At 41.2% G+C, this 144,179-nt stretch overlaps 4 protein-coding genes across 22 annotated transcripts in view; 2 read left to right on the top strand and 2 right to left on the bottom strand.

Moving 5' to 3' along the window:
• The window catches only part of LOC139745860 (uncharacterized), an 87,143-nt gene extending 62,707 nt beyond the window's left edge, over window positions 1–24,436 (top strand). For 3 of the 5 annotated variants that reach the window (XM_071656491.1, XM_071656495.1, XM_071656493.1), the window contains exons 2-7: window positions 18,697–18,817; window positions 19,854–19,987; window positions 20,591–20,747; window positions 22,300–22,455; window positions 23,095–23,222; window positions 23,732–24,436. In XM_071656491.1, the coding sequence (XP_071512592.1) occupies window positions 18,697–18,817; window positions 19,854–19,987; window positions 20,591–20,747; window positions 22,300–22,455; window positions 23,095–23,222; window positions 23,732–23,769 (734 nt within the window). In that variant the 3' untranslated portion in view covers window positions 23,770–24,436. Of the gene's footprint in view, window positions 1–17,439; window positions 17,603–18,162; window positions 18,307–18,696; window positions 18,818–19,853; window positions 19,988–20,590; window positions 20,748–22,299; window positions 22,456–23,094; window positions 23,223–23,731 lie in introns of those variants that run through there. The other 2 variants (XM_071656494.1, XM_071656492.1) reach the window with 2 other exon arrangements.
• Window positions 24,437–76,342: 51,906 nt separating this feature from the next.
• On the bottom strand, window positions 76,343–85,275 carry LOC139745958 (leucine zipper transcription factor-like protein 1). The gene is made up of 7 exons (XM_071656688.1): window positions 85,178–85,275; window positions 84,011–84,135; window positions 83,244–83,438; window positions 81,987–82,179; window positions 81,319–81,438; window positions 79,683–79,829; window positions 76,343–78,730 (listed from the first exon to the last, which is right to left on the bottom strand). Exons 1-7 carry the CDS (start codon window positions 85,178–85,180, stop codon window positions 78,590–78,592), a joined length of 924 nt encoding a protein of 307 aa, XP_071512789.1. The 5' UTR covers window positions 85,181–85,275; the 3' UTR covers window positions 76,343–78,589.
• On the top strand, window positions 78,996–106,154 carry Csl4 (exosome component 1 Csl4). 5 transcript variants are annotated; one of them, XM_071656690.1, is made up of 6 exons: window positions 78,996–79,215; window positions 81,973–82,230; window positions 86,879–87,026; window positions 90,628–90,812; window positions 102,745–102,927; window positions 103,478–106,154. In XM_071656690.1, exons 4-6 carry the CDS (start codon window positions 90,645–90,647, stop codon window positions 103,712–103,714), a joined length of 588 nt encoding a protein of 195 aa, XP_071512791.1. In that variant the 5' UTR covers window positions 78,996–79,215; window positions 81,973–82,230; window positions 86,879–87,026; window positions 90,628–90,644; the 3' UTR covers window positions 103,715–106,154. The 5 variants fall into 5 exon arrangements, with proteins under 5 accessions (XP_071512791.1, XP_071512792.1, XP_071512794.1 ...); XM_071656691.1 differs by lacking the exon at window positions 86,879–87,026; XM_071656693.1 differs by lacking the exons at window positions 78,996–79,215; window positions 81,973–82,230; window positions 86,879–87,026 and adding an exon at window positions 87,244–87,258.
• LOC139745957 (endonuclease 8-like 3) lies at window positions 104,270–137,339 on the bottom strand. Of its 11 annotated transcripts, none has more exons than XR_011712027.1 (11): window positions 137,107–137,337; window positions 136,085–136,236; window positions 134,990–135,100; window positions 133,336–133,513; window positions 131,532–131,642; window positions 122,772–122,987; window positions 118,638–118,924; window positions 113,386–113,510; window positions 110,394–110,545; window positions 107,309–109,083; window positions 104,270–106,346 (listed from the first exon to the last, which is right to left on the bottom strand). XR_011712027.1 is itself a non-coding variant. In XM_071656681.1 (10 exons), the coding sequence occupies exons 1-10, from the start codon at window positions 137,203–137,205 to the stop codon at window positions 106,185–106,187; spliced, it is 1,593 nt and encodes a 530-aa protein (XP_071512782.1). In that variant the 5' UTR covers window positions 137,206–137,337; the 3' UTR covers window positions 104,270–106,184. The 11 variants fall into 11 exon arrangements, 6 of the variants coding, with proteins under 6 accessions (XP_071512782.1, XP_071512787.1, XP_071512788.1 ...); XR_011712029.1 differs by having other exon boundaries at window positions 106,204–107,481; window positions 107,618–109,083; XR_011712028.1 differs by having other exon boundaries at window positions 106,204–107,795; window positions 108,933–109,083.
• Window positions 137,340–144,179: the final 6,840 nt, after the last annotated feature.

Here is a 144,179-nt window from a genome sequence, read left to right as displayed (position 1 = left end):
ACTGGGCCTGTATACGCATGACGTATTAAGACGGACATACTGGACCAGTGTACGCATGACGCCTGGAAACAGCAAGAGAAATCGGTATATAGGCAGAGGAAGATGACGTGGATTACATATATATGTATTTTTTTTTCATATTATTCGCCATCTCCCGCGTTAGCGAGGTAGCGTTAAGAACAGAGGACTAAGGCTTTGAAGGAAATCCTCACTTGGCCCCCTTCTCTGTTCCTTCTTCTGGAAAATCAAAAACAAGAGGGGAGGATTTCCAGCGCCCCGCTCTCTCTCTCTCTCTCTCTCTCTCTCTCTCTCGAGAGAGAGAGAGAGAGAGAGAGAGAGAGAGAGAGAGAGAGAGAGAAGGAGGACGAGGGAAGAAAGGAAGGAGATTATAGGAAGACGAAGATGGCACGAGTCTGCTATCTCCTCCTGATCTATATAGATGGAGACAGACAGGACAGGAGAGCAGAAGGCTCCCTCCCCTCCCTCCCTCCCTCCTCCCCGGCCACCCGCCCACAGCTCCTTCCCTCCCTTCCCTCCCTCCCACCATTCCCTCCGGCACCTCAGCCACCTGGGGAGGAACACGATGCAGTATAAGAGAGAACATACCGACGAGGAAATTCTATAGGAAAGAAAGATTGGAAAACGCATGATGCTGCTCCTCTGTCAGCAGCTGGGGGAAAGGAGTTTAGTAGCCTCCATGTAAAGATAAAGGATCAAGTACGTGCAGAGTGTCATTACATAGGACATACGTCAGCCATCAGCCGGTAATTACTATCATTAAAGTAATCGTCCAGCCGCCATTCCCATGTTCTATAACCCTTCCCGTTGTGGAAACTTCTGCCTGGGTCACCATTACCTCTCCTGCCCTCTGCATCCACACACAGTCATTCCTGGTCAGTGTACCTCTGTGGTGGGGAGGGAGTGGTTACTGTTGGGGAGGGAAGAAGGGCCAGTGTTGAGGAGGGAAGGCCATTGTTGGAGAGGGAGGGAGCATCATCTTTGGGGAGGAAGGGCCAGTGTTGAGGAGGGAAGGCCATTGTTGGAGAGGGATGGAGGGAGGGAGGGTCATCTTTGGGGAGGAAGGGTCAGTGTTGAGGAGGGAAGGGACATTGTTGGAGAGGGATGGAGGGAGGGAGGGAGGGTCATCTTTGGGGAGGAAGAGCCAGTGTTGAGGAGGGAGAGAGAGGGCGGGGGCCAGTGTTGGGGGGGGGGAAGGGGGTCAGTTCACCAAGGCTGGTGTAGCTAATATCTCCTCTGGGAGGAGATGCTCGGTCCCCCCCCCCCACACACACTGCCCACTGCTGCTCTCTCTCTCTCTCTCTCTCTCTCTCTCTCTCTCTCTCTCTCTCTCTCTCTCTCTCTCTCTCTCTCTCTCTCTCTCTCTCTCTCTCTCTCTCTCTCTCTCTATCTATCTATCTATCTATCTATTTGATTCTGTCTGTCTATCTAATTCTATCTATCTATTCCTCTATCTATCTTTCTATCTGTCTATCTATCTATCACACACGCTAGTGATAACAATCACCCAAAAATGATCCCAGACTCACACAATCAATCATTCTCATCACATACATAGCTCACACCCTGCCTCTCTCTCTCTCTCTCTCTCTCTCTCTCTCTCTCTCTCTCTCTCTCTCTCTCTCTCTCTCTCTCTCTCTCTCTCTCTCTCTCTCTCTCTCTCTCTCTCTCTCTCTCTCTTTCTCTCTCTCTCTCTCTCCCTCAGCCATTACCCCTTTTAGTAGTGACCCTCACGCCCCCTTGGGGATTAGCCCCTGGTGGGCAGAGGGTCTCTTATTAAATGGTAGCGTATTGGTGTGACACCAGGGGCTGTTGGCGAGGACCAGAGGAGGCTGCTGTTGTTGTTGGGGATGACCAGAGGATGCTGCTGTTGTTGTTGGAGATGACCAGAGGCGGCTGCTGTTGTTGTTGGAGATGACCATAGGCTGACACTATTGTTGTTGTTGGATATGAACAGAGGCTACCGCTGTTGTTGGAGATGACCAGACGGTGCTGCTGCTGTTGTTGGAGATGACCAGAGGCTGCTGCTGCTGCTGTTGCTGGAGATGATCAGAGGCTACCACTATTGTTGGAGATGACCAGACGGTGGTGGTGTTGTTGGAGGGAGGCATGAAGACCTCGCTCCTGCCGTGATGTTCCCTTCCCCCACATGGCTCCTGTGTTGTCGTCTATCTTCTCTTTATCTGTTTCCCCGAATGCGTCGTTCTTGATCATCGCCACGACCGTGGCTCGTTTCCTGTCGCCTCGCATGTGACGGCGGCGTGCCACCAAGCCTCCTGGAGGCGGGGCAGCGGGCGGCGTGCCGCCCTCATAAGTGTTAATGCCATCCTCAGCCCGCGCCGCCACCGCCTTCACTAATGGCGCTGTATCTCAACGCCTCGACCACAGACACTGGCCATCTAACCCTCCCTCTGTGTGTGTGTGTGTGTGTGTGTGTGTGTGTGTGTGTGTGTGTGTGTGTTGTTATTTCCATGTATGTACGTATGTGTGACTGTTCTTGTTTACTACAGGGAAGAGTTTGAAACTCATGTTGCCCCATTGACCTTGTGTATATGTACCCATTTACTCACCCTACCTTACGTTAAGTACCCCCCATCCCTCATCCCAACCTGATGAAGAAGGGTGAAGGGCTAGGCCGGCTGTGAGCTGGCTACCCCGTCCAGGACCCGGGCCAGATAGATACGGTGGGTCGGAACGTTGACCACCGCTCCACGGAGGGCCCAAGCTGGTGCGGTTCCACGGTGAGAACCGTTGGAACTCACTGTGTGTGGTGCAGAGTGTGTGGGTAGAGTGTGTGTGTGTGACGGACCGTATGCTTCACCGGAATGTGTTACGGACTGGTTGCGTCACCAGAGTGTGTGACGACATACTTCACCGTCTGAGTGACGCTTGTAATGTGAACTTTCATTTCCTTTTTTTTTACTTGTTTTCCTTGTCTGACATTTGAACAAGTAACATGACACATGCAAATGTCAGTATATGTTACATTGTTATCCACTTTACTCTTGTGTATATGGATTTCAGTGTCTATCGTCAGTGGTCGTATCTATCGTCGATGGTCGTATCTATCGTTGATGGTCGTTTATTGCAGCAGTCATTAAGCAGTAAAATATTCACAACATTCAACATCAAACTTGTTTCCATGGATATTTTGTGATGTATTCTATCTGGTATATACCCTTATTCTGCGGATGTATGATGTATAAGTGTAGCATATGTATGGAGGTGTATTCATTGTATGTCTGTACAGTGAATAGAACGTCAAACTAAATATAGAATTAAAGGATGCCTTCCAGTTTTCGGAATATATATATATATATATATATATATATATATATATATATATATATATATATATATATATATATAGATAGATAGATAGATAGATAGATAGATAGATATAGATAGATAGATAGATAGATAGATAGATAGATAGATACATACATACATACATACATACATACATACATAGGTAGATAGATAGATAGATAGATAGATAGATAGATAGATAGATAGGTAGGTAGATAGTTAGATAGATAGATAGATAGATAGATAGACAGATAGATAGATAGATAGGCAGATAGACATTGCGCTACGCTTGCAGTCCCAGCCGAGTGCATCAAGGGTGAAAGTGTGTGTGGTGTGTCCTGGCTGACTCATCCTTATTGTCACAATGCCAATTACATGACTTCTCCACCAATTAACCTACATGGTTCCATCTGACCTGATGTTGTGAAAGCTCTGGTGATGACCTGTCTCTTTGGTCTGGTTTCATTCATGGGTGGGGGTGGGGGGGGGGTAGTTGTTAGGAAGGGGGGGGGGCCCTACTGCTCATGGGAGTGGCCGCCTCCCTACCCCCTCCCCCCAGCCAAAGGGGGGATGGTGGAGGGAGGGGTTGATACAGTGAGTCCCCCATAGGGAATACAGTGGTCCATTACAGTGACGGGGGTAATACAGCGAAGCTTTGTGGGATACAGTGGTACAGTGATGGGGGTAATACGATGGTATAAATGATAGGTTCTAGCTACAGTGCTCGGGTCATAAGGGCCAGTGATGGGTTTGTGTCCGAGAGACTTTCACCCTAACAGTAACCACCCTCCCCCAACCTCACTCACGCACCCCAACACACTCACCAACACCCTACACGCACCCCAACACTCCCACCAACGCCCACATATGAACTCCGACACACCCACCAACACCCTACTCACGCACCCTAACTCACACACCCAACCACCCCGACACACTCACTACACACGCACCGCGACGCACCCACCAGTCAGCCTCGTATAATTAACAGTCCAGATACTTTAAACATTTAACCCTGTCATGTTTCTCCACCACTCTCCCTCACTAGATCCCCACACCTCCCTCCCTCCCTCCCTCCCTCCCTTCCTCCCTCCCTCCTCCAACGTTTGCTCACAGTTCTCTTCCATCACGTTTCCAATGCCGCTCCCTCATGGTTCTCCCTCACTCCCCAACGACTCTCCCACACCAACTTCCCTCCCTCCCTCACAACCCTCTCACACCATCTCCCCTCCCTCACTCTCTCACAACCCTTCCACACCTCCTCCCCTCCCACACTCCCTCACAACCCTTCCACAACTCCCCTCCCTCTCCCTCACAAACTTTCCACAACACCTCCACTCCCTCACAACCCTTCCACAACACCTCCCCTCCCTCACTTCCTCACAACCCTTCCACACCTCCCACACTCCCTCACAACCCTTCCACACCTCCCCTCCCTCACTCCTTCACAACTCTCCATCAACTCCTCCTCTCACAGTCTGTCAGCCGCCCCTCTTCCCCGGGGTGTGGGGGTGGAGGGCTGGTGAGAGCCTGATTGGCCCCTGGTGGACAGTGGTCAACAAACAAACACAGGGGAGAGGCCTGGAGTGTGGCGGTCTGTGTGTGTGTGTGTGTGTGTGTGTGTGTGTGTGTGTGTGTGTGTGTGTGTGTGTGTGTGTTTGTTTGTTTTTATTGCGGATGAAGAAGGAGGAGGACGCCTTTGTTTGCACTGCCGTGTGTGTGTGTGTGTGTGTGTGTGTGTGTGTGTGTGTGTGTGATTGTTTGTTTGTTACGTAGAAGTAGCATTTGTCTGGTCGCCAGTGTGTGTGTGTGTGTGTGTGTGTGTGTGTGTGTGTGTGTGTTTGTGTGTGTGTGGTTTACGGAGAGAGAGAGAGAGTTTTGTACCACTCGTGTGGCCCCGTCTATCAACCCTCTGTAGATGTACCATTTATTTATTCATGTGTACACACACACACACACACACACACACACACACATACACACACACACACACACACACACACACACACACACACACACACACACACACACACACACACAACAGCTTATGTCTGTCTATCAACACCCTCAGCGGAAATGATGAACAGCTGGGTTGGGCGTGGGCCGAGTGCCACACCCAAGGCTCGAACCCCGGGGGAGGGAGGTAGGTCCCTTGCGTGAATCATGGTCAACGACGCTAACCACAACCCCACCACGGAAGCCCGGATGTCTGTGTTTACTATTTGTGTGTGTGTGTGTGTGTGTGTGTGTGTGTGTGTGTGTGTGTGTGCGTGGCATGGGATGTGGTGGGCTGGACTTTGTGTTTGCCCCGCCCGGGTGTTTGTTTGTGTTTATCTTGAAGGGAAGAATATCGTTGTTTGTGTTTAGGCTGCCGTATCTTGGTGTTTGTTTGTGTTTGTTATGGCGAAGAATGTCTGTTTGGTCCGCCGTGTTAGGCTGTTGGTTTGTTTGTTTTATAGTAGACCAATGTACTTGTTTACAGCAAAAAAAATGTTCCTGTTTGTTAAGGGTGGTGTAAAGTGTAGGGTTGTTTGTAGGAACAACACAAGAGGATCTCAGGTACTAATAGAAGCGCTACCCGAAGAAAACGGAACGTTGAAACCTGCTGAAGAGCCCCGTAAAGAAAACGGAACGATGAACTTTGGCAGAAACTCCCGAAGAAAACGGAACGTTGAACTTCTGAAAGATTAATCCGAAAAGAAGGGTAGGGAACCTTAAACATGTGCTTGTGATCCAGGAAGCACTCTCTCTCTCTCTCTCTCTCTCTCTCTCTCTCTCTCTCTCTCTCTCTCTCTCTCTCTCTCTCTCTCTCTCTCTCTCTCTCTTTCTGGAAACGAAGCAAGGTTTCTCGTGCCTTGAGAAGGTGTGCTTTGGACCTTGCGCCTGTGCTTGCTCGTCTATTCCACTTCATTCTCATATCCAATGCTTTACTCTCTTCGAAAAGATTTGAGCGGTACAACGAAATTCGAAGACGGTTGACCGTTATAACCGGTAAAAGACCGTTATAACGAATATAACGGTCGTCATATTTCTTTCGAAAAACTAAAAGGAAAATATATACATATGTTAAGCACCACCAGTATTCTTTTTTTCCAAAGCAGACTGTCTGTCATGATACTTTATCCTCTAAAATCATCCCACCTGCAGACTCATTTACATATTACCTTTGAAGTGGAATTCCCAAAAGATTTTAGACATTTTCTTCGTGTTTTTTAAACGAGCTTCAGTTATCAACGTTTTCTTTGTTGTCCATGTGTCTCAGTGAGTGACCAGCTCGCTCCTATCTCAAGGGTTAGGACATTTACCCCTTGAGCACGACGGTACGACACTTGAGCACGACGGTACGACCCTTGAGCACGACGGTACGACCCTTGAGCACGACGGTACGATCCTTGAGCACGACGGTACGACCCTTGAGCACGACGGTACGATCCTTGAGCACGACGGCTCGACCCTTGAGCACGACGGTACGATCCTTGAGCACGACGGTACGACCCTTGAGCACGACGGTACGGTCCTGGAGCACGACGGTACGACCCTTGAGCACGACGGTACGGTCCTGGAGCACGACGGTACGACCCTTGAGCACAATGGTACGATTTCTGGGTATGATAGCCGGGCTTTTAACCTGACCACAGACCAAAGGCCAGACTGCCATACCAGAGAGTCGTACCGTCGTGCTCAGGGGTCGTACCGTCGTGCTCAAGGGTCGTACCATCGTGTTCAAGGGTCGTACTGTCGTGTTCAAGAGGTCGTACCTTCATGCTCGGGGGGTCGTACCGTCGTGTTCAAGAGTCGTACCATCGTGTTCAAGGGTCGTACTGTCGTGCTCAAGAGGTCGTACCGTCGTGCTCAAGGATCGTACCGTCGTGCTCAAAAGGTCGTACCGTCGTGTTCAAGAGTCGTACCGTCGTGCTCATGAGGTCGTACTGTCGTGCTCAGGGATCGTACTGTCGTGTTCAAGAGGTCGTACCGTCGTGCTCACGGGTCGTTCCGTCCTGCACACTGGTTGATCAATTTTGGGGAACACTTACAAAAAATATCTGGGAATATGACACAAGTTAAAATCTTAAACCTCCTGACAGTTTTTTACCTCATACCTCTTGTGAGAAGAAATACAAAAAATTTAAGATTCTGTGGCATTCCACATCACCCATATTCTTTAAGAAAAGATTTATCAACGCTTTTAAAAAAATTTTAAGAAGTCTTGAGGCCTAATTCAGACACATGATCCAAATTTTGAGTACTGGAACCCCTCCCCCTTCCTCCGAGCCTTCTAGGAAATCTATCCAACAGAAATTGGTTGATCCCAAAGTCATGCATGATTCTCTCTCCCATTGCTAATTTGCAATTCAGGGCGCTAAAGATTGTGATCGGATTTCGATGTGTCATGGTAGACATCATTTTCGTGGTACCACCTTCATATATAACTATTTTTCATCAATTCAACTCAAGGTATACATGTCTTCCGCAACAAATGCATTTTCTGTGGCCGTTAAAGAATACATTTTCTCACGGTATACATTTTCTCAATTCATGCCACATACATTTCTTGATTTTCATAACTGCAGCAGAAGCCTGCTCTCTCTCTCTCTCTCTCTCTCTCTCTCTCTCTCTCTCTCTCTCTCTCTCTCTCTCTCTCTCTCTCTCTCTCTCTCTCTCCCCAACCCCCGCTCCTAAGTGGTCTCTCACTCTCATTTGAATATTGGCGCGTAATTATTCCCGCCAAGTCTCCCAGCTGCGTCCGTTTCGCCGGCGCCAGTTCATTGATGTTATGAATACATTATCGCCGATAATTTATATTCAAGCGGAAAGCTAATTACTATTCATTCCGAACGATACCCGCTTCAAAACCAAGCTAGTACAGTGTGGAAATATATATACAGTATATATATGTATAGATATAGATTTATATATATATATATTTATATTTCGATAAACGATATGTTACGTATATATATTTTTCCCCCGCCTTGTCGTCTGTCGCGCGTGGAATCGGACGCCGCTCGGGGAGGAGTAATGGCATCGGTCACAAGTCGTTGATTCCAAGCTTGGCGCACGACGACCCTCCATGATGTATCGGCCGCGGCCCAGCGACGAGCATTAGGTCGCTCCTGCATCTGTACTTACGCCATATTTAACGTTCCATCCGGGTCCTTTTAGCGTCGTCGCGGGCTAATGGAGGGAAGGTCGGCCGTCGTTAACATCAAGAGGGGATTTTTGGGCGGGAAACGGAACAAGACGACTCACGATCAGACATGTTACGCACCAAAACAGTCGCCTCTTGCAAGGATAATGGCGCAATATAAAGAAAAATGATAATAAACTTAAAAAAAAAAACTGCTGTGTATTACGTTAGACAAAAAGGTTCCATGCCAATGAATTATAATATAATTAAGCTTTCAGTGATCATATTACTGGTTCATGAAAGTGTATGACTCATGTATCGAACTGCATGATTTTATGTTAGCACTTGTATTGATGTGTATGAAATTCTCATACAACCGCTCTCACAAATCTTATTATTTTATTGTAATATAAAGAAACATCAATTGTAAAGATATATCACGAGTTAGGGTGATGAGAGGTGTTTAGAGTATCTGATTTCCCCTCAAGGGTTGGCTGTGTGGACGGGGTTAAGTGTTGTTTGTTTAGTTTTGAGGGTTCGGATGTATCGATATGAACACCCGCTGAGCCTCGGTTCGAATCTTAATCTACAAATGATACTCCCTAATACCATTCCATTACCTCACGGGTTCAGATCTTGCGTCACTTTGATTCTTTGGTTTGTGATCCTGCATATCAGTCCATTTGAGGGTTTCAATCCTATTTCATTTGCTTAAAAGGATCTAATCCTCTTTGGTGTTTGTGAAAATATAAGAGGTTCTGATTTTATGTCTCATTACTTGTAGCGTTGCCTTGTTTCTATAGGAGCTGATCTTCCTCGGTGCTTTTAAAGGTTCTGAACCCAAGTTACGATCCTGGTAGTTTCTGACGTCACCAATAGCGTCTGTAGAGGTTCTGATCTTATGGCAGCATGCTTATAGAGGTTCTGATCCCATGTTACAGTGTTTATATGAGTTCTGATCTTATGTTACGGTGGTTCTAGAAGTTCTGATCCTATATCACGATAGTAGTCACATGTCTGATGTTATGTCGTGGTGCTTAAAGAGGATATGATTTCATATCACGGTGTATATTGATTTTCTGATCCTATACCTTGGTGTTTTCAAAGGTTTCTATCCTTTGTCTCGGTGTTTATAGAGGTTCTGATGGTGTTTCCGTCCAGGGCAACCTTACTTGAACCTCTACTTCAGTGTGGCATTAAACTTAACCATTATTGATCTGATTTCAGCAAGTTTGATTTCACGAGCTGGAAGTCATTTAAACTTGATGAAACTGAACTTGTATTTCACTACTCTATGTTAACTTAATGACCTAAGTTCTTCTAAGTTAAATAAGCTAAATACCTGGGTTCAACTTTGCTTAATTTTACGTAGATATGTTTTTAACATAACCAAATGTCCTGAGGGGCGTGGCAGGCGGCCCATACACAACCAAGGTGTTCATCTTCCCCGTCAGGGCTGGTCTTCAAATGGGTATCTGGCACAGACTTGGATGTGTGTGTGTGTGTGTGTGTGTGTGTGTGTGTGTGTGTGTGTGTGTGTGTGTGTGTGTGTGTATTCCCACACAGAAGCAAAGGCACGGTACTAATATATACAAGAAGGAGGGACGGGAGCAACACGTAACACTCAAACTGTAATCACAAATGGTTATTACACACACACACACACACACACACACACACACACACACACACACACACCACTCACACACACACACACACACACACACACACACACACACACACACACACACACACACGGGTCTGCTCCCAACTCTAAGAATTAAGGAGACACTAAAGAAAAAAAGAATTACAGAAAACGACTTCCTCAGTTGTCTGCGTTGGTTCCTTACTGTTCAGGTCCTCCGTAGCCTCACGCCCTTCGAGATCCCCCCGGCAGGAAAGATATATCTGGCTCTTCCCTTCCTGGGCGTTGTGTGCCTGGCCTGGCCTGGCCGGGGGCGGCCTCCTCCTCCTCCCGGGGGCCCACCGCAGAAAGTGGGCAACCCTCCTCGAAGGCGACATTCGCGACAGAAGAAACAAAAGAATAGACGAATGGAGGCTTGGGTGCGCCGGGCACTTAGACGCGCTTTTGTTTCTTCCATTTGCATCTCAATATCTGGGGATCGGCTGTCCTGAGGAAGGCTTCCCGCCCGCTTCCGGGGGGGGAGGGGTGTGTCCGAACTCCCTAGACACACACACACACACACACACACACACACACACACACACACACACTATAGCCTCACCCTCCCCCGTTATCTCGTATGCCCATCTCACTCGTCCTTTTCCTTTATATATATTCCCATCTTTTCTTATCTTCTGCACTTATTCCTTTCCCCCCCCTCTCTCTCACGGCCTCTCCCCTCGGAGTGAGGGAGTGGAGGGAGGAGGAGGGGAAACCCCCTCCCATTTGGTCCAGTTCGGAGGACCGGGTAGACTTGGGGACCGGGAACCGGAAGGCTGGAGTCCGGGACAGGAGCCAGCCTGTCATTCTGCCATTAATACTCATGAGTTATTCAGGGACTCACCAGCCTGGCCTCTGTCCTCCTCCCAGGCCGCTAGACTCACTTCTTCCACCGTGAAATATACCACGTCATTCATTCTGTATCTTATCACCAATAAAAGATATCTTCCCTCTCTCTCTCTCTCTCTCTCTCTCTCTCTCTCTCTCTCTCTCTCTCTCTCTCTCTCTCTCTCTCTCTCTCTCTCTCTCTCTCTCTCTCTCTCTCTCTCTCTCTCTCACACACACAATATAAATCATCGTCCCCTGTGATATACACTGTCCTTAATCCTGTGAATATGACCCTCGAGGCTTAGGTCAAAGGTCGGGTCGAGTGTACACAAGGGTAGCACCATCGTACTCAAGGGGTCGTTCCTACGTGCTCAAAGGTCGTAGCGTCGTGCCTGTAAATTACCTTGTGAAATTACTCATCATTTTGATAATGCCATTACCAGTCGAGGTAATTAAGAGTTGCCACTGTTATGGAAATTAGTAAATCATGTAAATGATGAAGATGAACGATTGTGAAGAATTAGAGAGAATAAAAGGTAAATGTCTACCAGTTATACTAAGGCATGGTAATGATACAATACGACCCTAGTCATGGTATGATAAAGTACGACCCTAACTATGTGCAGTACGACTCTACGACCCTAATTACGCTCTGGAGAGATATATAGATTCCTCAAAATCATAACAATGAACGCTTTACCCTCCCGCTGCTGCCTTACGTCAGACTACATATGTGTTACATATATTTCATGTCAGCTGAAACGTCTTTGGCAACTGAATGCCTTCATCAATGCCATCCCATTCACGCTATACACACACACACACACACACACACATATATATATATATATATATATATATATATATATATATATATATATATATATATATATATATATATATATATTCCTATGAGTCCACGGGGAAAATGAAACACGAAAAGTTCCCAGGTGCACTTTCGTGTAATAATCACATCATCAGGGGAGACACAAGAGAGAAATATAACAGTCAGTTGATATACATCGAAGAGACGAAGCTATATATATATATTGGCCTAAGCCAGGTAGCCGCCAGTCTGGCTAAGCTAGGTAACCCAATCTATCGACCAACCCCGAGAGGGGAGATGAACAGGTGGGTGAATTGTGGACCGACTGCACGCGGCAAGGATTCGAACCCACGTAAGTCCTATCTCGGGCGGCCCATGCGTGCGTCACGGCCAGTCACGCTATAACCTGTGGTGTGGGTGATGATTAAGCTTCAGTATCCTCACGTGCTGGAGATTAAGCTTAAGTATTCTGAAATGCTGGAGGTTAAGCTTAAGCAAATCAATGTGCTGGAAGTTAAGCTTGAGTATACTGATATACGTAAATGATATAGGAACGAGGGTGCAGTACCTCCCCTCACAAGACACCATCACAGAAAACCACTTCTTGTCGTAGCAAAGTAAACAGCTTCTTGTAGCAAAGTAAACAGAAGTGATTGAGAACATTAGGTGAAGCCAGTCAGACTTAGGTGAACCCGAGTGAAGGCAGGTGGTTCTAAATGAAGCCAGGGTCTAGTCGGTGAAGCCAGGGGCTGGTAGGTGAAGCCAGGGGCTGGTAGGTGAAGCCAGGCTGAAGCCAGGTCGATCACTTCAGCCACATGGAGAACGATGAACCACACCTCGACGACAACCCCATCAGGAACGACCCAGACGCTTCCTCTCCCCCCCCCCCCCCCACGCTGCAGCTCGACCCCCACCAGTGGCCAGCCGAGCAGCCAATGGGCTGATGGCCTCCACATCCCCTCCCTCTCCCTCTCCCCTCCCCCTCCCCCCCCCCCCAATCCTCTTCTCCTGCATTTCCTTTGGCGTCCATCGCGCGGCCCCCCTGACGGCCTCCCTTGGGAGGTGCCGCGATCTTCAGAGGGTACCCCAGAGGCGCGCCAAAGACCCGGACAGCTCCGCTAAGACGTCTCTCATCTCCAGTCTGCTGCTGCTGCTGCTGCTGCTGCTGCTGCTCCTCCTCCTCCTCCTCCTCCCGAACCTCCATCTTCATCCTCTTCGCCGGCTGCTCCTCCTTCGCTTCCTCCTCCTTCCTGCGACCCTGAGGACAAACCAAGAGACGTCACCAGTTTCCATCCTCCACCAACACTTCCTCCTCCTCTTCCTCCTACCTACAGTTCTTCTTATTTCTCCTCCTCCTCCTCCTCCTCCTCGTTCACCTCCTCCTTCTTCCTCCTCGCCAGCTCCCCCTCGCTTCCCCCCCCCCCCCCCGACCTCCTTCTGCGTCCCCAGGGACGCCGTCGGAGCTCCTTCAGGCTGCCGGTGGAAGGGCGGGCCAGGTTGACTGTAGCTGGACTTTTGGCGATGTGGTTTGCAGATGAGGCTTTGATGTGGGCGGGAAGTTGGTGCAGTAATTTCAGGCCGTGTTAGCCGTGCGAACTAAGTTAGGAGGTTTTTTTTTTTTTGTCTCTCTCTCTCTCTCTCTCTCTCTCTCTCTCTCTCTCTCTCTCTCTCTCTCTCTCTCTCTCTCTCTCTCTCTCTCTCTCTACCGTACCTACCGTCCGGTTTCCTCTGCTCTCTGATGATTACATTTTCGCCCGTGAGTATCGGTGGGCACGGGAGGGTGTGAGTGGGGGGAAGGGGGAGGAAGGGGGTTGTTGGTGAGTGTGCGTATCTGTGCATACGAACGAGAGCGTATGTATGTGTGAGTATCTATCTGCGCAATCTATGGTTCGAGGAGAGAGAGAGAGAGAGAGAGAGAGAGAGAGAGAGAGAGAGAGAGAGAGAGAGAGAGAGAGAGAGAGAGAGAGAGAGAGAGAGAGTTCTTCACTTCGCAGGGGGTCCCCCGTGTGTGTGTATGTGTGTGTGTGTGTGTGTGTGTGTGTGTGTGTGTGTGTGTGTGTGTGTGTGTGTGTCTGTATCTGTGTGTGTCTGTGTCTGTGTCTGTGTAAGAGAGAGAGAGAGAGAGAGAGAGAGAGAGAGAGAGAGAGAGAGAGAGAGAGAGAGAGAGAGAGAGAGAGAGAGAGAGAGACTCCCCTCCCAGCTGCTCTGGTATTAATAGCGACCACCACTTTTCCCGTCGCTTGTGTGAGGCGACTAGAGAGGACCTTTGTGGGGTGGGGCTCTGGGCAAACAGGGCGCCGGACCCGCCCTCCTCCCCCGCCTCTCCCTTACCTCCACAACCGCAAATATTTGAGGCCGCTCTACCACCAGCCTCTCCCAAAAGGCTCTCCCAACCTCGTACTCTCCCGGACCCGAGGGACAAGCGCTTCAGCCCTCATTTGTTGGCGTGATGAGAGGATAAACAGTTAACCTGCAGGGAGGTTTTATTTCCGCGGGTAAGATGGAACGGCGGGAGCGGATATCGCATTACCCGCACTCCCGATCCGCCAGGTCCCTACCCACCCACCCACCCGCCCCACCTCAAGCCTTCTCCACAACTCCACTGCGCCAACAGATTCTTTTTTCCAGCTAACAACAACAAAGGAATCCAGACGGTATAAAAATCTATCCTTTTTCCTCTAACTTTCTCGTAAGGCATCTGTACTGGGCGGGACCGCTGATGACTTAGGTGATGGTTGGTCCCGCTCGTGTCTACAGTGTTGATCCAGGGGAGAGGAGGAGCCTTCTGCAGTAGTCTCTCTCCCCCTCCTGCAGGAGTCTCTCTCTCTCTCTCTCTCTCTCTCTCTCTCTCTCTCTCTCTCTCTCTCTCTCTCTCTCTCTCTCTCTCTCTCTCTCTCCCTCTCCTGCAGGGGTCTCTCTCTCCCTCTCTTACAGGTGTCTCTCTCTCCCCCTCCTGTAGGAGCCTCTGTCTCCTCTCCTGCAGGAGTCTCTCTCCCTCCCCCTCCTGCAGGAGTCTCTCTCACTCCCTCCTGCAGGAGTCTCTCTCTCTCTCTCTCTCTCTCTCTCTCTCTCTCTCTCTCTCTCTCTCTCTCTCTCTCTCTCTCTCTCTCTCTCTCTCTCTCTCTCCCCCTTACAAGCGCAGTTCCTGTGGACACACCGCCTCCCTTAGCGACCTGATTAGATGCGATGGCATTGATTCACAGTAGAAGTCCATCATACTAGAGAAACACAATATTACTTCTGTTATTGGCTGTTCCTGGACTCCGCCGGTAGGTGGTAACGCTGCGAGCGAGAAGCCCCCTTCGAAGAGGCTCCAGCATCGTCAGCAGAAGGAAGCGAATCGAGGACCATCTCGCCCTAGAGACTGATTGATTTGTGCCGGCAACCCCGGCAAAATTTATTTTGCACCTCATGCTCATCCTGTGAGCGGCAGCGCTAAAGGATTACTATAGGAACCCACCTTTCCCTGCTCCTGGGTGGATCGTAACCTCGATGCTGCAGGATGCCAGTGACTGAGGGTCGTCAACATACGTATTCACTCACACCACAACCAGCACATAGTCTGGTCAACACGACACTTGTTGTTGTGTTTACTGAGTCATTATGACGGGGGAAAATGAGGAATTGGACAGTAATTGTGGTGGCGGGACGGAAAACAGGTGCAGAGTATACAGAGTGTACGTTGAATGTACCGTTTAAGTGGAAAACTGGTGCAGAGTATACAGAGTGTACGTTGAATGTACCGTTTAAGTGATTTATTAAGTACGCATACTTGGTGCTTTTATTTATATACGCCAACACACCGGCTGGATGTGATATCATGTGTTGGTCAGAGAGGAATGTAAGTAAGCCAGGTTAGGTGCTGTTTATTGTGTGTCTCGACGGATGACTGGAGCTTCCGTGAGGCTTTGAGGCTCCGTGGAAACCGAGTGTCCTCCATCTCTGTCATCCTCTCCCGATCAACAACATGTCTGGAGTTCACGTCTTTGTTTGTCCCTCTTGCTTCCGCCATATATACGTGCTTGCCGCTTCTCTCGAGCATATTCCAAATGGTCTAATGTGAGTTCGAAGATGCCGGTCTTCGGTAATTTCACCGTCTGGGTTTAATGACGAATCTCAGTGCCTGATTTGGTACCCTCCACAGCGGCGGCGGAAGCAGACGTGGTGTGAGGAGGAGGAGGAGGAGGAGGAGGTGCGTGGTTGTTGGGAAGGCGGGAAGGCAGCTCAATATAGAAGGGTCACAATCTTTACCAGATACGGCCTTTGCCTCTCCGGGCGACGCCAAAATCCATACAAGCTTGTCAGGACTTCATTACCCTGAGTTATTGTCTTTTTCATTGGGTTGTTACGACACCTGATGATGTTTTTGTGTGGCGTTGTATTCTACATATTTTCTGGTGTTGTTTTTGCCTCTCCTGTGGCACTATGTCGCCAGGTTCCCCCCCCACCCCTCTTCCCTCAGGGGCCTCAGTTGCAAACTTGTTTACGTGTGTTTCTGTTTTCCGACGTCTTGCCAGGCTGATGAGTGTGGTGGCTATCCTCTCAGTATACCAGGTGGGTATGTTAAGGTAGTGCGTTGTTAGAGGCCGCTGTTGTACTGGCGTCGTCTGCACGAAAGAGGTCCGCGGGAGGCAGGCTTTCTGCTGTGTAAGTCGTGAAATAGCGTTGGCGACAGGATGTCACCCTTGGGGCATCCTGTGTTGCCGTGGAAAATATAGTGATGTTGTTCTGTTTATGGCTGTTACGGCGGTGCCTCGATTATGGAAGTTATACAGTCATCTCTTTGTAACTTCTGTCGGTCTCAGTTGTAGCAATCTATGCTGGAGGTCGCCCCATCCGCACTGTATAGAAGTCTTTGCCTAACGTCCCCCCTCAGTGTATATGGTCGTTCCTTATGTCTATGGTGAGTGAAGCGATGGAGACATGCTGGAGGTGATGGTGCCTGTACTCCTCCAGGAGACTCATGTTGTCGTCTGGATTCCACCTCAGCTCTGAGACGAATCACTCTCCTGACATTCCTTTCCTCCTACCACATAACCTTACCAGCTCCTGCCAACGTACCTATCAACCCTTACCACACGACTTCCCCCGCTCCTACCACACACCTACGACCCGGAGCAACTTTACCCCACAGCGTTGACGAGCGACACGAATGTTTTCTAATCCTCTGCCAGACATCCTTGATGGAGGTGACACACTCGACCCCCCACGCACTCACACACGGGTGTGCTGCGTTCGCACTCAGCCCCTATACCTTCAGAGCGGTTGCCCCGGCCTGTAATCTCCTGTGTCAAGGTCAGGCCTTGTGGTAGCCCATAACGTCTCACACAGTCATCTACATTGATGTTCTTATTCTTTCATAATTTGCATTATTGGTGCGTCCAATTTTTTTTTGAGCAAATAGAAACAGATTTCGCCATTCCAGCGGGAGGAGAACGGTCTGGTGTAGCCAGCCCGAGTATACAGGCTAGGGAGAAAGTGTCAAGTTATCTTTCTAAGTGTATCTCCTGCCATGATAACACATACACCCCCCCTCCTCCCCCTCCCTCCCCCCACTCACCCTCATCCCCAGAGAGATCCCCCCTCCTACCCCTCCGCTGGACACGGTCCCGACATCCCAGACCTCCAAGGGCGTCTCAGTGTCCCGTCGACGTCCCATGGGACCAGCTGCGCCTCCCGCTCAAGCCACCTGCGCGTTCGTGACACCCCCTCCCCCACCCCCAGCTGGCTGCGTGCCACACCGCCACCATCTGCCGTACCTAGGTCGCCTGACGCGTCACCAGCTGCCAGTAGAGGTAGATGTGTTGAGGTATGTTTACTGCACCCTCCGGCTGTCCGGCCCAGGTCGTAAGGACCATAGTCTTGCTTAGTCACACTGATGTAACGACCATCTTCACATTAAGTGGTAATCCTAACTCACCTTAAGCTGATGACAACCCTAACTTAACCTAACCTAACCTAACCTAACCTAACCTAACCTAACCTAACCTAACCTAACTTACTTAACTCAATGTGAAGGATATATATATATATTTTTTTTTTTTTTTTTTTTTTTATACTTTGTCGCTGTCTCCCGCGTTTGCGAGGTAGCGCAAGGAAACAGACGAAAGAAATGGCCCAACCCCCCCCCCCATACACATGTACATACACACGTCCACACACGCAAAATATACATACCTACACAGCTTTCCATATATATATATATATATATATATATATATATATATATATATATATATATATATATATATATATATATATATATATATATATATATATATCCTGTCCTTGTATCTCGTTAACAAGATTGACATTAACGAAGTAAATACACATTCATACAATCATCGCCGAAATCAGATACGCCATTTAGCCAATCAGCGCCTACAACGACTGCACCATGGGCCAATCAGGGCATAAAGTTAATACAGCATTAGCCAATCAGGGCCGACATCGGTGACTTCGTCAGCCAATGGGCGCGGATGTTTCATTTGTATTCCAGGATGACCCAAACAGGTACGCCATAAACACCTCTCCACCTCCACCTAATCCCTTAAAAAATGGAGATAAGGAATCTTAGGTCATAGAATACCCTCCTACACACACACACACACACAGGTATGACGAGGACTTACTTATTGATATGCTTCATATCTTTTATTTATCATTGTGTATCTAAGCATTACGTATTTCCTTATGACGTTTTCGTTTCTTATCATTATCTATGTAAGCATTATTTATTTCCTTTTCGATTTTGTGTGTACAGATTGTTTATGTAACGATTGTGTGTGTGTGTGTGTGTGTGTGTGTGTGTGTGTGTGTGCTCTCACGTGCGACACACACGTGAGCGTAAGCACTCATACATATGTATATAAGTAACACATGTCTCTCTCTCCCTGTCACCAGTAACTCGTCCGTCACCAGCACGGGAGGTAAATACCATGTTCTACATCACGACCCTCCTCTTCACCATCACGGCCACCATCAGCACCCAGGCCCTCCTGGTACATGCCAACCTACCCCCTGGGTGAGTACCCTGCCCACTGGACATTGAACAACCTACAACTGTTGTAAGGCTCACAACCTAACAGTCCGTCTTTGCTACAGTAACGTAAGGCAAGAAGGTTTGCAGGGAGAGGTTATCTGTGAAAGGGAGGGTGGGAGAGGCTACCTGTGAGAGGGAGGGTGGGAGAGGTGAGAGGGAGGGTGGGCCAGGCTACATTTCAGAGGGAGGGTGGGAGAGGCTACCTGTGAGAGGGAGGGTGGGAGAGGCTACCTGTGAGAGGGAGGTTGGGAGAGGCTACCTGTGAGAGGGAGGTTGGGAGAGGCTACCTGTGAGAGGGAGGTTGGGAGAGGTTACCTGTGAGAGGGAGGTTAGGAGAGGCTACCTGTGAGAGTTAGGTTGAGAGAGGCTACCTGTGAGAGGGGGGTTAGGAGAGGCTACCTGTATGAGGGAGGTTGGGAGAGGCTACCTGTAAGAGGAAGGGTGGGAGAGACTGGCTACCAATGAGAGGTAGGCAGGGAGAGGCTGGGAGTGTGAGGAGGGGTGAGCTGAGGGAGGCTGACGGTGAGAGGTAGGCTGGGAGAGGCTTCGGTGAGAGGCGTCCCGTGAGAGGCTAGATGACAGAGGATGCCGTTGGCCTAAATAAAGCTTTGGGACATCCGCCCCAGTGCAAGGTATGGGCGCCGCATGCACTTATCAAGCTGGTTAGGGTCATTTCAGGGCCATCTGGCTCATCAGGGCCACCTGGCTGACCCTGAAACGCGTGGAGTAAATGCCATGTTCGTTCTGTCTCTGCTGAAGTTTGTTCTCGCCATCACCCCTCACTACTGTGCTGGTGTAAGAACCGCACTGAGAGGAGGTAAAATGACTTGGACGAAAGATATTGTGGGGAATAAGTACACACCTGTATACCATTAACCCTATAATCATCCTTACAGTTGGTCTGTACAAGGACATTAAGGCAATGATGAATAATGATGATAACGAGAGGTTAATGATGATTAACCAGTCAACAGAACAGGGGCTAAGCTTGATCGTTCGTTCCACACCTCACCTCTAGGCTAGCTGGTGATGCCTGGGGTCAGGAGTACTGCAAGCAAGGACTCTGTGCCATCATGACCTCCGACCGGTGGCACTGGTGCTGTGAACACTACCGCCGCTGCTGTGCCTACGTAGAGTACGTCAGGCCCCACGGTGAGTACAGCGCCCTGACCAGGGTGAGTACAGCGGCCCCAGGGTGAGTACAGCGGCCACAGGGTGAGTAAAGTAGCCCCACAGTGAGTACAGCAGCTGCTTCACGGTAGGTACAACAGTCCCAAGGTGGGTATTACAGCCCCAGGGTGAGTACAGTTGCCTCCGGGGTGAGTACAGCAAGTCACAGGGTGAGTAAGAGTAATGATGATAATTGCAGTAGTGGTAGTAGTAGTAGTAGTAGTAGTAGATGGTAGTAGTGCTAATAATAGTAGTAGTTGAAATAGTAGCAGTTATAGTAGTATTCGTAGTAGAAGCAGCAGCTATTGTTGTTGTTGTTGTTGTTGTTGTTGTTGTTGTACTAGTAGTAGAAGTAATATTAAGTTAATTTAGCCATAATCGTTGTACATCTCTACTTTATCGAAGGTTTAATTCAGACTCATTTATATGGTGATGGTCGCACATGACCCAGTACCATCAAACATATTCAGATTTATTGTACTCGATTTTTCATTGAACTTTTCTTCCTTTACAAAAAAAAAAGAAAACTTTTATCGTCTTAATGTGATATTCTGAGGCAATTTACTGACGTCATCATTTCATCAGATCCATTCTACTTCGAGAAACCTGAAGAAGTTGTTAACAAATTTTCGTCGAGGTCTCAGAAGCCCGAGGCAAGTTCCCAGGAACCCCCAGCAAGCCCTCAGGAGCAGCCACCAGCAAGTGCTGAAGAGTTTTCAACAGAAGTAGACCAACCATCAAGGTATGACTGTTATATGTATATATATATATATATATATATATATATATATATATATATATATATATATATATATATATATATATATATATATATATATATATATAATCCAGAGAGATACTTACATTGACCTGAGAATAGAATGGCATTTGCCATTCCTAAATCACCTTACCTTAATACGACCTTGATACAATTCTTCACAATACTCTAATGAATTTTGCTCACGTCCCACTGCTGATTTCCAGTATTTTTGACATAGATTTTTGTTATATTGAGTTACAGTATTTATAATAGTATCCCCTACACGTTATTATTATCATGGTAGATGTGGTTGTACCCACTTCTGTGTCCTGTAATAATCACGAGTTGAATCGTAGTATTTAAGATAGGATATAGACGCACTAATGTTTACTATAGACGTTATTACTGCATGAATACTGATAGATGTATCCAGTAATCCACCGTTACCTTAGCAACGACACACCAGATACTTTGTTAGCGTTGTTAGAACAAGGCAATATTTACAATGTTAATTGGAACTTTCAAAGAAATTCGTACATCAAGACAATAGAGTTAGTACCGATCAAGTGAATGTGATTCTCGTTCCTCTGCGTTGTAGTGTGTCTTCAGTTACATATGTCACTGTTTCTAATACACCGGTTTGATTTTGTTGGAAAAATTAACAGCGAAGGGATTTAGTATTCTTTAATCCATTTTTTATCTTTTTTATTCTTGATCTTCCTGACATGAGCCACTTTATTGTATCACCAACTCCTCGTCTCCCATGGGAAACACAAGTATTTAAATAATACTCACACCAACTTAGAAGGCACTTCTTCCTTTCACCAGAATATATTTAAGATACCTTCGTGTGTGTATTTATCCCTTTAATTATATGAATGCAGTAAACAACAAATTGTATAATTTAATTAGACACAGAGTCAAGGAAGACAAATTTTGTGTTCCATATTGTTTGGCAACACAAGGTAGTGCTTGCAACTGCACCAGCGGATGAGCTTCAGTCTGCCTTCAGAGAAAACGTAAAACCTTGACCAATAACTCACCAAAATTGCAAGATTACTTTTAGACTGATTTGAGGTGCCATTCTCTATATCTCTTTCTCTCTTACTGTGTGCTAAGTACTTTAATTCCATTACTGATTAAGTTAAGATGGAGCATTACCTTGCATACAAGTAGTAAACTGGCGCATAGAGAGGTTACGTTTAACTAAGATAGACTTAAGAAACAAGTGATGATTCGTGGGAACAAATTCTGTATTCTTACCAAGCGTCATCTGGGCTTCGTTCATAGGGAAAACCCGTTGTTGAACACCTGGGAGGAGACTAGTGTGTTCAAAGGTATTCATTTCGTGGTGATAACTTGACATTTACCGACCCTGTATGATAAATTGTTAATGACCCTGAAGATACTGTGACCTTATGTCTGTGGCGTCATCACCGACACACACACACACACACACACACACACACACACACACACACACACACACCGAGTCATGTCCTTCCTCAGTGTAGTAAGGCACGATCCTCCACAGGTCATCCCGTCTGCAGGAGGACCCGCTCATGGTGCTGGAGGAGCAGCCCCGCTCCCAGCCGCAGCCGCCGAGCTACTCACAGACCAAGCCTTCCCCAGACCCGGCACAGACCCAGCCTAGACCACAGGACCAGCCGCCCAGGAGCTACAACGATGTGTGAGTTCTTGCCGCCCACTTACCCACCCACCCACACACACACACACACACACACACACACACACACACACACACACACATTTTCGTGTGTCCTACCGTATCCTGTAATGTGTGATACAATGAATGATAAAACTGTATACAGTGTAAATATAGTAATTCATTTATTGGGTTTGGTAACTTAGTTCGAGCTAGCAAGGGCATTTATTGATCATATCCTGAATGGCCTATATAGCTATTTAGAACAAGAGTTGGATCATTTCCATGTAAAGCAGGTTCAGGTGAGGGGAAACCAAAGAATGAGTATCATTTTTGACTATTGGCTGGGTTGGAGGGTCGGGTAGTAGGGGCAGAGGAGTCAAGGGAGGCTTTGATTGGAGAGTTGGAACAGGTGTGAGCACTAGGAGGAAGGGAGAATGGGAAGCTGATAGACTGTAGGACTTCAGTAGGATGTTTTATTTCATTCCAATCTGCATACGTCACAGTTATCTATCTTTTCCGTGTTTCCTTCACCTCCCAAATTTGTATGTAAATATAATTCTTATACTTAGCATTATTAAATAATAAGGTATTAGCGAGGTAGAAGTTCAAAATTTAAAAAAAATGCAGTATATCAAATAATTATTCTTATCAAATTTTAAGCTTGAGAAGAGGAGACGAAAAGATGTGTCGTGCGAAGTTCTGCGGACTGCTGAGCCAGAGGAAACACCGGCGCTGCTGTGACTTGTACCGTCAGTGCTGCGCCTACGCCGACCTGCGTAAAGTTAACGGTAGGTCGATAGGCTGCGTCTGATCTGCTTTACTTATGCTACGAGCTGATGAAAGATACAGACCTCCGTGTGAACATGAAAGGCTGCAAACATTATACCGTTTTCTATGCTCCGAGAAGGGGAAGTTCTCGCAATTTTTTTGGAAGGTTTGAAATGAGTATCAATATAGGACCAGAAAGTTTACGGATCTTTTCTCTGCAAAGAAAAAGATTTTAAGAAGGTTGTATAGAGATGGAATATCTGAAATTTTTCTGCATTAGGAATGAAAAAGGCTCCTATGTGGATCTTGTAAATAGAATATGTTCTGATAGACTTGTGTGGCAAGAATGATAGATTACCCAAAACTTCCAAACTCTTAAATATAATCCATAAAATACCAAAAGATTTTTGCAATAGCATCAGAGCATTGTGAAAGACTAAAACATTTCCTAACTATAAGAAATGGGAGCTGGTAGTGCTGTCTGCCTTAAAGTAACAGAAAATATAATTGTTCTTACTTTTACTTTCAGATCCCTTTTTCTATGAGAAACATCCAATGTATGTCTAACCGACCGATCGTGTTGTGGGCCAGACAACCATCCACACAGCCGTGCCTCACACAGCAGCCAACCATTGAGACATTAGTAACCATGCAGCCGTCAGCTACAATCCAGTCAGTTGTCCAAGCACCAGTCATCAGTTACACTTATCTTGTCCTGGGATAGCAAGCACAGAGGTCACCCAACAAAGATGGCCGCCAACCAACAAGCCTACCACTTAATTTTCAAGTCGTCAGCAAGCCTGATGGTTAGTTAGTTAGGACACTGGCCAAGCTAACGGTCAGTCAGTCATCTGCCTGCTTATCATCATTCCTCAGCCAGCCAAGCAACACAGCCTTCAAGCCAGCTAGTCAACCAAGCTCATATTTCTCGACCAAACTGGTTGGTGTCGGAAACTCTTTTGTGTTTTCTCTGTTCTTGCATCATGATTGATGGCCCCTGTTGATGATGAGGTTGATGTAATTACTTGTTTGTACAGTGAGGGGAGAGAAAGAGAGAGTTCTACACTCGTGTTCCATTCATAATAACCTCCCCAGATATTAAGGTTACTGAGTTCCATTAAGTATTATGTATTCTAGATTTTATATTATGTACACAAACCCAGGAACAACATGTGGAAAGGTAGAAATGTATGTCTCACTCACAGTACAAAATGCGTGTTGTTCTCTGGGTTCATCTGTAGTTTTATTTATCTTTTCCTCATATTCTCGGTTGTGAGAGTTGACTTCCAGGCGAGCTAGGCTGGGATTTCCAAGGTTGGTTAGTCATTTAGTTATTTGGGCTCTAACTGTCAACTACCAGGGTCATTCAGGTCGTCAGTGTCGTTATAACTAGCAATCGAATAATGATCTTGAGCACCTTGTTTTAGATGTTCAAGATAATTCTAAGATTCATTCCACGCCCTCACTGGGGAATTTTGATCCATCGATGGTTTTAAATGTCTAGCACACTATGTCCTGCATTCTTGCAACAAGGCTGTGTTGAAAATCAAGTACAAAACGTCGGCTAACAGTATGTTATGATGTAAAACAATTTCCCAATAGGTGTTTGTACACAGGAAAACTCCAGAGGGAAAAGACTTAGATAAGGAAAATTGATTTCATTTAAATATGACAAGTCGCTAATCTGTGAACACTTTTGTTTAATGTTTTAGAGAAAATGAAACATTCGCTTAACAGGAGTGACTTAGACAATATTTAACACACTCATGGTGAGACGTATCTAGACTAGTCATATGACTAGTCTAGATACGTCTTACCATGATGTAATGAGTGATGGACTGCTTTTAAGTTATGGAAAGGAGCATACATACACACCGTCTTTTCTAATTTCAGACACTAAATATACACACCGTGTTTTCTAATTTCAAACGCTAAATATGTTGAAACTTTGGTACTGAGAATTAGCGACCCTAACTAGTCTGAAACAAAATAATCCATTGATTGATACACTCGTTGTATCATTTTTCTCATCGTACTTTGTAACCTTTATTTATAAATAAATAAATGTAAAGGTCAGAATCATAGAAAACACAAACTGCCCGCCACTCTGGGGTTCGTAGCAGAAAACGAAATTCAACAGCCAACCATAACAGTCGTTGTTGTCATGATGAACTGACTGACTGTGTTGCGCTGTCGTAGGCTAAAACGTTTGTGTACCGTCTCAACACCGTTCAATCATCTTTGGACGAAGGAACGAACATAGATAAGATATATTAAAATACACTTATGTAATCACAGTATTATGTAAATCAATAACACTGTCATGAGCAAAGAAATTTATTAAAACCTTTTTTCCCTATGCAATAAAGGGAACATCTCTTTTTCTCTTTAAAACCGCTTATAAGTTAATGACACCAGCGTAATGAATTTAGAGAATGTTCATATAGTAAAAAAAAAATGCTGTATAGAACAATGTTCTTTATGATAAAAATGCTAAGTGCTAGCTAATATCAAAAGATTCAAATGATTGCATTAACAAACATATTATAATATGTGTGTGTTTTAAGTAATATTTCATGTTCAGAACAATATTTTGGACCTCTAAATTCACCAGAAGCAGTTTTGTGCATTTCAATATATAATATGTAATCTACCTTCTCGGGGATCAATCATTTTTGTTTAATCAATTATCAATTCGTCCTCATCATACATGAGCGTACGTGTTCGTCTGCCGCTAGGCGGGCGGGAACACCATGGGTCGTGAGCAGCAGATCATAAGTGAGGTTGTTGGGCTGGGTATGGCCGTGACGTCGTCAGGGGGGCGGAGCTGTGAAGCAGGACGAACGAGTAACAACAGAGCTGCTGATGGCGAACTCTGTCCCTTGATTTGACGTCATCCCCCATCATGACTCAGTAACCATATCTTATGCTTTGCTAATAAAGCAAATAAATCCTTCTCTTCATAAACCTAAACTAAAAAGAAAGCTCATAGTATTCAAAGAAATACATATAAGTTGTATATGCGCTTTATTTAGTTGCGTAGAAAGCGTTTATTTATGTATTTTTTGCTTTGTGTGTCTTGCTATATACGTATGTATGGTCGTCGATCTAACAGACTGCGAATTCTGTTTACCCTGAAAAGAAATTTGGGTTTGTGAAGTGGGCACTACTTTATGCGAAAAGGATGTCATTAGACCCGGCATGTTTACTGGATCAGAAATTAGAGGCTTGGGAAGGGTAAGTAAGTAATGTATGAACACGAGAATACTACAGAAGAACTGTAAGTGAGAGAGAGAGAGAGAGAGAGAGAGAGAGAGAGAGAGAGAGAGAGAGAGAGAGAGAGAGAGAGAGAGAGAGAGAGAATACTTTACCTGCACGCGCTAACGAAGAAATTTTACCATAAAGTTCCAACATATGGAGTTACGAAGAATGAGTCATGTGAATTACGTTTTCTCATGTTTTACGTGTGAGAGTGGATACGTGTCTGTCTGTCTGCATATTTTCTACGTACATATTATCATAATCATATTTAGTGTCCTAGGAACAAGATGCACGAGAGTCATTGATTGGTCTGTTCTGAATTAATATCGTTTGAAACTGGTGATGGCGAATAGTCAGTCCGCCGCTCGATTGCCAACATGACACAAAAATATAGTTTTCATTCTGTCGTATTCACGCTGATATGCCATACACGGAGCGCTTGCTTCGCCCTCGGGAATTAACTGCAAGGAAACCAAACATGGGATCTCTTTTTTAAGAACTTGGCACGAGGTCGCACGGTATTAATTATTCAGAATTCGCTTAATGGCATCTTGGAGCAATTGCCCTGTACATTAGTGCAAAGTGTTGCCGCTAGAGTGGCCAGTGGTTGGTAAACATCACAATGCCCGAGTGTTTGTTAAGCAGCTCCGCCTCGTGCGACACTTTAGAGGAAGTGACCGTGAATCAAATGGACTTTAGAGTGTTCACGAAGAAGTGGAAGAACATCAAAATCATGCCAGCATTGAGGGTGAAGATGATCCTGGGCCCAGTGCGGGGAGGGGAGGTGCTGCATCTCGCCGGCCACATGCATGGTGGGCATCTACAATACTGCCAACTTCAGCGCAAATTATACAATGCTGCCAACTTCAGCGCAAATTGTACAATGCTGCCAACTTCAGCGCAAATTGTGCAATGCTGCCAACTTCAGCGCAAATTGTACAATGTGCCAACTTCAGCGCAAATTGTACAATGCTGCCAACTTCAGCGCAAATTGTACAATGCTGCCAACTTTAGCGCAAATTGCACAATGCTGCCAACCTCAGCGCAAATTGCACAATGCTGCCAACTTCAGCCCAAATTGTACAATGCTGCCAACTTCAGCGCAAATTGTACAATGCTGCCAACTTCGGCCCAAATTGTACAATGCTGCCAACCAGCGCAAATTGTACAACGCTGCCAACTTCAGCCCAAATTGTACAATGCTGCCAACTTCAGCGCAAATTGTGTTTGATAGAGCTAATAATTTATAGTTAATAAGTGTTTATTCTGTCCGAGAGAACTGTGAAGAGCTGACTCTCTCTGTCAGGGTGTTTTGATGATAATTTGATGGACATGATAGTGACAGAAACAACTCGGTATTACGGTTTTATTAAGGAAACTCACAATATACATTCCATGATGTAGGCTGCCCAAGTTCATTAGCACCGGACGAAATGAAATGTATATAAGCTTCTTGTGATGATGGTTGTTCATAATGAGAAACATGAATGAACAGTAGAGCACAGATGAGGTATTTGAGATGAAGTTTATATGAAAAACACTGCCCCGAAATCGCATTCTGCGACTTCTTGGGCTCCATTTTAAGGACGACAAGCAGCTTACATGTAACGAGAAACTGTAGTTACAAAAGTGTTCCTTCCGTAAAGAGAATCAGAAATTATGCCACTTTAAGATTCGTGCAATGATGAGTCTCTAGCTGTGGAAAGGGAGACGAATACATGAGTACATTCCCTTCGAAGAATTATCGATTTGTTTTGTGAAGTAGAAAGTGATTACATAAGTACATGATTTTATATAGTGTATACAGGAAATAAGAAATATCGTTCGTGATGAATCAGGGCTTTCAGGATCCATGTTCCCATCTGCACTAAATATAAAAGCAATTACAGAAAATTAAAAGAGTATATAGTGTGTCTATATGAAGATAATATATATGTATGGTAAACACCGAGGCATGAATCATTTGCAGTAGGAGTGATGGGATTATATTGTTGAGAAACTACATATAAATGTGAGGAAATTATGACACAAGTAAAGTACGTCCTTAATGCATGAAATGGCATCTTACGGCTGGCAGAGGCGGCGACTTTGACGGCCTCGACTCGACTGAAGAAAAATTATTCATCCAAGGCCTCGTCACACACGTGAGTATAGACAGATTTTACCAGATTGTTTTAGATTATATAGGATGTATTTAGAAAAGAATAATCTCATATGTCGTGGAAAAAATAAATCTTATTAGTTTTGGGAAAAGTTCTGCACAGTGTGGGTGGGTGTCTATTATTATTCAGTGAGTTCGATGGGTTTGACTCGTCAACAGCAACTCATAGGACCCAGTTGTTATGCTTGGCCCAGGGGGGGCTTGAGTTATTTAGCGGGTGGAACTGTGTGAAACAGTATGACTCGCTGACGTCACTCGCAAGCAACAGACCGAACTGCCTGTTGTCAAGCTCCGCCCCTAGTTGTGACGTCACCCTCTAGCTCGGTGGAAGTAACCCTCTCGTATGATATCTTGTTTCCACCTTCGTTCCTCCATCGAAGTTGGTTCACAGATGGCAAGGAAAATCGTTTTTAGATACGATATCAACTCAAACATATGTTTAGGCTAGTTGCCCATTATTTTGAACAATCCCTAAAGGGAGGAGGAACAGCTGGGATGACTGTGAACCGATTGCCGCAATCAGGATTCGAAACCATGAATGCGTCAAGTTATTGAGTGTGTCGTGTGCGTTTTAGTGTGTGTTTTAGTGTGTGTGTGTGTGTGTGTGTGTGTATTTGATTACCTATTTGTAGAGAACGGGAAGGAGTTCTGCATCTGTTGAACCTTCTCCGCTATATTCAGTTTATGAAACTTGTTTGCTGTCTGCATTTACTGTTTCGTTACTCGGTGTACGTTCAACAGTACTATTCAATAATAGACGTTCTTCACATTTTTTTTTTTAAATTCATTTTTTACTTTACTTCATGTCATGTTATTATCCTCAGACCCGATCAAAGACCACGTAGATTATGCCCAACCATCGCACCGTAGTGCTCAAGGGTCGTACCGTCGTACTTAGGGAGCCATACCGTCTTTCCGTACCGTCGTGGTCGGGGGCCGTACCGTCGTGGTCGCGGGTTGTACCGTCGTGGTCACTGGTCGTACCTTCGTGGTCAGGGCCGTACCGTCGTGGTCAGGGGTCGTACCGTTGTGGTCGTGGGTCCTACCGTCGTGGTTGGGTGTCGTACCGTCGTGGTCGGGGGCCGTACCATCGTGTCGGGGGTCGTACCGTCGTGGTCGGGGGTCGTACCGTCTTGCTCGGGGGTCGTACCGTCGTGGTCAGGGGCCGTACCGACGTGGTGAAGAGGTTACACTGTCCCTCGGGTGATGCTACATCAGGTGTAACTTGCTGTACCTTACTTTCAGAAGATATCTGCAATATGATTGTACCGTATACCATCAACTCAGTGGCCCCCATCTGGAGGTACACGTGTAACATCAGGGTACGCCAGAGCTGTCCCGATGGTACACGTGGTGTTGAAACTAAGTTACAATCGAATATGCAAAGAATATTGAATGCGTTTTTGTATAAAGGCAAGTTAGACTTCTTTTGAGATGTCAAAACGTCATAAATGTAGTAAGATTTATTGAAGATTAAATTTATGGCATGTAATGCCATAAATGTAAGATTTATTCAGGATTAAATTTAAGTTTATTTAGATCAGGTTATCATAAGACTGTATGCAATGTGAGGGTAAGGTAGATTTTGTGGAAGCCAACTGAAAAAGGTTTGAAAACAAAAAGAAAATCTAAATTACACTGACAGTGTTCCCAGGAGTCAATTATAACACTGTCTTCCCTCCGCGAGTGAGCCATAGCACTGTCTTGGGGCCCCAGTGTCATTACTGGCCCCCCCGGGCCGGCCTTGCGCTGACAGCCCTAAATTGGAGCACAACATCAAAGCCCGGACGCCCGGGACCGACCGCTGCCTGAAACTGTTCATTTGCACACACTTACCCCGGGGGCGTCTGGCTGGGGGGAGGAGGAAGGGGGTTGTGGGGTGGAGTAGGTGGGGAGGGGGGTTGAGGTAGGCAGATGGCGGGGTGGAGGTGATTTAATTTCAAAATTTTATTCCTCAAAAGAAAACGGACCCCATCCACAATACGGAGGAGGGGTGGTGGTGGAGGGGGAATATTCCTGCATTACAGTAAACACAATTGCCGCGAATTAATCGCTACACATTTCCATATTTTTACATAGATCACATTAGGTGGTAAGGGGGGGGTGTGCACAGTGTTAGGGTTATCCGATTTATTTGGGATTTTAAAGGCCTATTCTCTTGATAATGGTTGTTATAATGTAAGGGTGGTGGTTTAGTTATAATGTAAGGGTGGTGGTTTACGTTATAATGTAAGGGTGGTGGTTTAGGTTATAATGTAAGGGTGGTGGTTTAGGTTATAATGTAAGGGTGGTGGTTTAGGTTATAATGTAAGGGTGGTGGTTGACGTTATAATGTAAGGGTGGTGGTTTAGGTTATAATGTAAGGGTGGTGGTTTGGGTTATAATGTAAGGGTGGTGGTTTACGTTATAATGTAAGGGTGGTGGTTTAGGTTATAATGTAAGGGTGGTGGTTTACGTTATAATGTAAGGGTGGTGGTTTAGGTTATAATGTAAGGGTGGTGGTTTGGGTTATAATGTAAGGGTGGTGGTTTAGGTTATAATGTAAGGGTGGTGGTTTAGGTTATAATGTAAGGGTGGTGGTTTGGGTTATAATCGAGGTGGTGATGAAGTACAACTCTGATAGTGATGCTTTTGAGTACAGACGAAGGGAATGTAGTGTAAGGGTGATGGTGGCGAAAGCAGTGTGTCTTGGAACTGAAGGGGTGATATTAGAATTATTCATTGGACGAGAATATTAGAATTGGTCACTGTATATATATATATATATATATATATATATATATATATATATATATATATATATATTCCTATGAGTCCACTGGGAAAATGAAACACGATATGTTCCCAAGTGCACTTTCGTGTAATGATCACATCATCAGGGGAGACACAAGAGAGAAATATGTCAGTTGATATACATCGAAGAGACGAAGCTAGGACGCCATTTGGTAAACATGTGATTGTCCAAAACATATATTTATCTCTTGTGTCTCCCTTGATGATGTGATTATTACACAAAAGTGCACTTGAGAACTTGTGTTTCATTTTCCTAGTGGCCTCATAGGAATATCTTGATCACGCGCAAAATTGTGATCCTTTCTTATATATATATATATATATATATATATATATATATATATATATATATATATATATGTGTGTGTGTGTGTGTGTGTGTGTGTTTGTGTGTGTGTGTGTCGCAAGGCTGTGTCATTTGGAGTACAAACTCGTCAAGAACTGACTCCAGAGGAGTCCATCTTTCCCAGCTACTGGAAGTAGCGCCACCTTTGGTTGCAGGGGCCTTTGGAAAAGAATTAGCGGACAACACTAGGACACTTTCTTACAAAGGGATACCATAGTAAGTACGTAGAGAGAGAGAGAGAGAGAGAGAGAGAGAGAGAGAGAATTTCTGCAGTCCTAGGAAATATGCGCAGAACAAAGCTGTAGACATACTCCTCTCTCTCTCCCAGGCCACATCTCTCCCTTGTCTCATTACCCAAACAATCGTTACATCACGTGCGCACGACGCCATGTTGTGACGTAATCGATCGTCGACTGTCATTTGGTGTCCCGCCTTGTGGTGTCAGACCGCCGGCATTTATTCTTTACCCAAGATCTTTGTCTTCTTTCACTGCTTCGTATCTGTGAAAGAATCGAATATTTGTTAGGAAAATTAAAGAAAAGATTATATGTTACCCTCAATCATAGCGAAGACAACCAAATATTTGTAGCGTTTCGGGCGGGAAAATCGAAAGAGTAAACAAATGAACGTCGCCAGCGTGGCCGGCCGCTGGGTAATGAGTATGGCTACTGACCTGCGAGCAAGGGGGTCCCCCGCTCTAGATTTTCTTACCATTTCGTCGCCTTTGTTCATTATCAGGCGGGAGGGAGTGTGTGGCCCGAAACATCTCCAGCATTATTGGATACTCGAGTACACTACTCGTGCGTCTGGCAAGGGTGTGCTTCTGGAGGTTCCAGTTGTTTCTCTTCCACACAACTTGATTGTTGTTGTTGTTGTTGTTGTTGTGTCCTGACTGATGGAAATGATTTACTGGGTGCTTTTGTCTCGCTCTGTGAAGTAAATGATGAATTGTGAACGTAGACTGTAGAGACCTCGAAGTAACGGTAATGAATTACACACACACATACACACACACACACACACACACACACACACACACATATATATATATATATATATATATATATATATATATATATATATATATATATATATATATATATATCCCTGGGGATAGGGGAGAAAGAATACTTCCCACGTATTCCCTGCGTGTCGTAGAAGGCGACTAAAAGGGAAGGGAGCGGGGGGCTGGAAATCCTCCCCTCTCGTTTTTTTTTTTTTTAATTAACAGAGAGAGAGAGAGAGAGAGAGAGAGAGAGAGAGAGAGAGAGAGAGAGAGAGAGAGAGAGAGCGGAGTTACAGAGAGAGAGAGAGAGTGAGAGCGGAGTTACAGAGAGAGAGAGAGAGGTTAGAGTCCACCTTGAATTAAGATATATCCACTATCGAAAAGAAAAGAGCAAGGTAGACTTAATTAAACCTTTTACTTTTTCTACCAGTTTGATGACAGTAGTTGGAAACACTATGGAAAATGCAACCACAGAACAAACAGAGGTTATAGCAAGAAATTAAGCAAAAGGCATTAAAAATGCGTAGTAATACTTTTATATTATGTGATTGGTGGATGAACGGAATGTTATAGAATTATAGATGTAGACAACATATGGAAGGTTGAGAAGCTGTATGATAATAGAGAAAGTTGAAGACATTGGTCCTCACGAGTGTAGAACTCCGTACCTGTCCTGTCCAAATAAGTAATTGATTACACTAAAGCAGTTTTTGTCATTTCATCACACGGGTACCTGGCCTCAGTGGCGTATCTAGGTTATGGCAGGTAGGGCAGGCGCCCTGGACCCCACTCGAAGGGGTGCGCCACTCAACAGGTTTGTTTTTTGACATATGTTACCCGATTGACATTCTTAACTTTTTGGTTTTGTGAGATAAAAAAAAAAAAGGAACTCGCCTACTTTTCAACTATAGTAATATTTTGCTACCATCAGTTGCATTACCGCTTCTACGTTACAATTTTGATCAAATAAGTCTTTAACTTTACATAAGTCTTTAAGAGTTTATATGAATTCAAGTTTGGCCTAACTCTTCAACAGATTATATTTACACTGCATATATTTTCATATACATCCGCAGTATGTACATTTTCAATCAAGCCAGGGACGCAATTTCATTGCATGCCATAGGCGCAGTTTCCCGTAAATACCCTGGGGGTATTTTCTAGCGCAGAATACTTTTTGTTTCAAAACTGAAAGATAAGATATTCCAACACTTCTATGCTTGAAATAATCATGGAAAATATATCATAATGATCTCAGTTACCGATACATCCATAATCATTAGATACAATTCAATGGAACAGAAATATTTTAAAATTGACTTCATTAAAAGCTTAATTAAGTGTCATTAAGAGTACTAAACGATATTTTAACACCAGATTTGTATTCATCATGAAAAATACTTTTAAACTGAGTAGATAAAGGAAATCTATTTTTCTGAGAAAAATACCAAAAATTGGCACAAAAAACTTTATGATTAAAAACTGAAAGATAAGATATTCAAACACTTCAATACTTGATATAATCATGAAAAATATATCATAATGCTTTCAGTTACCGATACATACCCAGTAAATATCATGCAAAGGGGCAGAAAATATTTTGAAATTGACTTCATTTAACAGCTTAATTGAATGTCACAAAAGCGACTAAAAAATAATTTAACACCACCGTTGACTTCAGCATGAAAAAATCTTATAGAGTTTTTAAAGTAAAATAGATTTGCTTTAAAAACTCATTATAAGAAGTATTTTTAATGCTGAATACAAATCTGGTGTTAAAATAACGTTTACTCGCCTATGTGACATTCAATTAAACTATTAAATGTAGTTAATCTTAAAATAATTTCTGCTTCTTTGTATCGTATTTACTGGGTATATATCGGTAACTGAGAAAAATATGAAACATTTTCCATGATTATTACAAAAATTGATTTGTTTGAATATTTCATCTTTCAATTCCGAAACAAAAAGTTTTTGGAGTCGAAAATTACCCTTCAATTTTTGGCATTTTTCTCAGAAAAATAGATTTGTATTAAAAACTCATTATAAGAAGTATTTTTTCATGCTGAATAGAAATCTGATTTTAAATATAATTTAGTTGCCTTTACGACATTCAGTTAAGCTGTTAAATGTAGCCAATTTTAAGATAATTTCTGCTCCTTTCCATCATATTCATTGGGTATGTATCGGTGGCTAAGAGCATTACGATATATTTTACCTGATTATTTGTAGTATAGAAGTGATTGAGTATCTTATCTTTTAATTTTGGAACAAAAAGTTTTTGGAGCCGAAAATTACCCTGAACTATTACCTTCAATTTTTGGCATTTTTCTCAGAAAAATTGATTTCCTTTAAAAACTTATTATAAGAAGTATTTTTCATGCTGAGGACAAATCTCATATTAAAATATCATTTAGTTGCCTTTACGACATTCAATCAAGCTGTTAAATGTAGCCAATTTTAAGATAATTTCTGCTCCTATGCAACGTATTCATTGGGTATGTATCGGTGAGTAAGAGCATTACGATATATTTTCTATGATTATTTCTAGTATAGAAGTGATAGAGTATCTTATCTTTCAATTTTGAAACTAAAAGGTTTTTCAATTAAGCTGTTACATGTAGCAAATTTTAAAATAATTTCTGCTCCTATGCATCGTATTCATTGGGTATGTATCGGTGACTAAGAGCATTACGATATATTTTCTATGATTATTTGTTGTATAGAAGTGATTGAGTATCTTTCCCTCAATTTTGAAACAAAAAGTTTTTTGAGCTAAAAAATATCCTGAACTATTACCTTCAATTTTTAGTATTTTTCTCAGAAAAATAGATTTGCTTTAAAAACTCATTATAAGAAGTATTTTTAATGCTGAATACAAATCTGGTGTTAAAATATCGTTTAGTCGCCTATGTGACATTCAATTAAGCTGTTAAATGTAGTTAATCTTAAAATAATTTTTCCTTCTTTGTATCGTATTCACTGGGTATGTATCGGTAACTGAGAGCAATATGAAACATTTTCCATGATTATTTCAAAAACTGGTCTGTTTGAATATTTCATCTTTCAATTCTGAAACAAATAGTTTTTGGAGTCGAAAATTACCCTGAACTATTACCTTGAATTTTTGGTATTTTTCTCAGAAAAATTGATTTCCTTTAAAGACTTATTATAAGAAGTATTTTTCATGCTGAATACGAATCTCATGTTAAAATATCAATTAATTGCCTTTACCACATTCAATTAAGCTGTTAAATGTAACCAATTTTAAAATAATTTCTGATCCTATGCATCGTATTCATTGGGTATGTATCGGTGACTAAGAGCATTACGATATATTTTCTATGATTATTTGTTGTATAGAAGTGATTGAGTATCTTTTCCCTCAATTTTATAACAAAAAGTTTTTTGAGCTAAAAAATATCCTGGACTATTACCTTCAATTTTTAGTATTTTTCTCAAAAAAATAGATTTGCTTTAAAAACTCATTATAAGAAGTATTTTTAATGCTGAATACAAATCTGGTGTTAAAATATCGTTTAGTCGCCTATGTGACATTCAATTAAGCTGTTAAATATAGTTAATCTTAAACTAATTTTTCCTTCATTGTATCGTATTTACTGGGTATGTATCGGTAACTGAGAGCAATATGAAACATTTTCCATGATTATTTCAGAAACTAATGTGTTTGAATATTTCATCTTTCAATTCTGAAACAAATAGTTTTTGGAGTCGAAAATTACCCTGAACTATTACCTTCAATTTTTTGGTATTTTTCTCAGAAAAATTGATTTCCATTAAAAACTTATTATAGAAATATTTCTAATGCTGAGTACAAATCTGATGTTAGAATATCATTTAGTTGCCTTTACGACATTCAATTAAGCTGTTAAATGTAGCCAATTTTAAAATAATTTCTGCTCCTTTGCATCGTATTCATTGGTGTATTATCGGTGACTAAGAGCTTTACGGTATATTTTCTCTGATTATTTGTTGTATAGAAGTGATTGAGTATCTTATCTTTCAATTTTGAAACAAAAAGTTTTTGGAGCCGAAAATTACCCTGAACTATTACCTTCAATTTTTGGCATTTTTCTCAGAAAAATTGATTTCCTTTAAAAACTTATTATAAGAAGTATTTTTCATGCTGAATACAAATCTGATATTGAAACGTCATTTAGTTGTCTTTCCGACATTCAGTTAAGCTGTTAAATGTAGCCAATTTCAAAATAATTTCTGCTCCTATGCATCGTATTCATTGGGTATGTATCGGTGACTAAGAGCATTACGATATATTTTCTATGATTATTTGTTGTATAGAAGTGATTGAGTATCTTTTCCCTCAATTTTGAAACAAAAAGTTTTTTGAGCTAAAAAATATCCTGAACTATTACCTTCAATTTTTAGTATTTTTCTCAGAAAAATAGATTTGCTTTAAAAACTCATTATAAGAAGTATTTTTAATGCTGAATACAAATCTGGTGTTAAAATATCGTTTAGTCGCCTATGTGACATTCAATTAAGCTGTTAAATGTAGTTAATCTTAAAATAATTTATCCTTTGTATCGTATTTGCTGGGTATGTATCGGTAACTGAGAGCAATATGAAACATTTTCCATGATTATTTCAAAAACTGATGTGTTTGAATATTTCATCTTTCAATTCTGAAACAAATAGTTTTTGGAGTCGAAAATTACCCTGAACTATTACCTTCAATTTTTGGTATTTTTCTCAGAAAAATTGATTTCCTTTAAAAACTTATTATAAGAAGTATTTCTAATGTTGAATACAAATCTGATGTTAAAATTCATTTAGTTGCCTTTACGACATTCAATTGAGCTATTAAATGTAGCCAATTTTGAAATAATTTCTGCTCCTTTGCATCGTATTCATTGGGTATATATCGGTGACTAAGAGCATTACGATATATTTTCATGATTATTTGTTGTATAGAAGTGATTGAGTATCTTATCTTTCAATTTTGAAACAAAAAGTTTTTGGAGCCGAAAATTTTTAGCATTTTTCTCAGAAAAATTGATTTCCTTTAAAAACTTATCATAAGAAGTATTTTTCATTCTGAATACAAATCTGATATTGAAATATCATTTAGTTGCCTTTACGACATTCAATTAAGCTGTTAAATGTAGCCAATTTTAAAATAATTTCTGCTCCTTTGCATCGTATTCATTGGGTATGTATCGGTGAGTAAGAGCATTACGATATATTTTCTATGATCATTTGTTGTATAGAAGTGATTGAGTATCTTATCTTTCAATTTTGAAAGAAAAAGTTTTTGGAGTCGAAAATTACCCTGAACTATTACCTTCAATTTTTGGCATTTTTCTTAGAAAAATTGATTTCCTCTAAAAACTTAACATAAGAAGTATTATTCATCCTGAATACAAATCTGTTGTTAAAATATCATTTAGTTGCCTTTACGACATTCAATTAAGCTGTTAAATGTAGCCAATTTTAAAATAATTTCTTCTCCTTTGCATCGTATTCATTGGGTATGTATCGGTGACTAAGAGCTTTACGGTATATTTTCCCTGATTATTTGTTGTATAGAAGTGATTGAGTATCTTATCTTTCAATTTTGAAACAAAAAGTTTTTGGAGCCGAAAATTACCCTGAACTATTACCTTAAATTTTTGGCATTTTTCTCAGAAAAATTGATTTCCTTTAAAAACTTATTATATGAAGTATTTTTGATGCTGAATACAAATCTGATGTTAAAATATAATTTAGTTGCCTTTACGACATTCAACTGAACTGTTAAATATAGCCAATTTTGAAATAATTTCTGCTCCTTTGCATCGTATTTATTGGGTATAATTCGGTGACTAAGAGCATTACGATATATTTTCTTTGATTATTTGTTGTATAGAAGTGATTGAGTATCTTATCTTTCGATTCTGAAACAAAAAGTTTTTGGAGCCGAAAATTACCCTGAACTATTACCTTCAATTTTTGGCATTTTTCTCAGAAAAATTGATTTCCTCTAAAAACTTATTATAAAAAGTATTTTTCATGCTGAGGACAAATCTGATATTAAAATATCATTTAGTTTCCTTTACGACATTCAATTAAGCTGTTAAATGTAGCCAATTTTGAAATAATTTCTGCTCCTTTGCATCGTATTCATTGGGTATATATCAGTGACTAAGAGCATTACGATATATTTTCAATGATTATTTGTTGTATAGAAGTGATTGAGTATCTTATCTTTCATTTTTGAAACAAAAAGTTTTTGGAGCCGAAAATTACCCTGAACTATTACCTTCAATTTTTGGCATTTTTCTCAGAAAAATTGATTTCCCTTAAAAACTTATTATAAGAAGTATTTTTCATTCTGAATACAAATCTGATATTGAAATATTATTTAGTTGCCTTTACGACATTCAATTAAGCTGTTAAATGTAGCCAACTTTAAAATAATTTCTGCTCCTTTGCATCGTATTCATTGGGTATGTATCGGTGAGTAAGAGCAATACGATATATTTTCTATGATTATTTGTAGTATAGAAGTGATTGAGTATATTATCTTTCAATTTTGAAAGAAAAAGTTTTTGGAGCCGAAAATTACCCTGATCTATTACCTTCAATTTTTGGCATGTTTCTCAGAAAAATTGATTTCCTTTAAAAACTTATTATATGAAGTATTTCTGATGCTGAATATAAATCTGATATTGAAACGTCATTTAGTTGTCTTTCCGACATTCAGTTAAGCTGTTAAATGTAGCCAATTTCAAAATAATTTCTGCTCCTATGCATCGTATTCATTGGGTATGTATCGGTGACTAAGAGCATTACGATATATTTTCTATGATTATTTGTTGTATAGAAGTGATTGAGTATCTTTTCCCTCAATTTTGAAACAAAAAGTTTTTTGAGCTAAAAAATTTGTAGTATTTTTCTCAGAAAAATAGATTTGCTTTAAAAACTCATTATAAGAAGTATTTTTAATGCTGAATACAAATCTGGTGTTAAAATATCGTTTAGTCGCCTATGTGACATTCAATTAAGCTGTTAAATGTAGTTCATCTTAAAATAATTTATCCTTTGTATCGTATTTGCTGGGTATGTATCGGTAACTGAGAGCAATATGAAACATTTTCCATGATTATTTCAAAAACTGATGTGTTTGAATATTTCATCTTTCAATTCTGAAACAAATAGTTTTTGGAGTCGAAAATTACCCTGAAATATTACCTTCAATTTTTAGTATTTTTCTCAGAAAAATTTGATTTCCTTTAAAAACTTATTATAAGAAGTATTTCTAGTGTTGAATGCAAATCTGATGTTAAAATATCATTTAGTTGCCTTTACGACATTCAGTTGAGCTGTTAAATCTAGCCAATCTTTAAATAATTTCTGCTCCTTTGCATCGTATTCGTCGGGTATATATCGGTGACTAAGAGCATTACGATATATTTTCAATGATTATTTGTTGTATAGAAGTGATTGAATATTTCATCTTTCAATTTTGAAACAAAAAGTTTTTGGAGCCGAAAATTACCCTTCAATTTTTGGCATTTTTCTCAGAAAAATTGATTTCCTTTAAAAACTTATCATAAGAAGTATTTTTCATTCTGAATACAAATCTGATATTGAAATATCATTTAGTTGCCTTTACAACATTCAATTAAGCTGTTAAATGTAGCCAATTTTAAAATAATTTCTGCTCCTTTGCATCGTATTCATTGGGTATGTATCGGTGAGTAAGAGCATTACGACATATTTTCTTTGATTATTTGTTGTATAGAAGTGATTGAGTATCTTATCTTTCAATTTTGAAACAAAAATTTTTTGGAGCCGAAAATTACCCTGAACTATTACCTTCAATTTTTGGCATTTTTCTCAGAAAAATTGATTTCCTTTAAAAACTTATTGTAAGAAGTATTTTTCATTCTGAATACAAATCTGATATTGAAATATCATTTAGTTGCCTTTACATCATTCAATTAAGCTGTTAAATGTAGCCAATTTTAAAATAATTTCTGCTCCTTTGCATCGTATTCATTGGGTATGTATCGGTGACTAAGAGCATTACGATATATATTCTATGATTATTTGTAGTATAGAAGTGATTGAGTATCTTATCTTTCAATTTTGAAACAATATGTTTTTGGAGTCGAAAATTACCCTGAACTATTACCTTCAATTTTTGGCATTTTTCTCAGAAAAATTGATTTCCTTTAAAAACTTATTATATGAAGTATTTCTGATGCTGAATATAAATCTGATATTGAAACGTCATTTAGTTGCCTTTACATCATTCAATTAAGCTGTTAAATGTAGCCAATTTTAAAATAATTTCTGCTCCTTTGCATCGTATTCATTGGGCATGTATCGGTGACTAAGAGCATTACGATATATATTCTATGATTATTTGTAGTATAGAAGTGATTGAGTATCTTATCTTTTAATTTTGAAACAAAATGTTTTTGGAGTCGAAAATTACCCTGAACTATTACCTTCAATTTTTGGCATTTTTCTCAGAAAAATTGATTTCCTTTAAAAACTTATTATATGAAGTATTTCTGATGCTGAATATAAATCTGATATTGAAACGTCATTTAGTTGTCTTTCCGACATTCAGTTAAGCTGTTAAATGTAGCCAATTTCAAAATGATTTCTGATCCTATGCATCGTATTCATTGGGTATGTATCGGTGACTAAGAGCATTACGATATATTTTCTATGATTATTTGTTGTATAGAAGTGATTGAGTATCTTTTCCCTCAATTTTGAAACAAAAAGTTTCTTGAGCTAAAAATTATCCTGAACTATTACCTTCAATTTTTAGTATTTTTCTCAGAAAAATTGATTTGCTTTAAAAACTCATTATAAGAAGTATTTTTAATGCTGAATACAAATCTGGTGTTAAAATATCGTTTAGTCGCCTATGTGACATTCAATTAAGCTGTTAAAATGTAGTTAATCTTACAATAATTTTTCCTTCTTTGTATCGTATTCACTGGGTATGTATCGGTAACTGAGAGCAATATGAAACATTTTCCATGATTATTTCAAAAACTGATGTGTTAGAATATTTCATCTTTCAATTCTGAAACAAATAGTTTTTGGAGTCGAAAATTACCCTGAACTATTACCTTCAATTTTTGGTATTTTTCTCAGAAAAATAGATTTCTTTAAAAACTTATCATAAGAAGTATTTTTCATACTGAATACAAATCTGATATTAAAATATCATTTAGGTGCCTTTACGACATTCAACTGAGCTGTTAAATGTAGCCAATTTTAAAATAATTTCTGCTCCTTTGCATCGTATTCATTGGGTATGTATCGGTGACTAAGAGCTCTACGATATATTTTCTTTGATTATTTGTTGCATAGAAGTGATTTAGTATCTTATCTTTCAATTTTGAAACAAAAAGTTTTTAGAGCCGAAAATTACCCTGAACTATTACCTTTAGTTTTTGGCATTTTTCTCAGAAAAATTGATTTCCTTTAAAAACTTATTATAAGAAGTATTTTTCATACTGAATACAAATCTGTTGTTAAAATATCATTTAGTTGACTTTACCACATTCAATTAAGCTGTTAAATGTAACCAATTTTAAAATAATTTCTGATCCTATGCATCGTATTCATTGGGTATGTATCGGTGACTAAGAGCATTACGATATATTTTCTATGAGTATTTGTTGCATAGAAGTGATTGAGTATCTTTTCCCTCAATTTTGAAACAAAAAGTTTTTTGAGCTAAAAAATATCCTGAACTATTACCTTCAATTTTTAGTATTTTTCTCAGAAAAATAGATTTGCTTTAAAAACTCATTATAAGAAGTATTTTTAATGCTGAATACAAATCTGGTGTTAGAATATCGTTTAGTCGCCTATGTGACATTCAATTAAGCTGTTAAATGTAGTTCATTTTAAAATAATTTATCCTTTGTATCGTATTTACTGGGTATGTATCGGTAACTGAGAGCAATATGAAACATTTTCCATGATTATTTCAAAAACTGATGTGTTTGAATATTTCATCTTTCAATTCTGAAACAAATAGTTTTTGGAGTCGAAAATTACCCTGAACTATTACCTTCAATTTTTTGTATTTTTCTCAGAAAAATTGATTTACTTTAAAAACTTATTATAAGAAGTATTTTTCATTCTGAATACAAATCTGATATTAAAATATCATTTAGTTGCCTTTACGACATTCAATTAAGCTGTTAAATGTAGCCAATTTTAAAATGATTTCTGCTCCTTTGCATCGTATTCATTGGGTATATATCGGTGACTAAGAGCATTACGATATATTTTCTATGATTATTTGTTGTATAGAAGTGACTGAGTATGTGTATTTTTAATTAAGCCAGGGGCGCAATTTCGGTTCTTGCCATAGGCGTTATTTCCCCTAAATACGCCCCTGCTTGGACTGAACATCAATTTGTTTATCCTCTTTGTTCTATGAGAAATTCTTGTGAAACATTTTGCAACGTCAAATAAAACAATGTCTGGCTGATATCACTGCACATGTCTTGTGGTTTGACTAGGTTTCAGTCTAACTTCGAGAGACCTACTTCTATACTTCAGCTACTCGTATAATGGAATCATTTTCTTTGATATCTGTACTGACGAGAGAAAACGAAAATATCCTTGGCCACACTAAACTCTATGACAATTAGCCATGGACTAGTGCGTGATTATCTTTACTTAGTAAAATATACATTTTATTTTCCACGGGGATAGTATATGAATTTCATAACATATGTCTATTTCCAATTTTTTCTTCATAATACAGTCAAGGAAAGGAATAACAAAGAAACCTTACAAATGCGAATGAGCTAAATACAAAATTAGAATGGCTCAAAGAGATGACCACAGTTCCGATCCCAGTGTTGAAGAATTAGAAAACTAGATCATATATTCTCGACAAGTTTTACACAATGAGTTTTTATTAACCAGAACTACTGTGAATTTGTTTGTGACGATACAGCGTTGCTGAATTTTGTCTTTTATGAATGCAAAAGTAATCAAGTTCCCCATAATGGATTCAGAAAATTATCTGAAGTCTCTCCCTTGTTCTCTACAGAGTCTACCTTCCATTTCTTCCTAAAATGTTCGTTGACTGTTGTGTTGATAACGATATCGACTTGTGAAAGATACTCTCTTATATACGATATAGTTATATATATCTCAACTTGTGATAGATACGGTATCATATACGATATAGTTATATATATCTCAAGTTGTGAAAGGGACGGTATCATATACGATATAGTTATATATATATATCTCAAGTTGTGAAAGATACTGTATCATATACGATATAGTTATATATCTCAATACGAAGACCTCTGGAAGTACAGAGACGCACACAGACCAACACGCATCAGAATGTAAAGACAGCAAACACTTGTATAGAAATAGATAGACGACACAGAGGCTATTATGTAACACTAATATGTGACACATTGGCGTCTTACAAAACACACACACACACACACACACACATACACGAATTATTGGACTTGTGTACGGGACGGTGGGAGAATCAACTCAGACCACAGATGGGAGGCGATCCAGCTTTGTGCGTCTCTTGTTCATTGTTGACTGTCGTGATGGGATATGAGAAGTGAAGATTTTGGAAGCAGTTTATTGCTGGGTTACGACAAGTGCCATGATCAAGGGTCTCGTGGTCAAGTGCAGATGATGGTAAATGGGATCATAGGGCTCAGGCGATGTAATGTTGTTATATGCTTAATCATATATATAAAGACCGCCCATGATGGATGGTGTACCTCTGTTACATAGATGTAATATCCTAAGTGCGTTGCGGAGGTTACAGTGTGTGAGGGCAAACATGGCCATGTTTCAAGGTTTAGTTATCTAGATGTGGGTTGTACGGATGCGAGAAGATGGACGTAAAGATGAATAAATGAATAACGGTTTATTGAATTTTAAAGCAGCCATTCCGGTTGAAGATACACACCTGAGGTATTATAGAGGTAACAGGTTGTGCTGAAATGGATTGGACATAAGGAGAGGATTAGTGAAGATAGAATGATCAAGAAGATCCGTCGATCAGAAATGGATGGGGAAAGCGAGAGGGAGAGACAGAGACGGAGGAATGATATGAAAGAAGCTATGAGTTATCTAGAGAGAGAGAGAGAGAGAGAGAGAGAGAGAGAGAGAGAATGAACTTTTGAGGTCCCCGAGTTACTTTGGATAGCAGGATATATTTCTTCACCATCGGCGTTGGTGACGCGTGGAGCAAGCTCCCACGACATGTTCAGAGCAACACTGTTCATATGTTCAAAATTACGCTTGACCTTCACCTGTCGCTCTCCGGTATGTCGTGATCGTTTCAGCTAAGCCAAACGTAGTGGTTGATATATCATGCCACATTGTCAACCACTGATCTTGCCTTGGCCATGACGCAGTCGCGTACCAACACTGATCAGCATCACACAGGAGAGAACCATTGTATCATCCTTCGCCATCAGGTGTAATATAGACATGGTGACCCGCGAGGCTGAGGCGCAAAATTTACTCTTTACTGTCGTCTTCATAACAAAATGTGAGGGGATGTTTGTGTCTGGTGATGGCACGCATGACGCGTTCATTCTACCTCCTGACTTCCCTGTGAACATATCCTTCAGGTTGATTAATTCTGTGAGATGTTCGCTTTGCCTGCCTCCCGTACGACGTGTTGCTGGAGGGAGGGTGAGGGTGAGAAGAGAGCCTTTGCTTTGCTCTCTTTTCCTTCTACTAATATCAAGGGGATTACATTTATTCTATACATTCGTGTAAAGGCCAGACCACCTCGCTTGGACCATGGGGTCTCTGTGGTCTGTGTCATATCGGGGCCCGAGCATGCAAGAGGGACCCTGGAGTTTGTTTTAACTCCGCGAGCACAGCGGCGCAACCCTTTAGCAGGTCCAAGGTGTCAGTCATATCAAGGGCTAGATCAAAGTCCAGGGCCATCTAATCCAAAGGGTCGTATCGTAGTGCTGAAGAAGGGCCATAAAGTAGTGTTCAAGGGTCCTACCGTCGTGCCCAGGGAGGTACTGGTTTGTGAGAGTTAATGAGGACCATGTAAGGTGGCTTCAGGTCCGTGTGGCAACTACGTAAACATAGGAGAAGCCAATGCAATTACGTGTAATGAGGACCCTTGAAAATGATTACTATACCAGCTTTCGTCACGTAGCAGTAATGGCGGGTAGCCGCACATCTGCTATATTGTTCCGTCTGACACGCAGCCTCTAAGAACGTACGTCTGTGACCTCCTTTTTTTTATATATGTATCTTACCAGGGGAGTAAGAGTGATTTGCTTTTGCTCAACATGATCAGGGACAGCCAAGAGGGTGCTTGACATATCCAGCTCCGACCAATGTCCTACTGAAACGAGGCGCTCTGTGCCCCATCCTTAATGTCTCAGGGATGTGATCCTGCGTATTGATAAGGGAGAGAGAGAGAGAGAGAGAGAGAGAGAGAGAGAGAGAGAGAGAGAGAAGGAAAGAGAGAAAAAATTAAGCGAGAGTCACCGTATTACCTCATCCGTGTCATCTGTCGTATATTCGAAAGAATATATAACAGAATTAATTGGAAGGCACTGTGGGAGGTTCTGACACCATACGGTGTGTCTGAGAGGTTCGTATTTTTTACTATTTATAAACGAAGTGTATGTGTGTGTGGCAGTGAGTGGTGGGGTGACACCTAAGCATGGAGAGACATGATGGAAAGTTGCCACAGCTGTTGTATGCAGATGACGGTGACCATTACCTCCTCGAGTCTGCCAGGCTGTTACAGGGAGAGCTTTGTCACCACCCATCCTCCTCCCGCTCTGTCTTTCCCTATCCTTCCTTAGCGCCATCTTACCTTCCACGAAGGACTATTGTGTCAGCAGAGATTACCCCTCTCTCTCTCTCTCTCTCTCTCGCCATTATCGACGGGGGAGTGTTGTAACGATATGCTGCCCCCGTAACGTGTTACACAATGCCCAGGACAGTCATTACCTGTAGTCACTCATAATACATAATTAACTTTCTGTTTCCTTCAACGATGTATTTAACGTAACTGTAACAACATTAAGCAGCCGACAGAGTGCCCTAAATAGACCCAAGAAATGCTTAAAAGAAAAAAAAAAAAAAAGACATTTTCTTCCTAATAGAAACAACAAAGAATCATTAGTGGCTATTACTCCATACATCTCAGGGAAACAGGACGCCTCTGGTGTTATATAATGCGCAGCGGCGGAGCGCTATTTAGTCGCGGTGGCGGCGGAGGGAGGGAGCGAGCGATTCAGTTGGTCGTGTGGTCGCCCGAATGATGGGTCGTGGGAGACAAACGCTGGTGCCGCTCTTGCTTTTTGGCGCCTTGACTTTGGTGAGTCACAGATCTGTCTCGTGAGACGTTTGAAATACATCTGGTACATTTCACGACGTTAGGTTATTATACAAGGCCAAATTTTGACCTTTTCCCATTCGAAGTTTGATGTATAATAATTCTAGATAACATTTTTTCTTTATATTGATAACGGAATTGAAAAACACACACACACACACACACACACACACACACACATATATATATATATATATATATATATATATATATATATATATATATATATATATATATATATATATATATATATATATATCTGTTCTCGATCACATTACGAATTTTGAATTTCTCCATTTCCCAAGTCTAGAAGCACTAAGGAAATGATCCAATATATCAAACTTATGGTAACCATAAGTTAGCTTCCCACGAACCCTCGACCGTAAACAGTGGTCGACGGTGTTGGAAATCCACGTTGATCAATTTGAAAAAGCATTATAGCTGGAGACTGCATAGATCGGTCCGTTTCGACGTTGGACACATTTGGCTCAAAAAAAAAGTACGTTGATTGGTAATTGTCCCATCCGTTAACGGTACAGTAACGGGTCAATTCTTCCAGCTGTAACAACGGTACAGGAATCTATGATAATTCCGTCCATAACAGTATAAAACTGAACGATTATATGTATCATAATGGAACAATAGTTGGCTTACTTTTCACGCTACGAGTACATAGTACTGGACAGTTTTTCATCCCACAGCGATTGGCCTGTTGTTCATGCCATAACAGCACACAACTGGAACAGCAGTTATGTGCAGGGAACATCTAGGAGTATTCTTTGTTTACATGTTCACCACAAGACCAGAGTCATTCGTAAATCTCACGTCTGTTCTAACAATTACCGAAGATCTGTTATTATATATATGTGTGTACAGTAAGTCTTTCAGTCATAACTCTGGCTGGTTGTTATACGGGTACATTTCGAGTCTCCTGGTTACATCATGAAAAGCTCTATTGTCCACGTTCGTAATTAATCGTATTAATGAGGTACACACACACATACACACAGAAGCTATCCCAGGTGTTTGACGTGACGCATGGCTCTCAGGGACGGGACACGACACCTGCGACTATTATTACTAGCGAATAACACCAGATGTCATGACAGCCTAATGAATATATAATTCATCATGACCAAAGACCGTCTCTCACCTACAACATTAACCAATGTATATATTCATGTGCTGCCCATACTAAGATATAGTGAATGTGTAGATTGTTGTTGTACTATCTATCTGTCCACATTTTTAACATGTGCTAGACACATCTCTATCTTACATATATATATATATATATATATATATATATATATATATATATATATATATATATATATATATATATATATATATATATATTATTATTATTATTATTATCAGTAGTAGTAGTAGTAGTGGTCGTTCCTATTTACAGGAAATAGATATCATATGATTCTTATTCGTAATCTCTCGTTGTGACTCCACTCCCACCCAGGTTCCCGCCAACTTCGTGAGGCATGTGGACGACGGCGGTGGTGAGGTTAGGCCTCTACTCGACGGCGAGGGGTCGCCTTCGCTCTTGAAGGGAAACGGAGTCGAGGGAGGCGACGGGTTTGGCAGAGTCGCTCTCGCTGAAGGCGGTGTCTCCGAGGACAGACTGAGACGGAGGAGGGAGTCAGATGCTGGAGAGGAGGGAGGTAAGAAGGAACGGGTGGAGCCCGAGGGAAGCAATGGCCCGACGAGAAGACCTCCCGAGCGCGGCGGAGGACGCCCGAAGAAGAAGAAGGAGAGGAGAGAGCAAGGGGGTAGGAGGCAGCAGAGGAGGAAGAACATCGTCGTTCAAAAGGACGTTGCCGAGGGAGGAAGACAGGGAGGGAAGCGCTTGGCCGGAAAGGCAAATGAGAAAGGAAAGAGGAGAAATTACAGAAGACCTGCGAAGAAGAAGCTCAATAAGAGTCGGCTTAGCAAAATGCCGAATAAGAAATCAATTGCGGGAGCAACGCAGGGCTCAGAAGGACGGAGAGAGAAAGGCGAGACTGGCTCAAGGAAAGGCGCAAACAAGAAGGGGGAAAGGAAGTTGAGAAAACGAAAGAAAACCTCCAGGAACCAGAGGAAAAAAGGGATGGCGAATAAACAGAGAAGTAAAGAAAGGAGAAGACAGAGAGGAAAGAAGAGCCAGAGGGAAGGCCGGGGGCAGAACGTGAAAGAAATGATACGAAAAAAGAATGAAAAGAAGAAAGTTAAGAAGAAGGGAAGTAAAGAGGGAAAAGATAGGAAAAGAATGACTGATAAGAAGAGAAAAGGTAAGAAAGAAAATAAGGAACTCAAACGCTCTACGGTAAAAGGTGAGAAACGAAGGAAAGGTGAAGGAATGACAAATATGAAAGATACGAAGAGAAAGAAAGGAAAACAAACGACGCGAAAAGGGCAAAAGAAGGGAAAGAAAGATCCAAAGAAGTACAGAGGAAAGGACACAGAAGAGAATATAAGGGTAAAAGACAAAAACAGAAAAAAGGCTTTGAAGAAGGAGAAAGGCAAGAGAACTAAGGGAATGAAAGATAAAGAGAAAAAATGGAAACTGGAAAATAAAAAACGAAAACAAGGACAGGGAAAGAAAACCAAGAGTAACAAGACACGAAATGGAACCAAAGGAGTGAAGAGGAAGAAGGAAGAGAAAAATGGAAAAGAAGAGAAACCAGAACGTGGCAAGAAACGGAAAGAAACCAAAGGAAGGAACAAAAAGAAGAAGAAGAATGGAAGAAAAGAGAAACTAGAAAATGGCAAGAAACGGAAGGAAACTAAGGGAATGAAAAGAAAGAAAATAGATGGGAGAGAAAGGAGAATCAAGACTGACGGAAAACGGAAAGAAACTAGGATAAGGAACAGAAAGAAAGACGGAAGAGAAAAGAAAGTAAGAAATGACAAAAAACGAAAACAGACCAAAAGGATGAAGAGTAAGAAAAAGAAAGATGGAAAAGAAAAGAAAATCAAGAATGAAAAGAAAGGAAAACGAACCAGAGGAATGAAGAACAAGAAAATGAAGAATGGAACGGAAAAGATTAACAAGAAAAGAAAACCAAACAAAGGATTGAAGAGCAAGAAGGAGAAAAATGGAAAAGAAAGAATCCAGAAGAGCAAGAAAGGAAAACAAACCAAAGGAATAAAGAGTAAAAAAAGGAAAAATGGAAAAGACAAAATCAAGAATAAGAAAGGAAAACGGACCAAAGGAATGAAAAGTAAGAAAGAGAAAAATAGAAAAGAAAAGAAAAAAAATATCAAGAGGGGAAAACAAACCAAAGGAATGAAGAGCAAGAAAAAGAAAGATGAAAGGGAAAAGAAAGGAAAAAATAAGAAAAGAAAGGAAACAAAAGGAACGAAGAAAAATAAGCAGAAGAAGAGAGGAAAAGATAAAACAAGAAATATGGATATGAAAAAAGACAAAGGAAAGAAAGACAAAACTGAAAGGGAGAATAACACGAAAGACAAGGAAAGCAGCGGAAAGGAGAAGGAAAAGTTAAAGGACAATAAACTCTCAGGTACGTAACATTAGATTTTAGAACACTTAACAATATTATCTCTGGCTCTGTCATGATGCCCTGTGTTGCTGTATGTGTGAATGTGTGTCATATTTTCTATAATAATCCCACGCCCGTTATAGTGAAGTATATATATATATATATATATATATATATATATATATATATATATATATATATGTGTGTGTGTGTGTGTGTGTGTGTGTGTGTGTGTGTGTGTGTAACAGTACGAGTGAGAACAATGAGGTGAAAGTAAGTGATCTTGGAAAGGAGTCATGGGTGGAAAAATACTAGCAGAGATTAGGTGTAGAATGGCAAAAGGTGAGACTGAACGATGTTAGGGGAGTGGGTGAGGCCATCCTCCAGGGTAGGAGGAAATGATGGTTTGGCAGTGAGCGGAATGCTGCTTCCAGGATTTCGAACCTGGGCGGGCCCGTGCGTGATTTGTGGTCAGGAACGGACACACACGAAGTGTGTGATGATTACGTACTAACATGACTACTTTCCATCCATAAATGACCATCCTCACATACTAAGAGGACCATTCTCATTACCACAGACAACAATGCTCACAACTACGTCCATGCTTACTGACGTATGAATAACGTGTAAGGTGGTCTTCGGTACGACCAAGTACCGTAAAGCCTGTCAGAAACACATTCTGTAAGGAAATAGAATTATACGTTATTCCTCTCATTTTATGTATCTGGGTTTGCATGAGATTATATATATATATATATATATATATATATATATATATATATATATATATATATATATATATATATATATATATCCTAGATAAGCTTACGTTTTTATACCAGTGAATTTACTTTATTAGATGTGACAAGTTCTCTTTTGCATGTCATCAGATACCGAGAGAGAAGGAAGTAAAGAAAGTAGAAATTCCAAGATATGCAAAGCCAAAAAGGTATGTCAAGATGTCAAAGGCAGATGCAGGTCGAGCAAATGGTTAAAGAAGGAGAACAACAAAGACAAGTGTCTGAATAAGCTGGAGAAGAAAGGATGTGGATCTAGGAAGAAAAAGAAGAAGAAAACATCGTGCACTTGCTGTCTCGTATCAAGTAAGTCACGACGCATTTTGTCGTATTTCGACTCTGGCGCAGCTCTGTGGGTACTGACGTATCTGTTTCCGTAGCTGATGTTATCCTAAGCTGTCCGGTATGTCATCTGGCGGTAGTTATAAAGACAAACACTGGTGTTATTCGAGTCTTGTTTTGTTATTGTGGAAGAAACACCAGAAACTCGAAGAGGGAATTAGTGTGGTAAGACTTTCAAAAAAAAAGCGTACAGATGATATAGAGAAATTTTGCCAGCAGACCTTACGTGTAAACTAAAGAAATGCAAATGATGTCGGTCGTGGATTTGAAGCGCTCCATCACGTCTGTACTTGAGCATATCTCTGGTGCTACGTCCAATGTCTCTGGTCGAAGGATTTATACCAAGCGATAAGTAGTCGTGTCCAAGAGAGGAGTGTAAGTCGCCTCACTCGAGTGCAATCGCCTCGTACCGAGATTTTCGACGATGATGATAAGTTTTGAGTTCCTATGTTAAGATTATCCATTAACTTTCTTTTTAACTAAGTGAGTTTTGAGTCATCTCTCCGGCGCTCACACGACTAACAATGTTTCTGAGTCCAGGAATCGTCTTAGTTGCTTGACACTTTACGCCAGTGACATTCCTTGTCACTTGAATTATAATTATTGATTTCATAGTTCGATGGAAAGAACTAATTATCAGGAAATAATTATAGGTTAATTGTTAGGAAATTTGTCCCGTTCCGCTCTTAACCAAACCGACCGAGACAACACGAGTCCAATTGATCACTTCGAAATTCATTGGACCCACCCGAGGGGAAGATTCTCTCTCTCTCTCTCTCTCTCTCTCTCTCTCTCTCTCTCTCTCTCTCTCTCTCTCTCTCTCTCTCTCTCTCTCGTGATCAGCATCATCAGTACCAATGTTTTCTTTGCCCACTCAGACCTGAGTTGCCAGAGGCCTCCGGTGGCCACAGGTCGTCCAACTTTGTTTTATTTGTTTGTTTGTCTAACTGGAGTGTTTATGTAATTGGTGATGTTACTTGTCACTCTCTTGGATACTAGTACCCATGTTACAACTGTTATTGCTGTATTATTTTTCGTTTTTAATTACTTGTAAAATTGTGATAACAATGATAATAATGATAATATGATAATAATGATAATCCAGACATATTTAGCAATAATGGCTCACACTGATAATACATGTTTCCCACTCTCTATCTATCGTAACAGATAAATGCAAGAAAAGATACAGAAAACGCAAATGCATAAAAGAAGGCGGTAAAGCAACGTTGATGTAAGTATATACATGCTTTGAACGTGCTATACAATGCTTGTATCCACAAAATACTCTTTATTTGTGATCACTTACTCTGCAAAATACTATATACAATATTTTCTTATGCTGTGCTATGTACGTGTGTTATAGTTGGTATAGAAAGAAATAGATGAGACTGGATGCTATTGGTAGTATGTTAGCTGTGGGTTCTGGCTAAATCTAGTAACTTAGTAGCTGTCAGACTAGGAACATAGATATGAACTGTGCTGAAAAAAAAATGTATATATATATATATATATATATATATATATATATATATATATATATATATATATATATATATATATATATATATATATCATTAAATCTATAGAGTTGAGACTACGGGAAACTTTTCTTTTTAAATGTCTTTTAGCGATGACTGTCAAAACGACCAGAAGAAAAAGTGGTGTCATGGATCACAGTGCACGTGTTGCCTGCCATGCAAGACGAGCAAGGCCTGCAAGAAGACCAAAGGCTTATGTAAGACCAACTGCAAGTACGGGGTGTGGAGCGGGGTCGCCTGCGAGGGTCAGGCTGGCTGCAGCTGCTGCAGGAAGAAGAAAGGTAAGTCTGCCAGCGGGACTGTGTTATTAATTTGCCAGTGACGAAATGAAGAGTCGTGTGTAGAGCACCTATCTCAAGTGTAATGAGCACCTCAAGTAATCAACTCTTTCTTATATATTCTGGCTGAATAGATTGGTGGTGGTCATTTTTTGCTGTTTTACTCTTAAGATCCACTGCCATAGACCCTCTGTGGGTTCTCGAGTGATCCTCCGATGTGTCTTGTGCCCCCGATAGGGAACCATCAGACTCGTCCATCATTTCACCAACTCTCACGTTATCATTTCCCTCCACAGATGCTGTCACGGGAACTCCAACAGGTAAGTGGATCAACCCCTGACCCAGGGAGTGAGGCATATCAGTCTACTCTACGATAGATTATAGACATAGGATATGCGAGGTTATGTACATTACTCACTTGCAGATTCAGTATCAGGATGATCTAGGACTATGGTTGACCCTACTCTATTTAAAGGGGCGTAGGATATAGGACGATGTGGTATACAGGGGTCGACGTGTTGTCAGTGGGCTAAACCAGGGTATGTGGAACTGTCATAGGAATCCATGGACAGATAAGTAAGGCTTGGCCATGGAGAAGGTCTATGGTGTTAGTACACTTATACATGCAACCCAGAGAGTGTAAGTGAGCAGACGAGGCCGTTCTTCGCCTGTTGCCGACGCTATCTTGCTAACGCAGGAAACTGCAGAGTCAAATCAGCTTTTCAACTTCCCACGTAGGGGCTTGGTCCAGTATGTAGGCTTACGTCCGTCGAGCCTCAGGCGACCCAGATTCATATCAAGAGTCCCCTCGACCTCTGTCGCGAACGCACCTCGCGCTTCTCCTGACCTACTTCAACGCAGTGATAGGAAGAATGTCGCCTACTGTACGATCTAGCCGTCCTAAGTAAACCTGGGAATTCACCTGCGACTTGTTCAGGAAGGAAGGAGATTAAGTCCCTCTCTTGTTTGGTCTGCACTTTGCTACAAGAAAAAATAGAAGTTAGGAAGAATAAGAGGCACTGGAGAAAGTAAATACCAGGATGTATCAGTGGGGAATTGATGCGGGCCATGTTACTGAAGAAAAAAAAATAGTTGATGGACAAGAGAGTGAATCATTGGCGACAGAAATAAGGGAAGAGAACTTAGCAGGTTGAGTTGATCGGTGCGTAGACGAAGTGAGATGATAGACGATGCGATCTTTGTAGATTTTAACTTGCCATTATCATAATGGGGAGAACCCTTTCTCCAGTAGCTCAGTGTGTGAACTACGCCTAAAATTTGCTTGATAGTGCACTAACACAGTTACTTCATAAACCTACTCGTGACGTAAATGTGTAATGATTTAGTTGTAACTAAATGGAGGAGGCGGTAGCAGCAGGAGCGCGGGCTGCTACTTTCGCGCTCGCCACTTTCCAGGTCGCTGTATCCTACCTAAATGAGAGGATCTTGTTGATAATGTAAGTTGGAGAAAAGTTTGGTACAAGTGATCACGGGTGAATTACTTTTGAGTTAACTTTCGTATTTCATGTAATGATGGTCATCGTTAGATTCGCGAAGGTTACTGAATTTTACTCCTGCAAATTTTAAAGATCTTCGCACTGATCTTGACAAGCAAACTTGGGATGATATTGTAAGTGATAGCGATATGGACGTAGCTTGGGATAGTTTCAGTAAAACTTTCAAAGCAGTGGAGGGATCATTTGTGCCAACAAGTAATAGATTTGTCTTTTGCCAACATGAAGCTAACTTTGGTGGAACGATGACATAAAAAAAAGAATCTTAAAAGGCAGCAAATAAGAAGCTAAGAGCTCAAAGAGAGCAATAACCAGCTTGATAGAGCAAATGGTGAAAGTCTGTGTGGGGAAATTAAGAGATTTGCACGTCAAAACGAACGTTAGTATGAAGCGCACATTGCTGAAAATAGCAAAAAAAAAAAAAAAAGTAATATGTTAATGGTCATTTATTTACAAGACTCGGATATTTCATTCTAAATAACGCTAAACATCTGACGAGTTACGGCAGGTCACTTTTTCCGCAAGTCACTTATTACGCATAACACCGACTCTGGCCCTTTCGTCGTACCGAAGGTGGAGACGCTGACCTCTGACGTGTCCTGGCCTTGTCAGCGATCAGAACTTACTCCTCGGTGCGAAATGGGCGAGAGGGAGAACGATGGAGCACTGGCTGTCGCAATGAGGTCAGATTTCACACGCAGGTCGCTTGTTAGTTGTCAGTTGCGCCCTCTGGAGCAAAGAGCAGTTCTCAGGGGCCCAGAGGGTGGAAACCTTGATTGCGTATTGTCACTAAGACAATTTCCTATCACTTTAATCTATGTTAGCTGAGACGCCACGGACGGCTGAGGCCTTAATCAAGGCCATCCCATTAAATTCCTGTAAATATTATCTTCTTAGGCGAGATGGTGTGGAGAAATGCAGGTAGATTATTTAGAACTTGATTGTTACGACAATACATACTAATTGATCCATCCTCTTCGTGGTTCCAAAAGGACAGCCCACAGCCACAAGTTCTGTGCTAACGGGAAGACCTGCTGTCTCAGGTTCTGTACCAACGGGAAAACCTGCTGTCTCAGGTTCTGTACCAACGGGAAGACCTCCTGTCTCAGGTTCTGTACCAACGGGAAAACCTGCTGTCTCAGGTTCTGTACCAACGGGAAGACCTGCTGTCTCAGGTCCTGTACCAACGGGAAGACCTGCTGTCTCAGGTTCTGTACCAACGGGAAGACCTGCTGTCTCAGGTCCTGTACCAACGGGAAGACCTGCTGTCTCAGGTTCTGTACCAACGGGAAGACCTGCTGTCTCAGATTCTGTACCAACGGGAAGACCTGCTGTCTCAGGTTCTGTACCAACGGGAAGACCTGCTGTCTCAGGTTCTGTACCAACGGGAAAACCTGCTGTCTCAGGTTCAGTACCAACGGGAAGACCTGCTGTCTCAGGTCCTGTACCAACGGGAAAACCTGCTGTCTCAGGTCCTGTACCAACGGGAAGACCTGCTGTCTCAGGTTCTGTACCAACGGGAAGACCTCCTGTCTCAGGTCCTGTACCAACGGGAAGACCTCCTGTCTCAGGTTCTGTACCAACGGGAAGACCTGCTGTCTCAGGTCCTGTACCAACGGGAAGACCTCCTGTCTCAGGTTCTGTACCAACGGGAAGACCTCCTGTCTCAGGTTCTGTACCAACGGGAAGACCTTCATTCTCAGGTTCTGTACCAACGGGAAGACCTACAGTCTCAGGTTCTGTACCAACGGGAAGACCTACAGTCTCAGGTTCTGTACCAACGGGAAGACCTACAGTCTCAGGTTCTGTACCAACGGGAAGACCTACAGTCTCAGGTTCTGTACCAACGGGAAGACCTACAGTCTCAGGTTCTGTACCAACGGGAAGACCTACAGTCTCAGGTTCTGTACCAACAGGCCAGTCAACAGAGTCGCGTACATCACCAACAGGAAGGAGTACATCACCCGGAGCGGCTTCAACAGGAAGAACTTCAGAATCAGGTACAGCACCAACAGAGGGGATTGTAGTACCAGTTACAGCACCAGCAGGAGGGACTGTAGCATCAGGTACAGCATCAACAGGAAGGAGTACATCATTTGGAGGAGCATCAACAAGAACTATACAGTCAGATACAACACCAGCAGGAGGGACTGTAACATTGGGTACAGCAGCAGGAGAAACTGTAGCATCAGGTATAGCACCAACAGAAGGGGTTGTAGCATTAGATAAGCACTAACAGGAGGGACTGTAGCATTAGGTACAGCACCAACAGGAGGGACTGTAGTATTAGATACAGCACCAACAGGAGGGACTGTAGCATTAGATACAGCACCAACGGAAGGGACTGTAGCATTAGATAAATACCAACAGGAGGGAGTGTAGCATTAGATACAGCACCAACGGAAGGGACTGTAGCATTAGATACAGCACCAACGCGAGGGACTGTAACCTCAAGCGGATCATCAGGTAATTCATCCTATTCATGTGGACAATCATCTTCACTACGGTCAGACCCTATAAGTGGTACGGACTTATGACCCACCGTCTTCTGTTTCTCTATAAATGATCCTCTTTCCTCAGTCTTCAGCCCTCTACTCTTACCCCGACGATTCCATCCAAAACGCTTCAACTCGCTTTTCTTCCGTCCTCTCCCTGGTTCCCGTTCATAGTCTCACACATTTCCTCTCTGTGCAACACCACGGAATCGGGATGCAGTGCAAAAACGCAGTTTCTTCTTAAATCTTCTCATTGTAGATCTCACTCATTTCTTTCTTTTAGGTTTGGAAATGTCTTTGTAGCCACGTCCTCCACTCTCTCCTGGAAACCCGACTTTTTGAACACGAGATCTCTCTCCCTGAAACTTGGGTTGTTGTATAGACGCCACATTCATCTTTCTTGTAAACAACTGATCCATATCTATAAGGGCTTCAGTCTACCTAGTACGGACTATTGCTCACCTGGAGTGCCTCTGTTTCCCATTCCCTCTTTCCCAAAGTGGAATCAAAAGCCTCCTGCTATCACCTCTCTTGAACCATTTTTTTCTTTGTCTGTCATTACGCTCCTCCCCTCTCTGTTAGACGAGTATTATCTCGGCCACTGCTCTTTTGAGCAGCGCCAGTGACGTGGACCTGTGGCACGTGTCTGGATGCTGCTTCTCGTAGTTTCTGTTGGAAGACCAGCCACACGAAGATTGGCCGTTATGACACCTTCCTTCCTTGTTACTGTGAAGCTGAGAAATTCTCTACCATCTTTTGTCTTTCCTTCTTCCTCTTAACTGTTCCACCTTTAAGAACCGGGTCTACAAATGCCCCAGGGGCTCGAATTTTGAACTGCGCCTGTTATCCCTCCAGCCATCCAATGCTTAAGACGTCCAAGGGTCAACAATAGTAGGATCAACAGGTGAATCTGCATTCGTAGGTTCAGCGTGGTTCCGCATGGATTCGAATCCTTGGCGAGATTTATATATTCTCTGCTGGTAGAATATCCATGCATAGATACTTTAGATAAGTTCCTGTAACATCCTTCCTAGATAGATTTATAGTTTCACCAGTTTCCTATTAACCAGCTACGTAGAAGATACCTTTTTTGTTTAAGTTCATGCACAACTAACATGCTGATAAATATTTGTTTTAATTATAGTAGTGCATTCTCATTGGTTTTACAAGTTGCAGGGCAAATCCTTTGTGTCTTTTAACTTACAATTTTCTCCAGAGTAAATGAATGTTAATTTTGCTTGGAAACAGGCCGTCACTAGACTGGTCTGCCTTATCACAATACTAAGAATAAGTAGCACTTGCAGAGGACACCACAGGTACATGAAGTTCTGATTGACATATCAATCCTGACTGAGTACAGTTGTTGTTGACCTAAGTCACAGTACGCTAAGTTGGCCCAGAAGCCTCGCCCCTCTTCCATAGCTAAGATAGCTGATTGGTTCGCATACAATGTTCGTGTCGCTATCCATTTAGCATTCACAGTGTTCACAGTTTATAGTCAGACCTGTTCTTCAGTAACGTTAAGAATTGGGAACATAAAAATTTAGATGATTTTAAGGCATTAGCACTTTATGATTGCAACAAAACAAAGAAATAATGAATAGGCTTCATTCGAAAACGATTTTGTCCTTGATTTCGACCGTGTATGATACATCCTCTCTAAAGCGCTAATCCCTTATAGTCATTTAAATTCTATGTTGCCAATTTTTAACATTAAACAAAAAAAAGGCCTTATTATAAACACTGAACACATTGAGTGTGAATAAATGGATAGCGACGCGAACAATTTATATGAACCAATCAGTTGGCCTCTGAGCCAACTTATCGTATGGTGACTTGGAACGCTGTGGACCTCCGAGACCTCAGACATCACAGAGATTGGGTTATAGGTTTCGTCACACTTTCATCCAAGAAACTGAAATAATTCCATCTCCCTCCATAGGTACAACATCGCCGGGCCCGACCTCTGCCTCGTCCGGGACCTCCATGGGAACAGCTGCAGTGTCTTCCACGACCACAGCTGTGCCATCCACAACCGCAGTTGCCAGCACCACAGCAGCGAGATCTTCCACCGCCAAAACGACAGGTACACGCACCACCACAGCAACAGCTACCGACACCACAAAAACTGCCGCTTCCAGCACCACAACAACAGCAGCAGACAGCACCACAATAACGGAAGCTGCCAGCATCACAACAACTCCCGCTGTCAGCACCACAACAACGACAGCTGCCAGCACCTCAACTACCACAGCTGCCAGCACCTCAACAACAGCTTCCAGCACCACAACAACGACATCTGTCAGCACCACTACAACAGCTCCCAGCACCACAACAACGACATCTGTCAGCACCACAACAACGACAGCTGCCAGCACCTCAACAACGACACCTGCCAGCACCACAACAACATCTGTCAGCACCACTACAACGACAGCTGCCAGCACGTCAACAACATCTGTCAGCACCACAACAACGACACCTGCCAGCACCACAACAACATCTGTCAGCACCACAACAACGACAACTGCCAGCACCTCAACAACGACATCTGCCAGCACTACAACAACATCTGTCAGCACCACAACGACACCTACCAGCACCTCAACAACGACATCTGTCAGCACTACAACAACGACATCTGCCAGCACCACAACAACGACATCTGTCAGCACCACAACGACGCCTGCCAGCACCTCAACAACGACAGCTGCCAGCACCACAACAACGACATCTGTCAGCACCTCAACAACGACATCTGTCAGCACCACAACGACAGCTACCAGCACGTCAACAACATCTGTCAGCACCACAACAACGACACCTGCCAGCACCACAACAACATCTGTCAGCACCACAACAACGACAACTGCCAGCACCTCAACAACGACATCTGTCAGCACTACAACAACATCTGTCAGCAGCACAACAACGACAGCTGCCAGCACCTCAACAACGACATCTGTCAGCACCACAACAACGACATCTGTCAGCACCACAACAACGACATCTGTCAGCACCACAACAACAACATCTGTCAGCACCACAACAACGACAGCTGCCAGCACCTCAACAACGACATCTGCCAGCACCCCAACAACGACATCTGTCAGCACCACAACGAGATCTGTCAGCACCACAACAACGACATCTGTCAGCACATCAACAACGACATCTGTCAGCACCACCACAACAACATCTGTCAGCACCACAACAACGACATCTGTCAGCACCACAACAACGACAGCCACGACGTCCACTACAACAGGTGCGACAGGCAGGAACCTTAGACAAACAGCTGCGGACGGTCTGTCAACGTTGGCCAGGGAGGCGGCACAAGTCGTGCAGGAGGGACGAGGGAACCTCGGGAGGTCGCTACCGGAGACGCGTCGCGGGAAACGGGCTGAACCAAGGATGGCGTCCATAGGTACGGTCGTGTCGATAAAGGTCAGGATACAGAGGTGGACGGTTAACATCAACAGACTTAAAGTCTCGGACATTGATACAATCAGGGATGCAATTTCCGAGGTAAGGGCCTTAAGGAGATCGGTTGCCCAAGGTTCTCAAACGATCAACAAAACGGAGATCGCCGAGCTGAAGGTCATCGCAAAAGGTGCAGGGTATCTCAGTGGAAATATTGAGAAGGTGATTGCAAGAGAAAAGCAAACTGCAAAAGTACAATCCAAGAAGCAAAGTGTGTTGACAGTGTCTTCGCTGATCAGGGAAATCTCCATAACCATGGGGAACTTGGCGTCACTTGCGTCCACGTCCGGGGAAGGCAGTGGCTCAGGCAGTAGTAGCTCTACCCAGGTCATAACCAAGATCAAGAAAATAATGAAATCCATAACGAAGGCTGTTGAGGGCGCCATCACAGCATCTCTCGCACAGACTCTGACTTCCTACTCGACTGAGCTGAAGCGACTTGTGGTTCAGGTTGAAAATAACGAGTTGCAGCTCACGACCGAGGAGGTTCAAGAAGTGACTAGCACCGCAGACTTGATTTCCTCGGCGAGTGAGTTGATCGACTCTACGCGGCGAGATAATAAAGTAAATGAAGCCTTGCAGACAACGATCGATCAAATGTACAGCCTCTCGGTGGCGAGTTCGGTTGTCGAAGAAAGCATCAGCTTCATCATAACCAAAACTAGAACGCAAACAACATCTGTGCCTGCCGTAAAGTACACGGTAAAGGAGTCGCTCATAACACTCATCACTTCTCTCCAGAAGTCACCAGAAACAGTCACAGATACACAGATCGACAGTCTACTTGCTTTCGAATTCGAAGTTGAGCAGCTGCTACAGAATGAAAGAGTGGAAGTTAAGTGCCTTGAAAAACTTAATAAAGCCAACAGAAAATTAGCGACGACTCTTAAAGCCAAAATTGAGCAGGGTTCGTTGCGCACGGCAATTATAGAAAAGGTAGAATATTCGTCTTCCGCATCTTATCACATAATCAACATCTTCGAAACTGCACAAGAACTGGAGACCATGACTGCATCAGCTTCATCAACAACGACTAACGACGTCATAACAAGTCTCACTGCCTTCCTAACGAGTCTGTCCACAAGTAAATTAGATGACGATGTCATTAGTGAACTGGAGACATACTCCTATTCGCTTTCCGCACTTCTAGAGTCAGCAACTGAAAATGTTGCCTTTGTTGGAATCGGTGATTTGGTCTCCAAGGCATCAGAGAAAACGCTTCTCTTTGAAGACACAACGGAGAAATACAATCAGAAGGCTAAGGGGGCATTCAAAATCGAACAAGCGGAGGAAGTAATGAGATTAACGACCTCTGTTCAGGCAATAGTTCAGGATCTTGAACAGAAGGTGTCAAGTACTGCAAATACCACGAGCAACATCCAGGTAACCAGAATTGAGGAGTCGGTCAAGAATATGACAACTCACATGAAAAAGTTTTCTTCGTCAGGTGGTTACACAGAAGAGGACATTGCAGAAGCTAAGGACGCTTTGATGACATTTAGTGACCTGGTAATGGGTATTGATAGAGTTTCAAACATTAAAGGACTGAAACAACTATCCAAGGTCACACAGAGTGCAACAAAGCACTTAAAGTCTCAAGAAGCATCCTTGGATAATTATATGGAAAGTAAACAAACTTTAGAGATTTTAGACTCGGCCAACTTTGTATTGCTGGAGTTGCGCCTCTTTCTCAGCGACATAAGAGATACCTCCAGTGCACCACTAGGCTTCAACTTGTTAATTGAGGAAATCGTGTCAATCTTGGAAATATGGGAAATACAGGGAGTAACGTCCTTGACAGTGAATGATATCTCTACTGTAGAGTATTTACTCGAGATCTTAGAGGAAGAGGATGAGTTTACCTCGGAGAACAGCCCCGCTGACTTGGAACGTATTATGGACTTGATAAAAAGACTAGAGAACAGTACAAGCGAAGCCATGTCGAGCGCGGAAGACATCGACACCGAGGCTGAGAGAGCCTTTAGGATTGACACGATCACCGACCTGATCGTGCGGTGTTTAGATATATTGAACAACCTGGATGAGTTGACAGAGGATGCCGTCACCGAAAGCAAAAACTCTTCGGTGGATGATGCAGTTGATATTGTCGTTAGTTTAAGCAAGAAATACATAAACAACACTATTTCCGACGATGATGTGGCCGAACTTGATTCTGCAGTCATCAGGCTCAGTGATCTGTTAGTTTCCGTGGAAAACCAAACAGAGAAACAAGGAATAGCAAACTTAACACAGCTAATCGAGCGAGTGAGTGAGATTCGGGCAATCTTCATTGAAATACCCGAACCTTATGATGAAGCTCAGGCTCGTGGCAGTCCCAGTCTATTCATCTCAGCCAAGCAAGTGATGGAGAGCATAAAGGTTCTGCTTGAGAAAGTAAACCGACGACCAACTGGCCAAGAGGAGGTAGTCCCCGAGTTTATATTGGATGATCTGTACCTTTACTTAATGGACGTGAAGCATCAACCTAGCTCTATAAATCACCTGACTCTGGAAGAACTGCTTAGCTTCAAGGAAGACCTTACTTTCCCGTTTGTAGATGACACCACAGTGGTCACAGGGTACAGATACAATATCAGTGAAATCATTTCAGTGATAGAAGAGACCTCAACGATCCTGAATGAAACTGTTCACCTTGAAAGAAGTCTGGCAGTGTTTACTGATAGGATAGAGTTACGTAGAGGTGTGTCGATAGTTGTAAAGGAAATCATCTATGTCTTGCGAGTTATTTCTACTTATACCGAAGCTGATACAGTTACTGATATTTCCGGCTATTTATCAACACTAAAAGAAATCTCCGGAAACGTCACTGGCATCACATCAGAGGCGCAGTTATTTGAAATACTGATTGACTTACAAGATGTTGAGACGTTATTACAGAAGCCTGCAGGTATAGATGAACTACTCGTTGTTGCCAAAGATTTACTGGTTCACGTCGAAGGACTTTTATTGCAGAGTCAGGTAGCCTTCAACACGTTTATGACTGTACGTAAAGTTACAGCTATAACAGAGGTTACAGATGTAATCATAGAGATGCTTGATTTCTACATTGACCAGCTGAAACCTCAACAGTTGTTGGGCTCTAAAGACTTGACATTTTCCTATTTGATAGACAGCTTACAATTTGCTTCATCTAATGTATACCAGGTTACAGAGGTGGACATTGCAGAGATGGCAGATACCATCCCATTTGCCAGAAGTATACTGGAGGACCTGGACCCATCTGAAGGCATTGGAAACTTAATAGATCTGAGGACTGCTGCTGCAGCGGCTCAGAGAAGTGCCAAGAAGTACCTCAGGGAGCAAGAAGATCGTCAAACTGTTCAGGATGATATCATCACATTTGAAGGAATCCACTCGATCCTGAATCTCATCTTAGATGAGGTACGTAGTAAAATTTCTGATACTGGAATTATTACAAGCACCGGAGAGGAAGATGAAGACGTTAAACTAGCCATACTTAAGATGGAGAAATTAGTGATGTCATCATTTTACGAAGTCACCGATGAAGATCTACAGGACACCCTTGAGAAGCTGAAGGAAATTGCAGTTACTGACGGTGTGGAAATTCCTGGAATATTCCAACTCCAGACCCTAACAGAGATGTCTCTCGATGCCATCAAGAGGGAAGTGCAGTTCCTCAAATCCACTCAAGACGCTCTAGCAAAAATCGATCTTTTCAGCACAGCTGTCACAGTTCTAGCCGACGTACAAGACGAACTGGCATATCTCTTTAGCTACTTTAGCACTAACGCTGTCCAGACTAGCGGTAAACCAACTCCATTATATAGGATTGAAGACATTTCCAGGATACTAAAAATGTTCTCGACAGAAGAATTATCGTTTGATGTTGTTGAAGAACTGAACTCGGTGATGTTTGAGTTGTATGACCTTTACATGATAGAGGGCAAGGTAAACCTTAACAGAATAGCAGAGGTTATGGAACTCACAAGCGATACCAGATTAATGACCCAGAAAACTTTGAGCATCGAGCGACGAGTCTCTAAGCAAAGACAAGATGTCAGACTCCTCAGGAAAACCAGCACTATTCTGCTGCAGATTGAACAGACATTGCAGACTTTCAACACTAGTGACGGAAGTGTCCAGAGCAATGTCACGGAGAATGAAACGATCAAGGAGCTTGTTGTCCTCCTCCAAGATACCGCTGAACGACATGAAGTCACGGAGGATCTAGTTGAATCACTGGAATCTATATTGTTAATCCTGAAGGATATAGATGTACAACAGGAACTTCTTGGCTTAGAGAACGTAATTCTGACTGTTACTGAAGTTCAGGAAATTGTTCATATGAAACTGGTGTCCTCGAACTCAGTCATCCAGCGATCTGTAAGACAGACAACTCTGAATAAAGCCACCGCTGTGCTTAACAAAATTATAGATACTGTCGAATACCTAATTACATACAGTGGTTTTCCTGAGTATGAAAAGGAAAGCAGTTATGTCACAGAACTGACAGAAATGATCAAGAACACTTCAGTAACACTCTTATCCGTTGGGAAAGTCATAGAATTCCAGGAGAGAGCCAAAGATCTTGAGACACTGCCGCTCGATCATGACGTAAACGAAGGCATCGCAGGGCTGAGGGATCTCAAATCTGCAGCTGCAACTAAAATTAAGGAAATTAAGGGTAGCATTTCTGTGTTTAGGAAAGTTCAGGAAGTGTCGGAATCCCTAATGCTAATGGAAAGGACACGCAGAGCTGTGCTTCGCATGAAGGAGCTACTCTTGACTGTCTCACCCTCTGATGAAGATTACCCCGAGTCAAGACCAGAAATGGTGGATGAATTGCTCGATTTTCTTGAAGATGTGAAGTTGATTGACGACAAGAGAATTACTCGAATTGAGGAGATTCTGGCTTATCTGAAAATCACTGGAGCTGGTGCATTAGGGGATAGGGAAACAATTATGAATATCCTTTCCCTTACGCAACCAGTGGCAAGAATTACGAAGGCCACCATCTCGGAGCTTCAGGAAGAAAGGGAAAGGTACATACAGATCGAAACTTTTCTGAAGGCCGAAAGTATCATAAAGAATGTACTAGACTTGACCCTGGAGATCATTGCAAAGGTTGGCGTACCAACGGAATCAGACGTTGAAAACAGTATACTTTCTGCCTTCGTGAAGCACCTTGCCCACTTCGATTCTAATGCTATAGATATTAGTGAAGAGTCTCTGGCGTTCTTCAGGGAAAATATTCATGAACTTGAAGCCATCCCTCTCAAAGGATCAAGTGTCGGAGAACTGTCATTGATGGTAAGCCTAGCTCAGTCTGCCCTGGATTCAATTTCGGCAGAGATCGAAGTTTTACAGAGTGACACAAGAAGAGATGAGAACCTCGACATCATAAGGGAATCCCAGGATGCACTATCTATGACCATGTACATACTGGAAACCATTGTCCATTATAGTGAGGGAGGAGGATGTGACATTCTTGGTGATCCAGAAGATGATGGTTCCAGTGAAGACGATGGTGACTCAGACGGAGAGGGTGGCGTTCCAGGTGGAGATGGGGCTCCTGGTGAAGATGACGGCGCTCCAGATAAAGAAGATGGGGCTCCTATTGAAGAAGACGGCGCTCCAGGTAGATTCCTATCCTTGACAGCAGTCGATAGAATGATACCTATCCTTCTGAGGATCAACCAAGGAAGTCAGACAGAGTCGAGTTTGGCACATCTACGTGAATATGTCTCTACCTTAGACATCATAATAGAAACACTTCCCTGCGGAGTAAGAGTAAAGAATGTAAGGAAAGCTATCAATCTTATTGACGATCTTCAAGATATGCTGAAGGAAGAAATGATTGCTGATTCATTTGACTCTAAATATTCAAAAACCATGTATAGACATAAGATAGTCAGGTCACTGGTACGCGAAACATCCGCTATCCTCGCTTCCCTCCACCAGATGACTGGGACGAGTGAGGGTGCATTCTCTCATCCTATATTCGAAGAACTTCATGGAAGTCTTGACCAAATAGAGGAGTCGTCACCGAGATTCGTTGCTTTGCTACAGCGACAAGTTGAAACATTAAGGAAAGTAAAGGCTAACATGACCGCAAACACAACGGTAGACGGATTGGATGCGCTCATTCGTAAGGCACATTCAGTAGATGCTACACTCTTGTCCATCGTTTCAAGAGAATATGATATCGTGGCAGTCTCTAGCGAGGTCCACATCCTGGATAAAGCAGAGATGGAACTGAGTGAAATGGAGAAAATCATCAAACGCATGATTATGCATGTCGGTGAGAGTTCGCCAGATACAAACAGAACTGTTTCAGAATTCGAACAAATTATAGACTTCATGAGCAGTTTTAGGATGTACTCTACGAATGACTTATTCGAGCTAAGAGAGTACACGAAGTTCCTCAACTTACTGGATGAAATATCTAGAGGCGAGGATGTTATGCAACTGGACTTTCTACTGTCTGCTGTTGTCGAACAGAGGTTATTCGTGTCCGAGATGAGAATGAAGAAGCACAGGCTAGAAAGAAAACTAAGACAGCGGCTTTATACCGAGGCTGCTGCCCAAGAGTTGGAAAGGGCTTATCAAGCAATTACAGTCGCTGCCAACAACCTGACTACGTCGGACGAGACCGTTCAGGTCCGGCCAGTCACCAAGTTCAACTTTATGTTGCGTTCCATTGACGTCTTGTCCTTAACTCCTGTGGAATTGGCTTCTTTGGCCAAAGGCGCCGAGTCTCTGATACGAGCAGTCTCTTCGAGAGATGAAGAAATCGCTTATTTGCCGCGTGTGACAGAACAACTCGCTCTTCTAAGCTACCAGGCTAGGAAGCAGTTAGGCAGGCAAGCGAGATTAGAGGAGGAGATGGCAGTGATGCGTTCCTTACGGAATTCTGAAGATGAACTGGTACTCCTTGCCAATATGATCCGTTCACTGCAAGGTACTATCGGTGAGGCGTCGACTTATGAAGCAGACCCCAATATCTATCAGCTGTACCACTTCCTTCTCTCATTCGTGTATGACCTGAGGCTTATCCCTGACGACTTGGGACATCAGCTGGGGTCGTTTAACTTGTCGTCTGTGACACCGACCCCGGGAATCGGCATCATATATCTTTCGGAGGTTTTAAGCCTCGCGGAACAATACACAATGATCTTACGAGACACCGATGTTAGCATTGAAATGACTGAGCGTGTTGTCGCTGCTACGTCATTCCAGAGTACGATGTCACGCCTCATGATGATAATGGAAGATTACCTGTATCGGTATGATTTAGATGAAGACGATGATGAGGACGACGCTCCGGATAAATCAGAAAATGAGGCAGGAAATTTGCGTGAGGACGAAAAAGAAGATAGACCCCATAAGGACCAGCAGCTGTTCACTTTTCGCAAAATTATGAGCCGCCTTGATCGGTGGGCAATGAAGCATCCTGCCCTCGGTGGAACTCGAGCATCTGAGATGAAGGAACTGATCCGTCACTTCTTGGATGCAGGTGCGCGAGCGGCCTTCCGACGCATCGAGGAGCCTCATCTTGAGAAATCCTTATTACTTCTCCGTGCTGTGTATAACCAAGTGAGTTCATCAGTAAGATCCATGGAGATGGAATACGAGATGCGTAGGTCATACAGTCTGGCTTCTAAAGCCAGCGACATTTTCGTGTCTGTGGAGAGGAGTTTGTCCACACTGGCTGAAAAGAAAACGGGAACTGCAGATACAGCCATCATTGTCACACACCTAGACGATATGCTCCACATGTTTACAAATATCTATTCTCTGTCTCACGAAGACCTCGGCGCTCTCACAATCTACGCCTATGAGCTCAGTGCTGCTGCCACAACCCTTGACGGAAGTGTTCCCATAGATTTAACAAACTTGTCCTCAACTATTAACTCGACCGTAGATACAGTCATGCGTACTTTGGCTTCCCAAGTCATCTTCCTGGAAGCGTCAAGGACACCTCCCACCTCCAAGTGGTACACTGAAAGAGATTTCTTACTATTAGAGGAAATGCACAGAGTCTCAAGACAATTTTTCATTTTGAATGAATTGGACGCTATGTTATCTTTATCAGAGAATGCACTGACGGGCCACCTGTCGGAGGGTTTTGATGACGCTGAGAACTCCAGCGAACCAAGATCCAGAGACGACGACGATGATGGCAAGTTCCTGAGAAAGGGTATGGGTCTGTCGGTAGTGTCCGACGTCCACCAAATACTACTGCTAATAGAAACCAATCTTGACCACCTCCAGTTTAGTTTCCTCCCCGACCTCACCCTCTCCCTCCAGCGCCTGCAGAGGGTCATGACTGAAACCGAGTTGGTCGTAAATTCCACACGTGTCCAGCAAACGTTGCTTTATCTCTCCCATGTAAGAGACAGAGTTAATGAATTTGCTAAAGCTGTCCATCATTACGCTGAACGCACTACAAGAGTTACAACCTTGCAAGCTGCAGCAGTGGTGTTAGAAGACGCCAAAATGTCCCTCCAAGACTTCGTGTATGGAGGTGGTAATTCATCAGAGGATGTAAGGGAAATGAACCCAACAGCTGTGGAGGTCACTGATGCAATGGCAGATGTCCTCATCCACTGGAGTTTAATGAGTTCCTCTATCGACGAGGTCTCGGTCAACTTACTCAGAAGGCTTGTCACGCTGCTGGGCACGAGTGAGTCCAGGCCAGGGCAGGACCTTCCTAATCTTGCCATCCTGAGTCACTTTTTGGTGCAGTCCAAAGTCACCACTTTGGACTTGCTTGCTCACTCAGTGATCGAAACTGCTACAGCACAGGCGCAAAGTCATGGAGATTTATACATCAGCCATCGAGCTTTGAAAGTGCTCGATAACTTTACTCATATGGTCGAGCATTTGTCGTCAACTCTCTCTGGCACTGGAGAAGAAGATCCGGCCTTACACCACCAATTTCTCAAACTACTACACGCCTCCGGGACTGCTGTGGATTACCTGACATATGATACAATAGATTTGTATCAGATAATCACACTGGAAGAACGCCTCGAGCAACTGTCGGATCTTGCGGACCTGCTGGAAGGATACGCCTCCCCTACTGAGCTCACGGATTTAGAAGCCAGGTTGATGGCTGCCATGAAGAGTGTAGAGAGAAGAGTCATGAGAGCTGCATCAGAAATGGAAGAAAATGAAGAAGACGAGAAAATAGATTCTCTGTACAATTACTTCTCACAACTTCATCATTTCATAAGAGCTACGAGGAAAGTGAACGACAACTTCATAGACACAGTTGCGGTACCCGAAGTTGACTATATCTTGCGTACCCTTGATAAGTACACTTCATATCCAGAAAGTATTGACTTCAGCGACTTGATGATGCTTCAGGCAAATATTTCCTCCTTCATGCGGGAGGTTCTGAATGTCAATGAAACTCTGATGATCGCAGGCTACAAAGACCTAAGTTTTGTGATTGAAGACATTTCGGACCATCTTCTAAGCATACGCCAAGCCATGCTATACCAGAGGGTTAGGAGGACAAGTAATCACATGTTACAGATTATAACTCCACCTCGAGATACAGAGGAGGTTGATAGTCTTGCGTTAGTGCCAGTGATGGATATGGTCCTCAGAAATGTTATGGATCTTCGGGTCGGTCTGTACACCGTTACAAGAAAAGACATACGATATATGAACAGAATAGCCGACGTCCTGGAAAAAGCCGTTACACACTTCGGCCCCAACATTGTTTACCTGTCCTCTATCAGGGCGAACCTGGTGTACATCACCTCGGCGACCACGAAGTATGAACACATCAGCAAACAACGATACGTCTATGACAGAGCAGCCAGGATCTTGCACGATGCTGAGCATGAACTTGTAGATCTGATGTTGACGCTGAACGGACTCATAATGGAAATCGGTCCCGTGGCGGAGGTAACATCTTATCAACGAGACGACCATATCTCTCAAGCTTTCCATTCATTGCTCAGTCTTGCCGCCGACGTTCAGACTCTGCCTAGAGATTTTAGAGGCCATCTACAGAGCTTCAACCTCAGCAGTGTGAACATCACCCAAGGGATTGGCATTGAAGCTCTGCACGAGGTTCGCCACTTGGTTGAGGGGATAATAGCCGCGCAGGAAGACGTGACCATGATGGTGCAGACCCTGGAGGCTGTGCATGCAAGCCTGAAAACCCGGAAAGCAGTGGCAAGCATCACTGTAGCCCTCAACTATTTCATCTCGACACCAAAGAACTCCGGGAATTTGACAGAAGACAGCACCTCATACCCAAGGCCAGGTAGACCCTCACCTTCCCCCGGAACACTATTAGGGGATACCAGGACACCCGGTATGAACGGCTTCTCCAGTACACCTGTGGGAAGTACCGGTATGAACGGCTTCTCCAGTACACCTGTGAGGAGTACTGGTATGAACGGCTTCTCCAGTACACTTATGGGAAGTACCGGTATGAACGGCTTCTCCAGTACACCTGTGGGAAGTACCGGACCACCCGGTATGAACGGCTTCTCCAGTACACCTATGGGAAGTACCGGACGACCCGGTATGAACGGCTTCTCCAGTACACCTGTGGGGAGTTCCAAACCACCCGGTATGAACGGCTTCTCTAGAACGCCATTGAGGGGTAAGGGGACACCCAGTATGAAAGGCTTTTCCAGTACACCAGAGGGCGTTACCAGAAGGCCACACGAGAAAGATCCACACGACAACCTGGACGAGAAACCAAACAAGGACATGGATTTCATGGAGGTTGTTTACAGGAGTGTGGACATTGTTGGCCAGCTTGAGTACACGTCATTCCTGAAGGAGAGGGATGTCATGAAACTCCAGTTCTATGCGAGAATGCTTCACGAGGAACTTGATGAAACCTACACAGAGATTGATGAGGAACTTGTTGAAATCGTGCGTCATCTAGGAAGAGTTTCAGCCCAACTGAGTCGAACTGTTCACGTGCTAGAATCGGCAGTCCAAGTCAGCGAGACACATGGAATACTAAGGGATATACATCACATGAACTCCATGCTTCTGGCTGCTATACACAGAATTGAAGCAAACAATGGCAGTTCCGACACAGACAGTCAGATTCATGAAATGAACCGATGCTACGAACAGTTCGCCGGGGGCTTCGCTTACATCGTCAGGAGCGAGCTAGAGCCGTGTAAAAGATTAGCTTACGAGGTGAGTGCGTCCAGTTGCTCCCAGGGTGATGTGGGGGTTCAGGGCCTGCAGGCGCTGTCCGACCTCGTTTCTTTTGTCGAGATCGACTTACAGGAAGCTCGAGGCTTCGTGTCCACTCACTTATACCACGCTGGCAAGGTTCTCTCCAGAATGGATCATGATTCTACATTTGGGATGATCAGCGAAGATTTGGAACTGATCATCGCCTCACAACGTAGATTTACTCTTCATGAGCTAGACGGACTGCTGGCAGACTTGGCCTCCAGTCTCACGGGACTAGAGGCCTCTGAAAGTTCTCCGAACTCCAAGAACGTCACCATACCACTATTTACCGATATTCACACCACTCTCTTGGCTACCCAGGTTGATCTGGAAGGTAGTCAGCTCAATATATTGTATAAAATGACAGGTTTCATGCATGAAATTAATCAATTAGTGAACGACAGCGTAGCTGTGAGCAGCTTATTGATAGAGCCACAACTGGCCATGATTAGGGACTACAGATCTTTATTGCGTCAAACTAGTCAAACCTTGGAAGCTTACGGGAGAACCAGTACCAGAGTTCTAGTGATTCGGGATGCTTGGGACCTGGTCGAAACCTTGATGCAGGGGAATCTCCCGCCGGACATGAGCACCAAGTCGTCTCATTCGACCGGCACGGCTGACATGAGCACCAAGTCGTCTCATTCGACCGGCACGGCTGACATGAGCACCAAGTCGTCTCATTCGACCGGCACGGCTGACATAAGCACTAAGTCGTCTCATTCGACCGGCACGGCTGACATGAGCACTAAGTCGTCTCATTCGACCGGCACGGCTGACATGAGCACCAAGTCGTCTCATTCGACCGGCACGGCTGACATGAGCACCAAGTCGTCTCATTCGACCGGCACGGCTGACATGAGCACCACGTCTGCTCGAGGGTCTGAGACCCCCGCTAGCAGAAGTGCACCTTCTGGCCCACCGACCAAAGACTTTACACCTCCGGTAAGACAGAAAGACTCACACCATGATAGGTGGGACGAAGTCAGTGATATCCTTATGTACTGGACCTTCGACAGTGAGGCAGTTGATGTAAACTCGTTGATTATGATGAAGGATTTGATGAAGGAGATGCCCCGCATCCCGCAAGGTGGAGGAGGACTTGAACTGGAGAACGAAGTATATAAGGCTAATATCCCCGTCGCGCGTAGTCTTCATTTGTACATGGACTTATCACAGCGATGGATCCAACGGTACAAACAGAAGGACAGATACCACTCTGCCTCCTTGGTACTCGCTCACTTCTTAGATATTTTGGGTCATTACAATGAGTCGAATCCAGCAGGTCACGGTGGTCGACTCGAAGGAGGAAATACGACTGGCAATGTGAGCCAAGACTGTAATGATATGAGAGGTATGGGTATTGGAATGGGACGTAAGGGTGACGGAAGCTGTTCCTACGATGGTGTGCAAAAGATAGATCAAATCGTTGAGGATTCCTTAGCTATCCTGGAACGCTGGAACGCGTCATCGGACCTCCAGGGATTTGAAATTCTGCAGATGCTGTCCTTCACTGTGGAACTTCGGGAGCTAAGTATGAGCGGTGAGGGATTACCGCAAGGCGAGCATGTTGACCATCTCAGACTCATGCTGTTGAGAAGTATGAGTGACATTGATCTAGCCTTAGGTACCTTAAGGACGTTAGCAGATGAGATGAGAAACAAAACATATTATGAATTAACCATTAATTTCTTCGAACAAGTGGAACATCTTATCATGTATTCAACCTCCGTGCTTCATTTTACCCAAGTAGGGTTCACCAGGAGTACAAGAGCCACCATATCACATATTGAATCAAGTAATAATAACCCAGTGCCTTCGTTTGAAACCACAGACGACACAGTGCCATCTGTGTCGACCACTGACAACACATTGTCATCTCTGAAAACCACAGACGACACAGTGCCATCTATGTCGACCACTGACAACACATTGTCATCTCTGAAAACCACAGACGACACAATGCCATCTATGTCGACCACTGACAACACATTGCCATCTTTGGAAACCACAGGCGATACATTACCGACTATGTCAACTAGTGACAACACATTGCCATCTACAACAACACCGTGGATGAACAAGACCGTCGCTTGCGAATCCCTTGACCTCGTTTGCGTCAGTCAGCAGCTTCTAATGGCCCTACAGATGGCCTGGGATGATACCTATGGTGATGGAGATCATGAGAGCACGACCACAGTCTCCACCATCACCACGACGCACGACAACACGACCCCCTTCAGAAGTGATTTTCATCATGAATATCGCTTCAAGTTTGAGAAGGTGAGGCACTGGGTGTACGCCTTGTCGAGGACCATTCGCAAGGGCGGTCAAGTCGATGGCGTAATGTTCGACACGGTTGAGACCACTCTACGTGAAGCTCTGAATATTGTCCACAACTTCATCACTGAATTGAGAAGCTGAAAGCTTACAATAAAGTTTGATGACACGCATCTGCACTGCGAAACATACAACTTCTTACTACAATTTTTTAGGGTTATTGCCTTGATTTGTTGTATTTTTTTTTTTTCAAAACTTAACTATCGCTATTTAGTTCAAGAAAATGAATTACATGTTCAGAACATGAATTCCAAATTCATGAAATCAAGGTATCAAATGGCAACAATTTGGGGATATCTTTTCCTCTTGACCGCCTTGGAATTTCAGTTGTTATAACGCCTATGTCTTACGTATTTTCCGTATCACCTTTATTTTTATTTTTCCTTTTTTACTGTGCAGTCAGAAGTCCATAACAAAACCCTTCAGTGTTTACATTTGTTTATGTATTTGATCATTACCATACGCAGGGCATGTAACTAGTTCAATGGTACAACTATCATTCGTTCATTCTGGGGGCTTAGTAGTACACAGTAGTTCACGGCAATACCAAGTAGTACGCCTGATGAAAGTTAGGAATCCCTGCTTTAGAATATCTAATATCTTCGTCAGGCGCCATCTGTGTCCTAACTAACTGTACGCGAAACTTCCATGAGCTGCGTACATATATTCCATAAGATTTACAAATTACTTTCGTAACATACAGTTGTGTATGTAAGTGACCACACAGTCTTTACACCATTCCTGAATGTAGCATAGCCATATTACAAATTGAGGTACAGGCTATGATTACAATGAACAAGGTATCGACATAACTCTCTAGCCACCATCAGCTCTGCTTTCTCGTTCCTCGACCAATGAAGAGGACGCGCTACACGAAGCAGCTGCCCATTAAATTCATTCTACACTGACATATAAACTTTCATTACAAAAAGGAAATTTGTCACGCCATGTGTCATATCTATATACTCCAATCAAAGCTTTATCATTCCTCACCTCATGATATTAACTTTGAACTATTTTCTTCGCTCACGCCTAATAATAGTTACACCCTCTACTATTTGTCTACGTGTAGTGGCTGTAGGGTTGAACAGGTACTATACCTAGTTATAGTGTGCATAGAATTTCACTGTTTATTGTCGTATCAATATTATCTATAACATTCAAAATAGCATTATCATTTCAAAGTATACTAGTTTGCTGCCAAAAAAAAAAAAAAGCTGTTTGTATCAGTGTATAATGTATTCTTTTCCATTAAAAAGTCTCATTGTATTCAGGTATCGTATTTCATTCTTTTTCCATTAGAGTTCCTCACTGTGTAAGTGACAACATTTTCAGTATACTTACCTTATACATTGTGACGAAAGGTACGAATTTTACAAATAAAACACACTCAAAACTGTAAATATAAAGACAGAATCACCCGCCAGACACGTTGCCTTAGGCACGACGAATACATGTGTGGGTCTTATTAAAGGAAATCCTTGAACTTCTGCTTGACTCGGATAGTTGTAAATCCTACGTCAAATCATTAAAGCGAGTGGCCTGGATGAAATTAGTTTACATTTGGTTAAAACAAACCAGTAACTCTAATTTCTGTCGCTCATGGTCACGTGACTCGTAGAAATTGGCACTGTTCACTTCTGCCCCAACGGCAACATCCTGTTCATGAAGGCCTGGGTTAGTTAATGAAAGATATGCTCAAGATTATTTGTATTTCGTAAGTCTTGCTCTGCAAGAGTGCATGTTAAAACAATATACAAAAATAAGCTTCAACCGCTTACTCGCAATGTACACAAGTGAGAAATAGTGTTGATTATTGTAACTAAAGCTTCAAATGGGGTATTGGACACTGTATATGTCAACTGCAATATGGCACTAATAATGTCTTGCATCAAAATCAACTGCTATCTATGTTAACCTTTCTACTCTGTGCTCTTACACATCGCAAGCTGATGGAGTATCTCTTAATAGCCTTTTTTTTTAATGTCTCAGTTCTTGTGGCGCCTACAAAAGTCGTGAGTTTTTAAAACAATCGCTTTAATATTCTTTCACACACACACACACACACACACACACACACACATATGCCAAATAAAAAGTCATCATGGGTTAGTTCTCTGAGCGCAAGATATAAACCTTAGCTACAAGCTCTTACCTCAATTTCTAACAAGTGAAACCCAATTAAGGCGACAATGTTAACAGCAAAAATCTTTTACAATAAAATTTCTAATCATAGTTTAACAACAGAAGCATTTGGAATTTCTGGTAAATTTTAAGTTTTACTTCACTATTTAAAGCCATGCAGTTTGAAAATTAAGCATAAAAATGCTTCGCCGCGGTAACTTCACATCCTAGCCACGCAAGTCGACAGAATATGATTAATTTATTTATTTACTTTCCTTTATTACACACATAACATTACTTACCGCAACTGTTTCCAACGACAATTCACATTCCAGTAGCCAGGAAAAGTTATTGAATCCGTTAACGATCAACACACAGTACAACTGGTTTTGAGAGACCATTCCCTCATTTGTCCCATGATCTTTTTCACTGGTTATTCTGTAGCGCCAAAAGTTGGTGAAAACTTAAATTAAATACTATAACACTGTTGAACCCAACAACGACAAAAAGGCTGAAATGCCAGGCTGAAGGATACTGTGAATCAGCAAACATAGCATATGAAAAAAGTGAAGTCGAGTGCTTGTCTTTATCTTCCATGGAAGATTAATAACAGTCTCAAAGCTCCTGGAAGACACAAAGCCAGTCTATTAATTCTCGAATTTGTGCCCATGTTAAAACAAGGTTAATGCACAGTTTTTCCTGGAAGATACCAGTTCCCCCTGAGCTTACAGCCCGACGGTTCTTGGACATACCACCTTGAATAGTATTCCTCCCCTTGCTTTTCCGCCGACAAGGTCTGTACTAACATTTGACATTTAATTCCATAATCCGTACTGACGTCAGCTCCATTCAGAATAATTTTCTTACAGCAGATTTCTTGGAAAATTCTCCAACCTTGGAGTGAGCACTCAATGGCATTTGTGGAAAGATCTAGAGATGATATTCTGTATCTCCACTCTGTTTAAAGGTCCAGTATGTGTACGCCATTAAGAGCATCGTAATACTCCCATACATACATATACCCATATACTACCAAGATTTAGCATTGTGTACCTTCGGTAAATGTATTAACTAATAACTAGTCTTTAAGCCATAACAAGTTACATGAGATTATATATAAAGTTTAGCATCATAAGTGTACTTGATTGGTTTTTATTCTGATGTTTGGTTACTTCAGATATACCCACTTTGTGCTAAACATATTAACATTAGAACCTATTGTTAACTCATCATTCCAGCTAAATACCAGTGAAAACATAAACTTATCATACCCTTAAGGAATGGTAAAAGAAAAAGATTATATTCAAGTGAGAAAAGGAAAGACTAAGTTACAAAAACCTGCCACAGTTTTGTACATAAAAATGTAGGAATTCAAGTAACCACTTGCTCCACTTTTAGTGTAAAACTGTCTTAAATATTGGACGGCTTTTTTATAAAGTTATATATCTTTACACGTAATTAACAGCGATAGGTTGAGAATATATATATATATATATATATATATATATATATATATATATATATATATATATATATATATATATATATATATATATATATATATTTAATCCTAATAAAGGCTTGATAACCCCTGGTAACATGATGCAGAAATTTTTACGTGGTTGTGAACGTACAACAATCTACCTACGAAAAATTCCATATTCCATTACAGTACTGTCAAACACAAATTCCCTTTACAATTAGTGGAAAAGTTTGGCATTTTTTCTATTTGCTGTTAGTAATAACACATGTTAACACAGATGTCCTCCAGTACATCACATTATAATCCTCAAACTTGTCATGCACAGTTGGTGCAATTTCTCAGTCATCAATAACTTCATCAGAGTTTGGTTCATATGTCTCTAACTTTTTTCTCATGGCTTTTATTTGTTCATTCTTCTTGTTCAGCATTTTCTTCATGTTCTGATAGGCCCCAGTCTGGGAGAACTTCCTCTCAAGCTCCTGATGGAAGATAAAAACATTTGAAGTATTTCATTTAGAATTCTACATAATCTCAAAACAAAAATCCACTTTGAATTTACTATTTGAGCTCTTAGAGAATGTTCCGGATAAGCTTTGATATATTTGAATAATCCCAGGGAGGTAATTATATTCAAAATCTGTTTTAATCCAGTGAATTAATACAGAATCAACGCTAAACACCACAAACTGTGCTGTATCTTTGTAGTCCGACGCCTCGCTTCAGGACTTGCCACTCAGCAGTTGGGTTGATCAGTGAAAACAAACAGTACGCGGATAATTATTAAGAATTACATTGAATAATTAAGTCACTCCATCGATATCTCAATAGTCATGTGATTCTGGATAGTTCTGCATACTAATGAGGTTGTAAAAGGTTTTAGTGAACTCATCAAAACAATTACCTGTGACGTCCACACTGCATCAGCCAATATCGACAGCAAAATTGTTTCTGACATACGATACCGGTTAGTGAATTCACAAGTTTTTATATCTACGTACTAATTATGATTATTTTTTACCAAATCTGGAAAATTTTAAAATTCTAACATCAACCAATCTATATGTTACTGGCCTACTAGTGACCTGACCAATTATACCCTATTCACCTCCTGAGATGGATGATTTTCATTATCAGTTGGCGTTCAGCGACCGTCATGGTGGCTGCTGGTGACTCCTGTCTTACTTTCTTGGCCAGCAGGTGGTTGGTTACCCTAACTTTTTCGCCATTCAGTGACGTTTGACCTATTTAGATAATTACATCCTACCCTTGTTTCGTTGACTTGCCTTCTCGGGCAGCTGGTGACCCTTGATTTTTTTTTTTTTCTGACTGTCTAATGCGACTTGCGACTTTGCCAAATGATGACTCCATCTACTGCTCTTATCAAGTGGGTAGATTTAGACCCATTTTACCAGTTGTGCCCCATGATCATACCTTCTCAGCCAACTGGAGTTGAGCCTTGACTTGCAGGAGGGTTTGCTTGGAGGAGGTGAGGTCCTTAGCTAGCTGGTCCTCAGCGGCCTCCTGCACCTCCTTCTGCGTCGCCAGTTGCAGCCGCATCTTCTCCACCTCGTCACACAGCTGCGCTAGTCAGGACACCGGAGAGAAACAAGACCATAGGGAAGTTATACAAGACAATCATATGTATCGCCAGAGTTGACATTACGTCTTATGGTCATAATTAATCAACTGTGTCGGCTGTTGAATTATTAGGGTTCGATTCCATGACGAGCATAGGAAATGACCCTAAAAGACGGATGAAATCCCTCAATGGTGCGACAAAATTTCTCTTGGAGAATAATGAATTCTCTGATTGCTTTGGAAAATGAACCTGACTGGTGAGATGATTGTTCCCTAGTTGTGTGGTAAAATGTTCCTCAGTGATGGATAATGAATTCTCTTGCTGGTATGGATGAAATCCTTCGACATTTGATGAGGCATCCCCAGATGAGTGAGAAATTACATAACTGATGTGGAAATCGTCCTTGTTGGATATGGAAAAGTTTCGTGAACGGCGGCGAAAATACATGATGTGAAATTTCTTAAACGACGAGAAGAAGTTCCTTAAATGATGGAGAGAAAATAGTTTAAACGATGGTGTCAAATTCTTTAAACGATGAAGAAATATTCACTTAAAAGTTTGTTTTCAAAACGTGTAATTCTTACTGATGAAGACAATTATATGCGTGTCCGCACATCGGACACTTCCTACCTTTAAAGCGAGTTCGGCGTGTGTGTAATTTTACTGAAGACTGTTAAGTAAAGTACACCATAAAACCCAGATATAGCTCTCGCCATCTGCATACAAGAGTTATTAAATCCATTATTACCTTTAACCAAACGCTGAAATGCGTCCTTGATTATGTAAACTCATCAGTATGTTTACAGAAGGTCACCGCCTTGTTCCGAAACATCAGCACCGAAGTTGAATTATTCCGAAAAACAGAAACGGAAATTCTGAAGAAATTCTGAATAGCCCGAAATTAAGGGAACATACCCGGGCTTAATCGGTGGAAGATTTAGGATGTTCGAAATATTCCGTCAACACAGTATCAGTGTGAATTTACTGATATATAGAATACACTAACCGATTCATTCCTTGGTTTATGGGTCGTCATATCCAAGTAGTACTCATGCTCAGGAGGTGAATACATAAAATCCAATTGCATTTACACTAAAAGAGAAATATATATAGAGAATATGATTTGTTTTGGCACCTATTTTCCCAAATTGAGCAGCACAATTGCTATCTTCAAGGCTTTTTGATTTATGCCTCTGCTGAGGACGAACCTTGTGTTATGAAACCCCGTACATATTTCATTGAATTCGTGGTAACATAACCAAATAATAAGATAGGTTCATTTAAGACATCCGAATTACCGTATGATCATTATATTTTCTCACCTGTAAACTTTTATATTTTTCGAAGCTTTCCGTTGTGAAAGGTATTTTTGCCTCATTCATGAAAATGGTGATATCAAAGATGCGAAGAAAACCTAAATGTAATTTACCAATTTACCAGAGTGAGTAAAACAGGCATAATGGTATCTGTTACCCAGCATCATCGTACCTCTGTCACTTCCTCAGTTGTGGGTCGACTTGTTACGTTCTTTTTAAGTTTATTCAATTCATCTCGGGCAGCTTGCAGGTCCAGGGTCATTTCTGTCTTCCCCTTTGTCACCTCTGTTACCTGTGGAATTCGATTATATATATATATATATATATATATATATATATATATATATATATATATATATATATATATATAATTGTGTGCAAGAGATCACGGTAATGTGCTTGATCCAGTAAATTTTGGTAATCCACTGGAAAATGAAATGATAAGTTCTCAAATGCACTTTCGTGTAATGATCACATCATAAGGGGAGATACAAGAGACATAGAACAGTCAGTTGATTTAAAAGAAAGAAACGTAGCTAGGACGCCATTGATAAACAAATGTTACCGAACAAGTGTTTACTTTGCAAATGACGTCCTAGCTACGTCTCTTCGTATATCAACTTATATTTCTTTCCTGTATCTCCCCTGGTGATGTGATCATTACACGAAAGTGCACTTAGGAACATTTCTTATCATTATTGAAATTATTATAATTATCATTATTATTACTAAAGTCGCAAAATGAAGAGGTTTTTTCGAGTGTTACTTGTTAAAGTTGTATTTTTATCAAAATCTTAAAATGTCAAAATAATGTAATATCTTTCAGATAGTGTGACTTGCCTTAGACTCGGTCTGCTGTAGTTTGGCCGTAAGGTCGGCGTTCTCCTGTGAGAGTCGTTGGATCTCCGCCTGTAGAAGCCCCAGCGGTCCATCGCCCTCCTGCAGGGGCGCTAAAGTCCGCTTCTTGGGAGAAGACTTGTCCATGACTCGCGCCTGCTGCTCCTCGAATTTTTTTATCTCCTCCAAAAGTTCCCTGGAGGATGTTTACATACAGACTTTAAGAAAGGGAAAACTTTAACGTGAGGTTAGTTTATCTTAGTATATTACATTATGCATAGTTTAGTTTAACCACTATTTCTTAAGATAACTAAAGGCCAAATCCCTCACGGGAAACTGTTTAGCTCTTTATTTCTTCTGAATGCAATTCTAAGAAATTAACTTCGTGACAGTGCGAATAACATGTTCACATATGATCGGTCAGCCCCTCATCCTTTATCCTAAGTGAAAATTGCAAGACATAATTTGGTAAATTTGGTAAACTAAACCGTTGTATGTGACAGAAGTTGATGAAAATTACAGGAAGAGACCGATGTGATTGTAATAAGGTCTAGCTGTCAAATTTTAGTACTATGGTGCAGCGGGCTTGTTGCCACCCTTTCGCTCAACGTATTTTCAGATAACCAAATGTAGCGAACTAAAGGCACAGGCAACATTCCCTGAAAGCTGGTTACGGTAAATGCAGGTAAAATCAAAGTTTCGAAAAATATTTTGACACCACAGTTAATGAGAGGTATGAATTAACCTCAAAGTACAGTCTTCGCCCATACTGCAGGGATACATGAGTGATGCCATCTGCTAATGTTTACTGATTTACTTAAATGTGATGCTTAGTAGATGAATAAAAATCGTCACTGAATAGTATTCCATATGACGAGGGCAGAAATGAACAAGAATGATGACAATAAGACGTAGGAAAAGAACGGATAATACATAGGCAGATAATTATATAAAAAATGGCGGAAACCATCTAAAAAAGTGAACCGTCAATAATAAGGAAGGGAACAGGCACGCGAGAGACAGGCGAACTTGAAAATAAGGGTCACCGAGAGAAATCACAAACCCTTGAGCTCAAAGGTATTACCCCTGAGGACTGGCCTTTAAACCTGACCCTCGGGACGAAGAAGGCCTTGCCACCATACCCAAGGGTCATATCGATGTGCCTAAGGGTTGGTACCATCGTGCACGAAGGTCGTACCGTCATGCTCAAGGCTCGTACCTTCGCGTTGTAGGGTTGAAAGGAAGAAGGGAAGACTCAACTGGTTCTCCAAGTCGGAGGTGTCGACGGTCAGCTCCAGGTGCCACTTTTGCGCCTGCTGGAAGAGCCTGGCTAGGAGAAGGGAGTTGGTGCGCGCCGCGTGGATCAGTTCGCTCTCCACTTCAGCCTGAACTACGTCCGCCAAGGCATCCAGCATCTCCGTCACTTCCTCCGACGTGTACGTCTCCTCCACCAACCTGTGAGGGAGGCTGCCGAATATTCTGTGTTCCTTTACAACTGGACTGAACTATTTGAGGAAGAGTTTATCCCATATGCTGAGAATCGCACTAAAATCAATTTGTTGCACTACGTACACGGAGGTCGAGGCAGAACCTTATTCCTGCCCCTCGCAGACTTGAATACGATCCTTCCTATACTCCCTTGTTTTTGGCAACTCAGAAATTCTTTCTGATATCCTTGGCGTCCCTACAGCCCTATGTATTACCGGTGACTCCTCTGGTATCGTGGAAGTCTTACCTGGTATCCTGGACATTCTGAAACTCCTACATGGTATCCTTAACAGCTTGAAAGTACTACCTAGTTGACGTCTTGGAAGTCTTAATTTGGTATCCTGGGAGTCTTGGATACCCTAACCTGGTATTCTAATCGTCTTGAAAGTTGGTACGTCCTAACCTGGAATCATGGACTTGGTATCCTAGTCGTCATAAGAAATCAAGCCTAGTATCCTGAATGTCTAGAAACTCCTATGTGGTATCCTGGACGTCTCAGAAGACGTAATCTGGTATCCTGGATGTTTAGGAAGTCCTACCTCGTATCCTTGACGTCTTGGAAGCAGGCGTCGATGGAGCGGAGTCTCTGTGCCCTCTGGTACTTGGTGAAACGGAGGAAGCGAGCCATACAGGCTTGATGGGCAGGGTTCACACCCAGCTCGCTCTGTGGGGAAAGCATAACACCACACTCAGTTCGTCGCGTCGCTCTAACACTGAAATTGGTCATCATTAGTTCTGTTACCTTCATCGTTAAAAGGAATTATCTGCCAAGCACTGCAGTCTTATTCATATTACTACCAAGTACAAGTTTTACTTTTAAAAAAAAAGTTATCAGTTATCCTAAATGGTATTAATTTAACCCATTTCGTAGAAGACCAGAATAAATTTTTACTTCATCTTTCAAAGAAATCTAGAATATATATATATATATATATATATATATATATATATATATATATATATATATATGCTAATTCAGCATTTATGAGTTTCTTGCTGATGATCTCAATTTATCTAAGGTTTCTCTTATACTGCCCAGGTAGATTAGTGCCAATAAGCCGGCCAAAGTTTATAGCAGGGGTAGAACCAAACTAGCGTAGAAAACCAGTAATTCTTCTTGGGTCAACACTAACAGCGTTTCGTGACTCAGGTCACGAGACGTGTATTCAGTATACGGTATCCCTGCATCCATAATATGTCTGCATTAAATGCTATACATATAACGTCCATGTATTGGTCTAGCTTCTGCCTTCGCATCCATTTATGTCTCTGTCCACTCATAAAACTAATCCTGTCCTTGCGACCACTCACATTTTCCATTTCTAAAGAATTAACTGATACATCTAAGTGACTTAAAACTTTTCATGGAACATTTGGTGTTCGAGCCCCCTGTACTGCCCCCCTCCCCCCTCCTCCATAATGTTTCGCTTTCCTTCGTAAAATTTTGATCGGGGTCAGCAGTTGCTGCATCCGTCATTCCAGTTTATTTTCTAGAGATGCCACAGTTTGCAGGATTTTATAAACGTTTTTTGTCCGTCCGTCCTTCAGTACATACCTGTATCTAAGACTACAGGATGACTTACACAGGCTACGTATATATTTTTCAACATTTCCGGGGCCAAAACGGGGAAATATGAGAACAAAAATACATACACGACCTCTCGCAGGCGAAATCAGTATACACAGTGTACAAATAGAACACTAACCATTTTCAGCTGTAGATCTGTAGAACGTAAGATGAAGACACAACAATTCTCGGGGACTGAAGTGAACAGACTAGTGGCAGCGGCCGTCTCAGCTGCCAGTCCTGACTGTTGCTAGGATACCACTGTAATAAACATACCAGTTGCCATTTCTCTACCCCGTCTCCATGTATTTATTTTAGTTCTTGTTTATACGCAGATATGATACTACATAAACAGGTAACTGTGATTTCGAAACAATGAATTACTGGTTGTCTAATATTCCAAAGCGCCATCGAATTCTAAAAATGTCAAACGCAAAAATAAAAAACGAGGCCATTCATTGCATATGTCAGTGTAACGTGATCATGACTATTACTCTCTATACCATATTTTCAGATTCAAAGAATATTGTCTATTTGCAGAATCAACTGCACTCCTTGGCGTCAAAAAAGTTAGAAAATTGTTTTTGATTGAACTGATGAATATGTATGTATACTATAATAAGCAGACTGATTCATAACACGAACGCATTCAGTGATGTAGAGATCTGTATTAGTAAAAACGGGAAAGTTGAATTTATTTGCTTTTTAGTTGAAGGGTCAGTCACGGACAAAAGTCCACATCTAGGTCGGGTCTTAAGTGAAATTTAGAGAGGATAATGAAAGGGAAAAAGAAGAAACAAGGGAAAGTATTCAAGAATTCTGGAAATGAAAAGTCTTTCAAAATGTGCCAGGTCATAGTTTGAGGGAAAGACATGAGAAGGTAGAGTTCCAAAGCTTCATGTTACAGATGTATAAGTTTAAGTGCACCTGGTACGTAATGATTGTGTGGGTGTTGGCATGCACAGAATTTCACAGTGAGAAGGAACAGTGTGGCTTCAGGAGCGGTAAAGGATGTGTGCATTAGATGTTTCCTTTGAAGAATAAGTGTGAGAAATACATAGAGAAACAGGACCTGCATGTGGCGTTTATCATCCTGGAGAAAGTTTATACTTGAATTGACAAAGATCCTCTGGAAGGTGTCGCGAATACATGTTTTGGAAGGAAAGTTACTAGAAGTGAATATTTTTTATCTTGAGATTACGCCGTAGGTGCAATTAGGAAGAAAGGAGGGTGAGTATTCCAGGTGAGGGTGAATCTGCGGCAGGGATGTGTAATGTCACCATGACTAATTCATTAATTTATGGATGGTTAATGAGGGAGATGAATGCAAGAATTTTAGATAGAGGAGCAGTTATAGTCTTTTGTGGGTGATAGGGAGCTTGGAGGTGAGTTAGTGGTTGCTTGCTGATTACACTGCAGATTCGAATGAGAAACAAAAAGTTGGGGAGTGTGATGGCCAGCAGTTCAAGGGTGGGCCGTTTTGATACCTGCTTCTTTCCCCAACACGTCAAAGCTCTGGAACTTTCCGTACTCTCATGTCTTTCGCTTTAACTATGAACTAGCACATTTCAAAAGGTTTTTCACTTTCTCAGAAACTTTTGAATACTTTCCCTTGTCTCTTCTTTTTCCGTTTCTTAATTCTCTCCATATTTCAATTAGGGCCAGGCCATGATGTGGACTTTTGTCCGTGACTGGAGCCTTCAACATTTAAAAAAAATTAACGATGTATATAAAGACAATTTTACTGTTAAAAGGAACTCAAGAACACTTTGTTTCACTACAAGCGCAGCTTACATGGTTAGTAAAACACTATTATTAATATGCTCTTTTTATCATGCAGGTGCCGGACTCTGCCTGTATGACGTTTTACAGCATGAATAAAAAGCCACCTTTGGAAAGAGGTCCTGGGTAACGTGGAATCTTTTTAAGAAAGCTGTCTTGGGGTGACTGTAAATAGATATCATAGCATGACTTTCATCACAAAAGAAGTAAGTTTGATTTGGCACAGACACTACAAAATAAATTTTTAAAAGATAAACTACAGCAATCCTTTAAGGAAAAGAAATGCATTTTTAAGGCTTTCTGTTAGCTAATCAAATTTAAGATTTTTGATGAATATCATTGCAACGTATTAAGAAAAATTTAATAAATTTTATGTAGGCAGTAAAATATTATAGGTACGTTGTCATGTAAATAAAACTCGGTATCTATTTTGCGACAGTTTGTTGATTTTCGTTTATTATTTGTCATATATTTCTGTCTCAGTAAACAAGTTCTTTTATGTTACTTTTGCAGTTGCTAGTATTACTTAATAGTTGTATAGTCATTGGGCTTAAGACAAAGATGTGTTTAATGAGATTCATAATAAGGGGTAAAAAATCTCAGTAGTGTCAACATGTGTTTGACTAGACGTTGGTCTGTATCATTTCACAAGCACCTTGACAAAAGAAAGTTTTTATATAAGATTCAAGTAAGATCCACATACACCTTTTTGTTAAGAAAGTGGAGAGATGAAGTAGTGTTTTAACTATGTTGCACAGACACCTTTAGATTCTAAGTGGCAGTTGTCCACAGTGTTTAAAGAGCGTGGAGGAGTTATTCTGTTATTTAGAGTAGTACAGCATTATATATATATATATATATATATATATATATATATATATATATATATATATATATATATATGTGTGTGTGTGTGTGTGTGTGTGTGTGTGTAAGAGAGAGAGAGAGAGAGAGGATGTGGGGAGGGGGGTGAAAGTGTTGGAAATGAAATGCTTAAGGACAGTTTGTGCCATGTGGTGTAAGGTGATTTGATCGAGTAACAGAAGGGTAAGAAAGAGGTGTAGTAATTAGAAGAGTGTGGTTGAGAGAGCTGAAGACGCTGTTCTGAAATGGCTTGGACATGTGGAGATGAATATTAGGATGAATTAACAAAGAGGATGAATGTGGCAGAAGTGGAGGGGAAAAGGTGAAGGGAGAAACCAAACTTGATGGAGTGAAATATATATGGAGTGGTCATGGTAAATGCCTAGTTCTTTTGCCATTCCATTATGCCCGGGAGAGTTACAACGGAGAACATTGCTGCCGTGATAGCTTTATACAAAGCAGTGCATAATTTTAAATATGTCACTAAGCAAATTGGTGTATGCCAGTGAAGTTTCAAGAGGTTGATGAAGTGATTATAGGAATTAGAGGAACTTGTTTTATGAATTCCTCTTCACAAAGGCAGGAAGGCTAAAATTAACATCTCCTAGTACCTGTAAAGTTATTGTAAAACAAGTTAATGCCTGCCCATCCCTGACAGCACAAGAAATCAAGCAGAACCTTAACTTGCTTGAAAATTCCTCACTAAGGAGTGTTCAAACATTATTTCATAATGACTTGAGATTTTGTAGATTTTGTGCCTAACGTAAACTCTACTGACTGACACCCAGAAGGATATACGAGTGATGTTTTGCAAGAAATACAGGGTTTGGAACGAGGAAACACTGTATATTGTGGGATGATGGGCTGATACTTACTGTGACTAGAAACACCAGAGGGAAAGGGTACAGGCCACCCCACTCAGACCCACACCTACTACAGTAAACAAAAAGACTGTAAAACACTCTCCTCTTATGGTTTGGAGCTGTTTCAGCTACTGTGATGTTGGTAATTTGGTAATTTACTCAAGAATATGATAGTGAACCAAGTAATGTACTATAATTTGCTTATTGACCATTAACTTGATTCATTTGAAAGTGCAAAGGCAAAGATATTTATACAGGATGAGGCTCCCAGCCACACTAATAGGCCTTTCCATGGGTTCCCCCCGCCACTTCACATATCCTGTTCATTCCATTGTCAGCATCAATCATTGTGTACCAGATCGTTCCAGTTCATTGTATCCCATGCACACCAACCTTCTGCATGTTCAGGCCCAACCATTCAAAATATTTTTCACTGCATCCTTCCATCTCCAGTTTGTTCTTCCCCTTTACCTTTTTCCTTATACTTCCAACCCATTTATCCTCTTCATCAACCCTTCCTTGCTTTCCTTTCCATATATCAAAATCATTTCAGCACACCCTCTTCAGCTCTTTCATCCACACTTTTCTTTTTACACTCCTCTCTCTTACTTTTTTGTCTTGGATATCTCTCTTTGATGCAGAGGGCCTCGAATATCTGACAGCATTTGGGACAGGGTGAAGAGTCAGATATGTTTGTTCCTTTCTTCAACATCTCTCTTGTGCTCTTCCCCCTCACCTTTTTCCTTATACTTCCAACCCATTTATCCTCTTCATCAACCCTCCCTTGCTTTCCTTTCCATATATCAAAATCATTTCAGCACATGCTCTTCAGCTCTTTCATCCACACTTTTCTTTTTACACTCCTCTCTCTTACTTTTTTTTGTCTTGGATATCTCTCTTTGATGCAGAGGGCTTCGAATATCTGACAGCATTTGGGACAGGTTGAAGAGTCAGATATGTTTGTCCCTTTCTTCAACATCTCTCTTGTGAAGGTAGTGTTGTTACAGGATCTTAGGTGTGTTTTCAGGCTTCCTTTTTGTGAATGACAAAGATGTCAGGACAATTTAGTGGTGGTCATACCTAAATATGACGAATGGGGTGTGCTGTCCTCATGTGAGATGCGGAATTCATATATAACATAACTCCTCAGGAAAGTCAGTGGTTTGATGCTAGGTTGTTTTTCAGTTCAGGTGATATTTTCTTGCTTTGATAATGGATAATAAAATTTATTTTCTGTTGTTCAGTTTCAGGTTTCTCTTAATTATGCCCTTGATCACATGTTTATCCAACTTATAAAAGTGGACTCATATGAAGGCCTTTTAGTAGAGACAGTTGAGGCCAGGAGAGACTGTTTGATTTGGGAGCATCTGATTAAGTGAAATTTGGTTTTGTGGTTGTATTTTTTGTGTGGTTTCCTTGGTACTGTCATTCCTTTTGAAAACTAACTTCTTGTAAATAGCTTTCCATTTACTCCATATTTCATTTGCACCTTCCTTAGTGCAAGTTATTTATCTTATATTCTTTTTATCAGTCTGTAAATGCCATGCACAAATCTGTATGTTTCTTCAGATCTTTCACTCACACATTCTGCAAGGCAAACAACCAGTTCACATACCCTTTATGTCTTTTGGACACCATTTCTCTTCTCCATATCAGCTGCTTTGTACATGACTTTACCCTCTGAATCACCACTCTCCCATACATCTTACCATGTATAACAGTTTTATAATACTGTACAGCTCAGTAATTTAAATATTCATTTTCATCCTGTGTGCTTTTATACAGGGGCACTTTACAAATGTTCTGCCAGTACTCACTTACCTGATCTTTGGCCATACATCTGTCATTCACTCTTGGCATGTTCCCACTGTTTATCTTGCACAAGGCTTTTGCCACCTTTGTTTTTTGTTTTTTCCCATTCACAATGACATTCATTTCATGTACCACCTTGTCGTGAAAACACCCCATCAACTGGCCTGTCATCAAACACATTCAGCCTTCCTTCAGGGTACTCATTCTCTCTTTTTCACATTTTTGTCATGTCATAATGAATGTTATTGATATGATGACTTCTTTTCAGGCAATCTGTGTGCAAATATGAAGTCTGGTAATGGTCATATAATATGCATACCAGGGCAGAGAATATGTGAGGCAAGCAGCTCCCACATAGCAGGTGAAGGAACTTATGCTTTCAACAAATACATCTATGCATCTCTGGCTGGGCAAGTCACCGTTGTGCCTAGAGGAGATGTTCAAGTTGTTAAGGTATGAAGAGTCTTTGTGTATGAGTAGTGTACCAAGGTTGCAGTTAATTGTATATATCCACAAGCAATAATCTTCCCATAAGGATTTTCCACATAGCTCACACTGAACATCTCCATAAATCAGAATAGCTCACACTGAACATCTCCATAAATCAGAATTGAAAATTTCAACAATTTCCACTGTAATTTGACATTAGAATGGTCCAGGAATGTAAACAGTGTACAACTTTGCTTTTCCAGCAATTTAAACAGAAAACTTTTTATTGCTTTTATAGTTGTGCAATTTTTTTTTCTTTAATTCACCCATCCCTTGATTTATGCAGGATCACTGTATGTGATTTTGCTATTCTGCAAGGAACCTACTTCTGCTAGTCCCTCTTTTCATGTGATCAAAATTGCAGATGTGTGTTTAGAAAGTGCAACAAAACACCCCATTTTTTCTGCTTGTTGCTTAACTGTATGTGATTTCTCTTTTTGCTAGTTTTTTCAGAACTTAACAATTAATACAACGATGTAGTGTCTTGCCATATCCACATGATCATGCTATTCCATAAATTCTATATTCAGGTGCTTTTAGATAATTTCCCGCTCCACAAATGAACCTGAATTTCTCTTTTCTTGCATTCTTTTGTAAATATTCCAACAGTGAAATATTGTTCTGTAAATATGCATGTACTTGTTTGCTGTCTTATAAATGTAATTGATTTAATTGAGTTATGCTCATTCAGTATACAAATTCTTTGTGTTCTTATTGAAGTGTATTGTTGTTTTCCATTAACACTCATTCTCTGATGGACAACAGCAAAATCTGGCAACTCATATGTTGTAAACATGTAGTAAATAGAAAAATTTCATGAGAGAACAAGCAGAACACATCTCGGTTTTAAGAGATACATTTATTGGCTAACAAGAATGCATCATTGTTGTTATTTCTTATATATTGTTATAAACAAATGTATTGATATAGAAATTATATTTCTTAAATCAAATCATATTTTTCAAAGCAGTGCAAAAGCTAGCTGAAGATGTTGCCAACACACCAAAAAGTTTTTGAATTTGTCATCATGAATCATCAGAGAGAACAAATGGGAACATCGGTGAAGGGGGCTAATGGGGAGGTAATAAAAAGTAGTAGTGATGTGAGAAGGGGATGGAGTGAGTATTTTGAAGGTTTGTTGAATGTGTTAGATGATAGAGTGGCAGATAATGGGTGTTTTGGTTGAGGTGGTGTGAGAAGTGAGAGGGTCAGGGAGAATGATTTGTTAAACAGAGAAGAGGTAGTGAAAGCTTTGCAGAAGATGAAAGCTGGCAAGGTGGTGGGTTTGGATGGTATTGCAGTAGGATTTATTAAAAAAGGGGATGAGTGTGTTGTTGACTGATTGGTGAGGATATTCAATGTATGTATGGCTTATGGTGAAGTGCCTGAGGATTGGCGGAATGCATGCATAGTGCCTTTGTACAAAGGCAAAGGGGATAAAGGTGAGTGTTCAAATTACAGAGGTATACGTTTGTTGAGTATTACTGGGAAATTATATGGGAGGGTATTGATTGAGAGGGTGAAGGCATGTACAGAACATCAGATTTGGGAAGAGCAGTGTGGTTTCAGAAGTGGTAGGGGATGTGTGGATCAGGTGTTTGCTTTGAAGAATGTATGTGAGAAATACTTAGAAAAACAAATGGATTTGTACGTAGCATTAATGGATGTGGAGAAGGCATGTGATGAGTTGATAGAGACACTCTGTGGAAGGTATTGTCCTTGAGAGTATATGGTGTGGGAGGCAAGTTGCTAGAAGCAGTGAAAAGTTTTTATCGAGGATGTAAGGCATGTGTATGAGTAGAAAGAGAGGAAAGTGATTGGTTCTCAGTGAATGTCGGTTTGCGGCAGGGGTGGGTGATGTCTCCATGGTTGTTTAATTTGTTTATGGATGGGGTTGTTAGGGAGGGGCAAGTATGCAGTCAGTTGCGGATGAGAGGGCTTGGGAAGTGTGTCAGTTGTTGTTCAATGATGATACAGCGCTGGTGGCTGATTCGGGTGAGAAACTGCAGAAGCTGGTGCCTGAGTTTGGTAAAGTGTGTAAAAGAAGAAAGCTGAGAGTAAATGTGAATAAGAGAAAGGTTATTAGGTATGGTAGGGTTGAGGGACAAGTCAGTTGGGAGGTAAGTTTGAATGGAGAAAAACTAGAGGAAGTGAAGTGTTTTAGATATCTGGGAGTAGATTTGGCCACGGATGGAACCATGGAAGCGGAAGTGAGTCATCGGATGGGGGAGGGGGTGAAAGTTCTAGGAGCATTGAAAAATAAGTGGAAGGCGAGAACATTATCTCGGAAAGCAAAAATGGGTAAGTTTGAAGGAATAGTGGTTCCAACAATGTTGTATGGTTGTGAGGCGTGGGCTATTGATAGGATTGCACGGAGGAGGGTGGATGTGTTGGAAATGAGATGTTTGAGGACAGTATGTGGTGTGAGGTGGTTTGATCAAGTTAGTAATGAAAGGGTAAGAGAGATGTGTTGTAATAAAAAGAGTGTGGTGGAGAGAGCAGAAGAGGGTGTATTGAAATGGTTTTGTCACATGGAGAGAATGAGTGAGGAAAGATTAACAAAGAGGATATATGTGTTAGAGGTAGAGGGAACGAGGAGAAGTGGGAGATCAAATTGGAGGCGGAAGGATGGAGCCTGAACATGCTGGAGGGTGAAAGGCGTGCAAGGAATAGAGTGAATTGGAATGATGTGGTATACCAGGGTCTACGTGCTATCAATGGATTGAACCAGGGCATGTGAAGCATCTGGGGTAAACCATGGAAAGTTTTGTGGGGCCTGGAAGTGGAAAGGGAGCTGTGGTTTCGGTGCCGTATCCATGACAGCTAGAGACTGAGTGTGAACAAATGTAGCCTTTGTTGTCTTTTCCTAGCGCTACCTCGCGCGCGTGCGGGGGGGAGGGGGTTGTCATTTCATGTGTGGCGGGGTGGCGATGGGAATAAATAAAGCCAGCAAGTATGCATTATGTACACGTCTATGTGTGTATATGTCTGTATATGTATATATATATGTATATTTTGAAATGTATAGGTCTGTATATGTGTGTGTGGACGTGTATGTATATACATGTGTATGTGGGAGGGTTGGGCCATTCTCTCGTCTCTTTCCTTGCGCTACCTTGCTAATGCGGGAGACAGTGACAAAGTATAATAATGAATAAGAATCATCAGACACCAGACCTCTCATGAAACAAGTTTGATGGAGGGGAAAAAAATACACACTTGAACCAGGGTATGTATATCACTATAAAGATAAAGAATCAGTGAAGGAAATAGACAACTGAAACCCCAGTTTTTACATGTCAGAATAGATAATTCCAAATATGTTTAGAAATGATGGTCCAAAGAACAGGCTTATTTCGTCCTCATCCAAAAAGAACAAATGAATAACAGTAGGCTAATGTTTTTTTGTACCTTTGAAGGACTATTCCTTTAAACTATCTAATTTTATTTTGAAAGCATTTTGACAATGAAAGGATTTTATTTACTCTTGAAAAGCTTATGATTTTTTGCTCAGTAATTTTTCTTTACCTATCAACCAGAGCAAGCATTTCAATATATTTTCCATTTACATTTCATGTGTAGAAACCTTTCATTATATTTCAGATTTAAAAGAAAAGGTTTTTTGGCCAGAAAAATGTTCTGAACTATTACCTCCATTTTTTGAGATTTCATCAGGAAATAGATTTGCTTGAAAACTAGTATAGAGCCTTTATTTCATACTGCACAGGAAGAGGTAATGAAAGCTTTGTGGACGATTAAAGCTGGCAAGGCAGCGGGTTTGGATGGTATTTCAGTGAAATTTATTAAAAAAGGGGGTGACTGGGTTTTTGATTAGTTAGTAAGGACATCCAAGGTATGTATTGATCATGGTGAAGTGCCTGAGGATTGGCAGAATGCATCCATAGTGCCTTTGTACAAAGGCAAAGGGGATAAAGATAAGTGTTCAAATTACAGAAGCATAAGTTTTTGTTGAGTATTCTTGGGAAGTTATATGGGAGGTATTGATTGAGAGGGTAAAGGCATGTATAGAGCATCAGATTGGGGAAGAGCAATTCACTCTATTCCTTGCATGCCTTTCACCCTCCTGTATGTTCATGTCCTGATCGCTCAAAATCTTTTTCACTCCATCCTTCCACTTCCAATTTGGTCTCCCGCTTCTCCTCGTTCCCTCTACCTCTGACACATATATCCTCTCTATCAATCTTTCCTCACTCATTCTCTCCATGTGACCAAACCATTTCAACACATCCTCTTCTGCTCTGTCAACCACACTCTTTTTATTACCGCACATGTCTCTTACCCTTTCATTACTTAATCAAACCACCTCACACCACATATTGTCCTCAGACATCTCATTTCCAACACATCCACCCTCCTCCGCACAACCCCATCTATAGCCCATGCCTCGCAACCATAAAATATTGTTGGAACCACTATTCCTTCAAACATACCCATTTTTGCTTTCCGAGATAATGTTCTCACCTTCCACACATTCTTCAACGCTCCCAGAACCTTCGCTTCCTCCCCCACTCTGTGACTCACTTCCACTTCCATGGTTCCATCCACTGCTGAATCCACTCCCAGATATCTAAAACACTTCACTTTCTCCAGTTTTTCTCCATTCAAACTTACCTCCCAATTGACTTGTCCCTCAACCCTACTGAGCCTAATAACCTTGCTCTTATTCACATGTACTCTCAGCTTTCTTCATTCCTACACTTTACCAAACTCGGTCACCAGCTTCTGCAGTTTCTCACCCGAATCAGCCACCAGCGCTGTATCATCAGTGAACAACAACTGGCTCACTTCCCAAGCCCTCTCATCCACGAGAGACTGCATACTTGCCCCTCTCTCCAAAACTCTTGCATTCACCTCCCTAACAACCTCATCCATAAACAAATTAAACAACCATGGAGACATCACACACCCCTGCCGCAAACCAACATTTACTGGGAACCAATCACTTTCCTCTCTTCCTACTCATACACATGCCTTACATCCTCGATAAATATTTTTCACTCCTTCTAGCAACATACCTCCCACACTGTGTACTCTTAATACCTTCCACAGAGCATCTCTATCAACACTTATCATATGCCTTCTCCAGATCCATAAATGCTACATACAAATCCATCTGTTTTTCTAAGTTTTTCTCACATACATTCTTCAATGCATACACCTGATCCACACATCCTCTACCACTTCTGAAACCACACTGCTCTTCCCCAATCTGTTGTTCTGTACATGCCTTCACCCTCTCAATCAATACCCTCCCATGTAATTTCCCAGGAATACTCAGCAAACTTATACCTCTGTAATTTGACCACTCACCTTTATCCCCTTTGCCTTTATACAATGGCACTATGCATGCATTCCGCCAATCCTCAGGCACTTTACCATGAACCATACACACATTGAATATTTTCACCAACCAGTCAACAACATAGTAACCCCCTTTTTTTAATAAATTCCACTGCTTTACCGTCCAAACCCCCTGCCTTGCTGGCTTTCATCTTCTGCAAAGCTTTCACTACCTCTTCTCTGTTTACCAAACCATTCTCCACCCTCTTACTTCGTACACCACCTCAACCAAAACACCCTATATATGCCATTATATCATCATACACACACACACACACACACACACATATATATATTTTCTTTTCTTTCTTTAATACTATTCGCCATTTCCCGCATTAGCGAGGTAGCGCCAAGAACAGAGGACGGAGCCTTAGAGGGAATATCCTCACCTGACCCCCTTCTCTGTTCCTTCTTTTGGAAAATTAAAAAAAAACGAGAGGGAAGGATTTCCAGCCCCCCGCTCCCTTCCCTTTTAGACGCCTTCTACGACACGCAGGGAATACGTGGGAAGTATTCTTTCTCCCCTATCCCCAGGGATAACATATATATATATATATATATATATATATATATATTTTTTTTTTTTATACTTTGTCGCTGTCTCCCGCGTTTGCGAGGTAGCGCAAGGAAACAGACGAAAGAAATGCCCCCCCCCTCACACACATGTACATACACACGTCCACACACGCAAATATACATACCTACACAGCTTTCCATGGTTTACCCCAGACGCTTCACATGCCTTGATTCAATCCACTGACAGCACATCAACCCCTGTATACCACATCGCTCCAATTCACTCTATTCCTTGCCCTCCTTTCACCCTCCTGCATGTTCAGGCCCCGATCACACAAAATCTTTTTCACTCCATCTTTCCACCTCCAATTTGGTCTCCCTCTTCTCCTCGTTCCCTCCACCTCCGACACATATATCCTCTTGGTCAATCTTTCCTCACTCATTCTCTCCATGTGCCCAAACCATTTCAAAACTCCCTCTTCTGCTCTCTCAACCACGCTCTTTTTATTTCCACACATCTCTCTTACCCTTACGTTACTTACTCGATCAAACCACCTCACACCACACATTGTCCTCAAACATCTCATTTCCAGCACATCCATCCTCCTGCGCACAACTCTATCCATAGCCCACGCCTCGCAACCATACAGCATTGTTGGAACCACTATTCCTTCAAACATACCCATTTTTGCTTTCCGAGATAATGTTCTCGACTTCCACACATTTTTCAAGGCTCCCAAAATTTTCACCCCCTCCCCCACCCTATGATCCACTTCCGCTTCCATGGTTCCATCCGCTGCCAGATCCACTCCCAGATATCTAAAACACTTCACTTCCTCCAGTTTTTCTCCATTCAAACTCACCTCCCAATTGACTTGACCCTCAACCCTACTGTACCTAATAACCTTGCTCTTATTCACATTTACTCTTAACTTTCTTCTTCCACACACTTTACCAAACTCAGTCACCAGCTTCTGCAGTTTCTCACATGAATCAGCCACCAGCGCTGTATCATCAGCGAACAAAAACTGACTCACTTCCCAAGCTCTCTCATCCCCCACAGACTTCATACTTGCCCCTCTTTCCAGGACTCTTGCATTTACCTCCCTAACAACCCCATCCATAAACAAATTAAACAACCATGGAGACATCACACACCCCTGCCGCAAACCTACATTCACTGAGAACCAATCACTTTCCTCTCTTCCTACACGTACACATGCCTTACATCCTCGATAAAAACTTTTCACTGCTTCTAACAACTTGCCTCCCACACCATATATTCTTAATACCTTCCACAGAGCATCTCTATCAACTCTATCATATGCCTTCTCCAGATCCATAAATGCTACATACAAATCCATTTGCTTTTCTAAGTATTTCTCACATACATTCTTCAAAGCAAACACCTGATCCACACATCCTCTACCACTTCTGAAACCGCACTGCTCTTCCCCACATATATATATATATATATATATATATATATAGTAGTGGTGATGTGAGGAGATGGAGTGAGTATTTTGAAGGTTTGTTGAATGTGTTTGATGATAGAGTGGCAGATATAGGGTGTTTTGGTCGAGGTGGTGTGCAAAGTGAGAGGGTTAGGGAAAATGATTTGGTAAACAGAGAAGAGGTAGTGAAAGCTTTGCGGAAGATGAAAGCCGGCAAGGCAGCAGGTTTGGATGGTATTGCAGTGGAATTTATTAAAAAAGGGGGTGACTGTATTGTTGACTGGTTGGTAAGGTTATTTAATGTATGTATGACTCATGGTGAGGTGCCTGAGGATTGGCGGAATGCGTGCATAGTGCCATTGTACAAAGGCAAAGGAGATAAGAGTGAGTGCTCAAATTACAGAGGTATAAGTTTGTTGAGTATTCCTGGTAAATTATATGGGAGGGTATTGATTGAGAGGGTGAAGGCATGTACAGAGCATCAGATTGGGGAAGAGCAGTGTGGTTTCAGAAGTGGTAGAGGATGTGTGGATCAGGTGTTTGCTTTGAAGAATGTATGTGAGAAATACTTAGAAAAGCAAATGGATTTGTATGTAGCATTTATGGATCTGGAGAAGGCATATGATAGAGTTGATAGAGATGCTCTGGGGAAGGTATTAAGAATATATGGTGTGGGAGGAAAGTTGTTAGAAGCAGTGAAAAGTTTTTATCGAGGATGTAAGGCATGTGTACGTGTAGGAAGAGAGGAAAGTGATTGGTTCTCAGTGAATGTAGGTTTGCGGCAGGGGTGTGTGATGTCTCCATGGTTGTTTAATTTGTTTATGGATGGGGTTGTTAGGGAGGTAAATGCAAGAGTTTTGGAAAGAGGGGCAAGTATGAAGTCTGTTGGGGATGAGAGAGCTTGGGAAGTGAGTCAGTTGTTGTTCGCTGATGATACAGCGCTGGTGGCTGATTCATGTGAGAAACTGCAGAAGCTGGTGACTGAGTTTGGAAAAGTGTGTGGAAGAAGAAAGTTAAGAGTAAATGTGAATAAGAGCAAGGTTATTAGGTACAGTAGGGTTGAGGGTCAAGTCAATTGGGAGGTGAGTTTGAATGGAGAAAAACTGGAGGAAGTGAAGTGTTTTAGATATCTGGGAGTGGATCTGGCAGCGGATGGAACCATGGAAGCGGAAGTGAATCATAGGGTGGGGGAGGGGGCGAAAATCCTGGGGGCCTTGAAGAATGTGTGGAAGTCGAGAACATTATCTCGGAAAGCAAAAATGGGTATGTTTGAAGGAATAGTGGTTCCAACAATGTTGTATTGTTGCGAGGCGTGGGCTATGGATAGAGGTGTGCGAAGGAGGATGGATGTGCTGGAAATGAGATGTTTGAGGACAATGTGTGGTGTGAGGTGGTTTGATCGAGTGAGTAACGTAAGGGTAAGAGAGATGTGTGGAAATAAAAAGAGCGTGGTTGAGAGAGCAGAAGAGGGTGTTTTGAAGTGGTTTGGGCACATGGAGAGGATGAGTGAGGAAAGATTGACCAAGAGGATATATGTGTCGGAGGTGGAGGGAACAAGGAGAAGAGGGAGACCAAATTGGAGGTGGAAAGATGGAGTGAAAAAGATTTTGTGTGATCGGGGCCTGAACATGCAGGAGGGTGAAAGGAGGGCAAGGAATAGAGTGAATTGGAGCGATGTGGTATACAGGGGTTGACGTGCTGTCAGTGGATTGAAGCAAGGCATGTGAAGCGTCTGGAGTAAACCATGGAAAGCTGTGTAGGTATGTATATTTGCGTGTTGTGGACGTATGTATATACATGTGTATGGGGGGGGGGGGGTGGGGCCATTTCTTTCGTCTGTTTCCTTGCGCTACCTCGCAAACGCGGGAGACAGCGACAAAGTATAATAAAAAATAAATAAAATATATATATATATATATATATATATATATATATATATATATATATATATATATATATATATATATATATATATTCATTTATTTATTTTGCTTTGTCGCTGTCTCCCGCGTTTGCGAGGTAGCGCAAGGAAACAGACGAAAGAAATGGCCCAACCCACCCCCATACACATGTATATACATACACATCCACACATGCAAATATACCTACCTATACATCTCAATGTACACATATATATACACACACAGACACATACATATATACCCATGCACACAATTCACACTGTCTGCCTTTATTCATTCCCATCGCCACCTCACCACACATGGAATACCATCCCCCTCCCCCTCATGTGTGCGAGGTAGCGCTAGGAAAAGACAACAAAGGCCCCATTCGTTCTCACTCAGTCTCTAGCTGTCATGCAATAATGCCCGAAACCACAGCTCCCTTTCCACATCCAGGCCCCACACAACTTTCCATGGTTTGCCCCAGACACTTCACATGCCCTGATTCAATCCACTAACAGCACGTCAACCCCGGTATACCACATCGATCCAATTCACTCTATTCCTTGCCCGCCTTTCACCCTCCTGCATGTTCAGGCCCTGATCACTCAAAATCTTTTTCACTCCATCTTTCCACCTCCAATTTGGTCTCCCACTTCTCCTCGTTCCCTCCACCTCCGACACATATATCCTCTTGGTCAATCTTTCCTCACTCATTCTCTCCATGTGCCCAAACCATTTCAAAACACCCTCTTCTGCTCTCTCAACCACGCTCTTTTTATTTCCACACGTCTCTCTTACCCTTACATTACTTACTCGATCAAACCACCTCACACCACACATTGACCTCAAACATCTCATTTCCAGCACATCCACCCTCCTGCGCACAACTCTATCCATAGCCCATGCCTCGCAACCATACAACATTGTTGGAACCACTATTCCTTCAAACATACCCATTTTTGCTTTCCGAGATAATGTCCTCAACTTCCACATATTCTTCAATGCTCCCAGGATTTTCGCCCCCTCCCCCACCCTATGATTCACTTCCGCTTCCATGGTTCCATCCGCTCCCAGATCCACTCCCAGATATCTAAAACACTTTACTTCCTCCAGTTCTTCTCCATTCAAACTTACCTCCCAATTGACTTGACCCTCAACCCTACTGTACCTAATAACCTTGGTGTGGGAGGCAAGTTGTTAGAAGCAGTGAAAATTTTTATCGAGGATGTAAGGCATGTGTACGTGTAGGAAGAGAGGAAAGTGATTGGTTCTCAGTGAATGTAGGTTTGCGGCAGGGGTGTGTGATGTCTCCATGGTTGTTTAATTTGTTTATGGACGGGGTTGTTAGGGAGGTGAATGCAAGAGTTTTGGAAAGAGGGGCAAGTATGAAGTCTGTTGTGGATGAGAGAGCTTGGGAAGTGAGTCAGTTGTTGTTCGCTGATGATACAGCGCTGGTGGCTGATTCATGTGAGAAACTGCAGAAGCTGGTGACTGAGTTTGGTAAAGTGTGTGAAAGAAGAAAGTTAAGAGTATATATATATATATATATATATCTTTTCTTTCTTTTAAACTATTCGCCATTTCCCGCATTAGCGAGGTAGCGTTAAGAACAGAGGACTGGGCTTTTTTTGGAATATCCTCACCTGGCCCCCTCTGTTCCTTCTTTTGGAAAATTAAAAAAAAAAAAAACGAGAGGGGAGAATTTCCAGCCCCCCGCTCCCTCCCCTTTTAGTGGCCTTCTATGACACGCAGGAAATACGTGGGAAGTATTCTTAATCCCCTATCCCCAGGGATAATATATATATATATATATATATATAATATATATATTTCTTTCAAATTATTCGCCATTTCCCGCATTAGCGAGGTAGCGTTAAGAACAGAGGACTGGGCCTTTGAGGGAATACCCTCACCTGGCCCAATTCTCTGTTCCTTCTTTTGGAAAATTAAAAAAAAACCGAGAGGGGAGGATTTCCAGCCCCCCGCTCTCTCCCCTTTTAGTCGCCTTCTACGACACGCAGGGAATACGTGGGAAGTACTCTTAATCCCCTATCCCCAGGGATAATATATATATATATATATATATATATATATATATATATATATATATATATATATTATGACATCAGCATTGTCATGTAGGTGTAGCTCTGCCATGCATGAGTATGAAGATGATAGTGTAGCTTACTGAAGTGTACAGATATCTTCTCTATAGCATGCAAAAAATGTTGTTTCACTTCTCTGTTTCTTTCACTGATTCTTTATTATTACAGTAACATATACATTCTCTACTCCATCAAGTTGGTTCCACGACAGGTCAGGTGTCTGACTTATGAAGATGACAAATCCAAAAACTTTTTGGTTTATTTGCAATAAGCTTTTGCATTGATTTGTCATTTTAGGTTTAATATAAGAAAAACAGTTTAATTATTTCTGCTTCCATTCATTTAACTGGATACAAAGAACATATTAAGGAAGCCTTCTTAACAGCCAATCACCATATGTTACACCTAAAAACATGCTGTGCTTGTACTTTCATGGAATATTACTATAAGCTATATGTTTACCTTATTTGAGTTGCCAGATATTGCAACTGTCAAGAAATGTATGTCAACTGTACATTTGAGATTTTATCTTTTTATGTGAAGATGTCTGTTCCAGGTTACTTTGGGACAACAAGGCACAGTGATGCCAGAAGCTGGAAGTATTGTAACATGTCGTGTATTGAGTGTCAACCCAAGCAAGGCAATAGTGTCCATTATTTGTGTGGGGCCCAACAAATTGCATACACCTGTCTCTGGCACCATCAGGAAACAAAATGTCCGGGATCATCAAATCGATACGGTAAGTTTAAGATTCCTCTTCAGTTCAGTTTTTGAGCATCTCAGCTGAGCTGACAAGTGTTTTTGCACATGCTGTTAGTGCATTTTGGCATAATTCTGTGTTTATTATGTTGTGTATTTTAATATTAATTGTCAGTTGTCTCTCATCTTGTGTTGTCATAATGCTCTTAGATATATAAGCTTCTAAGAAAAAATGACTAAATACAGTAACTTTTGATGTTTTCAGTTTGATGGGATCATATATATTCTGTAGAGTAACCAAGGCATGAAGAATAGATTGATTTTTCAGTCAGTTGTCAAAAGATCCTTAACCAGAATTGCTCAGCACTTACTATTCTGACCTTGTAAGAATTATGAAATATTTTTCAGTAAATTGATTAACTGTTACAATATATGAACAGTATTCTCTAGATTCTCCATACATCTTGGTATGGTAACTTAGAGCTGTTTGAACACAGATATTTTTAAATCTTCAGAACATATTAGGAACCCATTTTAGAAAGGCCTTCTTGATATTATGAATAGTCCCATCATGTATGTTTCTCTTCAAGGTGGAGATGTATGACTGCTTTCGTCCAGATGATATTGTCTTGGCAGTTGTTCTCTCTCTTGGTGACATGCGGAACTATGAACTCTCCACTGCAGGCACTGAGCTAGGGGTTGTGACGGCATATTGTGAAGAAGGTCACCCATTAGTTCCTGCCTCTTGGACAGCAATGAAGTGCAAATGTCGAACAGAACGAAGAAAAGTTGCTAAAGTGATGCCACCAAAAAATGCAAATACATGAAAAAGAGGAACCATAACAACAAGAAAAAATGTGGCATTTTTTCATGAGTATTTTAACTTGAACAGTACAGAAAGAGCACACCATTGAGAAAATATTTTAATGAAATTAGAACAAAGCAAGTTAATGTTTTTACTATAATTAGATTGAAGGTATTTTGACAAATTAGAAATGTCATAAGCCATGTAGGATTTTTTACCAAAATGTTTTTATTGTTGGTGGTTTAGAGGAAAAGTCTGAATATGTGGTACAGGATTTTGAGATTTCTTTTCAACTGGGTTTGGGGTATACTCGGTTTGATGGTCATAAACTATATTCTCCGTAAAAAAGTTTTGAGGGATAAAAATAATTTTGTCATTACAAGTATTTAAGTAAATGTCTCGATTCAAATTTCATTAAATGCTTGACTACCAGTATGATTTTGAAAACGAAGTCACTTATGGTAATATGTGAATATTAAGTGTAGTATACCTATGGTAATACATAAATATTAAGTGTAGTATTTTGAAAAACAAAATATCATAATGTTTGCATTAATTGAGGTCTTGATACACTTGGTTGAAACATAAAGTTTATTGTCATAACTAATTTTCCATACAAAAGATTGAAAGGGGTAAATGAAATGATTTCAGTATAGTTACAGGTACTTCAAAATTTACTCATTTGATTTATACCAATTTAGAATAATGCACACAGTCCATTTCCACCTTATAACTTACTCGTTGTAAATTTGGAATAATGCGATCATCATTAAGTTGGCAGTGCCATGGTATGGTATTGCCAGCATTATGCAAAAAGTGCAAGTATGCATGGCGTGGATACAGTCTGTAGTCATAGTGTTATAGTATGCTGTATATTGCCCTTGCATCATGCCACTAAAGCATTTAAGTTCTGGTACCAGTGTTGCACAGAGACATAAGGCCATCACCAATATGCTTATACTGTATGAGAGGGGTAAATAACCAGTTGATAATAAGCATGCCCTTGGACTTAGTGAATCTACTCTGGACTAGTTAGTGCGTAGAAGAGGACAGTGCCAAGAGTGGAACATTAACCAGTTCATGTAAGACCTGGTATTCTTGACGTTTGATGAAACAAAACATGAAAATGGTCCTGATGTGGACAAAAGTCTTAAATACATTTGTAATACCAGAAAGGTCATTCGATAAAAGAAATGTTGTTAGTGTTGAAATCATAATTCTGACATAGATGTATGACTGTGAAATTGAAAATTTTTGAGTCATTCATCTCCCCTTTTGAGCATCCCATAATTAGTGACCAAAAATACACGAGTGACGTCTGTGGTGTTTCGAGATACTGCTGTACAATTTTTTCTTCACAGCTGTAAATTAGAGATGCAGGTTTTATTATTTTTTTACAAAATCAAATTTTGAGTGATAGGTATGTGCTTGCCACATATGTTTGAGTGCAAGACTGAAGAATGTAAAGGCCTCATTTGCTTATATTTTAACAATTATGTTTAATGCACTGAAATCACAGCCCCCCCTTTTCCAAAACCATGCCCAATGTATCTTTTTGCGCTTTCCCTAGCTGTTTCATATGCCATGGTTCATTACAATGACATTAAGTTGTTCCCACTCCCTTGCCTGCCTTTCACCCTCTTGTATGGGCAGGCCCCATGCACTCAAAATCATTGTTACTTCATCCCTCAGTCTTCAGTATCTCCCCTTTCTCCTTGTCCCCTCCACTTGTGTCTCATATCCATTTTGTCACTCTCCTCTCATTCTCTTTATATATCCAAACCATTTCAGCACTCTCTCCTCAGTTCTCTCAACTTATTGGCAAACCTCTCTTTTAACCTATCATTACTTAGTTAATTCTTTTACATATTCCCAGAACTGCTTCAGCAGTAGTGCTCCCCCTTCCTTTTCTCTTGCACTCACACTGACCCCTGACCTTCTCAAGCCATTCTTTCCCTCTACTCTTGAGTTTTGTTTCACTCTGAGGAAGAACATCCAGGGACTTTTCCTCTATCATAATACCTATCTCTACAACCGAGTGGAACTTGGTGGCAGGATATTATTTGTTTAGATGGACATCAGTAGCATCCTACTATGTAACAGTAGGTTGACATCCACAACACCAGAGGGGTTAGACAAGACAAAGAGAAGTATTAAAAGCAAAAATACTGGGAATAAGACAGACCAGAGACTACAATACCCAAAACATTAATGTAAAGACCAGAAATACTGAATTTTCCTCCATGAACCAATCTTTGCTCTGTAAAAAAAAAAAGGCAAAGCCTCTTTTTATTTATCAAAACAGCCTATCATTTGCCTTTCAAAGAACACCCTTAATCCATTATAGGCTACTAATTTCCAGATTTACCATGCTGTTATTTCCTTGACATATCATGGATGACTATAAAAGATAAAATTTCTTGTACTAATATTTTGGATAATAAAAATTCTTTGTTTCTTTATTCATAAGGATATGCAATTAAAACCACTACTCAATGCAATTTCTTGTCTGCCCACTGGAAGAAGTCGCACTGCTTCAACTTGGGAAGAGGGCAGCAGTAGAAGGTTCGACCATTATTGGCATTCTGCTTTAAAACAGTTCGAATGATAGATATCTTGCCATGACCACATAGTGGATGATGCAAGTCTCCCCACTGAAATTAAAAGTGACAATGTGAAAAGACATGGAAATATCAATGATGTGAGGGAATAGTTTGGTAAGCAAAACATTTAATGTTTCACAGTACTTGGATCAGTAACACTGGAATTACTATGATGTTATGTTTTAGAAAATATATACTACTAAATTTAATTATTCAGAAAACTATCATATAAGCAACAGGATCTTGATCCAAAAAGACTTCTAATACAATAACTACTAGTAGATTTGAGGCAAAACAATTAAATGAAGGTCAGTGAAAAAAAAAAAGGAAGTGATTCGAAAGGTTTGGGTATAATGTTCCCCTTGTGAGACACTCCTCCAAGGAAGTACACCAGCAGCACAAGTATTAGTTTCTCTAGGGACGTAGGTTATATTTAAGAAGAAGTGAACAGTCTTAAAACCATGAAATCATTTATTTTACTGTCACCAGTTATGAATGTCAATATTAAAATCATCTGTAGTGTGGACGTCCTTCTCAGTTGCTGAAGGATTTGAAATCTCTAAACTAAATGTCATCACCTTCACACAGATAAGTCTTGCCTATGATGCATGACTATCAGTTTTTTCTTTTTTTCTAGAGGACATTTCCTGTGAATTCCTCCATTAGCATAAGCATTAATATTATCAATGCAGACGGACCTGCTGCTGTAAACACGGTGCACTCCACCCTGGGCACACGCTTATTCCACCACTGAACCTCACTGATATTTTGAAGCAATTTCTACTATGCTGATGCTTCCTTACCAGTAACAGTGTGTTGTAAGGTTAGCTTAGGTAAGCTTAGAGGTTCTTTTCCATTTAAATGCTGATTCTAGGGTAGGAGATGTTGCTGAATGTTTGGCTGTCATATCAAAAAAACACAAACTGCGGGTTGCAAGAGAATCACATATGCAGGTGTAACCAAATCACACAAGCAGCTCAGATCTGCAAACAAGTGGTAACTGTGAAACTGACCTGCTGGTGGGAACGTAACATGCTCCACTCATGACATATGCATACTCCACCCACCAACTCTTCACTTTCTTGGCGCACTTTCTACTGCACTGCTGCTCCATCACCAGCACTCTAAGAGATTTCTAGTTTTGTTTCAAAGGTCAGACAGCTTCTTTCCCATTTAACTGCTGGCTCTGGGGTAAGAGAAGATGTTTGGATATCATGTTAACAAACAGAAACACGGCTGGTTTCAGGAAAATCATAGCAGGTATACCCATACAACACAAGGAGCACAGATCTGCATACAAAGGTGGTAACTGCGAAACTGACCTCCTGGTGTGAATGTGGCATGCTCCACCCAGGACCCATGCTTACTCCATTCGCCAACCCTCACTGAAGTTTTGACACACTTTATACCACTCTGATGGTCTCTCACAAGCATCAGCATGTATGATTTCTAGTTTCATTTCCACGGTTAGAGATGTTCTCTTTCATTTAACTGCTGGTTCTGGGGTATGAGATGATGGTGCTGGACATTTGGATGACATACACACAAACATAGAGGGTTGCACAAAAACTACATTAGTAAGTAAACCCAAATAAAACAAGTGGCACAGGACCACCAACCCACCAACCTTCAATGAAGTTTTGGCAAACTCTTACTGCACACCTGTATAGTAGTAAATTTAGAGCACATACAAAAAGGGACTGGTGAAATTAGGTTCCACGCACAATGGCAAAACTGCAAATAGTGATGTGTATAAAGGGAGGACAAGGTTGTTTACATTCAACCTAGGTTGCCTCCAGTGTTTCCTAAAGTGATTCTGGGATTTCCATTATTAGTAAGTTGTTCTGTCAATAAAACTAATATTAAGTACTCCGAGGACAGTTTCATGGTCAAATCCTTCTTTCATCATCATAAAACATGGATATACACAGAATAAAGTTAATTCAAGTTGCATCTGTGGGGCTTTACTGAAGCAGTAGTCATAGGGAATGTTGTATAAGTAGAGAAGGGGACTCTCCCTTGGCTAATACATGTTTCCACCAAGGCTCACTGACCAGTGTACCATGCATTTTCTAACTATACAGTCCTGCTCACTTTTCTCTACTCTTCTATGCTGAGTATTAGGTTCATGAATATGATTATGCACTTTACAATAGTGCTAATATGACTTGATATGTTGTCACTACACTTGGAGTGATGTTAATGTAACAGTTGATAAAGACATTTCATACAGGCATTAATATCAACTATAGTGTCACTTATGATCAGTATTACATGGCACTCTGATGTACGTGTAGCACTGGAGTTATATTCTAATAACAGTCACTCAATGTAATCATGAGAGGGACAACATCTATGAGACAATTGGAAAGGATAGGGGAAGTGTTAACAATGACAGTCAACTGCCAAAACCACTCTGCTTTTAACAACACTTACAACATAAAGCTTGAACAACTATCAGTATTTCTTATCTCTACTCCTCCAGTTCATCTTTTGCATAACTTGTTTAGAAGTTTTACTCCATTCCATTCTCAACCCTAAACAGCAGGCATGGTCCAGAAATTCTTTCATGGTGAGGGAAAAAAAATAACGACATTGTTATTCAAAGGTAATGAAAAATATAAAAAAACTTATTACCTTCGCAATGGCTTGGTCCCAGTTTGAGTGAGGGGCAGAAGAGGGTGTGGATGACACATTAGGTAGCTCCTAAGAACAGAGGAGCATGGGGAGATATTTCTTTCAAGAGAGCTTGTTCTCAAAATATACTCATGACACACATGGACAGCAACTGTGGTAAATAACATCACCAGATTTAGGAATAACATCTTTCACACTAAAAATCAGTGAGGGAGATTGGTTTGCAACTGCTGGTGGGAAATTGAAAGACTTCCTTTATTTTATCTTCTGCTTAATTTGACACTCTACTCTTAATTCGTAAATAGGTACTGTGCGAGAGGTGCATAATATGAAAATATTTAAAAATATTACATTATGTCGCTACAAAAATTGTAAACGAGCAAGAAACTGTGGAAAGGATAGTGGAGATGGTTTTTCTTTTACAATACTCTTGATTTTTACTCATCATCTGTCACCAAAGTCCTCTTTGATCCCAGGATTATATAACAAAAAATAGACACAGTTGTTATTAAAATTCTTCAACTTGCACAAGGTCAATGGGGATGCCTAACATGCAGTTCACCCTCCTTCATACATAATCCTAATGAAGTCACTGTATAAGTCACTCATTTCGTTATGTTATCCTCATCACTTATGTCATCCCCAGTTCATCCTCCTTCGTACATAATCCTAATGAAGTCACAGTATAAGTCACTCATTCATTATGTTATCCTCATCACTTATGTCATCCAAATATCTACCTATTTTCTACAGGACCATCATGTACACATGACTGGCAGGTTAATGGCCATGTACATGTGATATTTTTGTGGTACTGAGGAGAGAGGATATTTTTTTCATGCCTTCTGGTAATAAGACTTTACAAACTACTAACAGCTGGTTATTTAAAGATACTTGGGAAAAGTTAACATATTAATTGGTGTGGACTATTTTCGTACAACAATTAAACAATTTATTTAGCTTTAGGAAATAAATTCCTGTTCTGACCCAAATTCTGACTCTCCCCATAGTAACTTTTGGTTCAGACTCAAGCACTACCAGTGACTTTCTCCTATACACCAACTCTCCAACTGTTTGACAAACCAATTTATTCCACAGTAACTTGTTTCTACACGTGAAGCCAAATTAAAGTGGTCCTTGACTCTATCTGCTCAAGGTTACACTGCAAGTGAAAAGTCACCTTTGGCGAGGCTGTGTATCATTAAATGAAAGAGAATAATGCCTTATCAAAGAACTTATCATTTCAAAGGAGTTCATCTTGTCCCTGCCACTAAGTGTAGCACAGCCTTGGACCCACAAGGGCACTGGTAAAGGGTCCCAAGTAACACCAGGAAGCTTTCAGAAAGAGATCTTATGTAATTATAAATAAATAATGACAAAAGACTTTCTGAAGTGTTACCTTTTACAGAGATATGGTATTTTTTTGTTAGTTTTAGAAAAAAATAAAACAGTACAACCTACCATAAAAAACTTGCATTGGCGTGACTTTGGCATGCTGCATATGTAGAAGATTCGCCCTCGATTTTCACTGTCTTTTTCCACCTGGCATCTCTTTGCTGGTGTTTTATGGCCTGGGCACAAAACCAGACTTCTGCCATCACTTTCAACATCACCTAAGAAGGACAGCAATATTTGTTTATCAATCTCATAAAGCAGAAAAAGGCTACATTTTATCAGAATAGTTACTATACATAACTGAAGGCTGATAAATCCATAACAAAATTATGATCAGAATATTTAATGCATTTGTGTATTGTAAACAGTTAATGAGTAATTCTACCACAATTATTTCCAAAAGTAGTTTAGATAGCAAATATCATCTATCATTTACTGCACCTCCACATAAACTCAATTCTTATATGAATTTGTCTTTTTTTAATGTTAGCTATTTCCCAAAAGCAAAGCAATTCCAAGAACACATGACCAAGCTGTAATGGAAATTGTCACTTAGCACCATCCTCTGCACCTTCTTTTGAAAATTAATACAGAAGGTGAGGATTTCCACACCTCTAGTTCCACCATTCTTAGTTGCCTTTAAGAGACATGCAGGAATTACATGGGCAGAATTCTTTCTCCTCTGTTCCCAGAGATAAGTTTGTAAATTCTTATAATAAGTGGACGTTGAGATTTTTTTTTAATAGCTTGGTAAGACTGAATACAAAAACAAAAAGGGTCTGGAGTTACTAACCAATGAGCCAACCTGGCTTTGCCATACCTAGTAGTCCTGTCTCCTTAAAGTAACTGGATCCTGACCTTAGCGAGTAAACAAGCAATAGCATCATCTGCACACATTCGCTAACTGTCTGATATAATGTACTGAAACCAGAGCTCATCATCAACAGCTAAGTCCCACAGAAAATGCATGATTTACTTTGCCCTAGATGAGTCCACTGACACAGTGCTGCCCTCAAATACATCAATCAAATTTGTTCTATCCTATGCACACCTCTAACCCTCCTAAATGTTAAGGCCCCAATACCTTAAAAGCCTCATAAATTCCATCTCCTTCCTGGTCTTCCCCTCCACTTAAGACTCGTACATACACCCTTTTATCAATATCAAGTCTTTCTTCGTTATTTCTTACCCTTCATACATCCATACCATTTCAGCACATTCTCAATCAGACTCCACTCATTACCATAACCCTATCTTATATGTAATGACATTCCTTACACAATGACCCTATCTCACACTACATCATCCTTAGGCACATTCCATACATATTCACCTGGCCTCACACCGTCATTCTCACAGTCATTTCATCTCCAACACATCAACCCTCCTCCTTACTTGTATGTTTGGTTCAAGACTCACCGCCATACCTCGTTGCTACAACCGCTGTACCTTCAAACATACCCATCTATGCTCAATCAGACAGTAAGCTCTCCTTCCACATGCTCCTTAGTTCACCCAGGCACTTAACCTCTCCCACCCCCCTTTACATTCACTAACAAAGACATTGCAAAGGAACCTAAAGTATTCCACTTCCTTCAGGTCTTCTCCATTCAAACTTACACATAAAAATCCTATCTAATTCCCATGCAGTGCCTCATCACCTTACTGTTGTTCACAGTTACTCTCAACTTCCTTTTACACACCAAAACTCTGTTACCAGCTACTGGAGTTACTCTTTACAGTCTGCCAAGAGAGCCATGTCATTTGCAAACAGCAACTGATTCGCCTCCCATGCCCCCCAACCCCTAGCATACTGAAGAGCGATCTCTCACTAAAAGACCCTTACATTCACTCTCCTTACCACCCTGTCCATACTATCTATCTATATCCATGACACCTGTTCCCAGTGGGAGCTCCCTCGAAGGGATGGCCACGCCAAAAGTGTCTCCATACCTGGTGAATTCTAGTGTCACTTCTCAGCCTTTACTGCCTCATCCTTAACAGACCACTGGCAGAGGGCAACTCTAATGCAGAGTTTTTAGAGGCTCCTATCTAATGTTCCCACCAACTACCATTACCTAATGTGTCTATTGATGTTCTAGTCTAATGCTCCCAGTTAATGTTTCTAAACTAATGCTCATACCTACTACTTGCATCTATTGCTCCTACCTATTTTACCAAAAGGCAAGGCTACTGCACAGCATACAAAGCAGAAAAATCTAGAATTAGGAAGAAGGAGTTGTGTGAGTTAAGTGTTGTCAAGTGTTATGTGTGACAAGGAGAGGTTGTGTTGTGGACAGAATGCCTGCAGTCCATGTGTGGATGAGGCAGAAAAAGACACCTGGGTCAAAGGATTACAATTTGACAACCATTCTAGTGCTGGCTCACTATGCAGCCACCACTGACCCTCTCAACACCAAGGTGGGTAGTACCGGTAATATATCTCCATGGTTGGTGACTGCCTACCAAGTACTACCTACCCTGTCCATACATCTATCAAAATATCACATATCCTTAACACAGGCCCACCTTCTGTGAGAACTACCCATCCTCCATACTTTCTTGCACACATGCTTTCCTCTCCTAATAAAACCCCTCGCTGCACTTCATAACTTTCCATTTACCTTACACATTCATAGTATCAAAGCATCAAGTAAAAATGTGAGCCCTCCAAAAAGGTTGGGGAACACTTTTCAATTTACTAATATAAGAAATAAGATACATGTTCAGATCAACAGCAGAATCTTTTAAAAGAAAACTTATTATATGGCTGAAGACAGTTCCAAAGAACCCAGGAGAAATAACTATGTAATATGCATGTAACTCATCAGGTAAGTCATGCTGTGAACACTACATGCATGCCCTGCCCTTTGGGAATACCTTATCATATGTACTTTTTGATTGGTTGTGCCAACATCCTAACTCTTTTACAATGAAAAGCAATCTAAATTTTGAATGATTCTGTATGTGCAATTCAGTACTGCCAGGAGACAAAGTCTTATACAATACACATTAACTTAAATGAGTTCCAGAACAGTAACCTGATTTAAGGCCTTACCTTTTGGCAAAGAATGAGTTTGAGGATTACTAGGCACCTTCATAACATCTATTCTTTGATTCTCGTATCTTTCTGGAGGAATAACATCTTGCGAAGAATCAGACAGCCTTCTAAATTTATATTTTCTGTGGATGTAGGAAAACAACTAAGAATCAGACAGCCTTCTGAATCTATACTTTCTGTGGATGAAGAAAATTAACTATGTTTCTACTTTACAGTGTCTGAAACCAAACATCAATCTTAAATATATTTTGACCTAATAGTCAAAACTTCTAAAGTCCTCTCTAACAAACTTTCAACAAATTCATTTCTACAAAAATACCATTCCAAGTGTATCTATATGTATGTATTTATTCATATTTATTTATTTACTATACTTTGTCGCTGTCTCCCACATTAGTGAGGTAGCCAAGGAAACAGATGAAAGAATGGCCCAACCCACCCACATACACATGTATATACATACACGTCCACACACGCACATATACATACCTATACATCTCAATGTATACATATATATATACACACACAGACATATACATATATACACATGTACATAATTCAAACTGTCTGCCCTTATTCATTCCCATCGCCACCCTGACACACATGAAATGAAAACCCCCTCCCCCTGCATGTGTGCGAGGTAGCACTAGGAAAAGACAACAAAGGCCACATTCGTTCACACTCAGTCTCTAGCTGTCATGTATAATGCACAAAACCACAGCTCCCTTTCCACATCCAGACCCCACAAAACATTCCATGGTTTACCCCAGACACTTCACATGCCCTGGTTCAATCCATTGACAGCACGTCGACCCCAGTATACCACATCGTTCCAATTCACTCTATTCCTTGCATGCCTTTCACCCTCCTGCATGTTCAGGCCCCGATCGCTCAGAATCTTTTTCACTCCATCTTTCCACTTCCAATTTGGTCTACCGCTTCTCCTCATTCCCTCCACCTTTGACACATATATCCTCTTGGTCAATCTTTCCTCACTCATTCTCTCCATGTGACCAAACCATTTCAAAACACCCTCTTCTGCTCTCTCAACCACACTCTTTTTATTACCACACATCTCTCTTATCCTTTCATTACTTACTTGATCAAACCACCTGTCACCACATACTGTCCTCAAACATCTCATTTCCAGCACATCCACCCTCCTCCGCACAACTCTATCTATAGCCCACGCCTCGCAACCATATAACATTGCTGGAACCACTATTCCTGCAAACATACCCATTTTTGCTTTCCAAGATAACGTTCTCGACTTCCACACATTTTTCAATGCTCCCAGAACTTTCGCCCCCTCCCCCACCCTGTGATTCACTTCTGCTTCCATGGTTCCATCCACTGCCAAATCCACTCCCAGATATCTAAAACACTTCACTTCCTCCAGTTTTTCTCCATTCAAACTTACCTCCTAATTGACTTGTCCCTCAACCCTACTGTACCTAATAACCTTGCTTTTATTCACATTTACTATCAGCTTTCTTCTTTCACACACTTTACCAAACTCAGTCACCAGCTTATGCAGTTTCTCACTCGAATCAGCCACCAGCGCTATATCATCAGCGAACAACAACTGACTCACTTCCCAAGCTCTCTCATCCACATATGTATATGTGTGTGTGTATATATATGTATACGTAACCCATGGAAAGGTCTGTGGGGCCTGGATGTGCATAGGGAGTTGTGGTTTTGCTGCATTGCACATGATAGCTAAAGACTGAGTGTGAATGATTGTGGCCTTTTTTGGCCTGTTTTCCTAACGCTACCTTGCTGACGCTGGGGTTGGCAATGCTGTTTCCTGTGGGGCAGGGTAGCACCAAGAATGGATGAAGGCAAGCAGACATATACATACATACACATGTACATATTCATACTTGCTTGCCTTCATCCATTCCTGGTGCTACCCCACCCCACAGGAAACAGAATCGCTACCCCCTACTTCAGTTAGGTAGCACCAGGAAAACAAGAAAGGCACCAACCCTGCATTCCCTTCTTGTTGCAGCTGGAATGAGAGGAAGGAAACCCTTTTCTTCCTGTATTATAATTTCTAAATGATTGGATGAGAAGAGTCAAGTGAGGAGTGCTCAACATCCTTGAAGGCTGACTTTGTAAATGTGTGTGGCTGTAGCCAGGATGAGAAGAAAGAAGGGACAGGTAGTATGTTTGGGAAGGGAAACCTGGATGTTCTGGCTCTAAATAAAACAAATCTCAAGGGAAAGGGGGATGAATGGTTTGGAATGAATTGGCATAAAGTGTGGAGTTAATGGGGGGGCAGGAGAAAACGAGGGAAGTCGCATGTCATCTGGATGTAAACATTCTCTTCTTCAAGATGTAACAATATAGACGTAAAAGAATTACAACAAACACAGACTGGGAATAACCACTGAAATGTCAGTTTTTTTTTTTTTTTTTTTTTTTTTTGCTTTGTCGCTGTCTCCCGTGTTTGCGAGGTAGCACAAGGAAACAGACGAAAGAAATGGCCCAACCCACCCCCATACACATGTATATACATACGTCCACACACGCAAATATACATACCTACACAGCTTTCCATGGTTTACCCCAGATGCTTCACATGCCCTGATTCAATCCACTGACAGCACGTCGACCCCGGTATACCACATCGCTCCAATTCACTCTATTCCTTGCCCTCCTTTCACCCTCCTGCATGTTCAGGCCCCGATCACACAAAATCTTTTTCACTCCATCTTTCCACCTCCAATTTGGTCTCCCTCTTCTCCTCGTTCCCTCCACCTCCGACACATATATCCTCTTGGTCAATCTTTCCTCGCTCATTCTCTCCATGTGCCCAAACCATTTCAAAACACCCTCTTCTGCTCTCTCAACCACGCTCTTTTTATTTCCACACATCTCTCTTACCCTTACGTTACTTACTCGATCAAACCACCTCACACCACACATTGTCCTCAAACATCTCATTTCCAGCACATCCATCCTCCTGTGCACAACTCTATCCATAGCCCACGCCTCGCAACCATACAACATTGTTGGAACCACTATTCCTTCAAACATACCCATTTTTGCTTTCCGAGATAATGTTCTCGACTTCCACACATTCTTCAAGGCTCCCAGAATTTTCGCCCCCTCCCCCACCCTATGATCCACTTCCGCTTCCATGGTTCCATCCGCTGCCAGATCCACTCCCAGATATCTAAAACACTTCACTTCCTCCAGTTTTTCTCCATTCAAACTCACCTCCCAATTGACTTGACCCTCAACCCTACTGTACCTAATAACCTTGCTCTTATTCACATTTACTCTTAACTTTCTTCTTTCACACACTTTACCAAACTCAGTCACCAGCTTCTGCAGTTTCTCACATGAATCAGCCACCAGCGCTGTATCATCAGCGAACAAAAACTGACTCACTTCCCAAGCTCTCTCATCCCCAACAGACTTCATACTTGCCCCTTTTTCCAAAACTCTTGCATTCACCTCCCTAACAACCCCATCCACAAAAAAATTAAACAACCATGGAGACATCACACACCCCTGCCGCAAACCTACATTCACTGAGAACCAATCACTTTCCTCTCTTCCTACACGTACACATGCCTTACATCCTCGATAAAAACTTTTCACTGCTTCTAACAACTTGCCTCCCACACCATATATTCTTAATACCTTCCACAGAGCATCTCTATCAACTCTATCATATGCCTTCTCCAGATCCATAAATGCTACATACAAATCCATTTGCTTTTCTAAGTATTTCTCACATACATTCTTCAAGTCAATTGGGAGGTGAGTTTGAATGGTGAAAAACTGGAGGAAGTGAAGTGTTTTAGATATCTGGGAGTGGATCTGGCAGCGGATGGAACCATGGAAGCGGAAGTGGATCATAGGGTGGGGGAGGGGGCGAAAATTCTGGGAGCCTTGAAGAATGTGTGGAAGTCGAGAACATTATCTCGGAAAGCAAAAATGGGTATGTTTGAAGGAATAGTGGTTCCAACAATGTTGTATGGTTGCGAGGCGTGGGCTATGGATAGAGTTGTGCGCAGGAGGATGGATGTGCTGGAAATGAGATGTTTGAGGACAATGTGTGGTGTGAGGTGGTTTGATCGAGTAAGTAACGTAAGGGTAAGAGAGATGTGTGGAAATAAAAAGAGCGTGGTTGAGAGAGCAGAAGAGAGTGTTTTAAAATGGTTTGGGCACATGGAGAGAATGAGTGAGGAAAGATTGACCAAGAGGATATATGTGTCGGAGGTGGAGGGAACGAGGAGAAGAGGGAGACCAAATTGGAGGTGGAAAGATGGAGTGAAAAAGATTTTGTGTGATCGGGGCCTGAACATGCAGGAGGGTGAAAGGAGGGCAAGGAATAGAGTGAATTGGAGCGATGTGGTATACAGGGGTTGACGTGCTGTCAGTGGATTGAATCAAGGCATGTGAAGCGTCCGGGGTAAACCATGGAAAGCTGTGTAGGTATGTATATTTGTGTGTGTGGACGTGTGTATGTACATGTGTATGGGGGGGGTTGGGCCATTTCTTTCGTCTGTTTCCTTGCGCTACCTCGCAATACGCGGGAGACAGCGACAAGGTATAAAAAAAAAAAAAAAAAAAAAAAAAAAAAAAAACATTCTTCAAAGCAAACACCTGATCCACACATCCTCTACCACTTCTGAAACCACACTGCTCTTCCCCAATCTGATGCTCTGTACATGCCTTCACCCTCTCAATCAATACCCTCCCATATAATTTACCAGGAATACTCAACAAACTTATACCTCTGTAATTTGAGCACTCACTCTTATCCCCTTTGCCTTTGTACAATGGCACTATGCACGCATTCCGCCAATCCTCAGGCACCTCACCGTGAGTCATACATACATTAAATAACCTTACCAACCAGTCAACAATACAGTCACCCCCTTTTTTAATAAATTCCACTGCAATACCATCCAAACCTGCTGCCTTGCCGGCTTTCATCTTCCGCAAAGCTTTTACTACCTCTTCTCTGTTTACCAAATCATTTTCCCTAACCCTCTCACTTTGCACACCACCTCGACCAAAACACCCTATATCTGCCACTCTATCATCAAACACATTCAACAAACCTTCAAAATACTCACTCCATCTCCTTCTCACATCACCACTACTTGTTATCACCTCCCCATTTGCGCCCTTCACTGAAGTTCCCATTTGCTCCCTTGTCTTACGCACTTTATTACACCATGATAAACAACTGTGGGTACCAAACATGCATAAATCCACCTTACCTCTTTGCAGGTCTGATTAGATCATCAGTGTGTTCGAGTAAATTCTTATTTATTATTACAGCAGTAGTAGATGATGTTCTTATAAATGATTTAGTATTGGGGCCAGATGATCCACTCTGAAGGTCAAAGTTTTGGCACTTAGATCTTGAATGCTCCAAATTCTGGTCAGATGCAAGAGTGTGAAGATGAAGGTCATTTGCACTACGAATTTTTGGAGTAAGACAGACATTGCATTTGGTGCTAGAAGGTTTATTTTCCAATGTACAAGTACAGCAAGTCCATGAAACCTGAAAAAGATTCAAGAGAAAAAAGAAATACACAGTCTTCACAAATAGGTTAAACATTATTGCATGTTTCCAAAAGGCAAGCAGAACAATTCCATGAAATGAGATAAGACAAGTTAAACTATGAAAAGCAGTTGCTATGAATGAGTTAAAAAGGATGACATCAAAAATTACGTTGGTATTATTCAGATGAATTAGCAATATTCTTCCTAATATACCGAATTTCATGTAAAAGTACTCAAACTAGCAGCAAGCATTTTCATATATTAAGAAAACTGTCATTTCAAAACAGGTATGAATTTGTTGAGTATACCTGCAAAGTTATCCCTGGGGATAGGGGAGAAAGAATACTTCCCATGTATTCCCTGCATGTCGTAGAAGGCGACTAAAAGGGGAGGGAGCGGGTGGCTGGAAATCCTCCCCTCTCGTTTTTTTTTAATTTTCCAAAAGAAGGAACAGAGAAGGGGGCCAGGTGAGGATATTCCCTCTAAGGCCCAGTCCTCTGTTCTTAACGCTACCTCGCTAATGCGGGAAATGGCGAATAGTTTGAAAGAAAGAAAAGACCTGCAAAGTAGTAAGGAAGAGTGTGATTGAAAGGGTGGTGGCATAGACAGAGCATCAGAATGGGGAGGAACAATATGGTTTCAGAAGTGGCACAGGATGTGCAGATCAGATGTTTGCCTTGAAACATGATTTGTAAGTGATATTTATGGATCTGGAGAAAGCAGGTGTTACAAGTATATATGTGTTTGCAAAACAATTAGAAGCAAGGAGGAGTGTTTATCAAGAAAGTAAGTTGAATGTTCAAGTGGGCACATAGGAAGGCGAGTGGTTCGAGGTAAAGGTGAGTCTGTGGCAGGGGTGTATGATGTCAACATGGCTGTTTAATTTGGTTATACATGGGATAGTGGGGGAGGTCAATGAAAGGGTCTTGGAGAGACGTGCAAGTATGTAGTCCGTAAGGGATTGTGAGTTAGTGAGTCTGTCGTTTGCTGATGACACAGCACTGGTGGCACATTCCAATGAGAAACAGCAGAATCTAGTGTCTGAGTCTAAGAGAGTGTGTGAAAGGAGGAAGTTGAGAGTAAATGTGAAAAAAGCAGGGTTATTAGGTTTAGTAGAGCAGGGTAACAAGTTGGATAGGGTTAGAGTTTGAATAGAGAAAATTAGGAAGAAGTGAAATGGATATGGCAGCAAACAGAACCATGGAAGCAGAAGTGAGTAATAAGGTAGATGAGAGGTTGAAGGTTCTGGGAGCATTAAGGAATAGGAGGAAAGAGAGGTATCTGAAAGGGCAAAAATTAATATGCCTGAAGGTGTAGTAGTCCCAGCAATGTATGGATGTAAGGCATGGGTTATAGATGAGGATGTATGATGGAGGGTATAGATGTGTTGGACAAGATATGTCTGACAACAATATGTGATATGAATAGGTAAGATGAAGTAAAAATTGGGTAAGAGAAAGAGGTGTGGTAATAAGAACAATGTGACTGAGACAGCTGAAGAGGGTGTGCCAAAATGGTCTGGAGACAATGAATGCGAAGAGGTTGACAAAGTAGATATATTAATGTCATAACTGGAGGGGTCAAAGAGTGGGAGACCAAATTGGAGATGGAAGGATGGACTAAAAAAGCTTACGAAAGCTTGGGGCCTGAACATTCAGGAGAGGAAAAAGCTGGCATAAGACAAGAGTGAACTGGAGCAATGTGGTATACAAATGGTGATGTGCTGTTAACGGATGGAACCAAGGCATATAAAGCAGCTGAGGAAACCAAAGAAGTGTCTGCAAAACCTGGTTGAGAATAGGGTACTGTGGTTTTGGTGCATTAAAAATGAGAGCTGGAGAATGGATGTAAGCAAATGCAGCCTTTCTTTGTTGCTGGTGCTAACTCCTAATGCAGGAAATGGCAAACAAGTATGAAAAAATATAAAGTTTAGGTCAATATCAAACAATAATACATATCAGTTCTCTTGCCTATGAATAGTGACTGTGTGTGAAAATGAGCAAAATTTACTTGTGGTCTGAGATTATCAATTACATGAGATATGAGAAGAGGCTGAAGTGTATAATGGAATTTCAAATCATCCACAAGCTTTTTTTACATGAAATTTCTAAACATTTCTTGCTTTAACAAATACACATCTTCCTCACATTCTTTAAGCTGCATTCTGCAAGAAACCATTGGGTATGAACAAAACCCTCAGCTCCAAGCAGTGTTTCAAACAAAAAAATCCCATTAATAACAGTGTAAAATGGTAAATCCACAGACAAACCACTGTATGAAAATCTGAGTAAAAACTGATCACAGAGGTATAAGTTTGTTGAGTATTCCTGGTAAATTATATGGGAGGGTATTGATTGAGAGGGTGAAGGCATGTACAGAGCATCAGATTGGGGAAGAGCAGTGTGGTTTCAGAAGTGGTAGAGGATGTGTGGATCAGGTGTTTGCTTTGAAGAATGTATGTGAGAAATACTTAGAAAAGCAAATGGATTTGTATGTAGCATTTATGGATCTGGAGAAGGCATATGATAGAGTTGATAGAGATGCTCTGTGGAAGGTATTAAGAATATATGGTGTGGGAGGCAAGTTGTTAGAAGCAGTGAAAAGTTTTTATCGAGGATGTAAGGCATGTGTACGTGTAGGAAGAGAGGAAAGTGATTGGTTCTCAGTGAATGTAGGTTTGTGGCAGGGGTGTGTGATGTCTCCATGGTTGTTTAATTTGTTTATGGATGGGGTTGTTAGGGAGGTAAATGCAAGAGTTTTGGAAAGAGGGGCAAGTATGAAGTCTGTTGGGGATGAGAGAGCTTGGGAAGTGACTCAGTTGTTGTTCGCTGATGATACAGTGCTGGTGGCTGATTCATGTGAGAAACTGCAGAAGCTGGTGACTGAGTTTGGTAAAGTGTGTGAAAGAAGAAAGTTAAGAGTAAATGTGAATAAGAGCAAGGTTATTAGGTACAGTAGGGTTGAGGGTCAAGTCAATTGGGAGGTGAGTTTGAATGGAGAAAAACTGGAGGAAGTGAAGTGTTTTAGATATCTGGGAGTGGATCTGGCAGCGGATGGAACCATGGAAGCGGAAGTGGATCATAGGTTGGGGGAGGGGGCGAAAATTCTGGGAGCCTTGAAGAATGTGTGGAAGTCAAGAACATTATCTCGGAAAGCGAAAATGGGTATGTTTGAAGGAATAGTGGTTCCAACAATGTTGTATGGTTGCGAGGCGTGGGCTATGGATAGAGTGGTGCGCAGGAGGATGGAGGTGCTGGAAATGAGATGTTTGAGGACAATGTGTGGTGTGAGGTGGTTTGATCGAGTAAGTAACGTAAGGGTAAGAGAGATGTGTGGAAATAAAATGAGCGTGGTTGAGAGAGCAGAAGAGGGTGTTTTGAAATGGTTTGGGCACATGGAGAGAATGAGTGAGGAAAGATTGACCAAGAGGATATATGTGTTGGAGGTGGAGGGAACGAGGAGAAGAGGGAAACCAAATTGGAGGTGGAAAGATGGAGTGAAAAAGATTTTGTGTGATCGGGGCCTGAACATGCAGGAGGGTGAAAGGAGGGCAAGGAATAGAGTGAATTGGAGCGATGTGGTATACCAGGGTTGACGTGCTGTCAGTGGATTGAATCAGGGCAGGTGAAGCGTCTGGGGTAAACCATGGAAAGCTGTGTAGGTATGTATATTTGCGTGTGTGGACGTATGTATATACATGGGTATGGGGGTGGGTTGGGCCATTTCTTTCGTCTGTTTCCTTGCGCTACCTCGCAAACGCGGGAGACAGCGACAAAAAAAAAAAAAAAAAACTGATCAACTTTGCTGCAACTAGAGAACAAAATATCTTTACTGAATATACTTACTTGATCCTTTGCAGTCACAACCCATCCTAAAAGAGAGTTTTTTGTAGGAAGCTTCTTAGGTGATTTTAGTGTATTTGTCTGGCAGGCACTACAGTAAAATGTCAGCCTCTCATACTCTCCAGGCTTACACGTGATGATTTTACCACCACACTCCAAACACTTCTCCTTCTTATAAACTTTCATGAATTTATGTAGATTCTTTCCTTCTTTTCGACACTGCAACACATTAGGAAAAACATTCTTTTACCCACATCTATGGCTGGAAGGCATGAAAAATCTTCCTACAAACTCTCATCAATGATCATCATATAATCAGAGACCCAACACTGAAAATATGTCTGTCACATTTCCCTCTGTACTCTAAAATTTAAGAATGAGTTTTTAATGAAAAAAATTAATATTGTTTCCTTGGCATATTAATCCCCCTATTAAAGTAGTGACAGGGATTACTGAAGGTATACAGCACAGGGAGGGTTTGATCTTGCTTGATGAATTTGATGTAGTAGATGAAAAACTTCTTATCCTAGCAATAAATATACATGTAAAAGCAATGATATCACATATATACATATACACAAACTAACACATATGTTTATCTATATTTATTATACTTGATCGCTGTTTCCTGTGTCAGCGAGGTTGCGCCAGGAAACAGAAAAAGAATGGCCCATCCAATTATATATACGAACACACACACACACACACACACACACACACACACACACACACACACACACATATATTTATTTTTTTTATTATACTTTGTCGCTGTCTCCCGCGTTTGCGAGGTAGCGCAAGGAAACAGACGAAAGAAATGGCCCAACCCCCCCCCATACACATGTATATACATACGTCCACACACGCAAATATACATACCTACACAGCTTTCCATGGTTTACCCCAGACGCCTCACATGCCCTGATTCAATCCACTGACAGCACGTCAACCCCGGTATCCCACATCGCTCCAATTCACTCTATTCCTTGCCCTCCTTTCACCCTCCTGCATGTTCAGGCCCCGATCACTCAAAATCTTTTTCACTCCATCTTTCCACCTCCAATTTGGTCTCCCTCTTCTCCTTGTTCCCTCCACCTCCGACACATATATCCTCTTGGTCAATCTTTCCTCACTCATCCTCTCCATGTGCCCAAACCACTTCAAAACACCCTCTTCTGCTCTCTCAACCATGCTCTTTTTATTTCCACACATCTCTCTTACCCTTACGTTACTCACTCGATCAAACCACCTCACACCACACATTGTCCTCAAACACCTCATTTCCAGCACATCCATCCTCCTGCGCACAACTCTATCCATAGCCCACGCCTCGCAACCATACAACATTGTTGGAACCACTATTCCTTCAAACATACCCATTTTTGCTTTCCGAGATAATGTTCTCGACTTCCACACATTCTTCAAGGCCCCCAGGATTTTCGCCCCCTCCCCCACCCTATGATCCACTTCCGCTTCCATGGTTCCATCCGCTGCCAGATCCACTCCCAGATATCTAAAACACTTTACTTCCTCCAGTTTTTCTCCATTCAAACTCACCTCCCAATTGACTTGACCCTCAACCCTACTGTACCTAATAACCTTGCTCTTATTCACATTTACTCTTAACTTTCTTCTTTCACACACTTTACCAAACTCAGTCACCAGCTTCTGCAGTTTCTCACATGAATCAGCCACCAGCGCTGTATCATCAGCGAACAACAACTGACTCACTTCCCAAGCTCTCTCATCCCCAACAGACTTCATACTTGCCCCTCTTTCCAAAACTCTTGCATTTACCTCCCTAACAACCCCATCCATAAACAAATTAAACAACCATGGAGACATCACACACCCCTGCCGCAAACCTACATTCACTGAGAACCAATCACTTTCCTCTCTTCCTACACGTACACATGCCTTACATCCTCGATAAAAACTTTTCACTGCTTCTAACAACTTTCCTCCCACACCATATATTCTTAATACCTTCCACAGAGCATCTCTATCAACTCTATCATATGCCTTCTCCAGATCCATAAATGCTACATACAAATCCATTTGCTTTTCTAAGTATTTCTCACATACATTCTTCAAAGCAAACACCTGATCCACACATCCTCTACCACTTCTGAAACCACATATATATATATATATATATATATATATATATATATTTTTTTTTTTTTGTTTTGTCGCTGTCTCCCGCGTTTGCGAGGTAGCGCAAGGAAACAGACGAAAGAAATGGCCCAACCCATCCCCATACACATGTATATACATACGTCCACACACGCAAATATACATACCTACACAGCTTTCCATGGTTTACCCCAGACGCCTCACATGCCTTGATTCAATCCACTGACAGCACGTCAACCCCGGTATACCACATCGCTCCAATTCACTCTATTTCTTGCCCTCCTTTCACCCTCCTGCATGTTCAGGCCCCGATCACACAAAATCTTTTTCACCCCATCTTTCCATCTCCAATTTGGTCTCCCTCTTCTCCTCGTTCCCTCCACCTCCGACACATATATCCTCTTGGTCAATCTTTCCTCACTCATTCTCTCCATGTGACCAAACCATTTCAAAACACCCTCTTCTGCTCTCTCAACCACGCTATTTTTATTTCCACACATCTCTCTTACCCTTACGTTACTTACTCGATCAAACCACCTCACACCACACATTGTCCTCAAACATCTCATTTCCAGCACATCCATCCTCCTGCGCACAACTCTATCCATAGTCCACGCCTCGCAACCATACAACATTGTTGGAACCACTATTCCTTCAAACATACCCATTTTTGCTTTCCGAGATAATGTTCTCGACTTCCACACATTCTTCAAGGCTCCCAGAATTTTCGCCCCCTCCCCCACCCTATGATCCACTTCCGCTTCCATGTTTCCATCCGCTGCCAGATCCACTCCCAGATATCTAAAACACTTCACTTCCTCCAGTTTTTCTCCATTCAAACTCACCTCCCAATTGACTTGACCCTCAACTCTACTGTACCTAATAACCTTGCTCTTATTCACATTTACTCTTAACTTTCTTCTTTCACACACTTTACCAAACTCAGTCACCAGCTCCTGCAGTTTCTCACATGAATCAGCCACCAGCGCTGTATCATCAGCGAACAACAACTGACTCACTTCCCAAGCTCTCTCATCCCCAACAGACTTCATACTTGCCCCTCTTTCCAAAACTCTTGCATTTACCTCCCTAACAACCCCATCCATAAACAAATTAAACAACCATGGAGACATCACACACCCCTGCCGCAAACCTACATTCACTGAGAACCAATCACTTTCCTCTCTTCCTACACATACACATGCCTTACATCCTCGATAAAAACTTTTCACTGCTTCTAACAACTTGCCTCCCACACCATATATTCTTAATACCTTCCACAGATCATCTCTATCAACTCTATCATATGCCTTCTCCAGATCCATAAATGCTACATACAAATCCATTTGCTTTTCTAAGTATTTCTCACATACATTCTACAAAGCAAACACCTGATCCACACATCCTCTACCACTTCTGAAACCACACTGCTCTTCCCCAATCTGATGCTCTGTACATGCCTTCACCCTCTCAATCAATACCCTCCCATATATATATAAATAAAGTGCGTAAGACAAGGGAGCAAGTGGGAACTTCAGTGAAGGGCGCAAATGGGGAGGTGATAACAAGTAGTGGTGATGTGAGAAGGAGGTGGAGTGAGTATTTTGAAGGTTTGTTGAATGTGTTTGATGACAGAGTGGCAGATACAGGGTGTTTTGGTCGAGGTGGTGTGCAAAATGAGAGGGTTAGGGAAAATGATTTGGTAAACAGAGAAGAGGTAGTAAAAGCTTTGCGGAAGATGAAAGCTGGCAAGGCAGCAGTTTTGGATGGTATTGCAGTGGAATTTATTAAAAAAGGGGGTGACTGTATAATTGACTGGTTGGTAAGGTTATTTAATGTATATATAACTCATGGTGAGGTGCCTGAGGATTGGCGGAATGCGTGCATAGTGCCATTGTACAAAGGCAAAGGGGATAAGAGTGAGTGCTCAAATTACAGAGGTATAAGTTTGTTGAGTATTCCTAGTAAATTATATATATATATATGTATATATATATATATATATATATATATATATATATATATATATATATATATATATATATATATTTTTTTTTTTTTTTTTTTTTTTGCTGTATCCCGCGTTAGCGAGGTAGCGCAAGGAAACAGACGAAAGAAATGGCCCAACCCACCCCCATACACATGTATATACATACATCCACACATGTAAATATACATACCTACACAGCTTTCCATGGTTTACCCCAGACGCTTCACATGCCCTGATTCAATCCATTGACAGCACGTCAACCCTGGTATACCACATCGATCCAATTCACTCTATTCCTTGCCCTCCTTTCACCCTCCTGCATGTTCAGGCCCCGATCACACAAAATCTTTTTCACTCCATCTTTCCACCTCCAATTTGGTCTCCCACTTCTCCTCGTTCCCTCCACCTCCGACACATATATCCTCTTGGTCAATCTTTCCTCACTCATTCTCTCCATGTGCCCAAACCATTTCAAAACACCCTCTTCTGCTCTCTCAACCATGCTCTTTTTATTTCCACACATCTCTCTTACCCTTACGTTACTTACTCGATTAAACCACCTCACACCACACATTGTCCTCAAACATCTCATTTCCAGCACATCCATCCTCCTGCGCACAACTCTATCCATAGCCCACACCTCGCAACCATACAACATTGTTGGAACCACTATTCCTTCAAACATACCCATTTTTGCTTTCCGAGATAATGTTCTCGACTTCCACACATTCTTCAAGGCTCCCAGAATTTTCGCCCCCTCCCCCACCCTATGATCCACTTGTATTTTTTTAACTTTCTAAAATGGGAAACAGAAGAAGGAGTCACACGGGGAGTGCTCATCCTCCTCGAAGGCTCAGACTGGGGTGTCTAAATGTGTGTGGATGTAACCAAGATGTGAAAAAAGGAGAGATAGGTAGTATGTTTGAGGAAAGGAACCTGGATGTTTTGGCTCTGAGTGAAACGAAGCTAATGGGTAAAGGGGAAGAGTGGTTTGGGAATGTCTTGGGAGTAAAGTCAGGGGTTAGTGAGAGGACAAGAGCAAGGGAAGGAGTAGCAGTACTCCTGAAACAGGAGTTGTGGGAGCATGTGATAGAATGTAAGAAAGTAAATTCTCGATTAATATGGGTAAAACTGAAAGTTGATGGAGAGAGATGGGTGATTATTGGTGCATATGCACCTGGGCATGAGAAGAAAGATCATGAGAGGCAAGTGATTTGGGAGCAGCTGAATGAATGTGTTAGTGGTTTTGATGCACAAGACCGGGTTATAGTGATGGGTGATTTGAATGCAAAGTTGAGTAATGTAGCAGTTGAGGGAATAATTGGTATATATGGGGTGTTCAGTGTTGTAAATGGAAATGGTGAAGAGCTTGTAGATTTACATGCTGAAAAAGGACTGGTGATTGGGAATACCTGGTTTAAAAAGCGAGATATACATAAGTATACGTATGTAAGTAGGAGAGATGGCCTGAGAGCATTATTGGATTACGTGTTAATTGACAGGCGCGCGAAAGAGAGACTTTTGGATGTTAATGTGCTGAGAGGTGCAATTGGAGGGATGTCTGATCATTATCTTGCGGAGGCGAAGGTGAAGATTTGTATGGGTTTTCAGAAAAGAAGAGTGAATGTTGGGGTGAAGAGGGTGGTGAGAGTAAGTGAGCTTGGGAAGGAGACTTGTGTGAGGAAGTACCAGGAGAGACTGAGTACAGAATGGAAAAAGGTGAGAACAATGGAAGTAAGGGGAGTGGGGGAGGAATGGGATGTATTTAGGGAATCAGTGATGGATTGCGCAAAAGATGCTTGTGGCATGAGAAGAGTGGGAGGTGGGTTAATTAGAAAGGGTAGTGAGTGGTGGGATGAAGAAGTAAGATCATTAGTGAAAGAGAAGAGAGAGGCATTTGGACAATTTTTGCAGGGAAAAAATGCAACTGAGTGGGAGATGTATAAAAGAAAGAGACAGGAGGTCAAGAGAAAGGTGCAAGAGGTGAAAAAGAGGGCAAATGAGAGTCATACATACATTAAATAACCTTACCAACCAGTCAACAATACAGTCACCCCCTTTTTTAATAAACATATATACATATATATATATATACCTCCCACGTATTCCCTGCGTGTCGTAGAAGGCGACTAAAAGGGAAGGGAGCGGGGGGGCTGGAAATCCTCCCCTCTCGTTTTTTTTTTTTTTAATTTTCCAAAAGAAGGAACAGAGAATGGGTCCAGGTGAGGATATTCCCTCAAAGGCCCAGTCCTCTGTTCTTAACGCTACCTCGCTATCGCGGGAAATAGCGAATAGTATGAAAAAAAAAAATATATATATATATATATATATATATATATATATATATATATATATATATATATATATATCCATGGTTCCATCCGCTGCCAGATCCACTCCCAGATATCTAAGACACTTTACTTCCTCCAGTTTTTCTCCATTCAAACTTACCTCCCAATTGACTTGACCCTCAACCCTACTGTACCTAATAACCTTGCTCTTATTCACATTTACTCTTAACTTTCTTCTTTCACACACTTTACCAAACTCAGTCACCAGCTTCTGCAGTACCTCACATGAATCAGCCACCAGCGCTGTATCATCAGCGAACAACAACTGACTCACTTCCCAAGCTCTCTCATCCCCAACAGACTGCATACTTGCCCCTCTTTCCAAAACTCTTGCATTCACCTCCCTAACAACCCCATCCATAAACAAATTAAACAACCATGGATACATCACACAACCCTGCCGCAAACCTACATTCAATGAGAACCAATCACTTTCCTCTCTTCCTACACGTACACATGCCTTACATCCTCGATAAAAACTTTTCACTGCTTCTAACAACTTGCCTCCCACACCATATATTCTTAGTACCTTCCACAGAGCATCTCTGTCAACTCTATCATATGCCTTCTCCAGATCCATAAATGCTACATACAAATCCATTTGCTTTTCTAAGTATTTCTCACATACATTCTTCAAAGCAAACACCTGATCCACACATCCTCTACCACTTCTGAAACCACACTGCTCTTCCCCAATCTGATGCTCTGTACATGCCTTCACCCTCTCAATCAATACCCTCCCATATAATTTAACTGGAATACTCAACAAATTTATACCTCTGTAATTTGAGCACTCACTCTTATCCCCTTTGCCTTTGTACAATGGCAATATGCAAGCATTCCGCCAATCCTCAGGCACCTTACCATGAATCATACATACATTAAATAACCTTACCAACCAGTCAACAATACAGTCACCCCCTTTTTTAATAAATTCCATTGCAATACCATCCAAACCTACTGCCTTGCCGGCTTTCATCTTCCGCAAAGCTTTTACTACCTCTTCTCTGTCTACCAAATCATTCAGTCTCGAGCTGTCATGTAATAATGCACTGAAACCACAGCTCCCTTTCCACATCCAGGCCCCACACAACTTTCCATGGTTTACCCCAGATGCTTCACATGCCCTGGTTCAATCCATTGACAGCACGTCGACCCCGATATACCACATCATTCCAATTCACTCTATTCGTTTCACACCTTTCACCCTCCTGCATGTTCAGGCCCCGATCACTCAAAATCTTTTTCACTCCATCTGTCCACCTCCAATTTGGTCTCCCACTTCTCGTTCCCTCCACCTCTGACACATATATCCTCTTGGTCAATCTTTCCTCACTTTCCATATGTGATTGCCACTTCCCACGTTACCGTCAAAAACAAAGAAAGAAAGGCCACATCCATTCAAATCCATGCTTGACCTGTTGTGTAACATAACAAAATCACAGCTCCCTATCCACATTTACACCCTAGAGAACTTTCCATGGTTTATCCTGGATGTTTCACATGCCCTAGTTCAGTCTACTGACAGAATGTCAACCCAAGTATACCACATTGCTCCAATTCACTCTATCCTGTGCAAGCCCTTCACCCTCCTGCATGTTTCATGCACCAATCACTCAAAATCTTTTACACTCCATCCTTCACTCTCCAATTTGGTCTCATTATCCTTGGTCCCTCTAATTCTGGCACACATATCTTCTTTGTCAACCCTTCCTCACTCATTCCATATGTCCATACCATTTCAGCACACCCTCTTCTCTCTCAACCACACTTTTATTATTACCACACATCTCTCTCAACCTTTCATTACCAACTCACTCAAACCATCTCACACCACATCCTGTTCTCAAACATTTCATTTCCAATGCATCTACCCTCTTTCAGAAAACCCTCTCTATAGCTCAGACCATGCACCCATATAATACTGTTGTACTACTTATTCATGAAAATATTCTGAAATCTGACACTGTCATCTGTGCATAATAAAAACACCTTATCTCAAACAATTTCATTTTTAAATATGTAATTTTGTACTCTACATTTTTTTTTTTTTTTTTTTTCAAAAAGAAGGAACAGAGAAGGGGGCCAGGTGAGGATATTCCCTCAGTGGCCCAGTTCTCTGTTCTTAACGCTACCTCGCTAACGCGGGAAATGGCGAATAGTTTGAAAAAAAAAAAAAAAAATTTTTTTGACTACATATACCAAACAAGATAAGTTTACGTCAATGTCATGAAACCATTTCAAGGCACTGTCTGGAAAACTTAAATTACAAGTATAAGTACTTGCCTTGTAGAATATCTTTGTAAAATCTCTGTTCATTCTCACAAGCAGAACAACAAGGTCTTGACTTAGTTGCTTAACTTTGCTGTTGGGGTTGATTCCTGCATCAAAGAGTGCCTGCAAAACAAGTACATACATTCTTCACACTTTTTGAGATTTATAATCTTGTGTCATGCATAGAAAAGACACCTGAAACTTGCACCTAAAAGTTTGACATTCAAAAGAACATAAAATTCATAATATTAGAATTATCTATCCATCTATCTATACATTTATGATGCCTGTTCCAATCGGAACTTCTCAAAGGAATGGCCATGGCAATAGAGTCACCGTAATTAGTGAACTCCAGTGCTGCTTCTTAGCCTTTAGTGCCCCACCCTTAACAGGCCATCGGTAGAGAGCAACTCTAGCGCAGCATTTGCTGAGGCTCCTACCTAATGTTCCTATGGATTACTACTATGTAATGCTCCTACTTTCATACAAATTTTCAAATATGGATATACTGTGCATTCACAGTTTCATCATTTCAAACACTCGAATTATCCACAAGTTTGATACTACTGAAGTACTTCCATACAACTTTTCTAACCTGCCTTCTGAATGGTCTCTTTTTGCATCTTTCAAACAGCTATTCAGCATTAATTGTCAAGTTCACGTTGAGCCTTATAGGCTCTAATAAAGTTTCCCCTTTGTCTTTTCTATAACATAACTGCCAAAGTCATAATCTGTAACCTCTACCTGTGCCTCAGCTCTATTACGATTATCAAAATCTATCCAAACTTTAGGATATTCAAATTCATAAGAATGATTAACAGCAACATGGTCAAACTTTATCAAAAAAAATATTTAATGAAATATCAGGGACTAATTCTAAAATTCTGATTCTACCCAAAGCACCATTTCCAATTGTCTTTATTTTTTCTCCCTGTCCAAGGTTAAAAAACTCGACAGCATGATAGCCTACCTCAGGGAGATAACAACTCTCTAGTAACTACATATTTGTTCTGCTCAAAGTAAATTGACACAAGGGAATGGAGCAACTGGCCTGTGGTTAACACTCTGTTCGGTAAGTGACGTGCATTTCTATTATGCTATCAAAAAATGCAATATCTCTAATTTCATATACAGAGTACAGGTAACTAAATATGGGAACTGTGCTCAAAATTCTGATCAAACTGGCAAACCATAAAAGTAATTTCAAATGTCTATAATATGATTGTTACATGTTCAACTGCATTTTGACCTGTTTTGACTGATATTTAAAAAGTCTATAGTTGCATTTGTTAGGCTTATCCATTCACCTATCTAGTCACATATCATTCAAAAGAATAAGCTACACCACCTCAAAGTACAACATTTACTATGAATAATAAATCAATTTATAATTTATTCATTCTACACAACAGACCATTTAATTTTCATCCACTCTATTCAGCCAATTTACTTTTACTGTAATAAGGAAGCATTACCAGCAAATATTGCAGTCAACCAGACTTATCACACACTGAAGCAAACCTCCATACCAAAGTCTGATTAAATTTTGGTTATCTGTAAATAATGTTACAAATAAGTGAATTTGATACTTTTGAGAATAAAGGGGCTAAATGCAAGAGAATAAGTCAAGAAAGAAACTTACGAAATCAGTCAGAGAGGGTTCAAGAAAAATTCAATGAAAGTATTAGAATATGGTGAGAACATGTTCCTTTAAATGATGAAGAAATCTGACAAGAGCATGGTGTGAAACATTATAGACATGACAGAAGAAAGTCTTTCCAGTTAGTGACCTTAATTAGCAAACCAAAAGAGTTACCTCATTCTTGATAATATTCCCAACCCCTGGTAACACCAGCTGGTCAAGAATCACATCACATATTAGTCGCTCTTGATGTTGCATGATAGTATGAGTAGCTCGCTTTGCATCAAAAGTTGGCGAACAAATATCTAGATCAATTAATTCAGTATATTTTTGTAAACACTCAGCTGATGACCTGTAAAAATGGAGTTGGAAAAGTTATAAAATATTATGTTATTCCCTGTTACATAGTATATCCTAAATAAGATACACCATTGCCTTCTCAGAGCTTGCATGGATAGGTTCCTGAACGTACTACAAAATATGAAGTTAAGTTTTTCTGTGAGCAAAATGGGTGTTACATGGCACATCTGAATTGCCTACATGGAACATCTGAATTGCCTACAGTGCAGTATAGTTACTGGGAAAGGAATATAAATGGGTGGAAATACCATTTATAAAACATCAAAAATATCTATATAAAGTCCCATGGCCACGTTATGAGTTGTTGCTGTGGTCAAAATGCAAATTAAAGTGCAACTCTCAGTGACGGACAAATGATGGTTAGACAGACAAATACAATGGAAAAAGTTATCCCAAACAATTTGCCACATCATGTACATAGAAGTTATACATGAGAAAAATAAGCAAAGGAAGATACTTGTCTGTCATTTCCTTTATGTATTGTATATCATTTTCAATGCATAGATAACACTTTGAGTATGATATGGTACATAATTCCCATTAATCATATAGCATTTTGAGCATTTTTCTCTTTTCCCCCTCATTTACTAAGATATGGACGTCATAAGATAGCATGATTTGATGCTGCACAAATCATTTTGGTTACTATTTTGTGCTATATTCAGACCCTGCTGTGTTTGGGAGGTTATGTAATGTTAGTGGGATGAACCAGGGCATATGAAACAGTCAAGATTAAACTGTAGAATAGTCCATGGGGCTTGGCTGCAGATGGAGGGCTCTGCTTTTGGTGCATTATACATGACAGCTACAGAAAAAGGATATGTGCAAACAAGGTTTTCATTCACCTGTCTCAGAAGGGAGTTTCTATCTCTTGAATGTTCTCTGCTATTGAACAAATCTTAAAATTCTGTATGCTTTACACATATATGATATCCTCATTCAGTTCATTCCATTCACCCTACAACTAAATACTATAAGAGTTTCTTTTTCAACCAGTTTCTTGCATAATCTGTCATAGTCTGTTCGTGCAAATAAGATCTTTGTTCCTCTGTCCCTGAAGCTACCTTCTTAAGATGGGAGAAGCAGTTATGTTCAGAAAAATACACGAGTCCACTCCCAGATATCTAAAACACTTCATTTCCTCCAATTTTTCTCCATTCAAACTTACATCCCCATTAACTTGTCCCTCAACCCTAGTGAAGCTAATATCCTTGCTCTTATTCACAATCACTCTCAACTTTCTCCTTTCACACCCTTCTCCAAACACAGTCATCAGCTTCTGCAGTTTTTCTCTCAAATCAGCCTCTATATAATGGCACTGATGGGATGGCCTTGATTAGGGCCTCAGCTGCCCATGCCATCTCAGCTAATATAGAAAAAAAATACATAGGAAGCCTTTTGAGAGTTAAGCTGAAAAGGTTCCATAAATGGCCTCGGTCACTAGAATCTTACTCCAATAACAGCCTACCTCATTTCAACAGAAGCTTGAATGAATTCCACATCATCTTCAGTCATTTTTAATATCAGTGATGCATTTTCTGTTTTTCTGTAGCCAAATCCTTGACGTTCTTTATTAAATCTGAAAAAGAAATATCTGTAATCATTCTGATGAAATCCATTTCCTAAACAAATTAACTAATTTTTCTTTGCTAAAGTAACTGACCACTTTCATTCTATGCAACCACTATGGCAAAAGGACAAAACTATGAAACTTTAAGCTAGACCTGCCAGCAAAGTTCCAAACTCCAATGAAACACTCCCAGCAAAAATGGTATCAATAAAAACATACTTAAATGTGCACCTTTGTCAATACTCCACTGAGCAAAGACAGATAATGAATCTCAAAAAGTAATAAATATGATCAGAGCTACTTATTCCATTAAAAATGTCAAAAATTGACAAATATAAAACTAAAGCCATATATGATGAGAATGTAAGAGGAAAAGTTATCTAAATGACAATTTGACAATGATACTGTTTTCAAGAAGCAGTGGAGTTTGCCCTACAATTTTGTAAAAAATATCTAGAAACTATCAGCCTGCATTTTCCATTAAAATATCTTCAGTATATGAATATTTGCCAATTTTCTTTTCATACTTCTAAGCCAAACTATTTCCTAAAACTTTCGAACAGTTTATCCTTGTGGATAGGAAAAAGAATAATTCCTACATATTCTCTGTGGGTTGTAAAAGGCATCTAAAAGGGGTGGGAGTGGAGGGATGGAAATCCTCCACTTCAGTTTTACTTTTCCAAATGAAGGAACAGAGAAGGGGGCCAAGTGAGGACTTTTCCCTCTAAGGCTCAATTATCTGTTCCTGATGTTACTCAGTGACATGGGAAAGAGCAAATATGTATAAAAAAAAAAAAAAAAAGACTTCTTTTTACCCAACATATTATGTTTCCTCTTCCCACATTCTGTACAACTGTATTAGTGCATTATTGGATCGAAATGTATACTTCATTCTAAACAAGGCTGCTTTAAGCCCATTTAGTAACTAATTTTCATTTATATTCAAAAAGAGATTTCAAAAAATACTAAGTTTTATCCACAATAAAAACTCACCTCACTGATCCAGACATAAGAAAGTGCACTCGCAAACATGCATCTCCTTCAAAAAATGCAAAGAGCTCTTTCCCAAGTGTCTTAACATCGGTTAAAGTCATTCCGATTAGCAAGTCAAAGGGGGAGGATGCACCTAGTGCTGCCTTGCTGCTCTGAAACATTTGCAAAAACAGTTATGAAATTCTTTTCTGATACATATACGGACCAAAGCCCTTACATATAAGCAGATCAAAGCTTAATAATAAAAGAAAAATATTGAATTTTGTCTAACACAAAACAGTCTAACTTATTTTCTTTTGAGACAATTTACAATAGCAAGTTTTAGTATCCACATATGCGAAACAAACCATTTACACTGGCAGGGATTCACTTTACACATGCTTTCTAACAAAAAAATTCAGCTATTTTGTAAAGAATCTCTAAAATCTTTAGTTTAATAACAATTTCCATATACTCTTACCTTTTTACCCTCAGGTAATCCTTTACATTTATTATGCTACCATATCTACAATTTTTTGGGCTTATCCATTAGATAATATAGTTAGAAATAACCAAAAATCAAAAGATTACGATTCTTTTAAAATTCATATCAACTTATGGGGGAAAACACATTTTCCCTGATCAGCATATTCCTCACCGCTATCACCTTTATCCCCCCCCACCCTCTCTGTCTAAGCATATATATATATATATATATATATATATATATATATATATATATATATATATATATATGGTCCTCAAACTTTAGGTTATCCTTTCCTTTTCCATTCTCTAAACACAGCACTACCACTGCAGAAAAATATCATTCTAAATTTTGGACTAACCATTTCAAAACATCTGAAGTAATTCTACAATAATAATGGGTAAATCTAACTTCGACAACCTAACCTAAGATAATGGCGTAAACAAACGACTTACCAATTATAATCAGCTTTTCGTACTATCAGCCTAATTGCCTGCGAAAGCAATTAGAGTAGGTACAAACCTGAGGTACTGTAGTGGATTGGACCACCTCTTACCTTCTTCATCACCTCCCCATTCACGGCCTCTACTTTCTGTCCTTTGGCTCTTTTCTTCAGGGTTTCCCCTTTCAGCTTGCATCCTGGTCCCTCCACCATATCTTGGGCTTTCTTCCGGAATTGTCTTAGAAGTAACTGAACACCAGAGTTTCTGAGAAGTAACTGAACACCAGAGTTTCTGAGATACCGCAACCGCCATTACCTCAAGTACCCAACACTGATTTACGTAACACGTTGTTGCGTGTCACTATAAACACGTCTGGTTAGGCGTTAATGTTTGCCGCAATTCTAATAATGGCCTAAAATGATAGTTTATATATATATATATATATATATATATATATATATATATATATATATTATTTCATTTATTTCATTATACTTTGTCGCTGTCTCCCACGTTAGCGAGGTAGCGCAAAGGAAACAGACGAAAGAATGGCCTTACCCACCCATATACACATGTATACACTCGCACGTATACATACCTATACATTTCAACGTATATATATATATATATATATATATATATATATATATATATATATATATATATATATATATATACGCAGACATATACATATATACACATGTGCATAATTCATACTTCCAACTGTAAGGCCTCCTCTTCTCTCAGCTCCTTAGATAAACTTAAATTCGTATGTCATGTCCGATGGTTTGTATTTTCTCGTAATTATATTTCTGTGCTTGGCTTTCCCAGAAATGATCTAGTCTTCCTTCAGAGAACTGTTTGATGGTGCCAGTACTTTCTGTGGTAGGCTGTTCCATATTTCTACCGTTCTTTGTGTAAATTAATATTTCCCAGTATCTAATCTTGATTATGTACAGTTGTATTTGTAGTAATGTCTGTCGTAATCTACATATTTGTTACTCAGTGACTAGTAAATGACTATAGTTAGCACAGTTTCAGTGCATAATCCGGGAACAAATTACAGAAAAAAATAAATTTATCTATATTCCTTAAGCAAATAACACTGTCTTTACACAAATGTACAGTTTTCTGAATAACCTCGACATATTTAAGACCATCTGTATCGCGTGAAACTTGATATCATTTCATGTTTTAATTTATAAGAAATACTACATTAGGTAAACATACTTCAATCATCCTTGAAAATAGAAAGACACGTTGTTATACATTTAGGACATTATTAAGCATATAAATGCAACTGATGTAGATTATAACAAAGGTTTAGGCACTGTACTAGACATTACTATAATATGAAATTTGGCGTGAAAGTTTTCCCGTACAATGGCATCTGTCTTCTGGTGGACATTATTAATGGTACTGATTTTCGTACCTGAAATTGGAAATATTAATCCCTTACACTTTTCATAAAACCTTCGTATGTATTCTTTCTCTTGGTTATTCAAATCAGTCAAGGGAGATCATCCACAGATGGTTACAAGTTTAAAAAATATTTTTTACGGGAAGATAAGTTATTTTTGTCAGACAGGAATCTGAAATGATAGAAGCAGACTTAGGAACTGATTCAAAAAGTGTCTGGCTTTTTTTATATATTAGCTAAGAAGACACGGGCAGCTCAGGCTCTTATATATATATATATATATATATATATATATATATATATATATATATATATATATATATATATATATATATATATATTATCCCTGGGGATAGGGGATTAAGAATACTTCCCACGTATTCCCTACGTGTCGTAGAAGGCGACTAAAAGGGGAGGGAGCGGGGGGCTGGAAATCCTCCCCTCTCGTTTTTTTTTTTTTTTTTCCAAAAGAAGGAACAGAGGGGGCCAGGTGAGGATATTCCAAAAAAGGCCCAGTCCTCTGTTCCTAACGCTACCTCGCTAACGCGGGAAATGGCGAATAGTTTAAAAGAAAAGAAAAAGATATATATATATATATATATATATATATATATATATATATATATATATATATATTATCTATTTATTTATTTTGCTTTGTCGCTGTCTCCCGCGTCTGCGAGGTAGCACAAGGAAACAGACGAAAGAAATGGCCTAACCCACCCCCATACACATGTATATACATACACGTCCACACACGCAAATATACATAACTATACATCTCAATGTACACATATATCTACACACACAGACATATACATATATACACATGTACATAATTCATACTGTCTGCCTTTATTTATTCCCATCGCCACCTCGCCACACATGGAATAACATCCCCCTCCCCCCTTATGTGTGCGAGGTAGCGCTAGGACAAGACAACAAAGGCCCCATTCGTTCACACTCAGTCTCTAGCTGTCATGTAATAATGCCCGAAACCACAGCTCCCTTTCCACAACCAGGCTCCACAGAACTTTCCATGGTTTACCCCAGACGCTTCACATGCCCTGATTCAATCCACTGACAGCACGTCGACCCCGGTATACCACATCGATCCAATTCACTCTATTCCTTGCCCACCTTTCACCCTCCTGCATGTTCAGGCCCCGATCACTCGAAATCTTTTTCACTCCATCTTTCCACCTCCAATTTGGTCTCCCACTTCTCCTCGTTCCCTCCACCTCCGACACGTATATCCTCTTGGTCAATCTTTCCTCACTCATTCTCTCCATGTTCCCAAACCATTTCAAAACACCCTCTTCTGTTCTCTCAACCACGCTCGTTTTATTTCCACGCATCTCTCTTACCCTTACATTACTTACTCGATCAAACCACCTCACACCACACATTGTCCTCAAACATCTCATTTCCAGCACATCCACCCTCCTGCGCACAACTCTATCCATAGCCCATGCCTCGCAACCATACAACATTGTTGGAACCACTATTCCTTCAAACATACCCATTTTTGCTTTCCGAGATAATGTCCTCGACTTCCAAACATTCTTCAAGGCTCCCAGGATTTTCGCCCCTCCCCCACCCTATGATTCACTTCCGCTTCCATGGTTCCATCCACTGCCAGGTCCACTCCCAGATATCTAAAACACTTTACTTTCTCCAGTTTTTCTCCATTCAAACTTACCTCCCAATTTACTTGACCCTCAACCCTACTGTACCTAATAACCTTGCTCTTATTCACATTTACCCTTAACTTTCTTCTTTCACACACTTTACCAAACTCAGTCACCAGCTTCTGCAGTATCTCACATGAATCAGCCACCAGCGCTGTATCATCAGCGAACAACAACTGACTCACTTCCCAAGCTCTCTCATCCACAACAGACTTCATACTTGCCCCTCTTTCCAAAACTCTTGCATTCACCTCCCTAACAACCCCATCCATAAACAAATTAAACAACCATGGAGACATCACACACCCCTTGCCACAAACCTACATTCACTGAGAACCAATCACTTTCCTCTCTTCCTACACGTACACATGCCTTACATCCTCGATAAAAACTTTTCACTGCTTCTAACAACTTGCCTCCCACACCATATATTCTTAATACCTTCCACAGAGCATCTCTATCAACTCTATCATATGCCTTCTCCAGATCCATAAATGCTACATACAAATCCATTTGCTTTTCTAAGTATTTCTCACATACATTCTTCAAAGCAAACACCTGATCCACACATCCTCTACCACTTCTGAAACCACACTGCTCTTCCCCAATCTGATGCTCTGTACATGCCTTCACCCTCTCAATCAATACCCTCCCATATAATTTACCAGGAATACTCAACAAACTTATACCTCTGTAATTTGAGCACTCACTCTTATCCCCTTTGCCTTTGTACAATGGCACTATGCACGCATTCCTCCAATCCTCAGGCACCTCACCATGAGTCATACATACATTAAATAACCTTACCAACCAGTTAATAATACAGTCACCCCCTTTTTTAATAAATTCCACTGAAATACCATCCAAACCTGCTGCCTTGCCGGCTTTCATATTCCGCAAAGCTTTTACTACCTCTTCTCTGTTTACCAAATCATTTTCCCCAACCCTCTCACTTTGCACACCACCTCGACCAAGACACCCTATATCTGCCACTCTATCATCAAACACATTCAACAAACCTTCAAAATACTCACTCCATCTCCTTCTCACATCACCACTACTTGTTATCACCATGAGTCATACATACATTAGATATCCTTACCAACCAGTCAACAACACAGTCACCCCCTTTTTTAATAAATTCCACTGCAATACCATCCAAACCTACTGCTTTGCCAACCTTCATGTTCCACAAAGCTTTTACTACCTCTTTTCTGTTTACCAAATCATTCTCCCTAACCCTCTCACTTCGCACACCACCTCGACCATAACACCCTATATCTGCCACTCTATCATCTAACACATTCAACAAACCTTCAAAATACTCACTCCATCTCCACCTCACATCACCATTGCTTGTTATCACCTCCCCATTAGCCCCCTTCACCGATGTTCCCATTTGTTCTCTTGTCTTACGCACTTTATTTACCTCCTTCCAAAACATCTTTTTATTTTCCTTGAAATTCAATGATACTCTCTCACCCCAACTCTTATTTGTCCTCTTTTTCACCTCTTGTACCTTTCTCTTGACCTCCTGCCTCTTTCTTTTATACATCTCCCACTCATTTGCACTATTTCCCTACAAAACTCATCCAAATGCCTCTCTCTTCTTATATCACTAATAATCTTACTTCTTTATCCAACCCTTTCTAATCTGCCCATCTCCTTCCTTTCTCATGCCACAGGCATCTTTTGCACAAGCCATCACTGCTTCCCTAAATACCCTGGGCCACATACCCCTAAGGGTGGATGAACAGCTGGGTTGACTGTGGACCGATTGCCACAACCAGGGTTCAAACGTTAGTGCTCGACCCTGGACAGCAAGCTAAGGTTTCATGGTTGAGAATGCTAACCGATACACTGTGGAAGCTTAAGATTGCTCAAGAAAACACATACAAACTACCAGCAGAATGCAAATACTGAAGACTTAAGAATTAAGGGTTTTGAGCACATGAAAAGTTGAAATACAAATTCAGTTTAGTTAGACAATGAGCAAACATGTACTGAAGACATAAAAGTAACAGGAATAAAACTGTAACACAATTACATTAGATAGAAAGCATATATAAAAACTGTTTGAAACATATCCCATCTCCCCACCACCATTCACACACACACACACACAAAAAAAAAAGCTATAAGTGAGAGCAGGAATAAAGGTAAATGAGGACTGCGAGTTGATCTTAAAGACAAGAAATTTTCGAAATACATTAATTCACATAGGAGAACTTATTTTGGATACAACAGCTGGTGTTGAAGTGAAAATTTATGGTAACAGTAATGATATGGCCAGTGTCTTACCAGGTTTTTCAGTATTATATTATATTCTCTGTAGGAGCAGATGCTCCAGCATTTAACCCAATAAAACATGATAGAAATAGTGTTGAAATTTTCACGCCTTAGGGAGTTCATGAATTATCAAAATAAAAGCATTACGTTACTGACAATGCCCTGACTTGGTGGCAGGCCACAGTGGGTGACCTCACCTTACCTAACAATCCCCAGAAAAACGAATTTGGTGGCCTAGCCTTTGACTGCACCCATGATTTTACCCCTTGACAACCATACTTGATATTCAGCAGTGGTAGATCAAAAGATGCTACTGTAATTAGAAATGACTTGACCCTTTCCATAAGAGACACTGCTCTCAGTCCACCAGCATGGAGAGGTCAGAGTTTGTGACACTCAATGACCTGACCTTCCTGCCTCTTAAATACCCGGGTCTCACAGTAGGAAGGCAGTCAAGCAGTTGACTCACTGTAGGCATCAAGTACATTACTCCAGTACCAAACGTCTTGGTAATGTGACACCAGACTCAAGCTGCCCTTTCAGTGCCTAAAAACATCAGTGGAAGTCCCAACATGACTCCTGACATTTCATCTGTTAGATTTCATTATGGTGTCTCATCTCTGATGTCCACCTTCGGCAGGATGCATGGGTCATCACCTCCACCCATCATGAACAGCAGCTGTAACAGCAAGGGACCTATGGCCATGCCCGTAGCACTCCTGCAACCCAAGCCCAAATGAGCAGCCGCCTCAGCCTTCAGGAGCCGCAATACCCACCCACTTCCAACACGAGCTTCACATAGTCTAGGCAGCCACACACTTCTCCCATGTGATCCTGCACCATCTGGTATCCTTACCAGCATCACAGGAACCCTGTCAAGCCTGTCTCTATAACTTAACCTATCTTACTTCGCCATAATGCTGCATATCCAGTAGCTCATTATTCCTTGGTTATCTTACTTTAAGGACCTTAACCAATAAAGTATGGTTATTATTGTTCAATATGTTTCTGTCCCTCTTTCAGTCATACCACTTCAATAACCCAAGTAGAACGCTAGCTAAAAATAGATTTAGATTTACGATCATTTCATTGTTTACACTTTTAAAGATGAATTGGTGTTCATTGGTATTAATATTGGCACCTGTAATCCTTTTGCCACTTCTCCAGCTTTTTCATGCATTATTTTTGATGGTTATTCAAACTGATAAAGTACAGTGACTCAAAGTGGGACCAAAGTACTCCCAGAAATATCATATACCAAGTCATTTAAATTTCAACACGTACAAGACTTAAAAACCATCTTATTGATTGGTTTAGAGTCTGAGCCCTGGAACATTGATCTTATTTGTTAAAAATGGGATACAAAAGGCATCATATAAGTATAGACTGGTTAGTCTCACCAGCACTTCATGTAAGACCATAGTTATATGTAAAAGAATTTTAGGAAATATGCCCAAAAATAACTTACCGAGTAACAGACAATAGTCCTTGGAGCACTAGGTCATTGGACTGATTGGACAGTGGAGTTATTATTGAATCATATGGACTTCATGAAGCTATTCCATAAAATATCTCATAAGTATGTTGAAAAAAATGAATGCAGTACAAATAAGTGAAACTACATGTAATGAACAGAAGCTTCTTAACTAATCCAGAACAAAGAATTTGTCAATGTGGCTCATATCGAGAATTTCATGGTCATAAAAAGTTGGAGCCCTCATAGATCTGTACATGGTTCGTATGTCATTTCGTAAATGACCTGCCTGAATATGTGAAATTACAATTA

The sequence above is a fragment of the Panulirus ornatus genome, chromosome 63, assembly GCF_036320965.1.
Source record: "Panulirus ornatus isolate Po-2019 chromosome 63, ASM3632096v1, whole genome shotgun sequence".
Classification (NCBI taxonomy): domain Eukaryota; kingdom Metazoa; phylum Arthropoda; class Malacostraca; order Decapoda; family Palinuridae; genus Panulirus; species Panulirus ornatus.
The sequence above is the reverse complement of the archived record's forward strand: the minus strand, read 5'-3'. Positions and strand labels throughout refer to the sequence as shown.

What these genes read in the sequence shown, in the direction of transcription:
- LOC139745958 (XM_071656688.1), bottom strand. An exon ending in CAAGACGTCAAGGATACGAG is followed by an intron (nt 83,439 to 84,010) that starts GTAGGACTTCCT and finishes CCTCCCTCACAG; the next exon opens with GTTGGTGGAGGAGACGTACA. An exon ending in AACTCCAGTTGGCTGAGAAG is followed by an intron (nt 78,731 to 79,682) that starts GTATGATCATGG and finishes ATCTTCCATCAG; the next exon opens with GAGCTTGAGAGGAAGTTCTC.
- Csl4 (XM_071656691.1), top strand. Translation starts at nt 90,645, where the DNA reads ATGAAGTCTGGTAATGGTCATATAATATGCATACCAGGGCAGAGAATA. An exon ending in GAGATGTTCAAGTTGTTAAG is followed by an intron (nt 90,813 to 102,744) that starts GTATGAAGAGTC and finishes TGTCTGTTCCAG; the next exon opens with GTTACTTTGGGACAACAAGG. An exon ending in GGGATCATCAAATCGATACG is followed by an intron (nt 102,928 to 103,477) that starts GTAAGTTTAAGA and finishes TTTCTCTTCAAG; the next exon opens with GTGGAGATGTATGACTGCTT.
- LOC139745957 (XM_071656681.1), bottom strand. Translation starts at nt 137,205, where the DNA reads ATGGTGGAGGGACCAGGATGCAAGCTGAAAGGGGAAACCCTGAAGAAA. An exon ending in TTGTGACTGCAAAGGATCAA is followed by an intron (nt 118,925 to 122,771) that starts GTAAGTATATTC and finishes AATCTTTTTCAG; the next exon opens with GTTTCATGGACTTGCTGTAC. An exon ending in GCCAATGCAAGTTTTTTATG is followed by an intron (nt 106,347 to 110,393) that starts GTAGGTTGTACT and finishes TTTTAATTTCAG; the next exon opens with TGGGGAGACTTGCATCATCC.